Source organism: Pieris rapae, chromosome 12 (genome assembly GCF_905147795.1).
Source record: "Pieris rapae chromosome 12, ilPieRapa1.1, whole genome shotgun sequence".
Taxonomy (NCBI): Eukaryota; Metazoa; Arthropoda; class Insecta; order Lepidoptera; family Pieridae; genus Pieris; species Pieris rapae.
Window position 1 is genome coordinate 9,060,400 of NC_059520.1, and position 121,896 is coordinate 9,182,295.

At 33.9% G+C, this 121,896-nt stretch overlaps 9 protein-coding genes and 1 non-coding gene across 16 annotated transcripts; 3 read left to right on the forward strand and 7 right to left on the reverse strand.

Annotated features, from left to right (window-relative positions):
- Positions 1-11,851: 11,851 nt before the first annotated feature.
- On the reverse strand, positions 11,852-29,523 carry LOC110993007 (transcription factor Sp4). Of its 3 annotated transcripts, XM_045630500.1 has the most exons (16): positions 29,385-29,523; positions 26,898-27,003; positions 26,124-26,344; positions 25,298-25,372; positions 24,341-24,460; positions 23,893-24,015; positions 22,985-23,087; positions 20,426-20,586; positions 19,475-19,561; positions 18,310-18,372; positions 16,532-16,645; positions 15,430-15,565; positions 14,611-14,812; positions 13,682-13,828; positions 13,070-13,214; positions 11,852-12,261 (listed from the first exon to the last, which is right to left on the reverse strand). In XM_045630500.1, exons 1-16 carry the CDS (start codon positions 29,442-29,444, stop codon positions 12,097-12,099), a joined length of 2,028 nt encoding a protein of 675 aa, XP_045486456.1. In that variant the 5' UTR covers positions 29,445-29,523; the 3' UTR covers positions 11,852-12,096. The 3 variants fall into 3 exon arrangements, with proteins under 3 accessions (XP_045486456.1, XP_022114742.2, XP_022114743.2); XM_022259050.2 differs by lacking the exon at positions 16,532-16,645; XM_022259051.2 differs by lacking the exons at positions 16,532-16,645; positions 18,310-18,372.
- Positions 29,524-32,791: 3,268 nt separating this feature from the next.
- On the reverse strand, positions 32,792-52,198 carry LOC110993005 (glycerol-3-phosphate dehydrogenase, mitochondrial). Of its 4 annotated transcripts, XM_045630406.1 has the most exons (17): positions 51,935-52,197; positions 51,482-51,596; positions 45,161-45,259; positions 44,420-44,588; positions 43,840-44,062; positions 43,170-43,333; positions 42,501-42,634; positions 41,616-41,773; positions 41,001-41,194; positions 40,300-40,494; positions 38,942-39,063; positions 37,201-37,337; positions 36,770-36,923; positions 36,024-36,212; positions 34,737-34,835; positions 33,694-33,839; positions 32,792-33,152 (listed from the first exon to the last, which is right to left on the reverse strand). In XM_045630406.1, exons 3-16 carry the CDS (start codon positions 45,251-45,253, stop codon positions 33,705-33,707), a joined length of 2,166 nt encoding a protein of 721 aa, XP_045486362.1. In that variant the 5' UTR covers positions 45,254-45,259; positions 51,482-51,596; positions 51,935-52,197; the 3' UTR covers positions 32,792-33,152; positions 33,694-33,704. The 4 variants fall into 4 exon arrangements, with proteins under 4 accessions (XP_045486362.1, XP_045486361.1, XP_045486364.1 ...); XM_045630405.1 differs by lacking the exons at positions 34,737-34,835; positions 51,482-51,596 and adding an exon at positions 35,076-35,174 and having other exon boundaries at positions 51,935-52,198; XM_045630408.1 differs by lacking the exon at positions 51,482-51,596 and having other exon boundaries at positions 32,792-33,148.
- Positions 52,199-52,627: 429 nt separating this feature from the next.
- On the reverse strand, positions 52,628-54,426 carry LOC110997818 (signal peptidase complex subunit 2). The gene is made up of 5 exons (XM_022266141.2): positions 54,278-54,426; positions 53,956-54,021; positions 53,406-53,539; positions 53,084-53,236; positions 52,628-52,898 (listed from the first exon to the last, which is right to left on the reverse strand). Exons 1-5 carry the CDS (start codon positions 54,293-54,295, stop codon positions 52,715-52,717), a joined length of 555 nt encoding a protein of 184 aa, XP_022121833.1. The 5' UTR covers positions 54,296-54,426; the 3' UTR covers positions 52,628-52,714.
- A 242-nt stretch (positions 54,427-54,668) lies between these two features.
- On the forward strand, positions 54,669-73,638 carry LOC110997817 (probable histone-lysine N-methyltransferase CG1716). 2 transcript variants are annotated; one of them, XM_022266140.2, is made up of 20 exons: positions 54,669-54,844; positions 55,125-56,766; positions 57,006-57,134; positions 57,636-57,935; positions 58,759-58,849; positions 59,487-59,627; positions 60,079-60,299; positions 61,172-61,317; positions 61,826-61,950; positions 62,458-62,780; positions 63,555-63,708; positions 64,528-64,883; positions 65,295-65,409; positions 66,475-66,625; positions 67,371-67,481; positions 68,379-68,473; positions 68,851-69,024; positions 69,427-69,609; positions 69,867-69,953; positions 70,585-73,638. In XM_022266140.2, the coding sequence occupies exons 2-20, from the start codon at positions 55,139-55,141 to the stop codon at positions 70,741-70,743; spliced, it is 4,689 nt and encodes a 1,562-aa protein (XP_022121832.2). In that variant the 5' UTR covers positions 54,669-54,844; positions 55,125-55,138; the 3' UTR covers positions 70,744-73,638. The 2 variants fall into 2 exon arrangements, with proteins under 2 accessions (XP_022121832.2, XP_022121830.2); XM_022266138.2 differs by lacking the exons at positions 68,851-69,024; positions 69,427-69,609; positions 69,867-69,953; positions 70,585-73,638 and having other exon boundaries at positions 68,353-68,473.
- On the reverse strand, positions 73,634-76,182 carry LOC110997834. The gene is made up of 4 exons (XM_022266178.2): positions 76,105-76,182; positions 75,228-75,314; positions 74,365-74,601; positions 73,634-73,739 (listed from the first exon to the last, which is right to left on the reverse strand). The coding sequence occupies exons 1-4, from the start codon at positions 76,180-76,182 to the stop codon at positions 73,653-73,655; spliced, it is 489 nt and encodes a 162-aa protein (XP_022121870.2). The 3' UTR covers positions 73,634-73,652.
- A 2,108-nt stretch (positions 76,183-78,290) lies between these two features.
- LOC110997843 (outer dynein arm-docking complex subunit 4) lies at positions 78,291-80,831 on the reverse strand. Its single transcript, XM_022266191.2, has 3 exons — positions 80,299-80,831; positions 79,302-79,562; positions 78,291-78,591 (listed from the first exon to the last, which is right to left on the reverse strand). Exons 1-3 carry the CDS (start codon positions 80,770-80,772, stop codon positions 78,337-78,339), a joined length of 990 nt encoding a protein of 329 aa, XP_022121883.2. The 5' UTR covers positions 80,773-80,831; the 3' UTR covers positions 78,291-78,336.
- An 8,512-nt stretch (positions 80,832-89,343) lies between these two features.
- On the reverse strand, positions 89,344-106,304 carry LOC110997840 (cyclic nucleotide-gated cation channel beta-3). Its single transcript, XM_022266188.2, has 15 exons — positions 106,183-106,304; positions 101,004-101,107; positions 100,457-100,525; positions 99,263-99,379; positions 98,882-99,003; positions 97,538-97,797; positions 96,955-97,104; positions 96,000-96,174; positions 94,912-95,042; positions 94,102-94,225; positions 93,602-93,684; positions 93,267-93,413; positions 92,317-92,429; positions 91,365-91,653; positions 89,344-90,400 (listed from the first exon to the last, which is right to left on the reverse strand). The coding sequence occupies exons 1-15, from the start codon at positions 106,201-106,203 to the stop codon at positions 90,302-90,304; spliced, it is 2,004 nt and encodes a 667-aa protein (XP_022121880.2). The 5' UTR covers positions 106,204-106,304; the 3' UTR covers positions 89,344-90,301.
- Positions 106,305-108,060: 1,756 nt separating this feature from the next.
- Positions 108,061-109,637, forward strand: LOC110997833. Its single transcript, XM_022266177.2, has 5 exons — positions 108,061-108,380; positions 108,596-108,772; positions 109,011-109,080; positions 109,200-109,313; positions 109,396-109,637. The coding sequence occupies exons 1-5, from the start codon at positions 108,186-108,188 to the stop codon at positions 109,551-109,553; spliced, it is 714 nt and encodes a 237-aa protein (XP_022121869.1). The 5' UTR covers positions 108,061-108,185; the 3' UTR covers positions 109,554-109,637.
- On the reverse strand, positions 109,576-109,647 carry Trnad-guc. The gene has a single exon. It is a non-coding gene; the product is annotated as a tRNA-Asp (tRNA).
- Positions 109,648-110,697: 1,050 nt separating this feature from the next.
- On the forward strand, positions 110,698-121,290 carry LOC123689593 (venom serine carboxypeptidase-like). Its single transcript, XM_045630515.1, has 8 exons — positions 110,698-110,834; positions 117,142-117,608; positions 117,798-117,910; positions 118,643-118,813; positions 119,274-119,441; positions 120,066-120,328; positions 120,778-120,906; positions 121,058-121,290. Exons 1-8 carry the CDS (start codon positions 110,800-110,802, stop codon positions 121,182-121,184), a joined length of 1,473 nt encoding a protein of 490 aa, XP_045486471.1. The 5' UTR covers positions 110,698-110,799; the 3' UTR covers positions 121,185-121,290.
- The last annotated feature ends 606 nt before the right edge of the window (positions 121,291-121,896 follow it).

Below are 121,896 nucleotides of genomic sequence, written 5' to 3' on the forward strand. Positions count from 1 at the left end.
ATAATTTTGTAAAAGTAATATGCAAAAATAACAGATTGCCGTAGGAACTATATATGTCATAATGATAAAATAAAATCTTACGATTTTTTCCAGATAACGACGACTATTTATTGAATAAACATTTATTTTCATTAAATACAAAAAAATTACGAATTCATTTTAAATCGTGACTGCTTAATTTTCTTTGGTAATACTTATATTCGATGTTGCCCCTGAGGACGGTATAACTGTGACAATTGGTCGATGGTAACTGAAGTATGTTACAAAAGAATTGGACATAACATTATAAAGATATCTATTAAATACAGCATTTCGTATGTCGATTATGCATGGCGACGTGTCGCCACACCGTACACACTACTGCATATAGACTGTATATATATAACATCATATAGCGTGGCGACGCGTCGCCACGGCATGCGTCGCCACGCCAGAAATCGGTTATGCGTGCGGCGATAGATGTTTCACATCAAAATAACTCAAAACATCTATCATATAGGTAAACAAGTAAGAACGTCAAAGAAAGATAAATTCGTTCAGTTCACAAGTTAAGGGCGTAGAGCGGGCAAGAAGAACAGGCAATAAACTTTCCGGCACTCTTTCTAATCGCTAAGTTTTGAGTCATATAAACTGTTTGAACTGGAGCAATCAATCCCAAGGATCTTTTAAGTATTTGACATATTTATAAAAAGCTTTATTAATTAATTTACGTTTAACGAGGGCTTAGATTAATTAATTTTGCTTGGGAGTTTGTTGTGATAATGAATACAATTTCCATATAAGGAGTGGTTTATCTTCTAGACCCTGGTCGGTCGCACACTATTTCGATTATTCAGCGTTTCGGTAAAAGTCAGCATTTGTTTATATTTTTCACATATAACAAGGCTATAAGAATATATTGACCAGAACTATAAAATAAAATAAAATAAAATACGTTTATTTTGGAACATAAGATCATCTAGGTATCACTTATTCCACGTCAATCAATTCGAACTTGTAGGCATCCCTACACATCGGCAAAGACAGAGGGTGTAGGCCGAGAGAAAAAGCCGGCGTAAAAAACTCTCGGTACTCTTTTAATTCTGGTATATATCCGTACCGACTTTTATTTTATTTATTAATTACTATTATAAATATGTTGGCTGTTTCAAAATTTATTTTGTAGTACTAAATATACAAACGTATTTGTAGAACATATACAGTAATCAAGGATTATGCGAGTTCTTTGGAAATCCCAAAAATCTTCTGTTGTAGCTTAAATAGCTTCTATTCTTCCAGAATGCATTAGAAACGAAGATAGTAACAACGAATTTTAGCTTCTATTAATTTGATAGTAAAACTAGATTTAAGTATTAAATAACAAGTCTTGTTGTCAGTAGCATATCTAAGTGTTATTTAACAAAAAATAAGCTATAAAATTTCCACGAAGCAGTAGGCAAGGCGTGCGGTGGCGCAGAACGATCTCGGTTGTTGACCGACACTAACGTCCAAATATTTATGTAAAATTTACAGGATTTGAACGCGTGATATAGGTTAGTGAGCCTTTTGGTGTAAACATTCCCCCATAATGGGCTATAGGGTAGACAAGTGCAGCCCTCTTCTTGTCTATTACTAAATTCTAGTCGTTAAAAGAAAAAAAAATCTATACCCGCTTTACGAAACCAATTTTTTCGCCAGGAAACTTTGGCATTACGATTTATTAGCCGCCAGCACACCATATATTACTGGACCATATTTCACACCTTTCACCGTGTTAAAAATGTCATCCACTTTAAATTTTTTGATCAAATTCTTCGTTAAGCTCTGAATGTCTTTGATGTATGAAACTCGGCGTATGTAAGATTCAAAATATTTGACATTTCCAAAACATGTACATTAATTAAGGCATGAAGATTAAAATTACGTTATTATAGGTAGCTCTAGCGAACTTGGAGAAACTGATCGTGGTTGGTAACAAAACAGGCAAAAGACCAGATGGACCGATAAAGTGACTCATTGTCCTCAAAACTGTACACTGTCATAAGAGAGGCGCTGGACAGAAACGGGGGGAAACAGATAGTCCACTCCCCTCGGAAGAAAGGACTTCTTGCTGACCACAACGCTAGATATGAGCTGCCAATTAAAGATCCTGAGACCTGATATTAGCAGACAATCATATTTATAGGCCGAGAAGCTAGTCAGCAAAGGAGTGTCAAATCTGTCCTCTTAGGAGAAGGGACTTGCGATACTTCTTGTGCTATTTTCTATTGATCTGTACTCAAGTAACATGTCGGATAGCCCAACCTGGAACCGGGTTCTTTTAAAAGTCGGGCAGTCAACAAGTAAGTACCATTTGTTCAGTTCTTTCTACACGGTCGCACATGACATGTCTTCATTTGGACTATGTGTAAGAAGTGTCCAAAAGCCCAGACGCCAGTCAGGATAATAAATCCATTACTCTTATAGTACCTAATGCGCAGGTTCGGGACAGGCACCTAGGCAAAGCGGGATTACGATTTCGTAATTGAGGCATTGATTACAAATATGAATACTATGACTGATAACGGTTAAACGAATGTTACGAAACTCACCTGTCTTGGTCAACGTAAACAAGGGTTCAAACCCGAATTTTTAACGGTATAATATAATATATATATATATATATATATATATATATATAATAACATAATACAAAAATATATTTATAAAGTAACATAAATATTAAAATATTGCTCTTCGTTTAAGATTATAGGAGATTATTATATATATATATATATATAGATTTCGAGCTCTTGACAATAATTACATTATGAAAGCGACTAAATTTCAAAAGACGCATCAATTTCCGGTTTAAGGTTAAAATCATTTTCAGAATCAATCGTGCGCGGTATTTGATTCGTGAATTATTATTCAGTTTTTTAATCTTAAACTACAGTCTCTAGTGAGTCGGAGACACCGACAACCCAACAATTTGCCCAACTTTGGCAAAGGCCTCCTCCATTTCTTTCCACTCTGATCTTCTGTTCTTCTAGTGTTCTGACCTTTCCTAGTCCATATTTCCCCTAACCAGGAAAATATGGAGTTCGTCTTCCCACCTTTGAAACTGTCTACCTCGTTTTCTTCTCTTATCTCTTGGGTACCAATTTGGTACAAATATTAATATTCGTTTACAAGCGAATCTTCAGATTTACATAAAATACATTGCTGTAAATTTAATTGTATTATTTGTAACATTGTACCTGAACCTCAATATTTTAAGAAACAAACTGTTATATACTAATGAAATGAAGTTAAAAGGATTAAATATAAATCCTTCGTTACGCAATCGAACACATTATGCACCCTTCTTTAACCATAATAAAATCAGACAGACCATCATATCTTTATAACTAACTTCCGAGTACTTAAATTATATACATCGTTATTTGAATCAGTAGAAATGTTTTTAATTAAGTTCGCCACAGTATTAACTGTTTTGCAATCTAATGAAGATTGTATCATTATTGATGGACGAGACAGAAGAGAAATGGTTATGTACCTACGTAAAATGTTCCGGTTTATATTTTGTTCAGATATTTGACCTCTTCGACAATAATATATTTCAGTTAATGTACATAAAATTATAATTTTCTAAATCATCTTTAGAAATCACACTATGTAAGAGCGAAATTATTGTTTGAAAGTTATTATATCGTAAAAATTTGAAATAATCTTAACAAAAACGATTCTAAATTGCTTGCTCATAAATCGACAGTAGAAAAACAATCAGGAAACTCTCGGTGTGCTATATTTGGTTCCAATGTTAAGAATTTAAAGAAATGATAGTGGTTCAACCTATTATATCTCGATATATACTATTTGTATCTTCTGTTTATGTACATACACATAGAGAGAAGAAGCTGTATTTAAATAATAGTATATAAATTCTTGAAGTGCCGAAAATTATCATACGATGGACGCATTTCTGCGTGTGTGTGTGTCTATTACATTTTACACGGCAAGAGCTAAACTGGTTCCCATAATACACGAAACAGAGGAAGATAAATTAAGCAGACACATAGCAGAGAGTGGCACAGTACAGACAGGAATAGTTTAAGGGTACTTGAAAAAAGGCTTTTACTATTATGTTATAAGCCTGACATTTTCCATTTTCCGATGGTTTTCTCCCATTTCGTTGGAGCACAGAGTCGATGTCTTCTTCAAGCCGCAATTAAACCAAGTTGATAGTTTTACTTGCCTTTGTACTTATCTACACTAATATTATAAAGAGGAAAACTTTCTTTGTTTGTTTGTTTGTTTGATTGTAATGAATAGGCTCATAAACTACTGGACTGATTTTTAAAATTCTTTCACCATTCGAAAGCTACATTATCCACGAGTAATAAAGGCTATATTTAATTTTGAACAAAAAAAGGTTTCCGTAAGATATTAGGGTTTTTCGGACACAAGGTGTAAAAAATCAACCAAAAAGTTACTTATTTTGCGTACCCTGCCTAAACTATTAAAGATAGAACCATAAACAGTTCTGAGTAATAAATTATATACATGGCAAAACGACTTTTGCCAGGTCAGCTAGTTGGTGATAAATGCAGTTGAAAATATCCTGGTTTATCATCTTTGGCCCGTGAATGCCGACGACCTAGCCACGCGTCGCCGCGCGCGCATCGGCCGTGGAGAATAGAGGTGGCTGACACTCGACAGGTGGCAGAACATTACACCTGCACTAACCTTTGCGCTGCAAAAACATCTTATAGGTTACGTCAGTTACAAGATTTAGAAAGATCTTTGTTATTACTTCGAAATTCCGTATTTTTAGCCATTGACATTGTTTATTTTTAAAATAATTACACGTTTTAGTGTGAGGTACTTTATTTATATACAAAAGGCATGAAGAACCCTTTTTTATAGAACAGGGGGCAAACGGGCAGGAGGCTCACCTGATATTAAGTGCCTATGGACACTCTCAATGCCAGAGGGCTCGTGAGTGCGTTGCTGGCCTTTTGATTGTTGCGGCTAATTTTGGATATCTATTTACAGCCGGATTTTGTAAATCCTAAGTTTAAAATTACAAAAAAAAAAACGAATTGTATACAAAGATACATATCAATTAAACTTCTCTTCTAATGAAAAAGGCAGCTTATTGTTATTTGACCTTTTCCCGGCAACTCAAAAGCTTTTTACCACCGTAAACAAAATTTTTGAATGTATATTAGATGTATAGTAGATGGAAAAATTTACAACTATAATTCTCTCTAATTCTGTTTTCAGAACACTTATGTTTCACACATGAAAAATCCTAAAAAAACAAATTTACACCAGTAATCGTAACATCCAAAATAGTAAAAGTTATTCCGAATATATTGTGTTTCACGCGATTCCAAGTTTTCGACATCAACGCAGGATTTGGAAAAAACAAACGATTTTGGGTATCTGATACCTGGACGTCATTATCGAGTGGATGTTCCAAAATATCCGTGCAAGTTAAATTTAGGCAACCTTTTAATTGTAAAATATTACCTAAGATCATTTTTAATTGTGAGTTGAATAATCGTGGCAATATGTTCATTATAAAGGTGAATATGAATAAGATTTAATCGCCCATATCAAATACAACGCTGGAAGATACCGTGTTTAATCTACTGTAAAATAATTAAGTATTAATTATTGCGGTTAAATATGAAGAAAATTTAAAAAAATGCATAGAAACAGTTAATAAAATAGAAAAAGCGTTAGATCATTTAACCTAATAATCAGTGCTTCTCGAAATAATTTTATGTTGTACCTGTATAACATAAACAAAGGCCTGCTACGCACCCACTAAAATGGGTATCCATGTACTGCGAAAACTGCCCTTACTTACAAAGTATACATGTCAGAAGTGAAACTTCTTTGTAAATTTATTATTACTAAGGTAAAGCGCCAATAGATGACCATTTACCAGTATATGTTCACTCCATGTACCTATTTGTATTAGATATACATATTCACACTGCTTACACACTGTATACTTGCTAATGATAATATAAATAAATAAAAAAAATGCGTTTACTGCTCAAGAGGTTATGCGACAGAATTGCCATCTAAAGTCAGAACTTTAGATGGCTAGAACAATAGTTATATGATAGAAACATATAACTACTTAGTAGTTATATATTATATTATTATAAAATTATTTTCGACCATACAATACTTCGGACCATAGTTCGTAGGATGGATTAGTCATATAGTCATAGTTCATAGAATTTATCATCGTAATGTAGAATAAATTCCATTTCATAAGTCTAATTTTATTTTATAATCACTAAAAGTACCTTTAGAAAGGCCTGAACCGTTGTGATCAGCGAAGCGATGACTGTTTTGCTTTCTTGCATTCGATCATTATCATGGGCTTTAAGCACCATGCTTAATTTATGAGATGAGGGAGATTTAATTGCACCGCCAAGCCACGGAAGATTATGTCGTGTGTCTCAGTAAGTATTAAATATTTGTTTTAGATCGCTTGCTTCTTTCCAGGTCAAAATTAAATGTAATAATATGCTTTTAGGCTGAATCTTAAGATTTCTCTACTATGGTTTGATCAGAAATCCTCGAAGAAGTGTGGTCGTGCGCAATGGAACAGATGAGCGTCTCAGAGCGGAAATTGAGTCCTCACTACAGTTGCCTATTATTTTTATTGTACTCGCGTAAACCAGACTAACTTCAGTTTTTATGTTCGATTTCGATAATTTTAGCGTCTTATCGCACGTATAAATGACAACAAATATAAATATGTCAATCCTTTTTATTTACTTTTTCTTTTTTTTAAATCTAAAATACGTCATTATCCGAATATAGTGGATATAGTCGAAGCTTTATTTAAATACGTTCTTATATAAGGGAGAGTTAACCGTATCGACGGGAAGAACATTAAATGTTTGAGTTACGAAACAAAATGATCATTTAAATAGGATTTGTTTTCTTTAATTTTCCAATATTTTTTAATTTATTAAATTACATTATAAGTTCTAAGTTCTGACCGACTGTCCAATGTATGGATACGATAAGTATCACACTAAGCAAGCTATGGACATACAAGTAACTAAGACGAATTTAAAGGAAGCTTCAGAGGCGTTTTTGGGATTTGCTGTAAAGGTCACACAAAAAGTTGTTAAAAGAAATAGTAGTGTTTAATCATCAGGCTTACCAAAAGTACATTCCAACCCATTAAAATCAAAACCATCTTAAAACGTGTGAATCTATTAGTTCACAAAAGCCACTGCGGTGTGGCTATGGAATTATGCGTTTGGACGGCGACATCACGATTTCACGGGCCCAGTAATGGCCACCATTAGACGACACGGAATATTGAGGGCAACGAACTGACATAAATTTCGTTGGATATTATTTTCCAACGTGATAATAGATAGTAAATATAAATTTATAACGTTTCCAGTATGAACAAAACAGTTCTTGGATTTGAAAATATAACGTCATTTTTATTTGCCACTTTATACGCCACTGCTGGAACATGGCGCAGGAAACTTGGATGGATGGAATATTGGGTTTCTACTATCATATTTGATGGCGGGAATAAGTAAGCAACGGCGGGTTAATCGCAGTACGACCATTTAAGTGGATTCCCTGCTTATACTTGTGGTGAGTGGTCGTACTTGAATTCGTGTATGCGGTGATATTAGTTGTTTATACTACGTATTTGCGTGTTGTTCTCACGAGTATGTAAGTGCGTGCTCCTACTTCACCATGCCTCCTGCTGATAGAAGACAAATCTTTGTATTTAATTTATTTTATTATTCTTTATTACTCAAGATGTCATATGGAACATGGTGTAATGGTTGCAGCTCCTTACAAACGTTGTGCAAAAGAAAAAACTTGGCGATTAAAGAGTGGCGGAGAGTTTATTGCCAGTTATTCTCTTCAGATCTAGCCCTGGATTTGAGAACTGGCAGTAAATGTAAAATTAGAAGCATGTTAATACATTAATTTTGTTTGACATTCATAAGTGTACATTATGTTACCAAGATGAATAAATGATTTTGAATTTAAATCGTGAATCTATCTCTCAGCTGTTCTCTTCTAGAGGACCACCCGAGTAGACGCTAGCACACCGCTTCCCATGCTAGGGGATATGAGAATAGTTTTCTATATATCAAAGATTACTCAAATTGACATCTATTTGATTTTCACACGTGCAAATCCCGACTGTTCTTACTGCTTTAATAAAAAAGCTTTGGCACAGTGAAGGAAAACTGTTAGGAAAATTCAGTCATAATTTATATAGTTCTATAGCCTGACTAAGCCTAGTCTATAGAACTCAAAAATTAAAACCGAAATAGATACATTAATGCATCTGCCCGTTGTCCTATAATACATGCAACAAATGTAATTCAATAGACACTCTAATTTTGGGATAACGTCAATACACAATACAAATAAGAGACCAATTTTATTAAAATATTTAATTCAACTGTCAACAATAAAATAATGTACATACCTTAATCACTACTGTACATTGATATTTACAATTAATTCGAGTCTATTTGGACCCTTTGAATTGCTGGTACCTTAAATATAATAAATACACAATATTATACATTACTTAAAATATTAGTATTTTACTTAAGTCTAGATCTTTTTATCACAAATTGCCGACAGTGTCAAGTGTGATTAGACTATGACCTTAATCTTAATTTGTCAAAGAATGTTTATTTTCTTCATCAACTCAGAGTCAACAGTTTATAATTCAAAATCTGATGATGCAGTATATAATAGCTACTTCATCACACTTTTAATGCTTTCAAAGTAATTCAAAGACTTTAATTATATTTAATGAATAAAATTTATTATTAAACTGACAAATAATGAATCTTTATAAAACAAAGAGAATATACACAAATATATAATATTGATGAGAGATATTAAGATTATAAGATATATAAAAGTGAAAACATGATTTCAACACATATATTTTTATATTCCCATATTACAGTATAATATGTTTAGTAAATTGCCATGTATTTCAGAAAAGTGAGCTTGTAACATACTACCGATATAACTATATATGTGATGAACATATACATAAATAGCTAGTCACTCAGCGAGAAAACAATATGACACGTGACACAGACTGTGTATAGACTTAAATTTTATAAAATATAGCAGACTCGGCCAAGCGTTGCTATGGCTAAGGTTTTTTTTATATTACATAGTAGTAAATTAATCAAGGGAAACCGTAGGAGAACTTATGTGAAACGTTGGTACCACGACACGGACCTAAACTAAACTACCTTTAACTCAGCGCCATCTGTTAGAATTGTATCAAATAATAAACAAATGTTAATGTTATCGTAATTTTAGTAAGGATGCCTATTTTTTTTTAAAATGAAATATAGCCTATGTTACTCAGGAATGATGTAGCTTTCCAACAGTTAAAGAATTTTTCAAATCTGCCAAGTAGTTTCGGAGCCTATTCAATTCATACAAACAAACAAAAAATCAAACCTTTCCTCTTTATAATATTAGTATAGATAGTGTCTTATATATTTTTTTTAATTTCGTTGATCTATTAAGATAGATTACTTTCAATCCGATAATATTGTGACTCTGAATTGTTTATAAACATTAATTATATTGTATGTTCATGATTAGTTTAAGTGTTTGAACATTAAAATCGTATTTAAATGTATTTAGTATCTCTAAGTAGTGAACATAACATTTTCACTATTGCATTTGAAATATTAGTGAAAATATTTAAAAAGGCGTGTTTTATACTAAAATACAGAAGAAAATATTCCGATTTTAATACTTCAGCATTCTTAAAGATTATTTATTATTAAAATCATTGAATCTGTAAAATAGCCAAACTGTTATAGCATTGATTGTGGTTAACAAAACTGTATTTGATTTTTAAAGTACAGTTAAATTTATCAAACAGACAAATAATTTAAGTACTCAATAAAATATAATTTCTAGTATTAAACGCTCCGGTGTTTTTAAGTGAAAAATTACGAAATTAAAACCCTGGATTACTGAAAATCTTTAAGGTATTATAATTTCGGGTTTTTATACGTTTGTATATTTAGAAAATAAAAATCATATATATTTACGAATTTTATACAAATAATTGAAGAGGTTTTATATTATGTATACTTGATGAATCATAATTATATGAAGCGATTAATGAAATCAACAAGTACTTAATATGGATATTAGGCCACTTTAACTGTTCTTTATTATAAAAACAATGACTAAACAGTGTTACCATGGTAACCATTCTAACGTTTAAGACCACATAATAAGTAAAGGTGTAATAGTTAAAAGAAATTAATATGCAAAGCGATCTATAATACTAATCAGACCAATGGATACAACCAGAAACATCCTTCATGTTGTGACATCTGTCAGAATGCGAAAAAATTTGCTATTAATTGACAGTTAATTTGCAACTTTTTTTTTCATATTTTTTTTTAATTTCAATTGAAAATTTCAAGATACGCCCAAAATATCTATTCTAAAATGTCAATCTCCATTATGTTATGTTCTCTATCTCTCTCTATATGAGATTTTTTAAATTAACGAGATTTGCCCTAAAAATTTAATCCATATAAAAGAGATATCATGATTTAAACACAAAATTGATTTAAACACAAAATATATATGTACTATTATGTATTAACTTATAACAGGCGGTTTAATTTGACATACTTTAAGGTTTACTATTTAACTGTCACTTTAAACGTTTGTAAACTCTTAATAAAGTTCAAAAAAAGCTTTTTTGGTAAAAACCCAAATTTATATAGAGAATATAAAAATTAAATTAATAAAGTGAAAAATGAAAAAAAATTGTCGTAAAAATACAGTAAATATATAGAATTTGATTTAACCTGATGGTTATTTCGATGAATCATTCATTTAATCATTTTTAAGTTCATAGAAAAAAGTGTTTAAAACTTTAAAAACCCCATTCATACGAACTTATCATTAATACCACATACGACACGTTTTCGAGTTCTTAAAAACACTTGGGAGTCTTCTTATCGAGATGGAAACTATAAAGTATCCTGATATTAGTACTAGCCGACTTTTTTACTGTTAAACTAGTTTGACCATTGAACTTCAGATGTCAAGATTTGGTCCTTCGATCCGGAACGAAATTTTAATCTCAATTGTCAATCTAACCTTCATAATAAATACAAATCTTTTATTAGACTACTTCATCTCTTTTGTGAAGAAAAGAGACAGAGAGTAGAACATTTAGTAGATTATGGGTTCGACGGGAATTTTAGTTATTTTCATATTTTGTTTTTGCGAGTACTACACAGTACTACGAGTACACATAAATCCACTAATATGGGCCAACATCTAGCCTCAACGAAATAGCCAAATGGCTGCTGAAAATAGTCCCACTTCCCCGAAGGGGTACTGAGACCATGGATCCACTTGCTACGGTTCTGATATACCTCTCACGATTCAAACACTTGACATTCATTATGGACTTTGGACCCGCCCATTCTCTAGTACCTTCTGGATTTAGTCCAGGTACATTGCCTATCCAACTCGAATTCTACACGACATTTATCTGGTCTACGTGCTCTTTTTCCCACTGTAGTTAAATCAATAAATAAGTCAATTCGCGTTTTAAGCGTTACAAAACTTTTTAAATGTGTAGTACCCGCAAAAAACATATTTTTTCTATATATACAGAATTTTTATTAACCAAACCAATAGTACCAGAATATTGGTTAACACAACCAATTCAATTCATAATTATAATTGTCTTTAATTTCAAACGTATAACATTAAATTTGACTTATCACTTTATCAAAAGTTATTCGTTATGCCGATTTCTTAAATAAAAATACCAACCGTACATTGTACGACGCGTAGATTTTTCTAGAAAAAATTGTTTTAGCATTACTTTGTTAATTGTAGCACTCCTAGCAATCACGAGTAGAATTTCGTCACAACCTGGTCTTGAATAAAATATTTCACTGACTTCGAAGCCACTAAATATCTTTTTTACTCCTCCATTGGACCAAATATATCTACATCTATTGCAGTTCATTTCCCTATCTCTTGGTTCAGACCTTATTCCTGGTCGGAATCCAAGATAAGCGCGTCCTAACTGTCCACGTGATCTGGCTCCATCTTGGGCCCAGGCCTGATCATCACCAGCTTCTCGTCGTTCTCGTTGGAGTGTATGGTTTCTATCGTGAGCATCATTTTCTCTTCACAACTGTCCTCCGCTGAATCCGAGTACATGGACTGTGTTGATGTTGCCACCTCCTTGAAAATATATTTTTTCTTATTTGTTGTTTAACAATAAAGATATATTTTATGGAAATTGAAGAAATGATAAGAAATGTATTAGCAGTAATTATTTAAACCAGTTATGTGGAATTTTGTCTCATAAATTTAAATTATTCATAGACAATCAGTGTCTTTTAGCTATGGTTTTAACTAAAGCATTTGAATTATAAAATAGACACTTAGTCTATACAATAAATAGTATTCATCCAAGGGTATTCCGTGAAATACTTATTTGAAGGCTGTAATTTTATCAATGATGTAAAATGTTATATTAAGTTAGATAAATAGTTTATTAAATTAATTAATATTTTTGCCTCGTTTCCTGGGTTTGACATATTTTTCAGTCTTTTTAACTTCTTTATCAAAACCAGGGCCGCAACCTATTATTTATATCAGATTTTTGTATGTTTCATGATCATTTGTCAATCTAATAGCCAAGGATGTGATCAGACTCCTGCCTGCCTTCGAATGTTATATGACCACATAGTCCATTGAATATCGTAATGACAACCTCAGAGGTGAGAATCGCACGCAAAGTTTTTTTTTTTTATAGAACAGGGGGCAAACGGGCAGGAGGCTCACCTGATGTTAAGTGATACCGCCGCCCATGGACACTCTCAAGTTTTGAAGACATTTATTTTGAAGAAAGAAAAGGACATGGAACAGGATTTAATTTTCTGAATATTGTTTAATGAGAGCTGTAGGAATACTTTAATAAAATAAATAACTTAAGAGTAAATAGTATTTTAGCTGGGAATCGAACCTAGGTCAGGGATGCACTTACAGTAATCCTATTCTTCGTGTGTATCCGGACATGTTTGGCCAAATGATCGGACCTCATAAACCGTTTACTGCATTCGGGACACTCGAACCGCTTTTCACCTGTGTGTGTCCGTCTGTGTCGCTGCAATTCGTCCGACCGGGTGAATCTGAAATCATAATTTGTTATTGGACAAAATTTTACCAACTTAAAAAAGGAGACTGTTTATTGCCAGTTCTTCTCTTTCGTTCTACGCCCTCGATTTGAGAACTGGCAGTAAATGACAAATTAAATTCATTTAATATTTCTTTTTTTGACGTTCATAAGTGTACATTGTTACCTACATGAATAAATAAATTTTGAATTTGAATTATCCTTTTTAGTCAAAGTTGGTTTTAAATGACTTAAACTTAAGTTAGATCGTAATGTTATAAAAGAGATATGTATAATATTTAAATATAATTTGGTTTAGTAAGTTCCAAGTAATTTATGGACAAACACATAGAATATCGACAATCTTTTTTGAATATCGTACTAATGCAGTTTTTAAAAATTACAAGATGAACTTTATGCCTTTATAGCTACGGTTCTAGAAACACAAAAAATCACTAGAATATTCGAGAAATTTTAACAAACCTTTTCCCGCAGAAAAGCCAGTTGCAGAGGAAGGGCCTCTCCCCGGAATGCCATCTCAGATGAGCTCGTAGATGCGAAGTCTTCCCGTACACCTTGTTGCAGCCTGGAATGTGGCAGACATGCTGCTTCTTGCGATCCACCATTCGGCTAAAAAAATCAACCCATATCTCATAACATAGACACTCAGACTAGACATAGAGACTAGACACTTAATGTCACTATATAAGCAAGAGATATTTGAATATTTATTTTATTTGGTAGAGGATTTTTGTAGAGAGAAATTAACATTCCCCAGAAATCGAACATAATGTACAAGATTAAAACTGGGACCAATTGGACCGCACCGCCTAACCCCCTAACGCCGAACATTGGTATCTAGATAAGTCATACCTATATTAGGAAAACCCCAATTTAAATTTGCCAGTTACTTATTGATTCTTATAAGTAAATTTTAGGTCTGATAACCCTTATCAAAATCTTCAACAGGTGAATTTGGTAGGTGAATTTATCAAGATTTTGCGTGTTGGATTTTTTTTTATAATAGGATAACGAGCCTACGGGACGCCAAAAAAGGGCAGTCATCGCTACCCGTGTCTAAAAATGAGTCATTTTTAGTGGATGCGTTGCCGGCCTTAATACGCTCGAATTTTGAATACTTGGAGGTCACATCTCTCAGAGAAGACCCCCGCCGGTATTCGATTCCACCGTATTCCACATAAACCTAAAGTCCAACATCATTTCAAAAATCATGATTTTAAAAGAGTATGGCGGAGAGTTTATTGCCAGTTCTTCTCTTCCGTTCTACGCCATTGATTTGAGAACTAAAAAATTTTTTTGACTTTCATAAGTGTACCTATATGAATAAATGAATGTTGACTTCGACATTTAAAAGAATCATGAATTTCTTTAACAAAACATGCACTACTCACTTCTCCCCCTGATCACAGTTGGGACAGGTGCAGGCGACCCTTTTCACCAGCCGCTTCCCACTATTGGGGCTTTCGGACCTCTGTTTGCTGGCCTCGCACTCCGTGGTGGGACTGACAGCGTTGCCATTGCTGCCGCTGCCAGAGCTCACAGTCACCACTTGCCACTTGCCGGGCTCATTGGGGTCCTGTTGTATCTGCTGACCTGCAGAGTGTATGAGGTGAGAAAGACACTATGGCATATACCATCCGCACCGGTATTTTCCATAATTAACTAACACATAACGAACCTAAGAATAATAATAATGAATACTAATAATAAAAAATATTGTGTGGTTTTAAGAAACCACGGTAAAAGTGAAACTTTGTGGAATAATATTCTTTAAAGGGTATAAAATCGCTTAATCAATCTTAATTTTATACTTGGAAAATTTGAATAATAATGGGACTAATAAAAGTAGACTAAGTCGCCAACTAATATTTTTATTGAATTCTGTGTGTTAGAGAGTACGACATACATTAACAATTTATTATTTAGATTATATTATACACATATTACAATAGCGTGGAGCACTGGCACAAATAAATATTAGTCTATACACTACACGGTCAGCTACTGCGAACTATGTGCGCCGCCATATTGGCCTTGGCTGCAATGACGAGTGCCTTTCACTTTATCCCTACTCCGCGGCCGACCGTCACGCGACATGCGCCACAAAGACCAAAAAGTTTGATACGATGTAATAAAAGTTTCACTTAAATAAGAGTGAATAATAATCATAATAAATACTACTAAATAAATACTAAATAAACAAAACTTACCAATAGACACTGTTTGCTGTTGTTGTGCCTGTGGTTGCGCTTGTGGTATCTGTGCCAACTGAACTGCACCCGGCAGCCCCATCGCTGGGACCAATTGGACCGCACCGCCTAACCCCCCAACGCCCAATGTTGGCATCTGGAAAAATCATGCCTATATTAAGAAAACCCGAAATTGAATTGACCATGCTTATAAGTAGATTTTTCTAAGCAGTTAGTAAGGTCTGATAACTCGTATCGAAGTCTTGAACTAACAAATATATTTTAATAAACTCCCGTTGAGTGTGCGAACTACACTTTAACTATTATATAAGCCGCATTTTTAACTTCAATCCGACACGTAGCCGGCTTAACACATCATATACATCTACCTAAAATCAGAACCGAATACGGTCAGAAACATATAAGCAGTATTTACAACAGCCTCCTGAGAATCGGGAAATAGTGGAATCGTTTCATACACGTCTACGAAGTTTTTGGGTAGATATACTAATGTAACACGTATGATGGCGTCATATATATAAATTTTCTCTCTCATATAAGTGACGTATTGGAGTGACTGACATTTCCAAACATATACATTTAAGTATGTTTATTTATGCATTTATTCCAATTTGTTGACAGTTTCATCAAAACCGATACAAATAATATGAGTTCTTTTAAGCGGCATTTAAACAGGCATCTCACGGACCGACATGCTCTCAAAAGGCCATTCGTCATTTTAAAGGCCGGCAACACACTTGCGAGCCTTCTGGCCCTGTCAGTGTCCATATAAGTAATATCACTTAAATAAGATGAGTCTTCTACCCATTTGACCCGACACAAAAAAAACTAATACGTTAATTTAAGCGGCGTTTAAACAGGCATCTCTAAGCACAGACGTGCTCTCAAAAGGCCATTCGTCATTTTAAAGGCCGGCAACGCACTTGCGAGCCTTCTGGCAATGTGAGTGTCTATAGACGGCGGTACCACTAAACAGCAGACGAGCTTCCTACCCGCAAAGAAATCAACGGTCCACGTGCAAAGAGACTTGTTTGATGAATACATTCTTCCAGTTGACAGACATGAACTACATTAATACCTGTACAATATTAGCACTCCTCACATTATTACAAGCAGGTATAACTGTGACCTGTTGACCATTGGGTGTGGTCGTTATAATCGTCTGTGTCGGTTGCTGCTGAATTCCACTTGCATCAGTCTGGATCTGATTCACCGCCTTCCGAGCAGCGTGAATGAGGATATATTTATCACGGGTGGAAAGGTTAATAAAGCGTCCAATTACAATTAAAGCTAACAACGCAAAAGCCGTAAAAGTGCGTGCGTAAAAAAGCGTACACGTGCGTACGAAACCTCTTTGTAAATTAATTATTACTAAAGTAAAAGCTAGGTGATCATGTACCAGTATATGATCACTCCATTTATTTGTATATCTATATTCACACAGCTTACACACTGTATACGGGCTAATGATAATATAAATAAATAAAAAATCTGCGTTTACTTAACAAGACTTTATGCGACAGAATTTCCATCTAAAGTTCTAATATCTAACTACTAAACGAATACATCAACCAATAGCGTGTATTTTTTCTCGATCTCCCTTTCTCACTCTCTCTCAATAGGTCTCAATCGCTCTCTCCCTTTTCTTCGACAAAAACGCTGCACATCATCGTGACATCCATCCCTCATGCTCCTAAAGAAGCCCTCACTAAAAAGCTAAGCTTTCCTGACCGTCGGATATAAGCAAGAGTTATGTAATTCTTTTTATATACAAAAAAATGTTGCATACAGATATATAATATAAATACAATTAATAAATTAAACGAAAAGGAAACTGGCGCAACTGGGGAGATCAAACAAAAATAAAATGACAACAAAAACAAACTTAGCTTTTAGTTCAGATCTCTTTCTCGCTCTCTCTCTTAAATACCTTTTTACTAGAAGCCTTAACAGGAAGCAAACGGAGAGAGAAAGCCATGCATATAAGCCTTAACCCATTCAGGGGTTCTGATAAAGTACTGAACTAATTACATTTGAATAACAAGAAAAAAAGTATATCTAAAGCTATATGCAAAAATTGTTCTACTTTTGTAATGATTGGAAATTAATCGGGCGTTAATTATCACTGATATTTAAACACTGTTTGAGATGCGTTTATAGGTAGGTTGGAAAATTGTTGTAAGATATGATGTATGTATAAAAAATATTTTGATTATTATTTAATTTTTGGTCCTAGCTAGTTTGCTTATGTTCTAATATAATGGATGTGTGAAGTTAAAAAAATTAAAGTCATATATAACCCATAAATAAGCATAAAGCTACAACTATTATTGGTAAAAATTATCGCATAGCATAGATATATAGCTATAGCGATAGCATACATCATAGATATATATATTTTTGAAGTTATACTTCTTTTGGTGCGATGGAGAAATGATGAGAGTGAATTTTTATGATGCGCGCAATCCAACATCTAAATTCGACATCGTAAAGTTAGGTCTTGGTGGCATGGAAATCGAAAACTATGTTCACGTTGTATATTCTAGTATTTTTATATTTAGAACAAGTGTTTCGTAACAGTACAATTTCACGGTGAATAAATAAATATTATTTTGGTGTTTTTGCAAATACTATCGTATTTACTAATAATTTCTTTATTTAAATAAATTCTTTTTGATTAATTTTAATATTCATCGTTAATCACTACTGCATTTTAATAATTTTTTCCATACGCCAAAGAAGTATAACTTCTAACGCGTGTACTTAACACGGTATTTTTTTTAATTAATCTAAATAACAAATAGGAAAAATATCATACAAATATGAGAGTTTAGACGCGCGTCCCCAATAAAGCACCACGTAGAACACTTAAATAATTACCTGCAGCGTTATAGTAGCGGGTGTGGGGGAGCCGCTGACTGCGTTTTGTGTAGCGCCATTTTGCTGTAGCAAATCAAGCATTGAAAAACCATAACCAAGCAAGTCCTTGTAAACATTCAATCACAGTAGAAACACTTTTTTTATGGAAACTCGCTATTTGCCTTAAGTTTTAGCGGCTTGAATAGAAACACGTGAATCAAAAAGCGATATATATACAGCGTAACATCTATACAACGATAAACTGTGCATAACGTTACAAATAGTTGTAACATGGAGAGTCTTAGAAAAATAAATTATTATATGCACATAGACTATAATTTTCGCCTATCGGCTTTTGCTGTACCAGAAATTTTGTTGTATTTTTCTCATATCTTCGTGTTAAAGCAATCCCAATTTGTAAAAAAAGATCGAATTTCTTAGAAAGTTCAGTACGTATGATGCCAATAGTCGAGTTTATTACAAGCTAGGGCAGGCAATAAAGCGATAAAATAACGTACACAGTTCCGCAGTTTTAACTAATTTCGGCAACTTAAAAAGTATTATTATTTTTTGTTTATGGTATGCCCGGAGAATCTAAGTTTCGTACAGTCGCGCTGTTATTGCAACATTACCGATGTGTGACCAAATTCATGAAATTTCTCTTCAATATAGGACACATTATACCAAGTATTTTTATGGGGCAAACGGGCAAGAGGCCAGACTAAGTAAGAGACCAGATATTAAGTCATACCGACACTCCATGCCAGAGGAATCAGGAGTGCGTTGTTGAAAGTAATGTTTACTCGCCTGTACATCGCTTCGCCGGTACACTTACGTACAGTGTCATTTAATAAAACAAATATATGTGTATGAAAATTCATAATCGAGACCGCAAAGTCACGCTGTCAAATGTCAAACTACAACAAAACATGGTTTGACACTTGACGTTCTAGAACACGAGTGAAAATGCCAAATGTCAAATACTCTTCCGGGCGCCGAGTCTAGATTTTATATAGCGTTTTGTTTACAAGTCCTTCGATAGAATAGCAAAAAGGAAACACAAAAAATTAAATACATACATAGAAATATTACAGAGAACAACATACCCTGTTTAAAAAAAATACATTTTTAAGTTTGGCGCGAACATTTTAGATGTAAAAATCAAAGCAGTCACTCATATATTTACCTGAACATTGCCAAGTGAAGCGATCTGTATCTGCTGAATCTGACCTGATGGAGTCAGGACATTCGCGACCTGGGGTTGTGCTTGCATCTGCAATTTCGAAGTAATTTATTTTAGCGCCTTCGCGGTGGACATTTTAATAATATTTTTGTAGTATATGTGTGTGAGTGTGAGTGTGTATATGTTATTTAATATTGATGAACATTTTTTTCCTATCGTCCATAGTTTCCGTAGCGAAGATGAAAAGATATTTTATAAGATTTTTTTAGTTTTAGTATCTTTTTCTCTTGCATTTAAAATAGCCATACCATTGATAATGTAGCATTCAAATGGTGAAAGAATTTTTGTTTGAAATTTAGCTAAGATTAGAAGTAGCCTGCCCAGCACTAGTCCCAGGCCCTTTTATCAAGTAAATAATCACTAACTTTATAGTAAGCCTTTTTACACAGCTTTTCTTTAATATATTTCTCAAATTTATTAAAAGGCAGAGATAAAAGAGCCTCTGGGATTTTATTAAAGAAGAGTATCCCTTTTCCCAAATAAGAATTACTTAATTATTAACTTTATATAGGAATAGAATATTAGCAAATATCTTAAAATATTATTCTTACGTAAATCAGAGAATAATTGCGTTTTTTTTTGTAAAAATCTAAAATCGACACTTAATTATTTATCTGTGTAATATTTTTTTTATATTACAAACGGGCTGAAGGATCACCTGATGTTAAATTATAAACACTCATATTGCGGTAGTGCGTTGCCGGCCTTTTAAGAACTGGTACGCTCTTCTTTTGTAGGACCCTAAATCCAAATGGTGTTTCTAAAAAATTCTACGAGAATTTTGTAAATATAAGTGAATGTCATGAAAATTTAGATATATTAATTATAACTATATATAATAGATATAAAACCTTCTATTCTCTTCTTATATAATCTTCTATTTCTCCAACTTACCTGTTGTAACTGCGGTATAATCTGCAAATGCGGCGCATGTATCGGCACATGTAGAGTCTGGTACACCGTGTGTCCGTTGGCCATGCTCACGGGCACTTGCACTGGCACCATGCCCATGCCCCCCACTCCGCCCACACCCCCGCGGACTGCCACGCCCCCGCCTACAGTTATTATTATATACAGAAATTTTGATTTTATTGATTTTCATATAACGCAGGCTTCATCGTTATTTATTTATTTAGATTTTATATAACAGTAGTCTGGTATATCGCTATGTATATAAAATGGAAGTTAGCTCGGTCACGATCGAGAACTATCATCTCTTTCTCTCAAATATTGTTGTCGCTTTGATGAAAAGAGACATATGACTTCTTTAAAAAAATACCTCAGACCCAAATAAGCCGTTTTTGCTGATCTATACAAAAGATGGTTAGCTATATTTCAAAAAAAGATTTTGAAAGAACAAACAGCAAATCATAACTGACTATATACTTATCAATGTTGATCGGCTGCGTAACTAGTCCCAGGTTCGTTTCCCAGAAACACAAAGTATATAGCCACACAGCAAATAAAAAACCTAAATACATAAATTGTGATATGTATGTGCATGAAAGTGGCCAAAACGAAAACACCAAGCATGTTGACTGCAAGAAAATTAATAAGCTTTTGGTTTTAAGGATTTTAGAGAGCTTTTGAATCGTCTTACGCAATACATAAAAAACTTTCGAATGTATAAATGTCTTATTAATTCAATAATTTAAAAAAGAGAGAAAGACAGACGCTGTACGTTCCCCTACTACTTGAAAACATTATTTCCCCGACTAGTTATAAAAATTATTTCCCCGACTAGTTAAAAAAATTATTTCCCCGACTAGTTAAAAAAATTATTTCCCCGACTAGTTATAAAAATTATTTCCCCGACTAGTTAAAAAAATTATTTCCCCGACTAGTTATAAAAATTATTTCCTCGACTAGTTATAAAAATTAATTCCCCGACTAATTATAAACATTATTTTCCCGACTAGTCATAAACATTTATTCTTGTTATAAGCATTAACAACAAAACCTTTCAAAAGCCCTCAAACCTACCTTGTCCGTCACTCTGTTCCTTGTCCTTCTTCTCCCCCCCATTAACGACGTTCAACTGATTTGGGTGGAGCCCGGATATAAGGTTCGTACCCGGTATGATCACTTGGTTCCCGAGGGCACTCAGAGGGATGCTTATGTTAGTACCGGGGATAGTGATCGTCGCTTGCTGCTCTGTTAGGTGCGCCCGAAGGAATTAGTATGGGTCTCGCGAGGCCGTGGGTTGCCATGTTGAACAATTTTTTTTACCCTACTTTATCAAGCTTTTGATTTTTGAAAGTACCCTCAGGTTATGTTTAACTTATTGAAATTGATATTTATCGTACTTTTTTTAATCCAAGAGTATTTTAATAAGTGTTTTGTTTTTATTTAAAAGAAACATTAATTATTTTTATATAAAAGTTCTATAATAAATAGAGCTTTTTTGCAAGTTGTTCAAACACGGCATCACGAAAGCTCAGTCTCGTCGAGATGACTTAAAGCGGGAAAGCAGTGATTTTCAAGAAGCTTTTGTGTGTGACAATCGCAACCGAATTCAGCTATCAGAATATTAACAGGATAAAGAAATATAGTTATAAAATCTATATAAAACCGACTTTTGTCAGGACATTCACTCATAGTAGTGTCTAATTCACGAGCCATGCATGTCAAAATCCAGTGAATCTCGATTCTTAGGGCCTAGGACTAGGGCGAGACTAAGCACAAACTCCTAATACTTTGACGTATAGGAGTCGAACTTACATTTATGTCTAGTATTTAAATTTTCCCAAGGAAATATTTTTTTGATTGTACGCGAAAAACAAATTCAGTAAAATAACATTATCCATTTAAGATTTACGTAAATCAGAGAATAAAAGTTTTTTTTTGTAAAAGTCTAAGGCCAAGGTCCCAGACGGGCTAGAGCGACACTTAATTATTTATCTGTGTAATAATTTTTTTATGTTACAAACGGGCTGAAGGATCACCTAATGTTAAATTATAAACTCTCACATTGCGGTAGTGCGTTGCCGGCCTTTTAAGAATTGGTACGCTCTTCTTTTGTAGGACCCTAAATCCAAATGGAGTTTCTAGAAAATTCTACGAGAATTTTGTAAATATAAGTGAATGTCATGTCAATTGAGATATATTAATTATAACTATATTTAACTTTATTATCAGCTATTTTTAGTACTCATAAATTTGTTTAGTTTAGTTCCAGTAATCCCTTGTGTTCTTATTAAATAACATTAATAGGATTTAGGGGTCGTCATAAATTGCGTCACATTAGACCCAATGCACATTAAATATTTTATATAAAAAATATTTTTTAAATTAAAATCGCTGCCAGAAATGTGACGCAATCAAAGTCCCAGCAAAGCAAATAAACAAAGCCGTCCCACAGTAATGAGAGATTAGATAAGCATCTATGATATGATAGAACAGAATCTATGGCGTCTATGATCTATGGCATTCAGTCTATGGCCTATAGTTTACCTGTGGGTAAATGCATGACGTTTTGTAGGAAGCCGGCTGGCAACACTGGCGTCCGAACTAATTGACCATTCACAAGGCTCACTTGGCCCATGCCTGAGAAATTCTGGAATCATTTAATACGCATTTTAATATATATAATTAATAAACGTTGATGGCTGACCATGCGTCATACTCGTGAACGGGTGCTACTTGTGGTGACTGGTCGTACTTGAATTCGTGTATGCGGTGATATTAGTTGTTTATACTACGTATTTGCGTGTTGTTCTCACGAGTATGTAAGTGCGTGCTCCTATTTCACCATGCCTCCTGCTGATAGAGGACAAATCTTTGTTTTTAATTTATTTTATTATTCTTTATTACTTAAGATGTCATAAGGAACATGGTGTAATGGTTGCAGCTCCTTATAAACGTTGTGTAACTTGGCGAATAAAAAGAGTGGCGGAGAGTTCTTCTCTTCCGTTCTATGCCCTTGATTTGAGAACTGGCAGTAAATGTAAAATTAGAAGGATTCAATGTATATTTGTTTTTTAACGTTCATAAGTGTACATTATGTTACCTAATCATAAAAAATAAATTCTCCCTGCGTTTTATATTTAAAAAAACATTTTGAACCTCAAAGGCCGTGAACGCATCCACTGAAATGGGTGTCTATGGGTTGTATTGACTGATATTTTTTTATGGGGAGTGCGGTACGCTTGTAAACCCCCTTATATAATAAAAAATAATTAAGACCATTGTCATGTTTAATCCATTCAAAAATACTGAATTACTGAAGTGTTCTATTGGAAACAAACATATTTTTAATTAAAAAAAACACATTAAAAAATCTAGAAAAAAATTTACAGCTACTTTTCTATTTCAATGTTTTTTTTAAATCTATGTCCTTTTTTGGCATAGACAAGAAATACCTGAGCATGTTGTGCTGGTATGAAGAGCGCCTCTTGTCCGTCAACAGTGACAGTTTGCATTGGGGCCACGCCCCCTCCAACGCCCCCCACAAGACAACTACCATACACGTTCCCAGCTTGTTGCTGGAAATATTTCAATAATATATAAATACGTTGTTCATATATTTTCCTACAGAACTTTTGCAACATTTACAGATTATCATTTTGGGGTTGGGGTTCGAATCCCAGTAAAAAAATTATTAAACTGTTCAACACAGGTTTACCCATCAATGAATAAACGGATTTATAATAGAAGTGAATACACTTGTCAACACGACTGTACCTATAAAATGTGCTAATACTTTTGCAGCATAAAAAAAAACACAATTTTTTTAAGAAATATCTCTCATATTGAATTATATTAAAATTTTAAATATAAGTTATAAATATTAAATGAACGCGACTGTACCTGTAAAAGTTGTGGATGTATTTGCAATAAGGGTTGTGACGCATTCTGATAAGTGGCGCCATCTGAACTCTGGACAACTCCTCCGCCCAAGAGGGACTGCAACTGCTGCATCGATATCACCTGGAATTATTTATTTATTTATTAACACTTTGTTGCATTACATAAAAGGAAAATATTAAACATAATTTAATGACAAGCAACTGGCGGCCTTATCGCTTTAGAGCGATTTCTTCCAGACAACCACTGTGAGTGAAGGAAAAAACCACTATGAGTATATTAGATAAGGTAGGCAAGAAGTGCAAAAATAAAAAAGGGAAAAAAAAAAACATACTTAACAGAAACAAAAAGAAATAAAAATAAACCTAAACTGATACAAGTTACATAAAGAATTATATACAATTAATAAATATAGCTATACAATAAAATTTATATACATCGTCATTATTGGGGGTTACTAGTTGGTAAGTTAATAAAATATTTATTGGGATATCTATGGACTAAGATTTAAGTTTCAAAAAAATAATTGTTAACTGAAATTGTGTTAGGTATGTATTAGGTATGATGGCTAGCGTGATTTTTATCCATAAGGTCGTAAGTTCGATCCTCGGCTGTGTACCAATAGACTTTCTTTATATGTGCAAATTTAACATTCGCTGCTTAATGATGAAGGAAAACATCGTGAGGAACCTCGCTCGCCTTATAAAAATAGTCGGCGTGGGTCAGGCACAGGAGGCTGATCAGCTACTTAATACATGTACAAATAATCATGATACAGAAATATAGAAATCTGAGGCCCAGACCTAAAATGGCAGTAACTGATTATTTTTAAAATAAGTAATTTACATTTAATAAAAAAACGTATAGAAACATTATAAATAATAAATCAAACGACATATAAGACTGACCGCATACATACATACAAACATACCGCATAAAAAGCTCATGCAGAAAACAAACCTGGGGTTGTTGAACTTGTATACCATTAGGTACAGTGCTTGCTGCATTGACGATCGCCGCAGACAGTTCATTGCCCTGAAATATATTTTTTATTAAATCACTGTAACTAGATATATAGACTTATGGAAGATTCTCAATCCTGAGAACACATTTTGTGTCGCAAATACAATAAAAGTGTCATATATTTTTTTTATAGAATAGGGGGCAAACGGGCAGAGGGCTAGCCAGTGCGTTGCCGGCCTTTTAGAATTGTTGAAGTATATTCCTCACAATATTAAAATAAAATATATTCAGTTTAAGTTTCACAATCTCTCAGTGAAATCATTGTGGTTTGAAAATAGTCCCCTAATGGGGTATGTCTTGTTTTTCTCCGACAGCAATAATCATCAGCATTTTTTGTCATGGATCAACATAAGTCATCCGGGTTTGTGTGTGTATCCTCTGAGTTGTTAAGGCTATGTAACCGAACTTATATTGTAATATGGGACAACAATTGTCAACAGATTTTTAACCGAGTAACTCGACCAACATGGAAGCATCCAAAAGTTCTCAAATATAAGAAAAATCTAGACCAAACGTACCTTTGCCAGGAACAAACCATGCATATAAAGCATGCTATACTCACTTCCTAGCCCAGAGTGCAAGAGCTTGTACGCGTCACTAATCTATTGCTCCATGAGATAGTAAATTTGTATAAAAACTCTGTCAATTGAAGACTATAATTACAAATTTACATCCCATTGCGGAACAGAGATAATATACAGGATGTATAAAGTGACATTCGTGTGTTTCGTTGCTGCTTTAAACCCTGTATCGCCTAACTCACCGACAGCCCTTGCGCTCTGAGCTGTTGCACAACAGCAGTGCTGATGACCCTCAAGTGAGGCTGTTGATATTGTTGTATGAGCGCAACTTCGCCTTGTTGTACGAGTTGTTGGACCTGTTGTTGATGTTGCTGTTGTTGTTGCTGCTGCTGTTGTTGTTGTTGTTGCTGTTGTTGTTGTTGTTGCTGCTGCTGTTGTTGCACTTGCTGCTGCTGCTGCGGGCCTGGAAATATGTTTGGTAATGTTAATTCAATAAAAAGAAAAACCCCAAATGAATTCCAATTAAAAACTTTTATAGCTTCAAAGTGTTAAGAACCAATCATTAAATATCTGTGTGAGACTAAATAAGCTATCTAATAGTGTCAATATTTATATATAGTATTCTTATAAATGTTCTGAATTATGGTATGGAACAGATCAAGCAATTCTGACATAAGCAAGCAATGCAGTACAGTGAACAAAACTCAGGGTCAAACACCCTTAACCTTGAACTAATAACCTCCCCTATCAGCTGTTTACTTGACACATATTATAAACAATTATATAATTTAGATCAAACAATATTGACTTATACATAGCCTAATAGATTATAATATCAGAGCCTATTTGTGCTATAATTGTAACGTGACCACATTTAAATATTCTACTGGGAGTTTAGTGTCTAGATTATATGCACTATCCTCACATATTGAGACTAATATAATTTGCTAGTTTAGAAAAACGGTATACAAATTGTAACATTAGTGGTTTCTATGGAGCTTTCAATTGCTACTTACTGTAATGCTGCTGCTCTTTGTCCTGTTCTGGCCCCATGTTGGCGGGGCCAAGTCGGCTACAGGTTGCTGCTAAGAGAGCTAGTGGTGATTGACTGCCACTATTTTCCTGGAAGAATTGCATAAATATAGATACTACAATTAATGGATTATTTATGAAATGGATGAGAAAAGAAATATATTATTTTTGATAGGAGATGAATGTCCATAATACTAATTAAATTGTAAAATATACATATGTGCGTTGTAAGGAACAAAGCTAAGAAATCAAATAAAAAATAATGCAGTCTTAATAACAATGAACAGTACCCTAGTTGATTAGTATTTGAATATTAAAGCATTAATAATACAATACTAGAGAATGGAGTTTATAATAATTTTGGAACATTATTTCTTAGTTATATAGTCTTAAGGTTAGTCCAATTATTAAAATTGGAATTTTCTTTTTCATATTTAAAGTTACTATAAAAGGCACAGGTTTTCATAAAGAAAAATAAGCTTGAAGTAACTGTAAGTGTACCTAATTACAATATAGAGTAATATGAGACACAATATCTGTTTATAATCTTTCCGAGGATACTATGACAGCATAGCAAGCATTGTTATCAATACTTGTGTTATCTTGATGGACCTACTTCTTGATTTAAACACTAAACTATATTAAGGTATAAGAACAATACATTCACAACACAGAAGTCATACTCTATAACTTATCCTATTAAACTTGCAAAAAATCAAATAGTTTCTGGCTGTTAAATACTAGCAAAAATTCTAAACATTTTATAAATGCCGCACTTATCTTTTTAAGAGCACATAAAGGTCCTGCCAGAGTTGTTGAAATAGGAAAATAATAATAAATTCTTAAAGGTTGCTTTTATAGTGGCAGGAAATTAACAAGGTGAATTGGTTGATCTTGTAAATGCATCCAGTAGTTTTTTAATTACTCTGCTGTTCACTATTTGAACTGTGTAATATAGCAAATATTCAAACTGATTTATAATTGTGAATGTAAAGAAATGCACCATACAAAAGTTTAATTTGAATGAAGTAAACAAAATAGAAGAAAAATCATTAACTTTCTATTTCAATACTTTAGGAGCAAATTCTTGATCCCATCCTGGTAAACATTTCATATTACCTTGATTTTGACTCAGAAACATAATATATGCAAAATTATTTGTTAGTCAAGTAGGTATTTTTACTAACATATATAAACATTGTATAAAATTAAATTAATATAAACATTTATGTACATTAAAGATAGTAATTAGCATTCAAGCAATGATGATTTGTAATTGTATAATCAATCATGGGTGGAAAATAAAGAAAGTGATTGCTCTTTAGTAACTATGCAAATAACATGACACAGTGTCAAATTGAAAAAGGGTTCTTCATATTCAACATTCTGTTTATTTGTGGTTCAATGTAATTGTTGTATTAGAAATAATTTATCCAGCTACTTTGGATGGAGTTAACAGTTAGTTTAACAAACTCTACTGCTAAACTAAAACAACAATGACGCTTTTTCTTCTTCGTTTCGTCGACTTCGTTCTTTAATTAAAACAATGATTAAAATTTTCTTTCTTTCGATCATAACTACCATAATGTAAACAAATATTTTTGGACACGCTTCTAATTAATATTTTGGCTTCAATCATATATATATATAACATAATTTAATAACATAATTTATACCATTTTTCAAATCGACATTCCACTAAAAATCGATTTGACATTTTGGACTTCCGCTTACATATTATAAAAATTAGTGATGTAGTGTATGTGCATATTGTCGTCTTCTAAATGAATCAAAATAATCTTCCGTGTTCATTATTCAAAAAAAAATTTCGGGTTATTAATGAACTTCAAAAACTTTTTAACTGTAGGTATGTTTGTCTAAGTTTGTTAAATATTAAGTAGGAAAAGTATTTTGTAACAACTGTTACAGTTGACACGCCTTTTCCTAACAAGTGTCGGGAGCCGGGAGTCGTCGCATTCAAGGCCGCCGCCGCCCTTAGATCCACCCACCTTAGATCGCGTGACTTTGATTTTTACGCACTTATAACTAGGTTACCATAAACACCAAAATTACATTTCCGAACACTGTACTATCTTATTCGTTGTATGAATCCCAATTACCTAATGACAAAAGTGATCTATTGACACATTTTTACATTAAGTATTCAGAAACACCACTGATGTATATCCAAGAATCAATAACTGAAATAATATGTACCATAGTGTTTGTACTTTGTAGTCACAAATAAATTAAACATATATTAGTAACCATAACAATGTTAGGAACATTTTGGTAAGGGAGTAGCTCCAAACGCGGTCACAACCTCCTGCGTGTGGCCTGGCGAGACCCACACGGCTGGAACTGCATTCGCCCCGCCCTCCCCCTGCGCTGAGCAACACACGAGACCGCTGCCCGCTAGCGTCCAATGCGTTACACAATAACACACTATCCTTTCACTTTAAAACATTTACCTTTAATAGTTTTTCCTCACTAATGTACTCTACGTCCACTTTTGTAGGCTCAGACGACATTATCTACTTTGAACTTATAATAATTGAATTTGCTTTGTTCATCTAAGAAACGCACCATTCTCACGACCAGCCGCCAAGCTGCGGCGAGCGAACTAGTGACGAACAATAACGACTGCGTTCGGGTGTTTTCGGAGATCCGCCTCCTATCGCGTTCGTAATTTTAAAGTTATAAGTCTTTTTATTTCATTCTAAAGCAATTTAAGACAAATCTATCAAGCTGAAATATGTTTTGAGACCTTCAAGTAAAATAACATATATTTTTTCAGGTGTAAAACTTGCTGGTAATCGATAAAAACCGTTTTAAAATGTTTAAAACGACTATCGCTGTCTCGTTCTAATAAATACAAGTCTTGATTATTGGTAGGCAGCAGCTGCGCCTCTCTTCTCCTCCCCGTCGCGGGTGAGGTGCAGCCGCCGCCCGATAATAATAATTGAAAGTAGGAAGGACGTAATAATGGGTGTATAACCTCGCGCCCGCGGCCTCCTTGGGCGGGCAAAAAATGCACACATGTCGTGTTCTTTACTGTATGAGCTTATTACGATAAACCTGCTTAAACGAAAAAAAATGTTCATCCCTAATACTTTTTTGTTTTTTTTATTTCGTCGAGGCAGATTATGATTATATTAAATAGAAATTTAATAACCAGGGAATAGAGACTTATGGTGATTGCCTACAGTGCTAAAAATATTTTCTTCATAAAAGACAAAAATATAAATTTAGGTCGCATGAATACAATAATATGAACAATGAGTGCTTTAAGCTTGAAATCCAATAGGGCGACCTGAATTCTTTTTATAGCCATTTACTTTTTTAAAAATGCTCTAAAATCGGTAAATATATACTGCCGCAGGTAACCTCGAAATGAAAGTGAAAGTTGTTTTACGTTTTGTCAAGCGTCTGTTGCTTTAGCCCCAAGTCCATTATGCACGAATGAGCAGCCGCCCCGTGAGAGCATGTATCCGAGGCTTAATTATCACTTTAAATAAAAAATTAAATTAAACCTTACTGATTACACATTAGAGTACATTTTTGAATACAAATATTATCTGGAACACGTAATTCTAAGGAATATCAATTTGTAACAATGATAAATAATTTTGAACCTTACGTAACGCGCATAAGGTTGATTTTGGACTGCAATTTTTTTTGTTTTTATGACATTGTTGTTAAATGATAACTCTATTATGGGTGTACCTTGGCGTGGCATGCGGTAGTTGAATGACGCGATAGTGCTTGTGTATACTTAGTAGATGAGAGAATTGATGAAATCATCATGTTTTTATACCCATAGATTCAGTATCGTTCAGTGTGTTCTGTATACTCATTTGCTAATTAAGTCATTTAAGCAAACAAGTCAACAAAACAAGAGAATGAATCATCACAACCCACAATCGCGTCCCTTGACCTGTTTGCCACCAAAGAAACAAACTCGCAATACAAAATACATGAATACCAAAATGTATTAACTCTTTGAAACTCATTGTCATTAAAAACTAACTTTTTGTTTGTACCAGAAATATGATGGTGAAATGGGCTGTTAACAAATAATTTGCTATAATACTAAGCAGTAGTTAATCAGTTTCCGATTCTACTGAATGCGTTGATTCAATGACAGTCCTCAATAATGGGTTACGTGTATGGCATAACCCTTGATAATCAAAGTAATCGTTTCCCGCCAAGGTGGTCTGGTTTGAGTCACATATTTTATGTGTAAAATGTGAACGTACGTGCTGACTTAATCTGATTTAAATAATTTATATGTATGTAATAATTTATATAAAAGTGGTTTATAAGATTCTATTGTATAAGTATTACAAACATTACTTATTGTTCGTTAAGACAGTGACTGAAAGAATGACATAACATAATTATAATAACAGGTGAAAGTTCAAACAAAATTTGTAATCTGTCATTAAACTGACATTTGTCTATTAAACAAAAAGCCGCCATTGAATTTGGATTATGAAAATAAGGGCTGCTAGTTTTTGTCTTTCGTTGTATCTAAGGGACTATGACAATATTTTTAACAAGTCGCGAGCCATGCAATTGTGTATCGCAGTAAATATGTTACTCAATTACTAATGCATTCATTATCAGTACATATTTTGTTTCTACACGGTGTTTGTTTACACGGTGCAACAAGCACTTGTCATTGCAGTACTACAATTGGCATCAATTAATTAATACCGAGCAAGTGTATTTAATAAAAGGGACTAAAAAATCAAGGAAGGAAATTTGACCTGCTGGTTACAGCTGAGATGATCGGAAGCGGAAGAGCGTGGGCGGGCCGGACCGCCACCCGCCCCCTCCCGACACGCCCTTGCTCTCGAGACGTTGCATCACGCTAATTAGCATGTTAGATACTCATTAAAACCCATGTATCCCCAAAAAAGTATCTTTGAACTATGCCCGCCTATAGAACGTGTCGCTACTGCATCGCATTCAACGCGAGAACTCCGTTCCTGACGACAGCTTTTACCAATTTTTTTTTGTTGTGTTAAGTAATCTTTTGTATATAGGTTTAGAATACGATTAATAAATGAAGAATTGCTCGTTATAAAAATTATTAATATAGATCACAAATTTTACAATTTCTAAATCCAAAACATTATATCAAAACTACTTTCTGTATTGTCTGACTTATTCCATGCTGGTATTGTTAGAATCCTCATAATTCCATAACTTCTATTAAGATTACATAGTAGGTATACTTTATAATCTAATGGGGATTCGAAATAAAATACGGGTTAATTTTTGACTGTAAACTCAATAGTATTAGGTGTTATTATCTGTGGGCGCGTGGTTTAAGCATTACATCTGTCAAGAGCACTTGCGTTAGACACCCTCGTTTCCCGCGTTAGAAAAATTAATAAACACGGTACAGCGACCACCCACCGCCCGAAAGCGGCCCATGGGGGCGTAACCACCGCCCTGTATCCGGTATTACAAAACTTCAACTTTTTCCCACCAAATTTTTGCAGAACTTTTTACACAATTTTAATAAAACTGTCTTCCCCTGTTGTCGTATCAGGTTGAACAGAATCAGGGTTCATCGACCCTCGTTACATCACGCACTTCAGTAATTGTTTTTTCAATAAATTATTTTACGACTTCCGGTATTACCAACAAATTATTTTATTACCACAGATAAGATATTTAAATTTAACAATTGCAATGTTTGATGGTCTAATTACTCTACAGTTATAATCTTTCCCTACAAATTAAATCATGATTGTCAATTTTTTTGCTATAAGGTTGAATGTAATTTTCAGAATATACTTCTATATACTAGCAGCTTTTATTTTTCGATAATGGTTTTTTAGCAAAAGATGTAATAAAAACACAATTCATTTTTCTAATACTTTATTGAATCAAAGATAATTCGAAAATGTCTTTATTAATAAATACTATATGTGTAAACATTCAAAATAGAAAAAAAAAAACATTTTAGCGAGAAAAGCTTCGGTGATTTAATTTGTTCAATAAATAATTATTTTAAGGTCTTAAGGTTAAATAAAATATCACGATGTTAATAACTTGCTACATGCTATGTGCTAAATCATAATAAATAACGGGTAACACTAACACGATAATAAGGATTTAAACAAGTTCATTTTTTAGTTGTAGTACTTGATGTTCTTCCCAATAATACTCTGGGGTAAGTTAAATCTACAGGATCGTTTAACTGAAGAGGTGTTCGTAACTATCTGAAACAATACGGAAAACCATTACACGACGAAAATGCACGATAAGCTATGGCGCCATCTAGCGTATGATTAAAACTACTGGAATAACACAGCTAACAAAAATACTAAAAATTCAAATTATCTTTAGCGCCATCTTTAATTTTACATTAGAAACTTTTCTTATTTGTTTTATATATTTTATAAGTTGGACAGCTGCTAAGCGTTTGTTATTGCAGTTTCATTAAATATGGACAGATGGCGCTAATAACAAAGTGTGTATTATAACATTACTAATGAAACAATTCTGTTTGTATTAAATTTAATCAATAACATTATTAAAAATGCCTATTCATCTCCAATCTCTGGTTAAGTTACCTCACCGTTTCGACTGGATACAACTACAAAATTGTTTCGCCGCATTTTTTACCTTTCAAGTTAATTCAAACCTGAAGTTTATTTTTTATTTTTATTAAATTAAATTTTATGTTATACAATTTATAAACCCTATTGGACCTGTCGTGGTAATAATTGAAACAAATAAAGTACAAGCTACTAAACTTACCTAACAAAGGCTTACAAGCCACCGCCACTCCTCTCAACGCTGATCTGTTTCTTGAGAACTTCCTTTTCGTGATGCTCCTCTTCCATTTCCGCCATCCGGGCGAAGCGGGAATACGTCACGTGACCCGATTTGATGGCTGACATCATCTGTGTATTGCACGCGTATTAGCAAAAATGGCGCGAATTTAAATGTCAGTTGTGTTTTTTAATTCTCCACTATATCTGTGGTTTTATTTAACATGCATTAACATTTTTTGATAATTTGTTAATAGTTAATTAGAAATTAGTTCTTATGTTAGTTGTAGAGGCAATGCTATTATCAAAGATTAGTATTATATTAGACGACATTTGAAAAGCAATACGAATAAATTAACATTATTGAAATTAGTTTAGTAGTTTTGGTATTACTATGCGAATTAAAAAAAGACATTTCGGGTGTATTTTTTTTCAGTAGTAGTTAAAAAAAAGAGTTTGTGTACTTATGTACACGCGTTAGAAGTTATACTTCTTTAGCATGGAAGAAAATAACTAAAATGCAGTTGTGATTAAAGATAAATATGTATTAAAATTAATCAAAAAGATTTTGTTTAAATATGTAAATAAATTATTAGTAAATTATATGACCGTCGTATATGAAATTGATTTAAAAACACCAAAATAATATTTATTTATTCACACTGTTTAATTGTACTGTTACACACTACTTGAACATAGTTATCGATTTCCATGCCACCTAGACCTAACTTTACGATGTCGAATTCAGATGTTGGTGTGCGCGCCCAACGTAAAAATTCACTCTCATCATTTTTCTCCATTGCGCCAAAAGAAGTATAACTTCAAAAATCTGATGGAATTAATATAACTACGAAATGGAGTTCCATGCACGTAAAAAGATGAAGCAAATAATACGATTAACTCAATTATTATTAGCCCTCACAATTATGACTCTGGCATATGAATGTCAAAAAGTGTCACAATATGTTAGCTCCTGTCATGCAAATCATAAAGAAAACAGCTAAAACGCAGGTCTATATTTGAATGCACCTGCAAATATTCGTCGAGTTCGACCTGCCCGTTCATGTTAGTGTCGATCTCACGCAATATTTCGTGCAACTGTTCGCCGGTCACCTCCTCGCCGTAGTTCTGTGGAACACCGTTTTTACAGAGCACAGACAACACAATGAAGACTTGACAACTGTCAAGCCGTGCGAAATGACAAGAATCTAGAACCGTTTGGCGGGCAAATGTCAGTTACTCCCTGGCTCCCTATTGAACGTGGTCATTTTTTGACACGTACGATAGACAACAAACAATTCTAGAATCTTTGGACCCTTTCCCAAGCTACTAAATCTAAACACATTTCCCTTCAGTCCATAATTCTACCTGTAGATAGTCTTGTATTTCCAATTGTCCATGATATGTAGCATCTATTTCAGATAAAATCGCACTTATTTCTGCATCTGAAGGTTTGACACCCATACTCTAGAATTATTGGCCAAGTAGATTAATATTGCTAAACATGGTGTTTTGATGGGACACGTCCATCAGTGCAAATGCAGTATTGGCCAAGTCACTTCAGCGTGCGAAGGCAAGCATCGTGAGGACACCGAATTGCCTTACGCAAGTCGGTGGCGTGTGTCAGGCACATGAGGCTGATCAACTATTAGATTAACAAATGATCATTACACATACAGAAATCTGAGGCCCAAACCTAACAAGGGTTGTAGCGTCACAGATTTCGTTTTGTACGTCCATCAATCATAATACTTTTTTTTATTGTCTATGGAATCCTATTCTTATGTTGTACCTATTCGTTAATAATGACGTAAGTTTCCTTGAAAAGGTAATGTAGGCTTGCAGACAAATCCCACGTTTCTTCTGATTCTTAATAATACATAGTAGTTTTTAGTATGTTTGCTTAATTTAAAGGGAGAGAAATCTGTTTTTTAACTGTAAAAATACCTGATTTGATGTCTAGAGCCCTCGGCCCAATTTTTCAGTCGGTTTTCTCATTCAAATTAATACATTGTTTTTTTTGTACGTAATAGGAGGCATACGGGCAGGAGGCACATCTGGAGTTTAAGTGATACCGACGCCCATGGACACTTAAATTGCGAGCCCCAGTGCGTTGCTGGCCCTTTAAGAATTGGTACGATATTTTCTATCGTCTATTTTTTTTATTATTAAAATCTTTTCTTCTGGAGTACCCTTTTTTGTGTGCCCCGGTTGTCCTTCCCGATATCCGGGATGTGTTGGTGCGTACGTATGTGTGTATGCGTGTGTGACTACATACCTAATACCTACTGTATTACATAAATATAAATTAATTACCTTAAGACTCCTTCTGATATCGTTAATAGACACATAACCCTTTTTATCCTTGTCTATGATCTGGAAACGTTTGATGTATGTCTGTATTTCGTCTTTGTTGAGGTTAATAGGTATTTTGTCACGACTAGCCCGGTTCACCATCTGTCCCATTTCGTTCGCTAGGAAATCGGCGGCCATTTTCATTTGTCTCTGTAAAACTTTACCCACTTAAAAAAAGGAGGTTTACATAGTAACTGGGTATTTTCTGTATACAAATTTCTCGGGAACTAAAGAATATGTGGAGGAATGAAGGTGCTGCTCTTCCTCCGACCTAAAGAGATGATTTTCAGTCATGATCTAACCGGTGACTGGCTCGAAGGACCAAATGGGTAAGGTCGAGTTGTATATTTATATATTTATGGTTAGCGTAAAATTCTTCGTTAGCGGGTTTCAGGATATGACGTCATCGTATTAGCACGTTGATACCGTGCCACAATTTACATATTTATCAAGATTTCTTGTGTGTGGTTTAAAATATTTTTTTTATAGAACAGGGGCAAACGGACAACAGGCTCACCTGATGTTAAGTGATACCGCCGCCCATGGACACTCTCAATGCCAGAAGGCTAGCGAGTGCGTTGCCGGCCTTTTAAGAATTGGTACGCTCTTTTCTTGAAGAACCCTAAGTCAAATATAACACTGTACTGTACACTGTAGTCAATACAACAATTTAAATGATTTACAGTGGCATACAATATTTTATATACCTGTTTCTCAGACTCGTTCCACTTAAGTTCTTCGGCCATAATATCGATAATGCCAGGCAAGGCCTCGGCAGCAGCTTGTACGTTGAGGAAGGCTAGACGGAGACGACGAGCGATCATGTCGATCGCAGTACACGCGTATTCGCGGACGCCGTATCTTAAAAAAAAAACAACTAATCATACATTTTGTCTATGGAAATATAATCTGTTTATCTGATTTAGGAATTTTTGGTAATGTCAAATTATGTGTGCTGTCAATTGTCACAGAGCAATGTTGCACAGCTTAGTAACGAACATTGTGACACGAGAATTTTACATATTAGATTAAATTTGTGTTATATTTATGGTATCAAATACAAAAATATATTTTAATGGACCATGTGATTTGTGGATTATAATAAAATGCTTAACACATTTAAATGGGATTTACATACCTGATTTCAGCATCGATGTAGGGGAACTCAGGGTGCAACCTCTTACCAATGACAGGCCATCTTTGACCTGTCATGGCAGCCATTTTGGCGACAGCAAAGGCTCGGTCACCGTAAGATTTCGCCAAGTGTTGGGCCACCTACGAATGTTATACATAAGCATGTAGTATATAAAAATGTACATACTATATTGTGTAGTATTTTTTAAAGATTTTGATGTACGTGGCAACAGAAATACAGGACACTAAGAAAAGAAGAAAACAACGGTCACTCAGAACAGACTTTTAAAACGAGTGAGCATGTATTTTTTTCCTTGGGCATTTCTATAAGAATATAAATTAATTACTGTTGCTTGTAAAGAATAAACCAATTAACAAACATAAGTCATGGGTTGTGATTTATAACAAGATATAACATCACATAAGCATATGTAAGCGTTAACTATGGACTGATACTGTGTATGGCTGTCAGATGGACGCATAATTTAAGTTACATCGATTATAACTAATATAGAAAAAAAAATTCCTCTGGTTTAAAATGTATCCTTGAATCTTCATCATAAAGAAAGGATCTTTGACCAGAAAACAACTTTTAAAATCTCGCTATTGGCCTGCAGGGTCTCGTCAGCCTTTTTGAAGGGACTTTTTTTTTATAGAACATCGAGCAAACGGGCAGGAGGATCACCTGCTGTTAAGTGATACCGCCGCCCATGGACTCTTAATGCCAGAGGGCTCGCGACTCGCAAGTGCGTTGCCGGCCTTTTAAGAATCGGTACGCTCTTTTCTTGAAGGACCCTAAGAGCGTTTTCACATTACCCGATCCGATATCGGTGTAGGACCCAATAACCGATATCCGATTAGCCGACACCATATGCTATTTTCACATATTTCCGACAAAATCGTTCCGATACGGCCATTTGCTTTATAAGCTTAGTGCGGGCAGGTCATCATGGCAGACTATAATAGAAAACTTTATTTGCTGTATCTATTATATTTGAGACGCAAAAAAAGATCTGTTCACAGACAGTATTGGATACATCCCATCGTGGAAGCTAGATATTCAGAGGGCGCTTTTTATACTCTTTTTAGCAAGCTACAAAAAGCACCTAGCATGTTTTTTAATTACTTTCGTATGAGTGAATCCACATTCAATTATTTGCTAATTCATCTCTATTATATCGTATTTATATTATATATTATATCGTATTAAAATGAAGACGACGCCATGATGACTACCAAACTGTAAACAATGGCCGCCACGCATCGGGGTCTACGCACACAGAGACAATTTAGATACACGTATAGCACACATACAAACATTATCGCCCGACGGCTCACAGGTGTCCGATAGTGCCGCCAGCATATCGGTGTCGGCTCCGATATCCGATATCGGGCCGGACAATATGAAAGACAGGTACATATTTCATACATTTTACTTACCCCGATATCGGATCGGCGTCCGACACCGATATCGGATCGGGTAATGTGAAAACGCTCTAAGTCTCCTGCAAGACTCGAGCTTCAGGTTGGGTCGTCGTGGGGGACTAACACAGACAGTTTTTTTTTTTTTTAGAGACTGGAAACTAGCTGTTCGCCTTAAGGGCCTTTACAGCTCAGCACGGGCTGATGGCGAGCCGGAACCCAAAGACCGCTAACTTGAAGGTGTATATATGCGTAGCTGAAAATACTTCGTTAGCGCGTTTCAGGGTATGACGTCATCGCAAATCTGTCATACAATAGTTTACCTCCATTTCCAGTCCGAAGTCCTGTACGAGTCGTATGTACATAGTAGGTGTCCAGCCATGCGCACCCTCAATGAGGAAGCCGTCGGTCTGACAATCTCGGAACAGAGGTTTCAGGTTCGCACCTGTATAGGGAAGCATTTTTAAAGGAATTTTATTTTTGAAGTAAAACTTAAATAACTTTAACTTAACTTAAACTTATGGGAGACATTTTGTAAGAAAATCGTCACGTATTTCGGTTACGCGCCATGTTGCTTTTTTATCAAAGTTTAGTATAGTGACGTAAAGAATATAATGTAATATATGATAATAATAACAACAATATATTAGTTTTGAAGTTTAGTTTGAAATAAGAATAACAATATATTAATTTGAAAGTGATTAAATATAAAGACTTGTTCAAATTTAAGTGAATTTACAAGAAAAATGAGAGTGATTATACATTTCGTTTTATAAATTCAACACGTATGAGCATGATTTTAATATTTATTTGAGGTTAACCTCACTTTTTGTAAGTATCAGTGAATTTATATAAATCTGTTAAAATTAGCAAGTATTTTTTTTAAATTAAAAAAATTGTTTTTCTTAAGGCTTAAGCATTATCTACCCCATTTTCGTGAAGTAGCAAATAGTAGAAAAATGATATGTTTCACTTCTTACCTGTGTACTCTGGTACACACACATATATTTTTTCGGTATATTTAAACAAGGATTTAGATTCTATCAAAAACATTGACCCTTTTTCGCACTCCACTACTGCTTTGTTTAAGAGTAGAATAAAGCAACTGTTAGTGTCTTAACTCTATTATTATGTGTGTTTTGTCAGGTTTTTTTTGTATCATATGGTTGTATAAGTGTAACCTATTGTGGATGCATCTGGTGTGTTTGATTTGTGTTTTATTTTTGACTTTGTTTTTATTATAAGGATGTTTCTGTTTGGTTTCCGAATCAATAAATAAATAAATAAATAAATAAATAAATAAGGGGCGGCCATACAATAGTCGATCTTTTCAGGTAGCCAGAGAAAAGAAAGAATACCAAAAACATAAATACTAAGAGTATCAAATCAAACAGTAAATGGAAATTTAGAATCAATTCAACATATTTTCTATTGACGGTCATAAGTGTTATGAATAAAGCTATTTTGAGTTTGAGTTTAAAAGTTTATTTATTAATTTATTTATTTTGTACTCCTACAGCTAACACAAATTACATATAATAGCAAACAAATACACCGAGAACATAGCCACAGATGGAATACATTATACATTATATAACAAAAAGATTTACAAAAGGGTACAAACAAGCAAACAAGCAAGCAAGTTGAGTGAGAATTTTAAATAATAATCCCTGGTTCTTACTTTCAATTGCAGCGTCAACAGTTTCACTGGCCATCGATCGGTAAGTGGTCCATTTCCCTCCAGCGATGGTGACCAGCCCGGACGGAGATACATGGACTATGTGGTTACGGGCGAGGGACTGCGTGTCCGGCTTGTTGGGGTCGGACACCAGAGGCCGAATGCCCGACCATGCTGACAGGACATCACCGCGACGGACTAAAAACACGATTCACATTTAACACTCGCTTGTAAGGTAAACGAAGAAATTATTGAAGAAGTTTCTTAGGGTGCGTTCAAGTATTGCGTAAGCAGATTGACTGCAATATATAACCCCCTTTCTCTTGTCAGCTAAATAATAGTACCCTCTAGCATCGAGAGTGTCCATGGGCGGCGGTATCACTTAACATCAGGTGAGCCTCCTGCCCGTTTTCCCCTTGTTCTATAAAAAAAACGTATAATATTTTGTTTCTCCTGGCAGGGTCGCCATGTAAGGATGGGCGTTGGAGAGAAATGAAAAGATGTATCTGGGTCACTGGCTTTATAATATCTTAAGTATAAAACGGTTACATCTTATATACTAAGCATGATTAACATATATGATACTATATATGTATCACTACACTACAGAATCCTGGTAAATGCATTTCGTTTAACAGGCCATAGACAAAATGGCCAGACAATTTACAGACTTGTTATGACGTATACAATTAATATCAGCATACCTTCAACATCGGGGTTAAGATAATTCCTGACTTCGGTGAGGATGAACTGGATTTCGTCTTCCGTGGGTTTGGGCGTGTGCGTAACGTCACAAGGCAGGTCAGTTGTGCCAGCGATGGTCCCTTTCAGCCATGGAAGGAAGAAAATCACACGACCGTCTGACGTAGACGGATCTAGGAGACCCATGTGTTCAGGGCTGGAAGACCACAGAAGCAAATTAAAAACTTCACCACCTCTTTAGGTCTTGGCCTCAGATTTCTGAATCTGTTTCATGATCATTTTTAAATCTAATAATTTAAACTAATTTTGGGTCTGAGACATGTCGGTTTCCTCTCGATGTTTTCCTTTACCATTCAAGCTAATATTAAATGCGCACAAAGAAAGAAAGTCCATTGGTGCACAGCCGGGGATCGAACCTACTACCTCGGATATGAGATTCGCACACTAAAGCCACTAGGGCAACACTGCTCTCCATAAGTTGCTGCTATCACAAAGCCCTTCGAAAGCTCTCAACTCTCATCTTTGTAACTTTATTTCCTGAAGCTCCTTTCCTTAACAAAACTATCAGGACAAACTATTATTTCTTGACTCTATAAAATTAGTTTATTTTTAATCACCTGTAATATCCTGGCAAAACAATGTGCACTCCAGAAGATGGGCAGCAAATCTCTCTAACGGCCTGGTCATCCATCTTTCTGATGGAGTCGGTAAATGGTCCAGTTGCGTTGATAATACTGTTTGCTTTGATATCCCATTCCTTTCCTGTTAGTTCGTCCTAAAATATTACCAAAATTAATTGCTATTGTTAAAAAAATAGGGGATTTTGGTCCTTCGATTTACGAATACCTAGTTTTCCATAAGTGACAACTAAATAAGGAGCAATTAGTACATAGTTTCTAATATTTTATTGACAGTTAAAGGCGTGTTAAATACGTTCATATAACAGTCCTAAGTTAGAAAATAAAAAAATACTCGCGGACCCGACAGACGTTGCTCTGTACACACGGACGTACATACAAAGAAATCTAATAATGTTCGTTCACGAACATAAAAAACACATCAAAATCTGTCCAGCGGTCCCGAGTTTAATAACGAGTACAAAAAATACATTCAAATTCGTCCAGCCGTTTAAGAGGGTTCAAGTGACACACCTACACCTACAGTGGAATTATAAAGATGATATAAATTTCGGTTCGAAGGACCAAATTATAGCTATTGGAATTGGTAAAGCTTTTTTGGTTCTGCGCAGATTTGTTTTACGTTTGTTCTCTCAAACATACATTGCGGAATCAGATACTTATAAATATTATTTAAGGAATTTGAAAATGAAATGAAAACTTAAGAAGTCACAGCGTCAACCAGATCCATGCAACTTCACAATCGAGCAGCCAGATCACAGGACACACCCGTACGGACTTATTCAAGCTTTAAGAGCTATGAAAGTACACCTGCGCGTGCGCACTGTATAAACCGTGTTTTCTTATTACTTATATTATGCTTACCCTAACTCTAGCGCCACTCAATTTTCCAGCTGTCTTGTGCAACTTCAGAACTCGGACATGATTGGCGATTGTGGCGCCATGTCTGGCAGCTGTCAAGGCGATAGCCAAATTCATACGAGCGTCGTCTTGCTGACCTGAAAAAAAAAACATGACAATAAAAAAACATACAGGACAATGTATTTGGTAAGACCGTTTTATTACTTATATTGTGAGGAACAGTGTAGGATAATATTTATATAGTTTAATATAAGTATTTATACACGATACTAATATTAAATCAACTTACAGTATTATATTAATTGTTATATATATAATATATTAAATGTTATCAAGGACAATCGCGCGAGATAGATGCTTTAGAATTCCTATGGAACAAATAAATAAATAAATCAGTGACGCTGCCACATTTTTAGGCCTTTTCTCCATTTATTACATAATCCAATAGGCAAGAAGGTGATCAGCTTCCTGTACCTGACATTCGCAGTCAACTTAGGTATATGGGAAGCCGGTTTTCTCGCGATGTTTTCCATTACCCTTCGAGAGAATATTAAATTAACATGTAGAAAGAAAATCCAATTGTGCAAATCGAACCTGAAGCCAATATATTTAATAGGTCTAGCAAATTAAAAAAAATATTGTTTGGAAGCCTCTTTTCTACATTTCACCCACCGTCATAATACACGATGCCTCCACACAAGTTGTCAGATTTCAACATAGGAAATAGTTCTAGAGTATTGTTCTTAGATAGATAGTAAGAGCTCTTCAGATTCCTGTCTCCAGCCACCAGGTCATACATCTTTATACCAAACCAGTAATATGGTACTTGCCACCATCTGAAATTACATTACACTGGAAATTGCAGCATCAGTAACCAACTTAAAAAAAAAGTTGATATTTCGAAAATAAGGTGAAAAATAAATATTTCAAATCAAATAAATTACAGCGTATTAGCGACATAAAAAATATAAACCAAATTTAATGGATTTTTTGTAAAAGGTAAAAATAAAAAAAACAATAACTTGTTTTTTTTCATATAAATGTTGAGGTTTTGTGAAATATAGTGTAAATGCAAAAGTTTTAGATCTTTTTATTATCTACAACTTTGCCATTTGACTTTTTCCCATAGGACTTTTAATTTAACCGGAAATGAAGATAAACCGTTTTTTACCCTTAAAACCACCTTCCCTTTCCCGATGTGAGATTGCTCGTAAATTATTTTACCTTTCATTTTTATAATATCCTCCTCCTCCATTTCCAATGGTTTTCATCCTACTATTATTATTTTTTACTTTTATTATTTTTGAAGGCTTCTACCCTGGTCTATAAGATGATGACTTACTTATAAACAGGTAGCAATATTGGTAATGGTCTTGTCAAGTGCGGTGCTACTTCCAGCATATTGGCTCTTTCGTGTAACGCCTCCTTCACCATCTTATATTGTTCGTAGTCCAGCTGAAGAATCGCCTTTTGGAGATATCTGACCCCGCCGTGGATCAACTTTGTGCTTCTACTTGATGTACCGCTCGCGAAGTCATCTGATTCTACTAGTGCTGTGCGGAGACCTTTAAAAGTAATATAAAAAATTGAGAATACCATTCCGGCTCGAAGGATCAAAACATCTCATATTTAAGATACACCCAAGAAACAATTATTGTCCCTTGCTGCTGTCATACGCTGTCAGTTATTTACTATATTACGATGCTGTTGTTTCTAGCATAATCGTGGCGTTTTAAGATTTATACAACAATTGAGTGCACAGGGAGAAGAATAAAGAAAATATTTCAGTTCATGGCCTGAAAAGATCATATCATTCTTGATAACTTTGAAGTGATTAAAATATTGGAATATATATATAATCATATGTGCATTCATTGTTCGTTAATCGAGAAGGATTAATTGCAAAATAAGTTAAAATTTACCTCGTGTGGTGGCATCCAGGGCACAACCGGCCCCCGTGGCGCCACCCCCGATAATAAGAACGTCATATGTGTGGCCCGCTTGCAGGTTTTTGATTTGCTCGGACCTAGGCGGTAGAGGTCGCTTTTTACGATCAGTTTTAGCTGAAACCGTTGCAGTCTGGTACCAATTCTGAAAATTGGAAAGTTGACATAAGCAGAAAAATCTTACTAAATAAAATCATGTGTGAAAGACGAAAAACTTTTTATGAAATTAAATTTATGTATTTACAACGACAAATGCTGATGATACATGAAAAAATCGAGCATGTGACGGTATACGAATGTAAAAACGATATCGTGATGACGTCCTCGCATCAAGATATCGTTTTTTGGATAGCTAGGAGAACATAATTCGGCACACTATGTTGGCATATAAAGAAAAATAAAATACAAGATTTAATGCGACACATATAAAGGCAAACAAAAACACGAAAAAATGCGATTGATAAATTATAAAAAAAAAATGATTTCAAAGTGTGTGGGAAGCAACTCGTTTATAAAATATTCAAACAGGATTTCGGTGTTGGAATATAATGTTTAGGTATCTAGCGGGTCCACGAAAATAAAATTTAGTTAAATTCTTGGTGCATCTTTGAAAACATAATATTAAAGATATGGCCTTCTTTAGTCTGAAATGTAAGTACTCGGCGTTGTATTACACTAGTAAGTATTTATGAATGAGGAATTTAATTAAATACGTACCAAAGGTGAGTCATCGGCAGCAAAAGCCCAGGCTGCAATAGCCGCTCCAGTTACACCTGCCGTACATCCAACCAACAATCTTCTACGGGACATGTTTGCCTGGTAATTAAAAATCTACTATGATTTTCTATTACCTTAATCAGATGCATATAAGCTAAGTATTGCAATACAGCGAGGACATTAAAGGTACGCTGCCCCGAAGGGACCAAACTTTTTAAATTTTTTTTTAATTTTAGTTATTGTTATACTATATAGGTTAAGGATATTGTAAGTGCTTTATATTTGCGATGGAAATAATAAAAAAACATTTGTAATAAAATAAATTCTAAAGTAAGGAAAGATAAAAGATTTAATAACTAATACTCAAAAGTTTATTTGGAGTAATTTAAGGCAATTCAAAGCATCTGACCATAGTGATTCCACACCACACACAAAGGTGATCAGTTTTTTAATTAAAGTTTACCACATAATACTATATCTAGATTCTAGGGTATATGTCACAAAGTCTAATCTAAAATGTATGACAATTTAAGTAAGCACAGGTACAAATAAAATTGTACAAGATAAAATAAAAATACAATAAAAACATCGAGAATTTTTTTGCTAAACAGAAATGAAATTACCAGAAAAACATCGGATTAGGTGCGAGACAGGTACGTAACAATTCTTTCTTTAAAATTGATTCTTATTGACCGAATATATCCAGCTCCGGATAAGTAACTGTTTAAACTTAAATCCGTTATAATCGCGAAGAATTCGAAAGAAGAAAAATAATTTTACTAATTATGAAAGTTCTTCTTTCCAGCTATCTTCTTTGACATACGACCAATATGCATTGACTTGTTTAAACTATCACGGAATAGGTATGGTTAAAAAGAATATTAAATTTCGATAGGGCAAAATCATCTGCATCATGAGCATACCCCACATTCACACCTTCACGTACATACCCTCAATTTCACCATCATACATACACAGCCAAATTGTGTGTGGTATCTACCAATGAATATTTTTTATTCCTTATTTAAACAGTGTCTAGTTCATTTAAATGTTAGTTATGGTTTCTTATGTAAAAAGTATAAAACGTTGTTTACAGACAACTTAGACAGATTTTTGGCCTAGTTTTAAAGCGCCATTGTTCTAATGCAAATCCAGATGCTTCTTAAGCTCTTCAGCCTACAGATTATGACACATTTCAAGCGGTTTACCTGCTAGTCGTGACAAAGTGTGAAGTCCTGTATGTTGTAATCCTGTATGAGGAAGACTCCATGTATTCACATGTTATTGACATACATTATACAAAAAGAAACATATAGCAGAATCTCGATAATCCGAATCAAGTAAAACCAGGGGTATTCCTTATAATCGAAAATCCGGATAACCGATTGCAAAGCAAACAATATTTAAATTTTAATATTTTTTTTATTATGTAATGGGTTTTACTTAGATAATACGATGTATAAAATACGAGCTATAATGAATTACATATTACATGCACAATAGCGAGTCCCACATAACCCCGCACTAAGCAGTCGCGCCGCGGATGGGTGTGCGCAATGCATTTCCCCAAGTAAATTAAAAAAAGCTGTCTACATAGCGATGACTATTCCCATTAAGATAATTAAGGCCCCAAATTGGCAGTGTCAAATGTCTCAGCTATGCTATAGACGTTACTGGTTCAGAGTTCAGACATAAAAGAGCCCATAATTCCATCATTCTATGCGAGAAGATACCATTGACATACGGGTACAGTTTACAACTATCCTTATTTTATTTTTATTATTTTTTAATTATTTTATCATTTCGTATTATGTAGCCATATTAAACTCATTATTTTATATAAGCCAGCGAGGTGAACTGTTCTAAGGCGTGAAGGTTTTCTTCACAAATCAGTAAAAATATTGTAGGTTCTGTGAAACTTTTGGGATTTTGAAGACTATTTTTTTTTTCGTTTTCATAACAAAAAATAAATAAAAAAACTTTATTATACACAATAAATATCAAGGTAAAACTGCTCTAGTCCCACAGTAGGATTCCCTTTGTCGTGGGCAGCGAGTCCCTTGAACCCCAAAAACCAATTCTCTTTTCCAAAAGGAACAAATTAAAGTTGGAGAAAAGACTTCTGACTACGGCCTCACCAGCTTTCGTGATTTCGTCCGTATTCGTGTCCACGCAAGTAGAATCCCACACCAAAGCCTGTACCATGCACCGATATCCATTATTTTTATCTAAAGGTCGCAAACCAATATAACGACACGAACATGCATGTTCACAAGTGATCATGGAATAGGTAGACTATACATATTTAATTATAGAGTTAAACTTACGTATTTCTATGCTAAGAGGATTAAGTAACTGTTAACACTTAATTCATGAGTGTAGGTTTTATTTTAAGTATACGTTAAGTAGGTAACTACAAGTTGGGAGCGCTTTACAATATAAAACTATACAATATATAACTAATCATTTTATCTTTGTATAAAAATGTTAATAATGGATCCAAGATACAAATATACAGTGTTTACAACATTCTTAACCTACAAGGCAATAAATAAATAAATCAGTGGCGCTAAAACCTCTTTAGGTCTTGGCCTCAGATTTCTGAATCTGTTCAATGATAATTTTTAAACCTATTAGGCAAGTAGGTGATCAGCCTCCAGTGCCTGACACACGTGGTAAGCTTTTTGGGTCTAAGACATGTCAGTTTTCTCACGATGTTTTCCTTCACCGTTCGAGAAAATGTTATATGCGCACATAGAAAGAAAGTCTATTGGTGCACAGCCGGTGATTGAACCTACGACCTCAGGTATGAGAGTCACACGCTGAAACCACTAGGCCAACACTGCTCTTCTACATAGCCACAAGTATAATAATTAAAAATAGATAAATATACTATATAATTTAAACAAATTTAAAACTTTTGGACTCTGTTTCATTATACCATAGATGCTGGCAGCATTTTCTCGCTATGCTTACACGTTCAGCGATGCACGCACCAGCTCTGCGGTGACCGGTACTATCTACCAGGCGCCAATTTGAATCTTTAATTAGCACCTGAGCCCTTGAACCCAACGACCTGAGTATCTACTTCAAAGAGAATATCAAACTTGGTGGAGAGTAAATATTTGAGCCCTGAATTATTTTCCTGCTCTTCAGCCGTGCCAGATTTTGAAATTGAGGGAGGTGAAATGGGGCTGAGGTGCCTACACAAGTGGCATTCTATACCACAGTCCATCTCCCAAAGGATTAAACACTTCCCATCGGGCCGCTTGCCATCTCTAGCTTTGCCTGTTGTCTCCAAAATGGCGGGTAATTGTTATAAACACACTAGCAGCTAAATAAGCTGATGCGCGCGTATTTTGAGATTTGGAGAAAATATCCAATCTATTTTTAAAAGAGTTCAAGGATGATGCAATGATTACACTTTCCGGAAGCTTATTCCAGTCAGCCACTACCCGGTTTGGAAGAAAGTTCTTTAGGGAATTTGTGTTATGTTGAGTAGCCTTAAGTTTAAAGAACACTCAAATGTGTATTTTCACTACAATAAAGAGCTTCTAAATTCCTGGAACATTATAATGGCCATAATACATTTATTTTATTTATTCATACTTAGTTGCTAGAAAGGAACACAAATAACACAATATATATAAATTACAAGGGATGCAACGGGCGGCCTTATCGCTAACAAGCGATCTCTTCCAGGCAACCCTAGTAAGAAAAGAAAACAATAAATAAATAAAAATTATGAGTGCAAGAAGTGCATAACCAGAAGTTATATAAAAAACAAAATATATTTATATTAATCTATAGAACCTTAATCTAGAGAAAAAAAAAACAAAAAGTAAAAAGTGCACATGAATCATGATAATCCAATTCAAGATCGGTCTCACGTCAGTTAGTAGTTAGTACGCAAGTTAGGGATATGACGATATACATGTCTTAAAACACTATAGAAAATTGTCGGTTTTCGTCTATTATTAAAGAATTTGTTATACTTTGTCTATCAGCGTTTCAAACACGGCCCCGACACGTGCCATGACTAAATACAGGTGATGCATTGTTTCAACATGGACGGCAGCCAATTCCTTATCGTGTGGCGAAATCGCTAGGCAATTATCCCAATATCAATTCAGTTGATTGAAAATCAATAGATAAGTATATTTTGACAGGTATTAAGGTGATAATTACACATTTAAATTAAACTTACAGGTCAGCCACGAATGAATGCAATTAGTGTAAACTTTTTGTATAGAAGTTAAATTATCTGTGTTTCAAAACTCAAGGAACACACACCTGACTAAAACCTGTGTGACCCCCGAGAAAGGCACCATAATGTTAATGTAACTTTTTTTTTACAGAGCAGGGGGCAAACATCAGACGGCTCCCCTGATGTTAAGTGATCCCGCGGCTCGCGAGTGCGTTGCCGGCCTCCGGGTACGCTCTTTTCTTGAAGGACCCTAACTCGAATTGGTTCGGAAATACTTGTTATTATGGTTTTTTGTAGCCTGTGTAATATGGTGTTGTCTATCATGTGGTGATGCGGTTTGTCTACAATGTATTATAGTTTACTTTAAATTTACAACTGCAGCAAAAAACAAGCATAGCATTTCATACAAACCAGTTGTTATTTAAGCACACAAAAGACATCAAACTAAATTTTTTTTTTTGGGATTTACAAAGGGGTAGACAATTTGTTCACAGCCCTGACGTAGCAAGATTGTGTTCGTGCATATTGTGATTTATTGACGTACAACATTGCAGTTAGGTTTAAAATAAACAGTTTAAAGTTAATTTGCATTTGATTTGCTATATGAACAGTTCTTTACATATTCGTAGTTGTTAGGTACGATAAATTACTTATGATAATCATGAGTATTACATGACTAGACTAAGTGATAAGCTCACGTCACTCATTCATCATATAATTGACAGGATGTTGTAAAAAGAGGTAGCTGAAAATAAATTGTTATATTTTTAATCATTCACTCTGGAGTCTGGATGAACGAAAAATTATGTTTTATTAGTCAATATGCAATATGCATTACATTATAATATGATCGGTAGATCAATAAATATTTCAAATTTGGAATGCGAAGACGAGTCACAGTTGCCAAATTTTTTATGACAGTTATATAAAATAATCAAATTACTGTTATCTCCACTAACCTTAAAAAAAGGGTACTCCTTTAACAGACAAATTTGATTTTGACTGTTTGTGAATTTTGTGTTTTACTGTTACACCTAAACTTAATAACATCCTATATCATACAGGTGAATAGTCAATAACTTCTAATCATCAATGTATTACTCGTATAACTTTTCAAATCATGCTGATAATGAATGTCTGGAAAATTATAGTTACGTTACATGCCACAGATAAGATTAAGTAGGTAATTATGTGTTATGATTTCCGGGTACCCTCTATTCTATGAATACATATATAATATTCATAAAATCTTTAAAAAATAATTTCAATATATACCTACCTATATAATTCACATGCCTTTTTAAATCAAGATTAGTCGCCGTTTAAAAATAAATGTTTAATATCTGAATAAGTTATATTGTATTGTATATTATATTGTATACAGTGTATATAGTGAAGTTTTTAAAAAGTGTCAAAGAAAGTAAAAATATAGTACTTTTTGTAAGTATAATAAAGCCTACATGTGCCGTTATTTAGCCAAACCACAACCACTATAAACGTTCTTTGCAAGTAACGGCTAACTAGCGGTACACGTTAAAGGCAAGGTTAAAATTAAAATAACTTAGTACAATAACCTTTAATTAAAAGTTAATACAGGTAATTAATGTGATTTTATTAAGCATACAACCTTAATTAAACTTTATATTAATAACCAAAACCCGATGAAAAGATGGATCATAAATAAAGATTCATTAACGAATGCAGATATTCATTTTCGTATTCAATCTGCTTACAAATTTGACTCCAAAGTATATTATATTTCTTTCGTCTCTACGCAACACATACTTTCCCAAACGCGTGTATGTATTTAAAATGCATTCAGACGATCAATGTGACAAAAATACACAATGTCAAGGTCGTTCACATTCTTTTTAAAAAGATTATTTTGGCGCCAAAATTTCAATAATATATCTGTAGGTGTAATCAATTTTATCCTATTACGTGTAAGATGTTTTTTAATTAATGCGTCACCTATAAAAAATATATTTTTTCTTAAATGCACAGCATAATCCACTGTAATATATACATATATGTTACTACTTAATACATTATATGTTATTCATATATTATATAGACTATTTAGAACTAAGTATTATGAATGTCACTATACGTACATTATAATACAAAGGCCTGTAGATCGCGGCCAAAACTGAAATAGAATCAGCTTCCCAGTAATCTTGTCCAACGGTTAGGAAGATCTTCACCCAGGTGCTTTACATTTGCTAATATCTAAAACAGTTTACGTAACTAGCTGTGTAATTAACCGGTTATTTTAACGAACGGTTTAAGACGGCCTTACTAGCCGATGCAACTCGTTCAACGTAAATATGACCTTCAAAGGCGCTAGCATGATGTCATTATAACAGGATAAGCTATTCAAGTAGGATAAAAAGCCTACACTATTCCTAAAAAAGTTTTAAGATACATAATACTAGGTGACTATAATTAATAACTAAAATTACGTATTGATTTAACCAATATGTAATGTCGTGCAAGACTAGACGGGAACAATTATTTTACATTCAATAAATAAAAGATTTTTAAATTATAAATAGGAGGTCACTTACCTTTTAATTTATTCCTTTAAATAAAAACAGCTGAGCAGCACATTAGTTACATAAATATTTCTAGGACAAGGACACCAGGGGACGCATTTAAATCAGATTCAATTGTAATAACGGTCCTATTACTAGCACTAGCTCGAATAAAGCTATTTTATGGTCACTATTAATGATTTCAATACATGGTAACTAAACGAAATCGCGGCGAGGCATAACAATGCCCTTACTAGCCGACCCACCTACACTAAGGCAGTAGGTATAATGTTTTATTTTATCTATGGTTTGCTTCGATTTCATGGCATAGTGAATCATTTCACGGTACACGACACGTTCCTAACTTCACTCACGCAGGCAACCTGGCGGGAGTGACGAAAATGCGCGCATGGCATTATAGTATTTTGAACCTTTTCACTACTAATCAATAATATTAATTTGACTGGGTGAGCTTTAATTACATACTACAAAATGACGCGAGTTTTAAAAGACAAACTTTTAGTTTTGCATATATTTATTCTAACATCACTTTATTATGTGCAAATCTATAGACAAGACTTATTACGGTTTAGTTATTAGTTGTATTTCTTACATTTTTACATATAACTCATTCTAATTAAATATTTGTATAATGAATTACTTAGAAAGTTAAGTCAAGGGGGGTTTTCTTGTTTTTACACAATATTTGTAAAACAAACATATATAAAACATATTATATTCAGCATTTATTCAATAGTTTCCAAAAATGTTTACTTAATTTGTAATAATATTAAATGCATAAAGATCATGAGATCACTTTTCCTTCTTCTCTGAAGACAGTGAGTTGTAAAGTTTCGTGATTTCATTTGTTACAATGGTTTGAACAACTGCACCATTTGTATCAATATAGTTAGCAAAAGACTTGTTGAATGAAGCTTCCCGACTCTTGCCAGTGGAATCACGCATTACAATAACCAAGTTGTATTTGTCATCGTGCCTGAAAGGTTATGGGTAAATATTTTTTAAAAATTAAACAAAATGTAATGTATATAGTAATAAAGGGTAAACATTTTTTAAACATTAAACAAAATGTAATGTATAGTTAAAAATACATATTATTGTAAAATCTAGTAAATAGTCTTAAATGTAATAGTTTTTTTTAATATATAACAAAGAACTTACTTTTTGACATAAGAGCTGGCTTCCCAAACCCTGGTATTATTTCCAACTTTTTCCTTTGCAACTACAAATATTCCTTTCTCCTTAAATGTTGTGTATAGAGTCAAAATACTCATCAAAATGAAATATGATGACACACAAACAATTAGGACCAATCTGGAAAATAGTTAAGCTAGTAGTTTTTTTTAATCAAGGCATATGATATTATCATATGCCTAAGCTACATTAATTGAACTAAATATTAATTTGTTTCAGCTAGTTCATGTGTTAGTTCATAAAATGTGGATGACATCAATACACTATTACTATAAAATAAAAATATTACCTTGATTGTGGAAAAGGATAAAGATAATCCCATAGCAAGGCATAAAGTGCCACACCTACAGCCAGAGCACAAAGAAACAATCTTCCATCAATAAGTGCAAAACTTTCATTGCATTTTAAATCTCCAGTTAGCACCTGTAAAAATATATCCAATAATAAATATACATAATATAAAATGTAACTGCTGGAAACTTGATACTGCACATTGCCTTAACTACTGAAAGTCATTGGTTCAATTCATCACAATACATTTGCGTTGATGTCACAACTAAACCTGTCTTTAAAAAAAATTTTGAATGACAATATTAAAATATCACTGTCTCATGCCACATTACACAGTTATGGGTCTAGTCAGTGCTTTTAAAATAGATCTTTGTTTAAATAAAAAAAGTTGTTCCCAGTACAGTATAAAACTATGCTGTTGAAAGTTTGATAGCTATTGGTATATATAAGTCTATAATAAAAGTTTACATGGGACCCTAACAAAAAGATTTCATCGCTTTTTTAGGGTGGTTTCAAACTTAAAATTAGTTTTTAGAAATAAACTATACCTCTCTAATAGCATCATCAATAGCATTTTTTGCGGCGGCTCCATCCCATTTGTTTATCTTCACTGTCTGAAATTTTTGACAGAATTGAACTAAGCGATCAATTTAAATAAAATTGTATTTTTATAATGTAAATAAAAATTTTGTGGGACAATTCAAAAAAGGTAAGGAAATCACTAAAATTCTTAATGTTTATAAGATAGAGTTGCAAAACAGTGACGTGTCCTAGGCGGTGTGATAGCTAAGCTATAAGTGGCTTTTTAATGACAAATTTATTTATATTTGCAACAATAATATCAAAGATTTAATTTCTTTATGATGTTACCTCATTAGATTCACCCATTTTTAAAGATAGAAATTATTTAATGTTTATGAACAATACTAGAATTCTTAAAAGATACACATACACCGTACACGCTTCGAGTACGAAGTAATGTTATAATTTTTGGACAATTGACAACCGCCAACTAAACTGTAGAATATCTGAAAAACGATCAACTATCAAGCGACAAGCAATGGAAACACTCAAGAAGATGTTAATATTCTAAAAATAATGTGTCACTCAAGTCGATTCTATAAAATAAAATAATTGAAGTTATAACTATCTAAATATCGCTATTTTTGCTATTTCAACTTAATTATATAATAATTGATTATTGTTGAATGCTATTTGTGTTTGACAGATAATTTATAATTTATTTCTACGATGGTCACTCTGATGGCAAATCGACAAAAATGCCTATGTACTGGGTAAAAAAAGGGATTGTGAAAATTAACATGTTTTATTAATAAGAATAATATTAAGTTTATCTGATTTGTGATATAAACTTGTGAATGATATTACAACCTAAACATAAAGGGGTATCATTTTGGGAACCTGTACAAAGTTATGGTACGTATAAAAAAAGCTTTATCAGCTATTAGCATAATATTTGTTTTTAGTCTCTTTAAATTGGTAATATTCAATTACAAAATTACCGGTGCCGCTCATAGATGAAACAAGGTTTACATTCCTTTGAATATAAAACATAATTACATTTACAGTTTTGTTATAATATATGTAACGATGCGACAACAAAATGGCATTGTCAAAAATGTGTAACTAGCAAAGAGGTCACTGTTAACTCAATTCGTGGCGCGTAATGTCTCTAGCCATTTTGTTTGGTTTGCAGGTTGATTGGCAACAATGGCCAAGAAAAAGAAACCAGCAAATGTTGCCTCTCGGCGTTCCGCGCGGCGTGGTAAGCCTATTCAAAAGGGTGCGATCGAAGGTGAAACCTCCACTTCGGTGGAACAACCTGCCACTGCACCTGCTTCAGAAGACCCGCCTCCTGAAACTAAAGAAACCACAAGTGGACCGACTTCTTCTGACTCAAATGCTAAACCACCTCAAGAACTGCCTTATGTAGTTCTGCACAAGAAGTTTGGTAAATATCGATGTTTGTTTAATAATGATGATACATTCACAAAGAAATATGATGTTGGTAGTGACAGTGAAACTAATAGTAGCTTTGAGATAAGAGTTGTAGATCCTGGTATAAGCTCCGAATCAGATTCCAATGCTGCAGTTGATACTCAGTCTGATACAAATAGCGGTGCTTGTCCCAGTCCTATGAACATTCCAGATCGTGCATTGCATAGTTTTAGTTCTAGAGATGCATCTCCTCTGCCTTCAGTTGAAAGCTTAGATATACCTTTGCCAAATGACAATACAATAGAAAATAAAAAGGACTTTGACAATGCATGTGACGGAAAAGAAATGTGTTCACCAATAGACGACCAAGAAAACAATCAGGCCAATGAAGTACACAATGAAGATCAAGTTCAATTGTTTAATGAGCATCTTTATGGTGATGATGATGAAGTGATAACTATAGTTCAAATATTAGACGATGAAAATCAAGAGGGTTATTATAATATCGATATTGATACTTCAAAGGATCAAGAGCTAAGTGAAAATGACAAAAGAGAAAATGAAAATCAAGATATTGAATTTCAAAAAGATTTTGAAAAGCTTAATCTAGTACCAACATTAAATCCTAGTTCTCCAATGCAGTATTGTGAAGATGTTATCAGAAATTCAAATTGTGTTACTCCAGATCTACAGTTTCCTAAAGAGAATTTGGAAAGGCCTGATCCAAGTTTAACACCAAGCTCAACTATATCTGATGATAGCAACTCTTCTAGGGCAACAGACCAGGTGCAGAACAATTCAAATGATTCCGCAGAGTCTTCTCCATCAGGTGTTCGAAGGTCTAACAGAATAAAAACAATAAGTACATTAAAGCAAAAGACTAAAGGTTATGGTTTAGTGAGAAATACACTGAAAAAAACATTAATAACACAAACAAAACTAAAACTTGAAGAGTCAGGGTCCGAAAGCCAAGATAAGCCTACTGATGTCTTAAACCAATCCAGTACTGATCCTCCTCCATTTCCTGTTCCAACAGAAATGCCTGTTAAAGTCAAATCTAGATGGCGACGTTCAAGTGAACTTGAAATGGGAGCTAATTCACCATCAATTTCTCCATTAGCAAGCCCAAGTTTGCCAAAACTACCTGCTATTGAAGAGAAACAGCATGTTGAAGAAGTGAAAGAAGTTGTTGCTCTGAGTAAGGAAGCATATGATAGAATAATTGAAGAAAGAATGAACCAGTACCAACATTTGGATGAAAATGAGTATTTATGTGATAGAATGATAAGTCGGGATACAAAGAAGATGATTTGTGACTGTTTTATGACCAAAGAAGAGTTGGAGAGAGGAGAACTTGCTTGTGGAGAAGACTGTTTGAATAGACTCCTTATGATTGAATGGTAAGACTTTTAATGGTTTACATAAATTTATCAATATATTTTGATTATAGTTTAGTTATACTTTTATTAGTTATATTGTTATTTCATTGTTTTACATAGTTATTTAACAACCTATTAAAAAAAAATGTGTTTCAAGTATTTATTAATATTTTTGACATTCATACAGTAACATTTAAAGTAATTAAATATTTTTTTTAACCTAGGAGCATGGCTGTTATGTAAACATTTTAATGTTTCAGTAATTCAAGATGTCCTGTTGGAGATAGATGTACAAATAGACGGTTTCAGAAGAAAGAGAATGGTGCTCTAAAAGTGTTTTATGCTGAAAAAAAGGGGTGTGGTGTGGAAGCTAGTGCTAATGTTCCAGCGTAAGTATTAATCACATAGTCCTTCAAAGTTATGAAGTAAAAATAATATAAATTAAAGATTAACCCAAGATATGTAAAGACATGATATGGTCCTGACATATTATAATTATAATATAATATAGTAAATGTATTACACTGATTTTGTGTATAAGTATTGAATATAAGATTTAGAAGAGAAAAATTTAAATAATAATTATAAATAGAAAAAAATTCATAATTACCATTTAAATATTATTTATATTATAATTATATACTACTAATATTTCTATTGTGTAGATTAAAGCTGTGACATAGCGAATGTACTTGGGATTATTGCAATGCATTTGTATGTATAATAAATATATGTACATGGTAGATAATGTAAGAACAATATCTCTGCGAAATACTTTTAAACTCAATTTTATTACTTTAAAATGCCCATTGTTGGCAAAACACACAAATTGTAAAAAGATTGTAAGGCCACTGTTCTTTGTGTTCTTATCTTAATTTTTATGATTACAGAGGTGAATTCCTAATGGAATATGTGGGTGAAGTGCTAGATTATGAACAATTCTACAAAAGGGCCCAAGCCTACTCCGATGAAAATAACCTCCACCACTATTTCATGTCACTCAAAGGTGATACCGTAATTGATGCTACAGTTAAGGGAAACATCTCGCGTTTTATAAATCATTCATGCGATCCAAATGCAGAAACTCAGAAATGGACGGTCAATGGAGAATTGAGAATAGGATTTTTCAGTAAGCGGGATATTACAATTGGGGAAGAAATAACCTTTGACTACCAGTTTCAAAGATTTGGGTGAGTCTTATGATTTATTTGCTTACATTGTCATTTAAGTATGCTAATAAGTGCTATTTGCAAGGCATTCTTTTTTATTCATGTTACCTGAATTTCAATTTTCTTTTTCAAAAAATCACACTTTATATTTGAATTTGTAATTGTTGAAATATAAAGATTTTAGTCTTATGTTTGATTTTTCTCTATTCAAATGACACAAATTTTCTTTTAAAATATGCAAATAATAATAATATGAGTGCTGTAATGTCTGTAATCTTAACTACTGATATGCATTTTAAATCTATTTGAAAAGATTTGAATCCGCAATATCTTTTGTCATGTGCAATATATATTTATTCCAGGAAATATTGTATTAATAATAGGACTTCAGTATCACCACAAAAATAGGTTATTATAAAACTAAACAAATTTTCTCTACAATTGTATTAGAAGTCATTTTACATATATTTTTTCCACAACAAACAAATCTACAAAAGAGAGTTACTATATTAAGTAATATTATGCTTAAACTAAAACAATTATTAATAAATAGTTTAAACTTAATATATTTGCCATTTTACTTAAAAAGAGTTGCTTGTTTTCTGTTTTATATGTAACATCTGTTTTGGCTTTCTGTATTGTCTTATATGTTTAAGTATAATGTTTAATGTTTAAAGAACTTTATTTCTCATTACAAAACAGAAATATTTTATTTACATGAGAAACTTAATATTAATATGTATAAGCTGTTAGATTACTAATAATGAAATAAATAAAGAATTTGAAAACGGCCATGGCAAAATTTCCAGTGCAGTGAGGGTAACAAATTATGTTTTACACGCAGCAAAGTGGCGCAAAGGTGTTACTGTGGCACTGAGAATTGTAGGGGCTGGATCGGGGCTGAACCTGATTCAGAGGATGAAGATTACGAGGAGGTGGGTGACATCTTGAATATAGGTTTAATGAGCTAGGTATAATACTTTACTCAAGTTAAATAAAACTAATAAAAATAAATAAAAAAATTAATATCTATTTTTTAAACATAAAAAGTAATAAGTATATACAAATGGAATTTATTACATCATCTAGTTGATGTCACAATCTCTATTAGAGTGTTAACTTAATTGTAAAATAGACTCCGTATTTGACATATGGGATTCAAACTTATCTTAGGATCATAATTTACCATTAAATATGTTTTATTTCACAAACTGTAGATATCGATACCAAGCGCTCATTCTGAAATATTTAAAGACAGCTTAGTAGTTCAAATTTTGTATTTAAATCTAATCAATAATGAGTGTTCAAGAATTCCATATATATGGAGAAATGTCCACTTATTTTACAAAATCTTAGTGAGTGCTTATTAAGTTTTTAAATCCATTTCATAATTTTATTGTAAAATTGACTATTGTCATGATATGTATTACGTTAAAAATATGTCATTTGTAAAATTGGCACAGTATGTAGTCTAGAAACATTATTTACTTCATAATCAATTACAAAGTGGTTTATGGTTATCCACGGGGATGTGATGTATATTTAATGAAGCTTTTTATAAATATTTTACAGGATGGAGACGTGTCTACGTCCAAGTTCACAGCTGAGTCTGAGGAGATGCAGACGACAGAAGACAAAGCGAAGCCCCGAGTGCGGAGGCCAAGAAGAGATCGCACTTATAAACCTAGTGCTGACTTAGTCCAAGATGCTGATGTAAGACTTTATTCTTAAGATTGCCAATTTCATAATTAATTATTCAAGTCGATATTATTTTACCCTACACTGTTCAATTGTTATTTTTGAGAACTATGTTTCCGTCTCTTTCTGTTAAATTGCGTTTACGCTTTGATGTAAGGAGACCGATTAATACTTTGGAAAAAAACGTCAGAAAAAAAAGAAAAAAGAAATTTCTTTAGTTTTTAAATTCAGTCTTTTAAATAAACTTAATTTGTTGCTACAAGTTGATACTGAAATATAAAATTATTTGATATGCCACATGGTCAAGTGATGATTCCAACATGGCGATCTTGGTATATATGGGGACCCGATAGACTATACTCCACTCCAAATATTTGTCTAGTATATAGTATATGGGGGATACGCCTGTATATATAGCTGATTTCAACAATTTAGTAAAGAGTTTTTAATGAATTTTAAAATCTAGATTGAAGAAGATCTGGAAGCCCTCAGTCGCACCGGAGTCAAGAATCAGAGTCATACACTTCGCCTATCGCGTACAGTCGTCCGCGCTAAGACGCGCCGCGCGCAGGCCGCACTACTGCGGCTCTTACGCGACGCTGACTTACCTTGTCGCCGACTGTTCTTGGACTATCGCGGGCTAAGGCTGTTAGCGCCGTGGTGTACTGATGCGCCGTTGGACTTTAAGTGAGTTTTTTTTAATCTCTGGCAATATACAAGCAATTTAAAAATATATATTTGTTGGCCTAAAGGTCTAGATAACAAGCCATAAACTCAAAAAAAATTTTGGTTTCTAATACAATATGTTATTTAATATTAGATATATATTTAATCTGTTTCTACTGGTACATACAAATCTGTTAATATTTTTATAACGAATTATTTATATTTGTATGTGTGTTTATAAAATTCATAACTACTGGACCAGCATCTTAAGAAAGTATCTTTGCACAACCACAACCATTATTAATAATTATTATTTATTTGTAAGAATATGAAAGTGCTGGTACATAACATAACAAATTCCCATATTCTGCCACAATGGCATACAAATTTGTCTTAAACATAATTTTACAAAGATGTTACATAAATTATGAGTCATTATAGCCAATTTTTATATTATTTGTAGTGATAAAATATAATATATTATCAAATTTATATGAATTATAATTTGGCACTCAAACAATCATTATTAATAGAATAGTATTTTTTTAAAGTTGCATATGAGGTCGATTTTTTTAAATTATAGTAGAAATAATATTTTATACAGTGCAGACACTGACAGACATAACATTTATTACCAATAAAACACACACAAAAAAAATCATTACAGGTTTTTTTAAAGAATAAGGTATATTTTATATGTGTAATGTGTTTTAGTGTTGTGGGTGTAACTGGCCCATTATTTTAAATAAAATGCTCGCCAATTAAAGGCAAAATTTGAGGTTATGCAAGAAGTAAACTTACAATCATTTTTTTTAAACTTAGTTATTATGTTATTTATGCATGAATATATTTTGTTTTGACATTTTATGTAATCTTTTTTAATATTATTCCAGATTGGAAATGCTTCAAACAGTAGATAGATTGCCAATCCCCAACAAGACCATGGTGCAAGAGACACGCTTCTTCACAATCATTGAGAGATGGCTCAGCTCTTCAGAACTGCCACCGGAGCCGCCTGTCTTCATTGATGAGGCTACTGGTACAACTTTTAATTTAGCTGTTAAATGGTTTATCATCTTTTAGTATCACTTAATTAATCATTAATAATAACCAATTATATACATATTTTCTAGGGTGATTTTTTTATTAAAAAAATTTGTTTCATTTAAAATTAACTAGTTAAATCAATCTATTATTCTGTTAATATAGACATCTAAATTATTTTCTTTATTAAAAATGACGTGTGTGTACTTATGTGTACGTACACACGTTACAAGTCGTACTTCTTTTAAGTAACAAGATAAAAAATCTTTTCAAAACTTTTATCTTTCGCCTTATTCTAATTTTGGTAGAAAACACAACAATAACAATAGAAAATGTTGATACAGCTACCTTCACGGTGTCGGTTTTTTGTGACGGTGTGCGTGCGCATCGTAAAAATTTACTCTCATCATATTTCCCTAACGCGCCAAAGAAGTATAACTTATAAATAAATTTCCTGTTTCTATAGAAATAAGTGTTTGTATTTTAATAGTTAATTTTTCTAGGTCTACCCGTTGAACTAGGAAGCAGACCGGCTCCAGAAGTAGATAAGGCGAAGGAGAATGCTGCTGTGCTTGAGAAAATTAAGGATCTCTCATCACAGCTTTTAGAGAGGTGGTCTAGTCTCAAAGTAAGTAATCTTGGTTCAAATGAATTAATCATTAATAAAAAGTCATGAACAGTTATGTATATATACATTATAACATATATATTCTATATATTAATAATAAATAAATAAAATCTAGGCTATAATATAATGTTCTAAAATTTATTTTAATGACATAATGTTTTTAAACAAAAAAATAAACTTAATTGATTACGTAATCATTACTTATTTAAAAAACAGCATTCATAGACGTGTTCAATTATATATACAAAAAAAACTTAAAATTTCTGTCATAAAGTCAAAATAACTATTTATATAGGTAAACAAGTACACTTTTGAACGTCAAAAACCAGTTCGCAAGTCAAAGGCGTAGATTGGACAAGAAAAACTGGCAAGAAACTTCCCGCAACTCTTTTTAATCCCTAAGTTTAGACTTAGTCATGATTATCTTATTGCTGGAAGATTTTCCAAAAGTCCTGGGATCATTCACACCATAATATATTTATTTAAATAAATGTATATTTTCTATAGGAAGTCTTCAAAATCCCGAAAAAAGAAAGAATCCAGCAGATGAAAGAGCACGAACGTCAAGCGAATGTTGAAAGGCGAGCTGCGGACTCCAGTGGGTCACGCGACCGTGACCGTGACCGTGATCGTGATCGTGATCGCGATCGTGAACGCGAACGCGACCGTGAGAGACGCGAGGAACGTGACCGTGACCGTGATCGGGAGAGGGAGAGGGAGAGGGAACGTGAAAAAGAGAGGGATAGATATAGGGAGAGGGATCGAGAGAGGGAAAGAGATAGAGATAGGCGGAAAAGAAGAAGCAGTCCAGAGGGGAGGCGGAGTATTCGGTATGATTTATATCTTTATTTAATATATTTTTTAGGGTACTTCAAGAAAAGAGCGTACCAATTCTTATTACTGTACTAATTATATATTACTATCATATTATTATTGTTAATGTTTAAGGGAGAAAAATAAATAAATTTATTATTATTATTATTAAAAGGCCGGCAACGCACTCGCGAGCCCTCTGGCATTGAGAGTGTCCATGGGCGGCGGTATCACTTAACATAAGATTAGCCGTTTGCCCCCTGTTCTATAAAAAAATGTATATATTGATTTTATACGTAAGCTCCCTTAGTCACATGACTTGGTACAGATTGGTCGATGACATAGCATGGTTGTTAATAATGTCTTTGCCCGTTTAATCCTAATACATAATGTATGTGTGTGTTGAAGTTTAATTATACGGCACTGGAATAGAGACGACTCTAATGCCTGAAGTTGTAGGTTCGATCCCCGGCTGCACAGCAGTAGATTTTCTGTCTTTGTTCGTATTTTATTTTCTTAGACCCAAAATGTCCATAGCGTGTCATGATCGATGATCATCTGTTTCCCTATTAGATTGACAAATGGTCATGAAAAAGATACGGAAATCTGAGGCACAGACCTCAAAAGTTTGTAGCGTCACTAGGTTTACTAGGTAGGTTTTCTTTAATTTTAAAATATCTAATATAGTCAATAAAAAAAGTCCAAAATGGTTTTTGTTAAATAGCCTATTTTGGTATCGTTTTAAACATGGCATAGTTATTTTAGGATTGTGTTATGTGTTTGGTAAACAGACTTACAGACCGAGTGCTAGCTGCTATTCCACCAATGAGCAAAGAGGAGAGGCGTCGGGCCTTCGCAGAAGCGGCTGCAGCGGCTGATGAGAGCAGGCGGCAGAGGGACAGTCAGTCATTCATGCCTTACTGGCCACCGGATTCATTCTCACAGGTATTTATTAAATCAATAAGAAATTTCATTACACACACACACACATTACACACATTACGTATACGTACATTACGTACACGTACATTACGTACATTACATTAATAACCTATAATAATATAGAGTTGAGGCACCTCTCATTCGAATTCTTTGTGAATATAACAAAATAGAAGAAGAGTTTCATCTGGTGGCATTTTATTAGTAATGTTTATTTATTTATTTGTTGCACCAACAAAGTAGTCACTGATACATGCATTATAGGTGCATACAACATTCTGATTATATGAAGTTTATTCACTAAAAAATAATTAAATTAAGATAAAGCAAAAATTAAAAACATGACAAAATTAATTGAATATCCCTCATAAAATCCTATTTACTAATAAGTTGAGCCGCTAACTTTTTGAAAATTGATGAGCAGTTTAAATAGTATATCTATTTGGAGAAATTTTTGACGCCCCCACTGCGATCCAATACCACCGTCAATTTCAGAGTTCTGAATTAAATTAAAACTCCTTAAAGATCTATTTAATGGAGCATTCTGACCCAAATTAAATTTTGCCAAAATACCATTACATAAAAAGCTTGTAAATTAAAATCGCATTCACATGAGAAGCAATCATAGTTTTACATTTTTATTACAAAAAAAATAAGTATGTTGCGTATTTCCGAGTCGGCAAACAACATAGTCTTTATATCTTTATATCACGCAGTGAAAAAACAAAAAAATATTGTATATCCACAAGTATTTACCAAAATATAACTTAAATGAAATGTATTTTTTGTAGCTAATTTTTAATAAATATGTAAATTATGTTATAGATGTTCCCACAAGGAATGATTCCTGGACAACCCACTATAATGCCAAATGGACCAAACATGATGCCAAACAGACCACCGATGTTACCCAATGGCCCGAATATGCTACCCAATGGGCCTAATATGATGCCAAATGGACCAAACCTAATGGGTCCAAACATGTTACCAGGGCCGCAGAATATGTTAAGTGGTCCACAAAATATGATGGGTGGCCCGAATCTTATGATGCCAGGTCTCATGCCTGGTATGATACCAGGTGATGTGCCCCCGGAATGGATTGGGCCGAATGGGGAGTTTCAGGGTCCTCCTGGGTTTTGTCCGCCGTTTCCGGGGCAGCCATTTTGTGTGCCACAACCCAAGTGAGTTGTTTTGTATGAGCTTTTTTTTCTTGTCTTTGTGTTACGCGTAAAGATTTTTTGATATCTTTTTGAAGTGAAACTTCTTTAGGCGCATCAAGGTATTTTTTTTAACGGATGAAACGCAATAATTATAATATTATATGAAAATACGACATCTGTTTTTCCTTTAGGAACCCAGTTCTACGATGTCTACCCATTTCTTGATATGCTGTTATATAGATTTTTTTTAATCATAATAATTAATGCCAACCTGACACGCCTTTCAAAGCATTTGTGTTTCCTTTTAATGTTTTCCTTCACACAACTAACGAGAAATTCTCACATGTAAAACAATACTAGTGAACTCACCAGGTCAGGGTTGAACTATCCCAAAGACCAAAACTTTTTATAATTATTTCTTCCAATTTACAGTGTGATGGGAATGAGTGGGTTCGGTGTGGGTGGGTTCATGTTCGGTCAGCAGATGGGGCCCTTTCCACCTCAAGCATCCAGACCTGGAAATGCACCTCAGCCCATGGTGACAGAGGTAAGATGAGAGGTGGTTTAGCAATATGTACAATGGGATTCAGATGGAGGCCTCCCTAGTAAATCAGAGATGTGTGACAAAAATAAATGTTGGGTGGTTTTATGAAACCACGGTAAAAGTGAACCATTTTTATCATTATAGACATTTAACTAAAAATGTTTGGAATAATATTCCATTAAGGGTATAAAATCGCTTTATCAACCTTAATTTTATACTTGGAACATTGGAATGATAATGGGACTAATAAAAGTAGACTAAGTCTCTAACTAATATTTTTATTGAATTCTGTGTGTTAGAGAGTACGACATACATTAACAATTTATTATTTAGATTATATACACATATTAAAATAGCGTGGAGCACTGGCACAAATGAATATTAGTCTATATCTATCCTATAACTAATATAGCCTTTCACTTTATCCCTACTCCGCGGCCGACCGTCACGCGACATGCGCCACACAGACAAAAATGTTTGTGACGATGTAATAAAAGTTTCACTTAAAAAAAACTATAATACTCAAAAATCTAACAAATATCTATTTTATACTACAGAAATGTATTTTGATGTTTTGGAAAAACCTTACAAGAACCGTTTAGTGGTTTTCAATTGATTTTGGGGATATAGTAATTTGGTACTAGGGGGAACATTCTGTGGGAGTTGACACCACTACTTACCAGTGTTTCAATCTGGGGGGCTACAACCTTATGAGGTTTTGGCCTCAGATGTCTGAATCTGTTTCATGATCATAATAGGCAAGTAGGTGATCAGCCTCCAGTGCCTGACGCAATTCCGTCGACTTTTTGGGTCTAAGATATGTCGGTTTCCTTACGATATTTTCCTTCACCGTTCGAGCCAATGTTAAATGCGCACATAGAAAGAAAGTCAATTGGTGCACAGCCCGGGATCGAACCTACGACCTCGGGTATTAGAGTCGCATACTGAAGCTACTTGGCCAACACATTGTGTTACTGGTGGTAAAAAATCAATGCAATAATTCAAACATGTATTCAATAAATCAAGCAAGCAATTGCCTCATTAATACCGGTACCCAAACAATTCTAGAGTGTGAATACAGAGGATGATGATGACGTGGAGCCAGTGTTGCCGTCCATGTGGAGGAGTGCCTTGGACGACAGAGGCCGCAGGTATTACTACCACGTGAAGCTGAGGCAACCGCAGTGGCTGCCACCACCTCAGCCGCCTCCGTCACCAGGTATGCACCAAATTTGAAATGGAATTTTTGTGAAATTTTGTATTTTTTCCTCTGATTTAATGTTGGTTTATTCGATAGCAATGTTTTAGAAAAATATATGTCTACAATAATAATATTGTATATAGTATAATTCCGTAGAATTCTGATATTCCTAAGTCTAAAAAAATCTCCACAGAAAAAGGGACTAATTTGACCAATTTAAGGACAATAAAAAATTAAATCTATGTATTTTTTATGTTTTCGTTAGAAAGAGGTAAATGTTTTATTTATCTTTTAGTTAAATGACTTAATACAAAAATAACAAATATTTTAATTTATCGAATTAACTTTAATTACTTTATTTTATTATTTGGCTGGAATCACTGGCTACTAATTCCAGGTTTAGTTAACCTTTAAAAAAAATGTTATCTTGTGAGTTTTTTACTGTTTGTAATGATTACCATTTTTGACATGTCAAAAATATTTTGAAAACATCCTAAAATATTGTAAACACTAAAACAGGTAGGAGTTTCTTGGCCATTCTTCTCCATATAAAACTATTGTCATTAATATATATCTTTTAATATTTTAATTTTGCCTTTCAAAAGTGCCTTTATAATAGGCCTTATTGAGTTGTTTGATTATTTTTCGTATTTTTTTTATTTCTCTGTCTGATTTCACTTGTGTCCACGTATTGTATATTTTCTTGTATGTTTTTGTTGAACTTTAGTACTCTTTTAATCCAAAGACTATTTGTTTATCGTAGATGAAAGTTCTTCTGAAGAGGAAGCAGACCCTTTGAGTGCAATGGAGACGGCCGTAGTACGAAGGCAGATGAAGGGCAAGATGGTGGAAGGTGTTAATGGAATTTATGAGGGTGAGTATTTAACAATGTTAAAATTTATAAGACTAATGGTAATCTATAAGGAACGTGCATATCTTATCTGTGACAAAAATGGCTGCCTACTGATGATGCTATGGAGAATTTCCAAAAGTTATAGATGTATTTATAAAAAAATAATTGGTGTCTTTTTAGGTCTAGGCCTCACATTTCTGTATCTGATTCATGATCATTTGCCTATCTAATAGGTAGGTAGGTTGACACCCCCCCCCTATTTTTCTGTACCTAATATTAAAACCTTTCGTTACCCCCCAGTGACTCATTAAACCTAAAAGTTCCCATTTATGTTGTCCAAAGTCGAAAATAATATTACCCAAAAGAACTCCCCCCTCAAATTCGTTACGTAATAACGAAATAAAATCTATCGGTGCCCTGACGGGGATCGAACCTACAACCTCAGGGATCAGATAGATAGATTTATTTACATTACTATTATTTTACAGGAGTATTCAATATACTTTTTTTAAATAGTTTTATAGTACGTGCAGTACTTAGTTGCGTAAAAGAGAATAAAAATAAATTCTAGGTTTCATGTAGTACATAATTATATTGCTCATGTAACATTTATTTGCTCTAGTCATAGTTAAATATATCATCATGTTTACGTCCTAATGGTAATATAAATAAATGAACAATCTGCGATTTCTAATAACGCTACAAAAACGCTGCATATCTTTGTGACGCTAATATTATGATTATTGCGTTGCATCCGTAAAAAAAATACTCATATGTATATATATCTTAAAAACTACCTACTTATCAGAAAAAAAGATGACATCTGACTAGAGTTGTGTCTACTTTTATTTTATTATCAGTACCTGTGTGGCAGTTACGATTCGTCACACAGTCTCATTTGTGTTAATACCGTTGCAGTGATAAAGGCGGACGGCTTGATACCGGAGCACGCGCTACTCAGCGATAAGCCGCGCAAGAGACGTCCGGGTCTCGTCACGGAGAGGCCGATTAGCGTGAGTTTTTATATGGTTTAATCATTACCATTGCTATGTCGTGTCGACGTATTGCTATGTCGCAGTAAAGGAGTTAAATCCGAGAGTTAATTGAATCTCTAGACAGTTAGTTAAATATCGATATTCAATCAAGTCGCTAAAGATCCGTCAGACAAGTAACTGACTGAAGTGGTCCGAACCAATTCCACTTAGGAATTGAAATTTACCAAGTAAAGGGCGTACCAATTCTTAAAGTGCCAACGTACTCGCGAGCCCTCTGGCTTTGAGTGTCCATGGGCACTTAACACCAGATGAGCCTCCTGCTCATTTGCTCTCAGTTCTATAAAAAAATATATTTTTCAATAGAAAAACCTATCTTAAACCCATTTGTTTTATAGCCCCGTACTGAAGAGGACAAGCTGGCCGGCCGTATGGAGGTGAAAAGGTACAAACAGACGAAGGAGAAGTTGCGTAAGAGACGCGAGAAGCTTCTGCAGAAAGTCCGTCTGTTGGCTGCAGCTAAGTCTAAACGGGGCAAGGAGTTGACTCATAAGGATCTCAAGGACCTTAAGGTAATTTTTAACCGACTTCAATGAAAGTAGGCCGTCGGACCTAAATTGACGTTTCCAATGTAGGCTAATTTTCGTCCACAAACTCAAAACATATATATATCTCATATCTTTATTTATGAATCCGTGAGTTTTTTATAGAGATATATTTTTCGTTGTATTATTTTAGATTTTTATAGCAGTGTTGGCCTAGTGGCTTCAGCGTCCGACTCTCATACAAACATTACATTCTATATACAATATTCAGTGTAGTACATATTGAAACTAAAATTATTGTACATAAAAGAGAAATTATACTTCGTAGTATTATAAAATAAAATTTAAAACTAAAAAAAATCATCAACCAAATAAATTTTGTAAAGACTGTCTGGATTGTTGTATAAGCAAAATATGAATTTCTTTCAGTTCGGTGATCTAGACGACTCTGACAGCGATTCAGATGACGACGATGACGTGATCCAAATCCTTGAGAAGCTGTCCTCACCACCCGCTGAGAAATCCGCCCCCGCTCCGCCATCCGCTGCTGACGTAGAGGAGAACGCCAGGAAGATCAAGGAGCAGTTCCGGAGTAGCATGGCCAGGGTTATGGTATGTATTGCTGTAATTAATAAAATTTTCTAATCAATGTATGTATTTAATTATTTAAAAAAACAAATATGTTCTGTCTATATGGCTGTCTTTTTTTATAGAATAGGGGCAAACGGGCAGGAGGCTCACCTCATGTTAAGTGATACCGCCGCCCATGGGCACTCTTTGTAATCATGTCTTTATACTCTTGGCAAAGAAAGAAGACCACTGTTTTAGACTAATTGAATTAATGTTACTATATAAAATATCTTTTACAGGTGCAACAATTGAACCCGTATCGCCACTCTTCAGCCCCCGCCGGCCGCATCACCTGTACAGCCGACTTCAAACATCTTGCTAGAAAGGTAATGTTAATTATTACTTCGATCATAAAAATATATACTTAAGGTATAGCCCAAGGTGGACTACATAATATTGTATATATTATGTAGTCCACCTTGGGCTCGAACATTAAAAAAAATTATTCAATAATAAATAATTTGGCTGTTGTGTGATAGTGTAAAAGTGAGGTTATGTACATGTGTGTGTATTGATCATGATGCAGGTGATTAGTATAAACCTACAGACTATAGAACGCGCCAATTTTATTTAACAAATATTAGCTCAGACAATGCGCTTTAACTGTACGCCCAGGTGTGCATGTACTAAGGGCCTCATAGCCTAGCGGTCTTTGTATATGGCTGCTATGGTGAGGGGTACTGGGTTCGATTCCCGGTTCGAGAGTAAGTTTTAAATTTATTCTCGGCCTTTGGTAGGGTTGTACGGTACCGGGCGAATGCTTTAAACGTACATGGAGGGCATGGTTGAATTTATAATATGCAGAGGGCATCGAACTGTAGAAAGGAGACTGTGTAGGTTTAAAAATTATGAGGCGGATGATGTTAATTACAGTGATCAATAATTCAACATTCCTTTTTGTCTTGGTAGAATGCTTACGATAAGTAATGTAATGCAATAATATAATTTATTTTTCAGCTAACTCACTTCGTGATGCTGAAGGAACTAAAGCATTGCCGGACAGTAGAAGAGCTGGTGGTGACTGACTCCGTACGATCGAAGGCGAAAATGTTCGTCAAAAAGTATATGGCCAAGTTTGGTCCCATTTACCAGCGACCACCTGAAGAAGCCGACTAGCACGTGCTGAAGATAAAAGCTATGTACAATAGCTTTCCATATTAACTGTGAAGTTATCGTCTGGCTAGAACTTTCGTGTGAAGTTAGCCAACAGCTAACGAGAACAGTGTGAAGTTAAGTGAAGTATTGAAGTAGAAGCGTTTATTTCGTGAGTGAAGTTAGCCGTATAAATAAAACAGTGTTAAGTGATCATTGTGACGTATGGTGTGAAGTTTGCGCGGGATTTCATATGAAGTCTGAAGCTGTGAAGATTTTGACATTAAATCGTTTTTTTTAACGAAAAATTAATATTTACAGATAACTTTGTATATATTTCTGACAAATACTTTAGGTTATAAGGTCCAAGATGTCTTAAATGTTAATTATGATTGGATTATATAAATTATGAGTTCTGATTGCTGGCAATGCATATACTAAAACACCTTTGATGTTACTATGTGTCTTATATGTTATAAAGTATATGTGAAAATTGTACCTTAACAGCTCACTTTGTTGACTAGTAAATAAACATTTAAATTATAAGATTTTAATAATTAAAGCAAGTTTAAAAGTTAAACTCGTAGTAGACACAAAAGGACATATACAGGGTGTCGTCGTTGGTATGTATATTAACTATAGACATCCTGTTGACTTAACGCCCTGTATTACATTGATTTAAACTTATTTCTGTACATTATATAAACATATATAATGATGCGACTTGTGGTTCAAGTCAAACTCAACACTTTCTGTATTACATAGAAAATATTAGTTTTAGTTAATTAGGAAATTTGACGAAGTTTTAAAAAGCACTTAAAATGTCGACGAAACTGAAAAGGTTTAACTGTTAAAATCATGTTCTAATAAAAATTGTAAATATTAATCTTACGTATTGTAAATTTAAATTTATGATTTAAAAAAATGCGGGTAGTTATGGAACTACCCTCTTTTTTGGTGCAATCCATGATGATGCGTTACCATATTTATAATTGCGTAGTGAATTTACTGATGGATTATTTGTTAACTCACTATATTATTATAGAAACCATTAAAAATCCATCAAAATTTGTACAGCAAATATTCTGTTAGACATACCACTTCTGTTATTTTAATTAAATTAAATAGTATCTAAGTTCCTACATTTGTATAGAAAAGTGAGTTTACAATGTTTTCCAGGTTTTTTTAATATTAAGAGTGTCATCGTGGCTAGCACTATATATATATGTATTTTTTTTAATTTTCAATGATCTCCGATTGGGATTTTAGGGCTCGAATAATATAAGTACAGTATTAGGTGTGTAGTAATAATTTGTCAATTATAACGATCTTCCTGATCGTAGTATTTAATCGATCAGTGAACATCGGCCTAAACGAGTACTTTGAATGGGTCCTTGTCGTTTTCTATTGCAAAGAAAGAGACAGTGTTTCTGAGTACTTCGCTCTTGAATGTTCTACATTATTTTTAGTGTTTTGTCTCTGTCCACACTTTTTGCAAGATAAAGACAGCCTCATTTTACATATGTGTATAGGTAATGTGTTTTATGCTTTTGTAAATTATGACCGACTTTTTGTGAGTTGTAAAATTGACTTGAATATCTGTTATTAACTCAGAACTCGTTATACAGACAAAATCTGTTATAAGGATATCGAAGGAACTACTCTTATTTGTATCGTAAAAACCGATATTCGTAACAGCTGATAACGTTGTTGTTAAAAACCTAATATAATAGATTCAACCTTTGATTTTGGCTCTTGGATTCTCTTTAAACGATATCGTCGTAAACGGGTTGGATTATATATATGTCGCTGTAAAGTAGTTAAATCAGACAGTTAATTTAATCTCTAGACAGTTAAATATCGATATTCAATCAAGTTGCTAAAGTTCCGTCAGACAAGTGACTGAACGAAACGTTTGACGAGTTTCCTAAACGTTCCTAGGCAACAATACTAACCTAACCTAACCATTTACAATAAAACTAAACACGAAATTTCCAAGCTCTCAGTTTTTCACGATCACCGAAATATCAATAACAAATGAAGTAATCATGCAAAAAGAAAAACTAAAAATAATCAGCTGTTGTCGTGACCGCCATCTTGTTTTACATTATTGATCAACACGATGGCTTTCGGTCAGACAGATAGTTAAACGCTGCGTTATTTAAATCAAAATGTTAGCGACTTGATTGAATTTCGATATTTAATGAACTTCCTAGATATTTAATTAACTCTCTGATTTAACTACTTTACTGCCACATATATAAAATGTTAAAAAATCCTTAATTAATTATGACCAATGGAAATATATGAATTAATTATGTAATTAGCTATGATGTTTTAACATTATTGACAAAGTGAATAAATTTGTTATAGATTTTATACACCATACAATGATTTGTTAAAACTGGAATACAAGATTTAAATATTTGACAAATTTTAATTTGCATTCGCAAATCGCAAATTGACATTGGCATTGGGCAAGTACATAATTGTAAATTCTCATGTATCACAATGATACGGGACTACAAAACGACCTATTTCGTTTGCATCAGATAGATATTTTATTACATTACTTTGCTAACATTGTTTAGATCTTGTCACCAAACAGCCCCGCTACTCTGTAATATCGATGATTGAAATGACTTAATAATACGACTGCCATATTAGCAAATTTCATCTTTAAGTAGTTCACAGCTGTTTAACGTGTATGTACCTCAATTTTCGAAGTTACGTTGTACCATTATTTTTGTAGCCTGCATTAGTATGTTTAATTTGGTATTTCGTTAATTGTATATAGCACTTGTAAATATTGTATATTGTTTAATATAAGTGTCTGGTTCATAAATACTATTTTGTGTAAGGTATAACTGAATGTAATGAGATTGAAGCCGAATGAACAATAAAATTATATTTCTTGTATTGCTTTATTTTATTTAAGACTTTGAGAGTTCAATCTTGCAAGTTTTTGCGTCGTCGGATATTTTTTGACACTGTGGCATACTTTTCCATGATGTGCATTCCTGTAACAAGTAAGATAAAAATAATCCTTATTTTAATTGTATTGAGATCTGGCTTTTGCGAACTAGTGAACTGTGGAAACGGCTTATGGTGAGAGTGTTCTCTGAGAGATACGACCACCAAATTTAATGTAAGTATACTCCCTCAAAGGCCGGCAATGCACTCACAGAAAATCAGTGCTTTTGGGTCTGCCCATGATTTCCCAAGTATTACAGGCAAAAAATCCACTGGTGTGTAGTCAAGGTTTGCACCATGTTCAGGGTTTCGAATTGCACCCCTAATACTAGAATGCAAAACGATATTTTTAAAGCTATTGCATAGATTTTTTCACGGGCTATTGAGGGCGGCGACTGAATCAAAAAATTCCGTAACCAATAAAAACGTAGCACGATGGTGCGGCCAATACGCTTTAGAGCGAAACAGAACGCAAACTGCGTCTCGCATTGGCCTGGCATGATCGGTGCGTTAGAGTGGGACAGAACGCATACTGCGGATTCACATCTCTCTGACGAGATCGGTTACGTAGCTTAAGCGCGGCCGGTACGCGTTAGAGTGAGACAGACTATATAGGCGTGTAAGTCTGAGTCTGGTAGTGGTAGATTGAATTAAAATCTAGATAAAACTTACCAAAAGAGCATTAACGTAGGCGCAAATATAGAAGTTTAGTATAGGACAATTTTCATCCAAAAGGTCGAAGTCCTTGTTTTTTCCGTTGTAGCAGTTCTCCTCCATTTTCTTAACCACACCCTTCTCTTCGGGATACTCCTCAGCAATAGCAGCGAAGAACACCTTGGTGGCCTCTTCATCTAGATTATCTCCTTTGAGGAGACCTTTCTTCTCCAAAATACACTTGTAATTATCGCACTGAAATAACGGTTAGCATTTTCGAAATAGAGTAAGCCGGTTCAGGTAAGTTACGTCTACCCAAGAGTGCTGAGAAAATTAAATAATATTTATGGATTTCCTTCGGAATATTTGTGTTAATAGCACAAAACATTTTGTCCTTACTTAATTACATATACCTTTCTTAATTACATGACATTTCATAGGGTCTTAAGGTATTTTCAATGCATTTAAGCACTTGTTACATTAGAAAACTTTATGAACGAAGTTACTTTTACCCTTAAATTTTAAGTGTTGATGAAGATGAAATTTGCAGACACGACCTTATATTGTTGGCTTTCTAAATCTGAGCAAAAAAGTTTCAACGAACGTGTGCAGTAATACTATCGCTATACACAAGATTTAATATCAATAAAGAACTAAAAAACAAATACTATCATTGCTTTATCAAAATTCAAATAGTTACTAGTTAAACTCTGTGGTCCTTCGAGCCGGATTCACTTACCACATACGATATCAAGTGAATGTGTGCACATATTTACTTTAAGAATATGGCCAAAGAAATAATCAAAGCTATTTTCTTCTTATTAATTAAAGGTACTAGTAAATGTCTGGTAAAAAACTTTATTGATGTTAAGTATACGTACAGTCATTTCTTTAGAATCTTTAGCGCACTCCTTTTCCGCCTCGTCCAGTGATTTGAAGATTTTAAGACTATCGCAGCATTCGTCATCCTAAAAACATAAGTTTTTAATTATTTACATATCGGTTTAACTAGTGACGCTTACTGTTATTTTTAACGCATGTTTGGTGTTCTGGAGATCAGCTTAGTTATTATTAATATAATATTTTTAGTGATTAAGTGTGCGACTGTCGCCACTGAGGTCAGCTGCTCTGGCAGTGCGTCACTGGATTTTGTGTCTATATGAGCATTTATCACTCGCTCGTACACAGAGGGAGAACATTTTCACAAACCGCCTTGCCTTAGACACAGAAGTTTGGTCACCTTATTAGAGAAAACAAATGATCACGAAATAGATCAAGAAATAAGGCCTAAGATTCTATTACGGTAAACTATCAGGACATTGCTTTTTTTATTATTTTAATATTAACCTCCTGAGATACAAGCAGTCCCAAGTATGATTTATAATCTCTATCTTTCTAATTTCAAATTTATCAATTTTAACAGGAATTGGCCCAATGTAGCTTGAAGCTGCAGTCACCAGCAACACTGATTTTTAGGGCATACTATCTTGTAGTGACAGCAATATACACGGAATAAAACAAATACTTTTGAATAATTAAAATACAAAACGAAAATATGAAATAAATAAAACATGAGATAATTCAACTAAATTCCCAACGACATTCCAAAAGGTAACTTATACATTTTATGTACGTAAAGGCTTGGATGTCGCGGATTGGAGGCGGCAGGCTGTTCTAGCATTCTATAGAAAACTACCGGGAAAACACACTGTTCTATTTTCAGGCACAGCAGATTATTTATTCTGTATGTATGATTACCTCAGCCACCAATAAATTGATACACGCTTGTTGTGCGTCATCTGCACCTGCTGCTATCTGCACAAATAAAACATACATTTCTGTTAACATTATATTAATAAACTTTTTGTTAACACGCATATATATAGTGGTTTTAGTGAGATTATGTTAGAATCATGGCAAAGATTAATAAATAAATTTATATATTATAACTGCGGATCTCGTATCGTCTACACTGCTCAGTGTTCGGGATAGATCCAAGTTATATACCTATATATTAGTCGGCACGTGGGAAATCTTCCAGCGATTCTGCGAGGTTGTCGTGGGACAAAAAGAAAAGATGGAGAGGTCCATTCAAATCGATCCCGCAGTCAATCCACGTCGTCATAAGAGACCACAACGTCGCCGTTTTACAGTGCAACGCATTGTGTAATCCTGGTGACACAGCCGCTTCAGCGAGGGAACAGGAATTCATGCGTTCAAAAGAAGTGTTGCTGACATATTCTTGCAAGCATTGTAACCCCCAGTTCACAATCAAAGGCGAATTGGCTGTATATGTAAAGCCCTTGCTGTACCAAGTCCATTACACATTATCCAAGGGCCTGGATTTCAACAGCAGATCGCGTGGCGCGATGCTCACAAGTCTACGCTGTTACCGTCTTCTCCTTTCGTCGTCGTCTTCTTATCCTCGGGCGATTGCTGGAGGCACCATAGGGTTCTAGAGCGTATGACACTGGCAATTCTTCCTTCACGACAAGTAGCATTTTCCCAGGAATATACAAATATAGTTTTGTACTACTTCGCAGTGAGCAATGTTCTGAATTGCTACCTGCTACTCCAGCTTGGTCTATCATAACTTTGTTCATGGATAATAATTGCTTCGAGACGTAAAGTAATTCGATTACTAGATAGAAAGGCCAGCAAGGCGGTATCACTTAACATCAGGTGAGCCTCCTGCCCGTTTGCCCCCTGTTCTATAAAAAAAAAAATGCACCTGCGAGCTCTCTGGCAATGTCTATGGGTGGCACCAGTATCACTTAACATCAGGTCATAAGCTCCTGCGCAGTTTTAAAAAAAAATTATTTTATCACTCAGAATTATAAAAACTAAAAGTATATAGCTTTTACCTCGCACATAGCGACGTGTTACTTTTGTAAATAGAAAACAGATTATACATATAAAAGAAACAAATCAAAAACTCACCTTCATAAATAAAAACACCAGGGACCAACTGTTACCGTTCATTTTTACTCTCTGTTTGTGAATATTTAACATCAACCATTTATATATTATTTAAATTGATTGCGATATAATTATCTATATTTTACACCTTATAATGATGATAGACGACCTTCACATTTATCGTTTCAGGGAAATAGGATGTAATTTTCACAGAGATGCTTTATATTGTAACAATTACCTACCTACAAATATGAAACCGTACAAAAGTAGAGTATTTAGCGTTATTTTATTCTCTACAACCCAAAATGTAGGTACATATAGTTAGTTATGGTCAATTTTACCTACCTTTACATCTTACCTACTACTGAACAAAAATACAGAGTAAGTACATATTATGTACTTACTCTGTATTTTTGTATTATTGTAACTATATAGTTATTTGGACAAAACTAAAACAGGATAAAAATGAAAAAACTACACTAAAGGATACGAAAAAGTATTTAATTAACATTACTACGTATCGTAGGCAGTTTAAGAAAATCTAAACACAAATATATGTACAAACTAATTGATCTGATGGCGGATATTGATGGCTGACCATGCGTCATACTCGTGAACGGGGGCTGCTTGTGGTGACTGGTCGTACTTGAATTCGTGTATGCGATGATATTAGTTGTTTCTACTACGTATTTGCGTGTTGTTCTCACGAGTATGTAAGTACTCCTATTTCACCATGCCTCCTGCTGATAGAAGACAAATATTTGTTTTTAATTTATTTTATTCTTTATTACTCAATATGTCATATGGAACAAGGTGTAATGGTTGCAGCTCCTTACAAACGTTATGAAAAAGAAAAACTTGGCGATTAATAAGAGTGGCGTAGAGTTTATTGCCTGTTCTTCTCTTTCGTTCTACGCCCTTAAATTGAGAACTGGCAGTTGATGTAAAATTAGAAGCATTTAACGAACTATATTTCTCTTTTTGACGTTCATAAGTGTACATTATGTTACCTACATAAATAAATGATTTTGAATTTGAATTATAACACTTATATAAAACAATAACTGAAACTTAGTGACGATTCGCGCTTTGCTGTTGCCTCCAGAATTCCTCCCTATTCTCTAAAAAGCGTATAGCCTCTTCCGCCTGCTTCAGCACGACATCATTTTTCTTATCAGCAATAGCTAAGTCAGGGTTCTTCAGAAGGTTCTCCAGATAGAGTTTATCAGACATCAGCTGTCCTAGCACTGGCCTGGATTGTTTACTGTTCCTCTTACCACCGTTTTTCACTTGTTTTACGGATCCTATTGTATTCTCTATAGCTTCCTGAAAAAGTAAAATGGTTATAGTAAAAGTATCATAAACTAATGTTGCAAGGCATAATTAGTAGCCTCAGATTTCATTCACTGTTTTGTGATCATTTGTTTTTCCAATCGGATATGATCAGTAAAGCGGTTTGCCTTTCCTTAAGATAGAAAGAGAATCCATTGGTGCACAGCCGGGGATCGAACCTACGACCTCAGGGACGACAGTCGCACGCTGAAGGTAAGCCAAGTAACTGAGTTTTCACCTGACGAGCTTTAAATCAAACCTCTTTTTAAATTTGTAGTACTCTCGTTAGCCAGAAACAATATTCAGTGGTTTCCTTCTGTGAGAAGGACTCAGCAGGACGAGAGAGGGAGCGCTTTGGGACGAATCCTATGGGTAGAAGACGGGCAGTAAATAGGAGAAGATATGCCCATCTTCTACCACCTATGTACTGCATCGAAGTTTTTTGAGTGTTACATGCCGTTGAGCTCCCGGTATAATGCGACGGCGATCCTGGAGCCTCTGTAACGCGGCTTTGATGAAACTTCTCGATGTGGTTTTAGTGGGTATTGTTCACCCAGTCTTGGTCAGTCCCACCCACCCCGGAATACAAGAGTTTTTGGTGTGGGTCGAGTCCCACATACCCCTGCAACTTTTTAGGGTAGGGCATGCGCAAATGCATTACCACCTCGAATTTAAATAAGTCAGAAACAATATAAATTAATTACCTGTGCCTTTTGAACGCCAAGTCTAAATTCACTTAAATCAGGTCGTGCGCGCAGGCCTCTGTGGTAATGTACTAGACTCATTTCGAACTCCCCACAATAATATAACGATTCAGCCTTCTGTAGCAAAGCCTTTGCGTGTTTCGGATCAAGTTTAAGAGCGGTTTCCGCATCCTCTAAAGCTAATCGAGGCTCGCCGAGTAACAGGTAACATTTGCTACGCGCGACGTAGGCGGCCTTGTCTTCTGGTGCCAGCTCAATAGCCTACAACAATAGTTTGATACAGATATCCCTACACTTGACAGATTAATTAATTAACGTGGATGATGAAACATAGAATAAGTTGTTATTCATATTCTGTGTGAGAGTATATATGTCGCAGTAAAGTAGCTCAATCAGATATGTTAATTGAATCTCTAGACAGTTAATTAAAGATCGATATTCCAGATACACCAGACAAGCGACTGAACGAAACGTTTGACGAGTTTCCTAAACGTTCCTAGGCAACACGACTAACCTAAACTAACCATTTGCAATAAAACAAAATATGGGATTTCCAAAGTACACAATATAAAACAGAATTTGTGAAACGCGGTGACGGTACTTTTAATTCCGCGAAGGCGAGAAAGAGAGAGAGACTGGTTTGTTGCATTTGCACAGATCTCTGTGACCCCAAAATAGTGAAAATTAAAAAAAATACTAAAGAGTTAAAAACTAAGCAAACTCCGCAAACCACTTTTCAACAGTTTATTTCCTGGAGCACGAATCACGTTTACCAAGCCTTGGCACATAGATACACAAAATTCCTTTTTATCAATTTTTTATACACATTCACTCAAAATACTATATCTCACAAACTAATAGTACGACTGTTTAATTTATTCATGTTTATTACGAAGGTAATTAAAGATCATATTAATTTAATACTGGTATTAGTACATTTATCTATGAGCCTACCTAATAGATTAGTTCGAATCACTCTCCTTAGTTGTAAATATACCTTATCCACAAACATCAACGCAGTACGGTACCGCTCCCGCATCATCTCCGCCCGTGCCAACGCTAACAGTGTTCCAGCATCCGCTTCCACTGGAATTTGCAGGGCACTGCTCCTTTCCGCCTTGTCCTTCATACTGAGCGAGAACTTAATGTCTTTAGACCCCATCACAACAGCGGCTGCCCGATCCTTATCAGTGTACAACTCCTCTTGACGAATTCGTCTTTCTCGTTTTGGCTTACGTCTATTCTTCTTCTTCGGCTTGAGCGAATCCTTTCTATCTTCTGGCAGTTCATCTTCAATGGTGTCGGTTTTCTCTGCTGGCGGGGCTCGCTTGCTGATCGAAGCTTTGGGGACAGGGATTTCCTCCTCCTCATCGCCAACGCCGATCCGTACAAAACTTTGTAGGAATTCTGCATCTTTTGTTGGTCCTAGGATGGAACGGGCTTGTGCTTTTGCGTTGTCTTCGCTGTTCATGATTTGCGCGTATGATTATGTAAGGGTGTGTGAAGTGTCATCGATTTCGACGCCCGAGCTGTGGTTGTCATGGCGACTGAATGTGTTTTTGCACACTCTTACCGCCTCCGAGTTCAATAGTATAGGTCAGGTCGTATGGATGACATGTTGCTTGCATTAATGACATGTTTTTTTGGAAACTAAACGTTGGAAACTAAATTTGACAGAAAGCGACAGAGTACTTTTAAAGGCAATTAACTAAATTATTATTTAATCAATCAGAATAAGTCTTTATGTATAAAATCATTTTTGTAAATTACAAGTTATCAAAAACAAAACTTAAAAACCAAGTCTCGCAGTTCTTCCGTAAAAAGTTATAAGATCCATGTATATTATATATAATAAGAAATCGGTTAATACTACTTAAATGATCTTCTGTCTTAAATAACATAATTAATCTAACCACATCAATATTACAAATATTGTATGATTTAAACAAATTCATTGACAACATTCAGGCTTAATTTTAAACACACAGAAGTTACAGAGGCCGACAATTGTCTGAACTTGCTTCGAGAAATGGATGATAACGTGCAACTTTTTCTGGTCGCGATTCCAAACAGGCGGTAGAGTTGTATTCAAAGTGATAATGTGATTCAACTGAATGAATGTATAAAGAAAACATTTTTTCAACGGATTGAAGCTATGTATTATTACCAACTAATAATTATTTTATAATAATAATAATATAGCCTTTTAATTCCGAAACTGAGACACTTTATATAAGTGAACTTTATTATATTATCACTCCAGTATATCTCGGAGTTCGGTGTGCCTATTGGCAAAGGCGTCCTCTAACCCTTTCCACTGTTATCTGTCTTTTGACTCTTCTCCAGTTGTTGCCTCCTGTTAGATTCAGTTTAATTATTTTACATAATTTTAAATTTTTTCCGGGGAAATAAATGCAGATTATATTACTTTTTCTACAGCTGTGATACTTTTTGTCATTCAACACCTTTTGTCTTCAGTCACCGTGACCACGCACGCCGTAAAGCACGTTTCGTCGGAAAAATTTAAAATTATGTAAATTAATTATAAGTTTTAACATAACTTCAATCCATTGAAAAAATGATTTTTAATGTGTAAAAGCTATATTAATAAAAGCCAATACTATGGATAAATGTATTTTGATTTTGACTAACCTTAGCAAGCGAAGATAGAGCCCGCTCATAGTTTCTATTCTTGTTGTGACCACTGGCTTCGTCTCGGTATTTCTTGGCTTCCACTGGGTTGCTGGTAGGCGGTTCAGGTTCTTTTCCACGACCCATTGTATAACACTAAAACAATAATGTATAAAACTCTCCCCTTATACATAATTTTGATTGATGACCCCGCCCTACCTCTATCAATTACTTGAAAATCCACTTTCCCATAAAATATACGACAAATATTTGTCAACTGTCTCCCAAATGGCATTGCGTTTGATAAATTGTGTTAGGGGAAGCTTATATTAACTATTCCATATTTCTTTCTTTCTATATATTGTAACTGCATTGAATAGAAAGGCTAAAATAATTTTTCAAAAGTGCTGACCAACAGTTCGCACAGTATTATATTATCGCTAGTAACAGCCCTGGGTTCACCAGTACTGTCCACCAACCCGCCCTAGAACGCTCACGCACATAATCCCACGCCCAAAAGCATCTAAAGCATCTCCTAACATGGAGCCCACGCTGCGCTGGTGGCAGATGATTGAAAATTCATTTAAGTTTTCAAATTAGAAAATACCATCCCTATCACCTCGACGTCTGTCGTTTCACAACTGAGCGTTTTCTAAGGCAGTTTTTGCCGCGCACCACCACCATGTGGAACCAGCTGCCCACTGAAGTATTTCCGAACTAATTCGACTTAGGGTCTTTCAAGAAAAGAGCATAACAATTCTTGAAAGGCCGGCAGTGCACTTGCGAGCCTTCTGGCAATGTGAGTGCCCATGGGCGGCGGTATAACTTCAGGTGAGTATCATGCAGGTTTGCCATCTAATACTTAAAAAAAAAATTTTGGAGCTTGAATATCAGTTAATAATTATGTTTTGAAAATTTACTTACTGTGTTTCGTTAACAATTCCTTACTAATTTCTTTCTTTAAGCCTCTGGAAATAGATAGTCCTCTCCAGAAGCTTCCTTGCTGAAGATGACAGATGACGCTCAGACCTGAGCTGGCGATTGAAGAGGTATTATGAAATTCCTTATTACTTGTAGACATGCTTAATGAACCCTAATTTAGTTTTGATATCGGCGCGCGATACCAAATTGTTCATGCAATCCGACAATTCGTTTAAAAGTTGCATGTTTTTATCATAATGCAGAAAAATTACTGCATCAGCGAACTTTTTTGAATTCTATTTGAAAAACTTAAACTTTCCGTATTTATAAGCATTAACACAAAGTTAAGAAACTGGCTGTACAATTCGGCGCGTATATTTTTATAAAATAATTCCAACGATTCGTATATTTAACCTAATATATACTATATACAATGCTGTATATTTTGCTCACTCAGGCTTTCTTAGTTTTAAATAGTCGGACTTATGCTCCGATAATATAGCAAGACGTAGGCACTCTCACAACCTTTACATCACATTAACTTAGCATTAGTTTCTTAGCGAAAAATTATTTCGCATGTATTCTATCGTTGTAAGCGTTGATTATTATAAAGTAATAAATCCTTCATTATTTGAAGCAGGGAACAGTACTAAAAACAGTATTAAAAAATTGTGGCGCTTAGATCTTTAAAAATAGATAGAGGCTAGGCTTTTAGCCTCTGATTTGTCTATGAAGATCATTTGTCAATGTATTAATAGTAAAGTTGATCTTCCGCCTTCTGTACTTGACACACACGGTCGACTTTACCGTTCGAGCGAATGTAATGCCCACATAGATAGTCCATTGGGCCTGGATCGAACCTATGACCTCAACGTTGAGAGCCTAGGCCAATTCTGCTTTAAGCAATAACAGTATTATTAATCAGTTTATTTCAGATATAGCTAGTCCTGTAGTCCATAAAATAACAGTCTTCCTCATTTAGCGTAATATTGTGTGTAAACAATAATTGTTTGAAACTATATGTACTTATAAACATTATTTTTTCATATGATCCTAATTTATTACTGGTCAAAGATCGGAAATATCAAATCCATACAATACAATAAATTGAGTTAAAGATTAGATATTTGTATATTAATAGCGGACCCGACAGACGTCTTGTCTTAACTATGAATATTGATTTCGAATTGGTATAATTAACTAAAAAATATTTAAGAAACAAAGTGTTTATTATTCTAATTCTTTATGAGACACAACATTCTTTGTTTGTTTTTTTGGAAATATGTATATAAATTCAATGAAACTTTTTTATTCTTATATATATACAACCAAGTATGCCAAGTGTTGTTAGTAACGTGTATCCAAACTTAGAAAAACTCCATATTAAATTAAACTTTTAATATTAGGCGAGATAACTCTGAGCGGTGAAGTGCACCAAGAATTTTTTTTTGTTAGAAATAATAAATTAATAATATTATATGTATCAATATAACTCGGATCGAAGCATTTATTTTAAACAATATTAATCTTTCTTAAATCCTCTTTGACGATATTTGCAGCATGCATTCTGTCAATGTTATATCAAACGCGAAAAGGTTACATAAAAAAAATTTGTAAAAGCGCTATGAACTGCAAAAAAAAATTTTTTGCTATCGTAACAACAGTCATCATTACTTAATATGGTGGTTAAGTATTCTTAAATTCTCTAATTTTCCGCGCAATGTTCTTAATGTTTTCTTACATAAGTGCCGATGCCGTCAAAAACAGACACTGAAACAAATTGTTGAAGAGAACGCAAAAAATCTTGCCAAAATACACAAAATTTGGGCAAAAAGGCAAACGGAAGTTATTCTAATTATAATTAACCATCTCCAAGCATTCATCATTCAGATGGCATAAAAGCAATCAAATAATTTATCTAACAGAAATACGAGACGATGTCGTAAAGGGTTTTATCCATGATATATCTAATTTCATTATTTTTGTGGCCGCAAGACACGCAAGTCTTCGTGATTTAACCAAAGCATAATTTATTGCCCAGCGAAAAAATAGGTTTTGTACAATAATTGTGTGTCAATCAAATTATATTTTAAACGTACCAGAACCATAAATAGAATTACTAATATGAATATTATTATTATAGTAATATTAGTATTATATTGGAAACGCTTAACTATGACTGTTAGATATGGGCGTATTTCTAAGCCAAGTATTTCAAATATCACTACTTCATTAAACCGTTACAAATTAATTTTATTACAAATAAAAAAAACAATGTTTGTTTCCTCGGAATTCATTGCTTTCAGGGGTTTTTTTTGAAATCGTTACTTATAGATTTTTGCCAGACTACATTCCTGATCATCATTATCATCAATCACAGCCCCTTGGCCAATAGAAAGTATCTTTCGACAGTCCAGAGAAGAGAGAGTCCAAGAACAATAATAGTTTAGAGATTGAGATGAGATATGAGACTTTCTCCAATTAACATGTGCTCTAAGAGTGGAATGGACTTCAGACTGACCATAAATATTAAGTAAGATGTGGCTAATGAGCAGGTTAATAAGAGGTACGTGTTTAATCAGACTTTAATAGGCACTTCTGGAAGGTGAAAGAAGTTCTCCATTCGAGGCGACTCAAAAACTGGTAAATTGGGAACAATTACAATGTTAAACTCCAGCGTGCTTCTAAAGTTTATAGTGATAGATCAAAGTAATTTTGATACAAATCTCTTATATCTATTGGCTTAAATGGTTGCTATGTTGCTATCTAAACAAATATCTTCGAAAGTTTTCGACACCTGTTCGGTATCACCAAAACTTTAACACTTGACAAATTCGTCGTTAACTTCGTAATGGTATGTTCTGAAATTCTAAACAGTATTCCCGTTTACTGAATATGTAAGTGCAGTGGCGGATTTACATATTTTTAAGAAGCTGTAAAATTTTTGCCGCCTTTGCCTCTACAATTTTCCTGTCCTAAAATACTTTTACAATCCAACAATTTCCTTAAAATTGCACGAAAAATAGATTTTGGATCTAATTTTTGAGTATAAATTTATACACATACCAACCAGTTCACATCTTCCATAACAGTAATAGGGATATACGTATATGGATGGGGTGATAGGGGAAAGAGGGAAACATTCTCTTCAATTTCGCTCTGTTATGAAGTGTAAGCTGACTGTGCAAGATTACTGGTTGTGGTGCGACGAACTAACAGTTTACTCTAGAATGTCTGCTACACCGAATATACAATGAAAAGTAAGAGGGGAAAAGCGTCTGTAAAACATCAGAAAACCTTCATGGAGTTTTTTTTATGAGGTTGCAGAAAAAAATCGCTTACCAAATCTTCCGCCCTAGGCTTCAGCCTACTCAGGCTGGAAAATCGCCACTGTGAATGTGGACTACAATAAATACGACTTATATGGGAAATTTTATTAGTGAAACCTTTTGTGGATACATCCAATGCGTTTATTTTGTTTTATTTTTAACTTTTTTTTTATTGTATAGATGTATCTGTTTTGTTTCCAAAAAAATAAATATATTTAGACATGCCCTAGTTTAGTGTGAAATTGTGTTTAATATGTTAGGAAATATTAATGGTTTGAAATGACCGTTTATAATCGAACTATGACATCCATTATCAATAATATAATCTTTTCCACCTCAAAAAGAGAGATGTCAAGAAGTACTTGAAGAAGCGGGAAGACTCTGATTTTGTTTAAGTAGTAGTTTTAAATTCTTGGTATTATTTGTTGTTTTTAAATGTAAAAATTCTTGTTTACTTAGCCTTTTTTTGTTTTTTTTTTAAATGTATCTTTATCTATTGCTTGTTTTCTGTTTTATATACATAAATTGTTTATCTATGTTATATGTTTTGGCTTTTTGTATTGTATTAGTGTTTTGTATTATAATATGTATAAGTATAAGCTGTTAGATTACTTATAATTAAATAAATTTAAAAAAATCCGAGATATTTTCGTTGTTTTTTACTAACACACATATAAATTTAATGCGTTTTAAACCTATACTTACCCCTTATTAAAGCAACTGTCAATATAACTTTCTTACAGTCTAAAATTTTTCAATTACATAAACCTATTATAAAATAAATATTTAAAGTAATCTAAAACATACCTTCAGAAACACAAAATTAAAACAGCATCCAATTCACTACGAACATTAGTAAGTAACTAATTTAAGGTATAATTAATTAAAGTCGATATAAATGCAAGTTATCAATACGAGGTAAGATTTGCGACTAAACTTGATGACAGCCGACTTGTTATAAGGGGTTGTATACACTGGTTACGTCAGTTTAATATCAGGTTATTAAGGGTGATTACCAGCTATCAAATTTCGTTTAAGAATAATGAAAAACCAGAAATATAATATTTTACTGTGTATTCAACTTGCACCATCCAGCGTCAAGGGTCCATTCTTTGCTTACTAGTTTCCTCGTCTCTCCGCCAGAATTACCTTTTTTTTCTTGGAATAGAATCTCGCTGTTGGCCTTATGGTAAATTTTTTTATAATATTATTTAAGTATGTAAAAACTGAAAATGAATTTGCCAAACAATTACTGAACGGCTGAAGGTTTAACAACCGAATAATTGTTTGGCAAATTAATTTTAAGTTTTTACATACTTAAATAATATTATAAAAAAATTTCGGCCATACTGAATTATTTTGATTTTTTTTTAAATTTGAAATTAGCGTCTGGAACAGTTTTAACAGCGATAAAAATGTCTGGCAATATTAGATTTACGTTGTGGAAAGTATAATAAATATAATGAAAAAAAAAACAAAACTTCTTAAAATGATTTAAAAAAATCGATTTTACCTGTGCAGGTAGGACTAATTAATGCAACCACTACCACCAGCCAGATAGTCCATATGAAGTACTCCCGCACCATAGAGATAGATAAAAACTGGCCTACCCGAAATTCTCTCTCAAAAACGTTAACGCCTCAAATCTTTATTTATGCTACAATTAAAGCAAAATAAGAAGATAAAAGAATACAAAAGACGGCAACAATGAATCATAATATCGTAATCTAACAAATCATTAAACATCACAAACGACTCGGAAAGGCGCCAAATATTATGACACTCGTAATCGACGCGGGCTATTAATCACCTTATAAAATATCCAAAAACTATTTTATAAACACAACATATGATTTTGTTAATTATACAAACATCCTTTTATCCCTCCCTATTAGTTCAAAATGGTGCCAGTCAATAAAAACAAGGTAACTTTGTAGAAAGTAGTTACAAATTACAGTTTTATTTACTTACGTAAAGATTATTTGGGACACGCGACAAGCGAAACCACCCCTAATTATAGATGCAAACATTTATGAACGGTAATTTTATCGATTTAAATGAATCCCTTTAATACCATGCTCTGAAATGTCACCGTGTTCCGTCGACTTGGAAATTCCACAATTTTTAAGGCAGTTTCTACAGTATGTAAAACCAGCTGCCGACTTAGGTATTTCGAAACCAATTCGACTTAGGGTGACAAGGAAAGAGCGTACTCAAAAGGCTAAGTAAAAGGACATCATTTTTATAATTCATTCAATATAGAGTGTGGAGAAAGAATAATTCAGAGTAAAGAAAAAGAGCAGTGTATTCTACCACTGCTATTCTTCGTAACCTTAGCTGTGTACCCATGAACTTTCTGTGTACATTTAAGACTTGCTCGAACGGTGCCCGTGCAGGAAAACATTTTGAGGAAATCGGCTTGCCTTAGAGTAGTTTATTATAAAAAGAAAATGATCGCAAAACAGATACAGAAATAACAGAATAAGTTAACAGAATGCTAATAAGTGTAGTGTGTATACAATATGTACGATATGTACATGTATGTTGACTTTGACAAAAATTTCAGTTGATTTGCTTTCTTTATTAATTTGCTAATTAAAAACACAATGCCATTGAGAGTGTCCATGGGCGGCGGTATCACTTAACATCAGGTGAGCCTCCTGCCCGTTTGCCCCCGGTTCTATAAAAAAAAATTTTTTTTAAAAGAATTTTATAATCCCATAACGAAATGAAACCGTATTATGCATTCACTGAGTCAATCATGATGTCATTCTATTTCATTTGTAATTTGAAACTTCTTACGCTGCAATAAGTTTTCATTTTCTATTTACGGTAAAGCTTGCACGCAATGGGGACATTGTCGTGCAAGTAATTAATGTATTACTAACTCTTAACTTATCATAATTTCTATAAAGGATCAAAATTCAAATGAACGGGATATAACTAAAAGAAGTATTTAAAAATAACATAGTTGTAATAAGCAATTTTATATAACTATTAAATATAGCTTATGTGTGTTACGTAACTTGTCCAGAACGGGGAAAACTAATGAAAACCAATAGTTTCGAAAGAAGTAGTTTTTCTCACAGGAGTATGTCAAGTTGTATAAAAGTCGATTAGGTATCGTATAGATTAAGGAAATAATAAAACACATACATTAATATCTTTTAATTTATCAAGCAGATTCGAAATCAAATGCGAGACAGGAGGATTTTCTACAAAACCATTTTAGAATTTTTCGTTATGTATAAAATTATCGGCGCTGAATTATACAAACGTTCATGGCAAATTGTATACTCAAACCGTCTAATGTCGCTAAATTGTGACAGACATCTCAAATGAATCGGTAACTTTTAATCACGATACCGATTTTAATTTTGACATTTCCGAGCACGCAGTGTTTGTGATTTAGCGCTAAGGACATTGCAAGAATAGATCAAAGTTGGTGTCATTATAGTTATTGCAAGTTACAAACTCCAAAACATCGCCTTTAACACAATTCTAAAATATTACTTCTGGGATTTACATTTTGTCCCTATACATTTCGTAATCATTTGTTTTTCTAATAGACAAGTAGATTCTTTAAAAAAGTTTGTTCTGTCAGACAATTTGTGATAAAATATAGAGATACTTATGAAAATTATAACAATATTACCCTAAAATTATAATATTAATCACTACCACCCTAAATTTAAGTGTGATTTTCTTTGGTTCGACTGATGCAACTTCTTCAAATACAAAGAATTCCCTCGTAAGTTGTGTGCGGCGGGCTACTCGATTGTGAGGAAGTTGCATGGATCTGGTTAGCGCCTTCTTAACTTTTCATATTCTTTAACATATTTCCATATCTGATTGTCCTTACTTTAAGGTGTGAAGGGTGCAAAATTGTTAAAATGCAGCCTTCAGATTGCATCCGTATCTTTGATCAAATTCGTGCCATAGCCAAGTAGCCTCACGATGTTTTCCTTCTTGACGAGCGAGTTTTAAATGCGCACAGATTATACCACGTAAATATGATATATAAAAAATATTATTATTTAATTAAAACTTACACCTTAAAAGCTAACATGCATAAATCAGTTTAAATTTATACAGGAAGGTCAAATAGGTTTACAAATTTTAATTAGCTTCGTTAGAAAATATAATGGTAGGAATAGGTGTTGACGTTTCTATTCGCTTTATATCTGGCGAAGCACTTCGTACGTCAACGTGGTGAGGCTAAAAATAAAAAATATTTTTTTAACACTAACTGGAGAAAAGGTTAAAACAAAAGATAAGATTTTCCGCCAACTAATAAAAACGTCGAAAATATACAGATTATATTCATGTCGCTGTAAAGTAGTTAAATCAGAGAGTAAATTAAATCTCTAGACAGTTAATTAAAGATCGATATTGTGACGGAACGAAACGTTTAATAAGTTTCCTAAATATTCATAGGCAACAAGACGAACCTAACTTAACTATTTATAATAAAACAAAACACGGAATTTCCAAGCTCTCAGTTCTCCACGATCACATCGGAGTCGACAAAATGTTTACAATTTCGCCAAAGACCACAATTTGATATAAAAAACCACTTTGCCATAAGAAAGATTCTAAAAGTAATCAGCTGTTGTCGTAACCGCCATCTTGTTTTACATTATTAATCAACACGCTGACTTTCGGTCAGACAGACAGTTAAACGTTTTCGACGCTGCTTTATTTAAATTAATGCTAGCGACTTAATTGAAAATCGATCCTCAGTTAACTCTCTGATTTAACAGCTTTACTGCAACATTAACATTTTCACGAGTTAAATTTGTTTATACAATATATTAAAAAAAAACAACAGACGCAACACTCACAAGTGTAAAAGTGAAAATGGTCTGGTCACATTTCCAGCGTTAGCGATGACAGAGATCAAGATCATAGAGGTCAAAATGACCCTTTGGAATGAGAAGAAAAAGTCCATCAGAAGATGGGATGATGGAATAAAAGAGATAGCGGGGGGGAATAGAAAATGGTGGTGAGGATGAAAGATAAGTGGAAAATTTTGAAGAAGGCTTTTACTCCGTGGGAGGTCTAACGTTTAACATAATGACATGGGGTTAATGTTATCCTGATTATGTAGAACCTACTCGAATGATTTTTTTCTACGAAATAGCACAATTCATAAAGAAGTAAAATAACGGAAATATCTAACCTTATCTTCAGACACCATAGACAACTTCCGCTTCGATAGAGCACTTGCCGATCTCATTCTTCTACTCTTCACACTCTCGCTACTTCCCCCGCTCTTTCTTCTCTTCCTAAGATCCGAGTCCTCTCTTTTCGCGTCTATTGCTATCTGTTGCTTTGTTTGTCTGGCCGCGTTTTCTCTTATTATTTGATCGGCTCTACGTCTAAGGATTTGTTCAGCTTCTTTGTGATAATTTAAAGCTATGTCGAGGTCGTTACGAGAGAGAGCAAAGAGAGTGGAATATCCACGGGATCTATTTGAAACAAGGAAATAAAGTTTTACAGTTTTTTTTTTAAATATATGTAAAATATTACAGTTAATATTATGTAACATTATGGTATTATGTAACATATTCAAATTTGCAAAACGAACAAATAGCTGCGAAGAAAATTAAAGACAGATTGTGTGCCTAGGTATAACACTGAAAATCTTTACAAAATGAAAAAAAAAGGCTTTATGTAGAAAGTTGGCAATACTTTTATTGTTTTTCGAAGTATTATCCGTTCCTTTCTGCACATTGTCCAGTTTTAAACATTGTCAGTGTTACCCACGTATAATTCAGGGCATTTTTTTTATTTTTATAGAACAGGAGGCAAACGCGTAGGAGGTTCACCTGATGGTAAGTGAAACCGCCATGGAAACTCAATGGCAGAGAGGTCGCGAGTGCGTTGCCGGACTTTTTACAATTGGTGCGAGAAATGTTTCCTTTCCCCATTTGTCATACATATCTACATTTTGAATAAAAATAAGATCAAGGCAGTACGTAAGTTACTTGCCAAATATATAATATTAATAACATAATACTTTCAAAGGCCGGCAACGCACTTGCGAACCCTCTGGCAATGTGAGTGTTAATGGGCGGCTATCCCTTAACATCAGATAGGCCCCTTGTCACAGGACAAGAAACTTTTAGTACCGAACAGTCGCAGTACGTCGTCGGAGTCCGTCGATGCCGAGAAGGCTGATTTCACCAAAAACGGAGCCTTCGCTTAACGTTGCCAGTACTTCTTTCTCGTCTGGAGACATAACCTTAAAAATATATAAATATAATATATATGTTAATAGATTTTTGTTTTATTTATAAAACATTCCAATCCTATACCTATATATATACATATATATAGGTGACCCATAATCGACAAGACTCCATAACGAAAAAAAAAAGTGCGTAGAAAAGTAGATGTCAGAAAAGATCTAATATGTACCTAAGTACTAACTGCTAAACGAATACATCAACCAATAGCGTATATTTTTTCTCGATCTCCCTTTCTCATTCTCTCTCAATCGGTCTCAATCGCTCTCTTCCATTTCTAAAACAAAAACGCTGCACATCTTCGTGACGTTCAGTAAAAATGTTACCCTCATACGCCTCATGCCATGTGCGTTTCGGCCTTTGAGGGAGTATACTCTTAAGATGTGAGTAGCATTCCATATGAGTACATACTGGGAGCCTTTCTCACTAGTAAGTATTATTGCGCAACTAAAACGACACGTTTAACACATTGATTGCTTAAACAATGGATACAAAGTAATGGGCGGACACCAAAACTTTTTATAGCGAATTTTAATTAAGTAAATATTAATGTTTAAAAATTTTATTAAACAAAAAATTTTAAGATCCCAGTGGTCGACATCATCGGTCGGATCCGCAAGCTACGGATGGCAATGATTTAAAAAAAATGAACGGGACGCTCGCACGGATCCGAGTATGGTACCGCTACCATAACCCCGCTCCACTAGGATCCGAGAAAAGAGCACTAAATGATCGCACGACCTAAAGCTTAAGAATCACAATCAAACCACCACTTCATTTGAAAAGTCAGTTTTCTAACGTCAAACTAAAACATTTTATATAATAGTACTTACAACGCACTTCCCAGTTTTGATGATATACATCTGATGTCCCACATCTCCTTTTCTAACGACCACGTCCCCTGGGAGGAAGGAAACAGGTCGAAGTTGCAACACCAGGTCGCGGAGGAGAGATGCTGAACAGTCTCGGAAAAGTTGAACCTATATATCTTTTTTATTATATTTATTTCCAACACAAATATACATTATCAACGGGCAGGCAAATCCCTGGGGCAAGAATTGTTACTTGAATTAAACTAGATCCAACGACAAATGATATATATAGAATTTATTTGATGGTTGTGAATTGTTTTTATATTCTTCTATCCAAAGATAATATTTTCAATTACCTTACTTAAAGTGGAAATGTGGACTTCGAGTGCGACGTCACGCTTCATATTGTATGGCAATGAGTTCAGAATTCTAGCCTCATCTAAAAAATATACGTTTATAACTAGTAGCCGGTGTTAGGAATGTATAAAATAAATAAATCAGTGGAGCTACAACCTCCTTAGGTCTTGGCCTAAGATTTCTGAATCTGTTTCATGATGTTTTTTTTTAAATCTAATAGTACTTTTTGGGTCTAAGAAATATCCATTGTTGCACAGCCGGGGAATGAACCTACGTTCTATATGCGCATTTAACATTCGCTCGAACGGTGAAGGAAAACATCGTGAGGAACCGGATCATGATCTGAGGCCAAGAACTTTAAAGATTGCACCACTAACTTCTGTGCTTCTGGAAGGCTGGCTTAACCACACAACGGTCCTAGTGAGAGTCCAAGTGGGAAAACTGAGTTCACCAACCTTTTTACCTAATTGACATGTATGGTACGTTTATTTAGACTTACCAAAACACCGTTGAGTTGTCCAGGTATATTTAAACCAACAGGTAACACGCCGTTGGAGACTTGCAGGCATATTTAATCTGCGTAAATATCGCACACAGCCGTCCACTTTCTTACGATATTCCGTCTGGGCATAACATTTTTAATGTTACAAGATAAAAATTATCAAAAGAAAACATCAAACAACCCATAATTGTCTGTCATTATAACTCGCCATTTATTTGTTAATGTTTCCATACTAACATTGAAGAGTTTTTTTTCGAGTTTGAGAGTGCAGACAGTGGAAGTAATATTTACAGTCAACTAGGAAAGTAATGAAACGTCATCGATCCAAGTCCTTTGCCTAGCTGTTTAATCAACTGGCTGAATATCTTTCAGTCTGTTAGTTAAACGGTTAGGCTGTTAATTGATCGGCTTATTAAGCTGGCTGCGACATATACATTTTTATAGAGAAATTTGCGCCTCTCGCCTGGAAGGCATCTTACTGTTAAACTAATTAGTATAGTGTTTATATTGAAATGAGTTAGACTCTTCAAATGTAAGTTTCGTTGCAACAATCTTTTCTTACTCCCTGAGGCGACTTTTGGTACAGACATGGATTTGACAGACAGACTGACATACCATTTATTACAAACAAGTTTGTGCTGTGCATTCCTTGTGAGTCCCATAAACCTGCCGCAATAAAAGCAAGCGTATGCCAACTCTCCAAGTGAATCAACAATTCCATCGTCTCACATATTCAAAGAGCCAATTATTACAAACTATATTTATTATTAGAAGTCAAATATTTTGAGAATAAAATAAAACAAATACCTTCTGCCTCGTGGCTGTAGCAATGATGTCACGAATTTGCCCAATGAGTACGGCGAAGACAAAGACTCCCATCAGCCAGGCTGCTGTCATAAATAAATATTCCCAGGTGTTTCCTGGTTTTGGGTTTTTACCTATAAATAACAATTTCAAAGACATCACAGTAACACGATACAAGATGGACATCTATTGTTTTATTTTCTTTGTTAGTAACATTTTCTGATAATTATTTAAAATTATTTTGTATTGGTTTTGTCCTTATAAGGAACTCAGTATTGTAATGAAACAAACACGTCTATCTAATATAAGTGTTGGTATATTACTGATCTATATGTTTTAATATATAATCATATGTGTATTAGTACAATAAAAACCTTATGTAACTTATGTTTACTACATTACTATTAATAAATGTTTTTCGTATGTAGAAAACATTTACCCAATTTTCTATTACATGTTAATTTGTATATATTTGTAATCAATATAATTTGAGTATAATAACGACGTGCTACGCCGTAGCTACTTTGAAGTTAGGAGGAACTTAAAAAACTAATTTTTATAAACTTTAAAAATATATTCTATACGTTCAAAGTTCTTATCAAACAATTTGTATTAAAAACTTGACGATTAAAAAGAGTGGCGGAAAGTTTCTTGCCAGTTCTTCTTACCCGCTCTACGCCCTTGACTTGCAAACTGGTTGTAAATGTAAATTTACAATTAATTTAATTTGTTTTTCATTACATTCATAAGTGTGCATGTTTACCTATATGAATTAAGATATTTTTGAGTTTGAGTTACACAACTTTGAGTTATACACATTATAGGACATAGATAATAAGCGATAAGAACCAATTTTTGCCTCGAACCACCACTATGTGGAACCAGCTGCCCACAGAAATATTTCTGAACCAATTCAAGCGTACCAATAAAAAAAACCGACAACACACTTGCGAGCCTTCTAGAAATGGAAGTGTTCATGGGCGGCGGTATCCATTAACATCAGGTAAGATGCCTGTTTGCGTCTTATTGCATAAAAAATATGTAAGACAAATCCGTGTTTATTTTTCATATTATTATTGTTATTATATTACCTATGGAAGTAGCAGTTTTAGTAGCAAAGTAGAAACACCGGATGTACGCGTTGCCTTCGTTATCGTAGACCCAAGAATTGGAGCCGAGGCCAATATAATCACTTATTGCGTAATATGCGCAGGCGTTTAGATGAATCAAATAGAAAATGTAGAACAACGTTTTTCCTATTCGTACCTGTAATCAAAAGAAGTATTGCTAATTTTTTTTCAATTTATCTAAGGCAAAAAACTTTAGTCTATATCAGCCAAGTCTTCTTTTTGAAGTCTAGAGTCCTGAGTTCGAATTACTCCTACGCTAAGCTCCTATGATACAAAGCAGCAAACAGCTAATAAGGCATCGTCATAATGCCCTAATATCTATACAAAACTAATAAAAAATGTTTGTAGCGATACTGATTTATTATAGAGAGGATAAAACTTGCTGAGTTTCTTGCCCGTTCTTCTCAGAACAAGGCCTCCTGGTAGTTTTGCGAACGGATGGCGTAGTTTTGCTTTTTCGCGAATTTTATAAACGTTTTTGACATTCATAAGCATGCCCTAAGACGCATCTAAACTGAATAATCGAATTTTGATTAGATTTTTTTTTATATTGATTTGATTTATTTTATATGAGTATTCGTAAGACTTATTTTTGTCTTATTCCGTTAAATTACAGTCGAAATCACAGCATTTTTTTAATGAATGTGTATTTTTTTAATCACATGAGGTTTAAGTTTTCATTTAGTTTAGGTAATTATTGTTAATACTGAAAACTGTTTAGTGACACCAATCGTAGCATCGACTCATTATTAAAGAACTTTTTAAACATTATTTTCTTATAGAGGGAACTGTATTAAATTTTAATATTCCACGTAATCACGTTCATAATTTCTTAGGATAACCAGAATTTATTATGTTCAGAGTCAACTCCAAGCAGTAATCATTATTAATTTAACTAGGAGACGCATATACTTACCACATAGGGCGAGGAAAGAACTCGGTCCATTGCCTGATGAAATTCCCAGAAAGTCTGCAGTTTAAGAAGTCGAGGAAATCTCAGTATGACCATCTTTGTACCGAAAAATACGTACAATATATCCAGCGGTAGGAGAGATATTACGTCAAACTAAAACGATAACTTTTAAATTAATAAAAAAGCTTATTCGAGGAATTTTGAAATTTATTAACTATGAAATAAAATTCAACAGGGTCAAAGAGCAGAGATGTGAGCTTATTTTCTTTGCAAAATGGGAACGTTTTTTCTTCAATTCAGCATCGAATCGTTGCAATATTTCGGTACTAGTAATAATATTTATTTATATATTCCCTCTTCACTGAGATATAACTGAACTTCACATCTACCCTATGACTTAATTAAGACTAATTAAGTTTTACCTAATTTAATAAAGGATATTTTACATAAGAAAGTAAAAACACTTCTGACAGTATATTAAGGAGAAGATACTCTGTTCTTATCACTGTTTAACACTTAAGATTTTATGACTTAACTCACAATGATTTACATCTTTTAATCAAAACTTAATTGAAAAAAAAATTACCTTATACTGAGTTTTTTTCTTATAATGTTTCCTAGTTTCAACTTCATCCGTAACCCAAAAGCCGTCATTTAGAAACATCAACCTGGGTTTCACAAGAACCACGTCGAGTATATAAAATATATCGGAAATATAATCCGCTGTTAGCCAAATTGGTAGGTTGTTTGGGGTTTGGTATGGAAAGGTCGCTCTCAAAGCTATGGCCCAGGCATTGTAACTATAGCAGAACGTTACGAGAAATAGCCAGGTTATGTAGATGCGACCTGGAAGAATTGGCACTGACTCAATTTATAGAGAGGACTGGTAATAGAAACAAAAAATGAGAACGAGAATCGTTACATAAAATGGCTGCCATTGGTTACGGTCGTCCCAAATATGTAAACTGTCAATCCTTTTCAACAAAACTCGTTGCATAAAATGGCAGTTGGTTAATTTAGTTTAAGAATAATAATTAAAATAAAATAACTGTTAATGATTAAATTTAACATTATTCAGATTTTGGTTTAAAATACAGAGCATTGTAATATGTTGGGGAGAAAGTCGATTACGCAGGTCTATCTTATACAGACCTGCAGTGGAAAAGAATATCTCAATTTAACAAAACACATTTAAAATCCAAGTAACATGCGTATCAAAACATATTGCTTTGAAAATCAAATATGAAAACTGAAAATTTTTAAATTATCGTTGTATCGGCAATTAAGATATCGCCGATTCCGATAAATCAGCAATATTTTCGGTTTGCCGATCGAGATATCATATCGAGATCGGTATCGGTAGCATCGCGAATTTTAACATAAAACTACGAAAAGAAATTAAAATGAACGTAGACCGTAACTTCTATCCTAAGCTATGTTATTGATTTTCAATTAATGTCAAGTGGTTGTAATTAATCAGTTGTCGAACAAATGGCAGACTAAAGACAAGAATGGTGCTTTTTATAAATAACTTCGTTTTAATAGTCCGCCTTTAGTTTTAATCCTATTATAAAAGAATATACACTAAGAGATGATGAAGTAATAGTCAAAATAAAATATTTACTTTCTAGTTGCTAAGTTTAAGATGTATTATGAACAAATATTGATAATAAAGTAGTAGATCAAACATATCAACATATATCCCTAACATAATGGAATGTTATACAAACAATTATCACTACACTGCTGCAATGAGGCTAAAACATTTCTTGATAATTTTCTGTTTGTACAATATGTCTTATCTGTATTATGGCACCAATTTGTTGTATCTATGTAAATGTCATATTGACACATAAGTATGACGTATCACTGTCAATTTGCAATTACAGTATTATAAATAAAAAAATATGATTATTATTTATTAACTCACCCTGTGGATCAATAGGCATGTAAGGGTAGAATAATGTTGGGAAACCAAAAATCTTGCACTTTGACGGCGATGATGGTACGGGACTCTGCGGGGATTCTATTTCGTCATTAATTTCGAAGCGACTATAACAAAATATATGAGTTTTAGTCGTGTAGCTTGACTTAAACTTAGGGTTAGACTCATACTTAGTTAAGTTTCAGTATGAAAGACAAAAATCGCTGTAGACACAGGAAACGTTGGAAAAGATGTAATTTTATAAGTGACGTTTTAGGATTAAAAAATGTGATATACCCACTATAATAATATGTAACTACCCACATTATGACATATTAAAGGATAAATATAACTTATTGCAATTATTAAAATAAAAAAAATGCTTACCGCTTTTGAGAGCTTCTAACTTTATCAAAACTCTTTAATTCCGTTGCATTTTCCTTTACGTCACTATCCTTTTCTACTTCAGAGAGTCTCACTCGTTTTTCTACTACAAAAATGGACCTGAAATTCGTTTTTTTTAATTTACTAGTATGTTAAAGTAGTACAACGTATGCAAACCGCGCACAGGCATTACATACGTAAAGCGATATTGTTCTTCAAAAAAAAAATTGTTATCTCTCATTTTTTCCCCCTTGATTATTGTTATTTTGTATGAATTGCAAGTTAGTATTGTCTTTTATTAACATTTAAAGCACATTTAAAGAGAACACTTTTTTACCGGATTGAAGCTATGTATTATAAACTTATAATTATTTAACATAATTTTAAATTTATCCGACGTTTCGCGTGCTTTATAGTGTGCGAGGTCACAGTGTCTGAAGACAAAAGGTGTTGAATGTCAAAAAAGTATCACAGCTGTAGAAAAAGTTGTATTACTTTATTTCCTTATAGTTGGTATCGACTAAAAGATGAAGGGTTTCTGCAGAAATTGCTCACGGTGTACTCCGTTTTCGCAGATTGTTTGTATTTTTACATATACATAATACATAGTTTCCATCCGGTATAAAAGTGTTTTCTTTGAATTGGAAGTTCTCAATTCGATTCCAACGAAACAAAAATATTGTATGCCTATAGTGCCATCTCCTTTCATATTCAAGTTTTCTTTTCTTAATCGTCATAAGCATAAAACTAAACTAAACTACATAAAAATACTTTTGTATTGGATATAAATATCTGATAAAGCTTCTAAGTAGACGCGTGATAATTTCGTAAGTAGATAAATGTTCACGAATTGCTCAGAAACTAAATTAAATTTATTTTATTGATTTATTAGTAATCTTACAGCTAACATACATATTATAAAACAAAACACTTAAACAATATACAAAGTCAATACCGATTACATAAATAAACAATATATATGAAATAACGTAAGTACATTAATAGGCAACAATAAAAAAAATATATTTGATTTTCAGTTATATTCCAACAAGAACACTCACTTGGAGTCATCATCAAAATAGATTCAGTAGGTTTTGAGAACCAGACACTTCTTAAGCGATTATCCTCTTTCGTAATGTTAACAGGACGTTTAGTAAAAAACGAATAAATATATATATAGTAAATAATATTACTCACAGTTTATTTTTTTCTGCAGCTTCGTCTTTGATAATGGATTTGGTCTCTATGCTGGAGTTATTTAATAATCTAGAAATAACATTTGGTGAAAATGAAAGGTCTATCTAGGAACTATAAATGTCGTATGTCGAAATCGTTTTTAAACGGGACTTACTTAGCTCAACCAATTAAGTCTTCGATTCTGAATGATTTCGGTTTTCTTTTATAAACAAAAGGGTTTTTATTAGATACTTAAAGGCTATTGTAAATGTGAATTCCAATCATAAACATCAGCAATCTTGTCTTGCTTTAGATTAACACGAGGTCTATGAATTCGACTTTGATTGAATTACGGTATAATTGAGAGGCGTTTATAGGTAAAAATATTGAATTACTTAACTATTAACATTTTTAAATATAAAAAGTCTTTATTCATTTTAAGTAGGTACATCTTTCTTTTCATAGTGTAAGATTTGGGAACCCTTTTAAGTAAATATACCTGTGTTAAGTAAATATAACTTAGTACCTATACGACTATTGACCGTGTTCTCGTTGATTGAAAACTTACGCAGAATGTCTGGGTGAGGAGTCAGGAGTACCCCAAGATCCATGGGAGACTTTGGTAATAGCTCGTGAAGGCTCTTTCTTCAACGAAGAGGGATACACCGTATGCTGGAAAAAATTACAAAGAAATAAGATCTGCAGCCGCAAGAACTACCAAGAAACTAGAATCCTTCTCATAATCTACAACAGTACCTAGTCCGCCCTTGTCAGAACTGGCAGTAAAAGTAAAATTATAGGTATTTACCATATATTTCTTTTTTATTTTTATTTAAGAAGAAATTTTTATTTTTACATAAAATAAAAACAAAAAATTTCTTTTTAAATAAAGTAAATAAAATATTTCTTTATTGAATTTCAGAAGTGTACATTTACCTGAAATGAAATGAAAAAATGATTTTTAATTTGAGTTGTTTTTTTCTGTGTTTGTGACGTTAATAGTTTGGTTAATAGGCGAATAGCATCTGTAATAGTACATTAACATTTTTAAATATTTTGTTTACAAATTTCATTTTTCTGTGTTTAATACGTGTAATGTTTGAGAACATAAATAAAATAAAAGTATTTCCAAGGACGTTTGGTTTTGGCATTGAGAAGTGTATTTATTACGAATATACTTCTCAATAAACAATATTGTTCTTTTCTATGTCGCAACAAGTTAGTTTAATTAGCCGTTCAATTAACAACCTAGCCGCTTAACTAACGGTCTGAAAGATGTTCAGCCAGTTGATCGAATAGTTATCCAAATGACTTGGATCGATAACGTTTCATTACATGCCTAGTCTGTTGACTATTCATTTACGATTCATTTAAATTTAATTCCACTTTCTACCAGTCTCAAACTTAAAACGAAACTCTTCATACTGTCAATATGGTGTGGATCAATCACAAATGTTCAATGGAAGAGTGTAGTGACTATAATAACGTGAATTTGGCTCAAATTTTAAAAGTAATATTTTTTATGTCATATATTTCATATTTTTATTATCCACCAAATAATGACTCTATCGTACGAAATGCCTGAGCATTAGCCAGTCAGTTTATTAACGCCCGAGCCCAATAATGTATCCACAATCTCAGATTGTTTTCAATCTCGATACGACAGACCGTGACAGTAGATCGATCTCCTACCTGCATCCCAATAACCAAACCGAATACAATGCGTTTTCGGCAACGGATAGAACGCAATCTCTTCACTCTTTAGACTAATTTTTGATAATCAATATATGTAAACTAAACAAAGTAAATTAAACCGCACAAATAATATTAAAATATAAATGTCTATGTTAAAAACATATCCAATAGCTTTTTAATTATTTTAAAAACCGTTGTAAGTTACAATATTAAGAAGGATATTGACACAGTTCAACTGTCTTTTTCATACAGAGGTCTATCCACATAAACCGTACCGACCTACCATAGATAGCTTGTATCGACAGATGGCTATTACAATCCGTCGATTAGTTATTGGCACACTTTTATCAATATTTGGATTAAGATGTCAGATGGTGTAAATGGATTGAGATAGGGTTTGGGCGTATATGTTGTAAAAAAAGCTGCCGCTGTTTAGTTAAAAGGCAAGGCTGTTTAATTGAACGGCTAATTGAGCTCGTTGGCTGATACTTATACAAAGCTACATAGTCCGACTGTAACAGGCTTAAGGCTAAAATAATATACAATTTGGGGTGTTTTTGCATACACGAATATATTATTCATGCCAAAATTTTAATAAAAGTTTACTCTTAAGGTTTCCAAACAAGAGACAATTTTATATAATTTATTGGTTATCAATTAAAAAAAAGAATTGTTAAGTGCCTATCTGATACCTAACCTGCTGTTTTACTAGTAATTTTTTGTTTAGCAATATTAAAAATCACTAGTAAAATCTAAATTTGAAAGTGTAAATTTGAATTTTTGTATCAATTATGTTTGCCATAATTATCATAATAACTTATATTAATAGCATTATATATGATGAGATGAACTTAAATAAATAACTGCATTAATATGCAGAATTTCGTAGCTTCTAAGTACATATAGGAAGTGAGACGCAATGACAAATTACAAGTATCGAACGAGTTTCGTTGTCAAAAGCCAAGGAGTGTACATCGTTTATGAGTTTATGACTTCTATAAAAATGAACGTAAAACGCTGCCGTGGTCGATTGTTCCTCCATATCGCATTTATGGGTTTGCAAACAATTACCTTCTATTAAAAAAATATACCTTGTAAATTAGATATTAAAGTTTAAAGACTAAAGTGTCTTAACACATTAAGTGCTCTTTTCTCGGATCCGAGTGGAGGGGGGCCATAGTAGCGGTGCCGTTTACTCGGATCTGTGCGAGCGTTTCGTTAATTTTTTGAAGCCATTGCATGGCATGGATGCCATCGTATCCGAGTATTCGGCACCAAATGAGCTGTATGCCGACCACTCGGATCCGAAAAATGTTAATTCATTTTACTTAATCGAAATTAGCCATAAAGTTTTGGTTTCTAGCTATTACTTTGGTGAACAGGGGAATAACCGATGAAAAATTTGAAATATTCCAAACTACTTTTTAAAATTTATCTCAGACAAAAGCTATAAGTTTAATATCTATTAAAAAGCGTGTAAACATTTAAACGATACTTCAGTTTCTCAACGAATGAGATGATTTAAATAAAATTAATTGCACCTTACTTCTAGGATATTTGTCCTTCCATATTCCTGCATACTTTGCCGATGAGTAGGGATGCCAACAGGCTCGAATTTAATGACGTGTAATAAGTGATAATAATAATTATTATTTATTTATTTTTCTCCCATATAACATTTACAATAATAATTAATGATGATCTTATGTTTCAAAATAAACGTATTTTATTTCTTTTATTTTATTTTTACAAGACTCGTAATCGTGCTTTGTTTCACGTTCCTCACATCAACATCAAACATGCAAAAAACTACGAATGTAACCTCAAAGAGATTTCTGTACAAATCACGCTACTCATTGAATCTATACGAAATTATTTATTTCAATTAAAATTCTAATCGTATTATTGCAGCGTTATGGATCATTGTTCGCGTCTTAAATGGGAAAGCATTTGTTATTCATATCACATCAATCGAGGTTAATGTTGCCTTGTCCCTGCCCGCATTACGCAAGGATTTGAATATTCCTAAATATTTGAGAGGTTCTCAACACAGGTCGTGCGAATGATTGATCACTGACTTTCTTGTATGTGTCGCAGTAAGTAGTAGTTAGTAGTTAAATCAGAGAGGTAATTTAATCTCTAGACAGTTAATTAAATATCGATATTCAATAAAGTCACATTTTGATTTAAATAAACCAGCGTTGAAAAATTTTAACTATGTGTCTGACCGAAAGCCAGCGTGCTGATTAATAATGTAAAACAAGATGGCGGTCACTACAACAGCTGATTAGTCCTTCTTTTTTTCATAGTGGTTTTTAGTTTCATATTATGGTCTTTGGTAAAATTGTAAACATGTTGTCGACTCCGCCACGATTATTTCGGTGTGATCGTGAAGTGCTGAGAGCTTGGAAATTTCGTGTTTTGTTTTATTGTAACTTTTTAGGTTAGGTTAGTCTAGGTTAATCTTGTTGCTTGTTAGGGACGTTTAGGAAACTCGTTAAACGTTTCGCTCTGACTTGATAGAACTTGATTGTCTGGAGATTCAAATAACTCCCTGATTTAACTACTTTACTGTGTTTACATAGGCTTTTTTAATACTTATTTTTATGGCGAGAAGAACATCGTGATTAGTTGTAGATTAATTGTTGACTTACCTTACTTACCTTTTCAGTACGATTAATTAAAATTAAGGATTAATTAATTTTAAATTCGATCCAGCACACTGCCTAATAGCTTTAGCTAGAGAAAGAGACGAAAGAGTGCGACAGAGGGAGACAGATATTATTGTGTTCCATCGTCACATACATTCCTGTATTTGATTTAAATATATACAGTACTGGCTTAGTGGCAGCTTAGTGAAGAGGTCGTAGGTTCGAACCCGGCTGTGCACAGTGCACTAATGGACTTCTATGTGCGCTTAAAATTCGCTCGAACAGAGAAGGAAAACTTCGTAAAAAACACTATTTTGCACCCAAAATTTGGACGGCTTGTGACTGGTACAGGAGGCTGATCACCTACTTGCCTAATACATAATTAAAAATGATACAGAAATCTGAGGCCCACACCTAAAAAGGTTGTAGCGCCAATGATTTATTTATTTCAGTTTCTATGTTTGGTAGTCAATTTGATTATTATCAGGATATATTTTTATATTGTGTTAGTCTATTATCATAATGACCACGACACTCACATATTACTCTATAAGTACTTTTAGACGCACGATCGAAGCCACTTAAATATGTTTATTAATCGATCTTTCTAGGTGGGACCAATCACTTAAGGATTGGTTAGTATTATAAAGTTAAATTTTAATGAAGTATACATATGAATATTTCCGAAAGCCTGGAAATGTTAGTATTATAATATATTCAAGTAGCTTAAATTTAACTTAAAACGATTAGATTATTTCGCGATTTTTCCTCTCACAGTAGTTGTGGTTTAGATTAAGAAATATTTAGACATAATTGATTGTAAAAACGAAAATATGAAAATCCATATAAAGGAAAAATTACTTTAGTTAAAAAAAACCTGAGTTTTTTATGTTAAATAACCTTATTAGAAAATACTGTTAGACTTATATTATTTACCCATTAGTAAGTAAAGTAGATCGTTATGTTAAATAATGTCTCAGTATTGAGACAATTATAAAAATGGCTGTAAATGGTCATAATTAATTAATTAATCATCGAATTATGAGAACTAAAATATAAAAAAACCATTAGATAATAAATAAGAATTTTTTAATTTAGCGTTACACCTATGTTTAATGTTATATGGAACTGTAAAACCCCCGCTTAAATGAAACGTAAGTAATTTTCATTAGTCGAAGCGTGTTTCGTAGCAATAAACTCTACGTTATAGTTGAAAGTCTTTAATCTCGTTAGTACTTTCATGGTAATCATTTTAATTATACTTAAAAACAGCAAATTTATTACCAAGTACATATATCAATAATCAAATATATTAACATAACATAACTGAAACGTAAAATGACTTTAACTGTATTCTATGCGTTTAAAAGTACACGACATTTTTAAAATTTGAAAACTCACCACTTCAACTTTCACTTCCATTTTAATTTATACGTGTCAATTTATCGAAACCATTTTTTTTAATTTCGGCCAACACAAGACAAAAAACGCGGTAAAACGGAAAAATGTATCGCTTTGTCTATGTCAAGAAGTTGACTGTCAAGACATTAGCGTCACAACCTAAGCGTGCTCAAGTACATTAAGTATAGTAGTACATCTATATTATATTTGTTTCTATATAATACCTCATTTTATTTACTGCAATTTTAGTATACAATGTGAAAGCATATAAATACATTTCATGAATTTAAAATAGTAAATTCATAAAATTATTTAATTTATTCATTTCGAAAGAAAGCCTAAAAATTAATTAATTGAAAAAACGAATTCTACCAATTTGATTTAAAAATAAATAAATTTTTAAAAAGATTCTTGCTACAATTAGTCATCAAACAAAACATCATCAAAAATATTTCATTATTTTAAGGAATCAAACTTATTTAGTTTAATGAAATATATTTAATACACTTATCTTATAAATGAACTCTATGACACATCATATATATTTTTGTTATACATAATGCATTATATAAATATATTAAAATACTGGGGGTAAGATTAAAGAAAACAAGTGGAACGTTTAACATGTGAATTAGTGACCGAAAATAAGACTTGGCTTAAAGGTCTCGTTACCAGGCCATAAAATTATTGTAAAAAAATCTATATTTTTGTAACTATATATTATATGAACAAGGATACGCTTTCGATCTTAGGTAGGTATATCTGACCCAAATTCTTAGACTCATACTCATTAATGCAACGCTAAAAAATATAATACTTACCCCGTTAATAAATTTATTCCAGGCCATTTTCTATTTTTATAACTAAGATAATCATGATCCTATCACTCACAACATGTCCATTTGCGACTCACCATGACCATTGATTTAACATACGACCAAAGAGCCGACCACTGTAATTATAACCGTTTTCAGTTTAACGTATGTAACATTTAATTCTGCTGGGTTATAGAAATTGGGTGTTTACTAGGGGTGACGATACGTAAACATTGAATGGGTATGGAATTTCACCCTCACGGTAATATTTTTAATTAAAATTAGTTTCTATGAGTTCCTAGTAGGTTTGTTTATATCAAAAACATTCTACATCCACATATGTATGTCCATTTATTCATGCCTTTGTGAAGTGGTCGCTCTAACAGCCGCTCTTACCTTATCCAGTAATTCCCATACATTCCGGTTACTGCCCAATGCCGGCATTCTGGAACTTCTGTTAGTGGTAGTATCTAGTCTAGATTGCAAGACTTCAATATTGAGTATTAATATTACACAATTCTAAGGTTGCGATGTCAGTCTAACGGATAATTAAATATAATAGCCCACTATTTAAAGTTACAGAATACCGGCGCTGAATAAAAGAGGCTGATCGCATATTTTACCAGGAGGAGGTATAAATAGGCTTTTCAAATAAATTTCTGTTTTGCCTGAAGCCATGGAGTATTGCATAGCGTTTCTATAATGCTTGTTAATTACTTATTATTAGTATATTTTTAAATATATGAAAATTATATAGATTGGTTCTAAATTAAAAAAAACATCTCGTTTAACAAAAGTATACTATTATTAATTTGTATTATACATACATAAACAATATTATATATAATAATTAAAATTCTGCGGAGATTTTTGAAATTTTACAAAAGTGTTTATTAATAATGTATTCACTTAACAATAAAATAAAGAGTTTTAATGTCATGGAGGCAAATAAATACAGAAGAATATATTTATTACTACATTAGGTAAAACCAGTAATACAGTAGGATGTTTGGTCATGGCAATATTTGTGTCAACTATCATGACGTTTTGACTGTGACAACCATATCACATAATTTGTCGCGAAATGAAAAACTGAAATATTTTGAATTTTGAGCAAGTCAAAACATAGAACTTTAAAAAAATCTCCGTATTATTTATTAAGTACTTAGTTTGTACAGTCTTGATATTATGAAGGGCCGAGTAACGGCTGAACAAAATTTAATTTTATTAGAATTTTTAAGGGAGCACCCTGGTCTTGCTAAAGGAATAAACAAGGGTGCCAGACGACAAAATATTGACTCAATAGATTTGTGGAGTGAATGTGCTGAAAAACTAAATAGTGTTAAAAATGGTGGGATTAAAGATAAAAAAGGCTGGTCTAAGGTGTAGTACAATTTACTTTTATCTACAATAACTCCTGGGATTATTCCTACTTTTGTAACTAAAATATAATAAAGAATATTATATTATTTTCCCCGTAATGTTTATTTCTTAACAGTAACAATAATTGTAAATCAATAACATTATTTTTCCAACCATGAAACTTCAAAATCACCTTAGTTAGAATTTGAACCATTTTTACATTGAATTGTTTTCAGTATTGGTGTGACTTGAAGTATAGAACAAAACGGAGATACCTAGAAATGAAGGCAGCTAAAGAAAACAATCAGCCACTAGCAGATGATGTTTCGCTCACTCCAATTGAAGAAAGTGTTCTTAATGTCATAAGTGATGGTAACATGGATGAAGTTACCATTAAAACAGATCCTTTAGATGTATGTGGACAATAAATATGATTTACCCCTTAAGTTAGGAGCTTTAAAAATAAATAAATATATATGGATAGAATACATTCATGTTAGTCATGACCTATTTAAATCTAAAATTATTTCCTTTAAGTGTCCTATATTTAAAGTTGTCCATTTATTATTGTTATTGGTGTTTTTTAGTGAAAAATATTTTACACTATATAAGTAATTATAGATTGTTCATTCAATATTGTGCCTATTTTAGATATATGACGATGACTGCTATGATGAGACTGCAAGCGATAATGATGATGAAAAAGAAACAAAATTTGATGGTAATATATTTTTATAAAAAACTAATCAGTGTAGTTAAAACTAAAGTATTTGTCTCTTGTTGAAGTACTTTAGTTGAATGTGACTAAAAATTACAAATAAATAACTAATAATATTTCAGTGTCACAAGCAAAAAGGCCCCAAAAACGGAGTCATTCAGATGAGAATGAATCAGCACCGTCAAGCAGTAAAATTCACCGAAATGGATTCCGCAAAAGAGATAGTGATGATTCAGGTTCTTATTTCAACCCTAGCTCTATGTAATCCACAAATTTCAGAGCATAATGTATTCAAATTTATTTGCATTTTCATTTCAGATCTGGATGATGCTTCAAAGTTTTTAAATATGGAAGAAAAGAAGTTAGAATGTACACAAAACATTAGCAACAGTTTGCAAACCATTTCAGTGGAATTAAAAAAATTAACGGATGTTATGAGTGACATTCGGGATGTTTTAAAAAAAAAAGAAAAATAAATTAAAATTAAAAAAGTTTGTCCTCCACGGCGGGGAATCGAACCCCGGTCTCCCGCGTGACAGGCGGGGATACTGACCACTATACTACCGAGGATTGTAATTGTATTGTTGAATTTAGTAAATAAATCCTTTATACTACAGATGGTATTTTATTATTATATTGTTCTATTTGAGGCTATTTTATTTAAATAATAAATACATTTAAACCGATAACATTTTTATTAACTGCTTAGAATTTTAAGTATCACACAAGAGTCTGTACGAATGCGTGGTTGATTGTGGAATTTGTTGAAAATCCTTTAGGTACATACGATTTTTAACGCAAATAGATGAGGCCTATTCTGTACATGCATTTTTTAAAGAATTGAAGCATGGTTATACTTTATATATACATAAAAGGCTCGAAGGCGAAACGTTTGCATAATAGGAAATTATTCTGCCATACCATCAATATATTGTATGGTCCTGGATTCATTTGGTATAGTTGTATTGGAAAATACAGTAGTTATTGTTAATTTGTATTACGGCTCCATCTTAAAACAGCTGGATTTTTTTTCTTGGGCGCTTGTAGACTTGTTAGGTTAGGTTAAAGTCAAGAGCATGTATGGGTAAAGGCCATGCGCCATATCATTATTGCAAGGTAATGTGAGTGGGGTGATGATTGAACGGTTTCTTGATGAGATGAGCAGATTGTCTTTGGACATCTCTTAGAACAATAAATATTGGCCTACTAATTTATGGCTTTGATTAGTAACGAGCCAAAACTATACTTTTCTTTCATATCAATAACATATTTTTAAATCAGTTCCAAAGCTGAGAAAATTAGTAATTTTAAAAATAAAGACACCACTATAACAAAGGGTAAACATGAGAACGTAATGGGGAAAGATTGACAATATTCTAAAATCGTTAATATTAATGTGAGATGACGTCATTGGTTTTATCTTAACGTCTGTTTTTTAATCTTTCCCCGCTGGGAAACGCTTACCACAACGGGGAAATATTCAAACGGACGTTCTCAAAATATTTATTCTACACATCATCTTATCAAAAAACCCGATATTTCTTCCCCCACTCACCTTACACGATAAAGTTTTTATATAAAGAATGTATAAACTATTATCTATTGAGATTCTAATATATTTTCATCGGAACAGTTTGGATTTGATACTACAGATCATAAAGTTCAAAGTAATATCATAATTATTTACTTTTTCGTAGTGGGTGAACACGTGTGTAGTCAAATATGAGATTCATAATTATTTTCTTGATTTTCTCAAGGTAAGTTAAACACATGGATTTTTTCAAGTGCTATTTATTTTGTTACAAATATCTCCTTAATATGAAGTAGGGTTAATGGGGGCAAGATGAAAAATGGGGTGAGACAATAAATAGTCTATAACACTAAGTTTAACGTATTTTTTGGAGTCCTGGCATTTTTGTCAAAACCGCCAGTTTCTAACGTTCCAAACCTCACAGTCTTAGTAAGCCGACCAGAGTGCGTAAATTTTGATAATTTTTGCGTCGTGATTTATTTATAAAATCTTCAAGTGATTTAATCTTACTCCGTTTATATTACCTACTTTAATTACAAGAGAGTTTTAAAGGAATATTTAATTATAGCTTTTTGTTCTTAGTTACTAAATCACATCAAAATACGGCTATTTTTAGTAATTTAGGAAATATCTCAACTTTCCATCTTTACCCAATAAAAAATGACGGGGGAATAAGATACTTTAACTGTTAACAGGAACTAAATTGGCAACATTCCTAGTTAATATTTCCACGGGATTATTATAGTTTTATGGAATATGCAGTAATAAGTAAAAAATTAAATATTTTCAAATCTTATCTATCAACATTTTTACTCAAAATAATTATATTAGTTTACTTAGTATGAAATGGAAACTGAAATGGATCCATATCAGACATTGGCAATATTAATACATAAAAAATGTTTTATTTGTTATGGTTGAAGGTATTTCGTGTGAATAATACCTGATTATTTAATATTATGAATCAATCTTAATACTATTTGAAAGAAACACGAGTTTTCAGCAAAAAAGTTTAACAGACAAACTTATTTGTTTTGTAAAAAAGTCTAAGCATATACGTATGCGAAAATATGGTTTGGGCTATGTAATTTGATAAAATGTTATCCAAAGTGGTGACCCCAGAAGAACGCAAACGCCCTGGAAGAACACAAGGCCTAGAAGACAAACCTCCGAGAAGAACACCAACCAATTGAAGATGTCGAACTCACAAAATTCCGGTGCAGAGCGTCAAGTATCATCTCAATCATCGAGCCAAGAAGTCTCCGGTATCTCACTGTCGCTCCGAGTTCCACCATTCTGGCGCGACCAGCCGCTACTCTGGTTCTGCAGTTTCGAAGCCGCAACCGCCGACCTGAAACGAAGCCAAGCCCAACTCGCCCAGATGGTCATCGCACAACTCGAAAAGCAAGATATACAGAACATAGCCGATCTCATTTGCTCGCCGCCGGAAGCTGACTACTACAACGCCATAAAGACCGCTTAATATCCATCTACGAAGAGTCCAACAGTGCGCAAACGAAAAAACTACTGTCGCAAGTCGAGCTTGGAGACCAGAAGCCCAGCCAGCTGATGAGACAAATGAAGCAGCTCAACAAGGACAAATTTCCTGAGAGCACCATCAAAATGATGTGGCTCGAGCACCTGCCGCCACATATCCGTTCCGTGCTAGCCGTCAGCGAAGCATTCAAAATCAAAACTACGCTCGACGACCTGACTTTGCTCGCGGACAAAATGATGGAAGTACACACGCCGTCTCATCACATCGCTGCCGTCGCACCTCTCGTACCTGCATTACCAACACCTCCAGTGCAACCACAGCATCAACCTACCATCGACACCCTCATCGGTGAAATAAGAAGGTTGTCTTTGGAAGTTGCCGAGTTACAAGCACAACGCTCGCGGAATGGATCAAGAAATCACCACGGAAGCCGACGTGAATCACCGATGGAAGACCGAAGCCGTAGAAAATCTCCAATGCCGTACTGCTATTATCATAATCGATACGGTATGGACGCGAAAAAATGTGCATCGCCATGCAGTTTTAAGCCCATCAACGGTCAAGCACACGGTCAATATCAGTCGGAAAACTAAATGTAACGCTAGCCGCGGCGGAATCTGGCGTTACCGAAGCATCACACCGCCTTTTCGTTACCGACAAGGTAACAAAACTTACTTTTTTGGTAGACACAGGAGCCAATATCTCCGTCCTACCAAAGAAAAAAGGCTCTCACGAAAAACCATTGCCATTCCAACTGTACGCCGCTAACAACACCGTTATACCCATAGAACATCTAAAGGAGGTTAGAAAGGAAATAGATCCTGATTTGTATCAGAACGCGTGTCGCCGTTTGTCTCCCACTCTTTTACTTCACTACAAGCAAGAGACCAATGCCTACGCGGATTACGCACACTAATAAACAACACACACTTAAATCGTGAGTTTGCTATTGGTTGTCACACTAACGCAATCACTGCGTTTGACATACACTCATACACGCGTGAAAGCTCATGTATGCTAGGGCGACAAAAGGTCGATTGTTGATATCGATAAAATGAATGTAATCTTGCTTATTACTTGCAAGTATTGTGGACTCTGTGGACTTCTGTAATGCATGTTGTGAACGATTCATGCGAATATAGAAATAAATAAAAGTGAATGAAATAAAAAATACATAACTGAATTTTAAAACCAATTTTATTATTAACATTAGGATTTAACATGGAATATCTACCATGTTTATTAGAGAAAGTCGGTTGCCTCTCAACCTTACATTTTTGGTGCTTATCACCAGTTCAAAAATAAAAAAATTATTGTCCCTGAAATAATACGTATTTATTAAGTAGCATACGCTTGCTCTCTTTTAAATTACGGTTTTTCAAAATGAAATGCAATCTAACACTAATATATTTTTCTATAATAGCCTTAGTTAGATCTGTCACATGGCTCGCACTAGGATATAAGCCAACCTGATGATAACTTATGTTGTTAAATAAATCAGTCCCAACGAAGCTGCGCATAATCTTTCCTGTTAACAAATGCTTATTAATATTCCGAAGGTTTTCGGTGTATATTTTTATAACTGCTTCAGATGTTTTGCAGATTAGTAGCAGTTCTTTCGAAGGGTACAAGAGACCACCTTTATCTTTTGCTACTATAAATTTATGGTTGGACTTTATTTCACTTGATAATAGCGCTCCAACACAAATGTCACAATCAATTTTTTTTATTAAAATGTGTGCTATGTATCCCGCAATGTGACTGATAATTTGTTGGCTAAAATCAGAAATATTTTGGAAAAATAAATTTATGTCTTCATCATCATTATTTTCGAAGGTATCATTAGGTACGAAGTGCTGGGCTATATTTTTGTTTGCATTTTCCTCCAGACTTTTTCGTAACCATGCGTCGTGTCAGTTCTTGAGCCTGTTGATAAAAAAAAGTAGTAACGCTTTTTAATATTGAAAGAAAGCAAGAAAACGATCGACAACGGCATACAAAATACGAACACGGATAGTGTAAGAGTCTGTTATTACCTACCTGTAAATTAATATTTTTCAGAATATTCGTGTCTTCATCTTTCAAACAAAATTTTTCTTGAATATTTATTAAAATGTCTTCAATTTTATTAATTTTGCGTTTTAATCTTCTATTTTGGGCTTGTATTCTTTTTATTTGTAATCTCTGCTTCTTAATGACATGTTCCTTAGTGATAATGATGTTTTGTAGTTTTCTTTTTCTAGGTGAAGTTGCGTTTGAAGGTGATAGTAACTGTTGCTGTAAATAAAATATAGACAATATTATTTTGTTACTGTGTTAGCACATTCAATATTAAAATGTTTTTTTAGGGGTTTTTGTGAATTAAATGATTTACTAGCTTTTTCCCACAATTTCGTATTCGCATCCCATTTTTTCCCGTTCCCGTCGGATTTTCGGGAAATCCTTAGCGGATGAACGACACAACCAAATATCATTAAAATCGATGCAGCCATTCTCGAGTTATCATAAATCAATTAAGTACGACTCACATAGACATAGGTATATATGTCAACAGTTTACTTAACATTGTATGTGCGTGTAATTTATCATAGCATAATTTTTTACCTCAATGCTTCGTGGTTTTATGGACTTATCTCTTCGTGGTGTAGATGGAGTTGGTTTGTTGTCATCTACAGTCGGCTGTAATATAAAAACAACGTGAATATATATACAGTGTAAACTCTTTATAACTATAAACTCTCTATAACGTTGGAGTGAGCCCCAGTTGGTTTGCGTTAAAACTCACATATTGAAAACCTCTTTATAGCGATACGCCATTCTCTATTACGAAGAAATGTGTTCATATTTGTAGACAGTAAATATTTATTATCGGTATTATTCTTTATGTTATCAGGTAACAAAAGACTTTGAAGCTCAGAAACATCCGAGGTCGGTCTAGCTTTTGTTATCCTTAATTGCCTTTTACACGTGCAGTATGACGCATTGTTTTCTCGGAAATGATGGTCTTCGACCAAGCATACTGGGTACCTATCGTATTATCAGTCGTAAACCGTTTTATTACCGTATTTTGACACGTTTTTTCATCTTCGTTAGATGCACTCTGAATTATGTCTGGGGTAGATGCAGCTTTTGTTACGGTGTCACAAGTAGATGGTAGTGATGACTGTAATAAAATTGTTTATTAGCAGTACCTAATCAAAGAAGTATAAAATAACTTTTGGAAAAATAAAATTTACGAAAGATGATTTAGATATCGCAATTTTAGCCAAAACCTGATTTGACGAGACTAAAATAAAATATACTAAAACAAAATCAGTTTACTTACTGAACAACACATAACGATATATTTGTGCGGATAAGCGCCTGATTTTAAGTTTCTTTTCCCTGACTTTGTTGTTATGTAATTATCAGCATCAAAATGTTGCGAACAAATTGTGCTACATTTAGTAGGGATCCAATCAATTCTACCAGTTGTCTCAATCCACAGTTTTCTTATATTTGGATCTGTTGGAAACCTAAAACATATTTAATCACAATATGTCAGTTTCAATTGAAAAATTACATAAAACTTAAATCCAAAAAAATACAAATACCTCACTTAAAATCTATATTAATAATTGGTCGTAATTATTTTAGTTATACTTTATACTTTGTACTATTGATAATAATCAATTTTATCTTAGTCATTATCGACATTGCTTACAAATTGGCACAGCACTATCGATATGTCTAGATCTCGTGGAAATTAACCTTTGGTTTGGTACTCGGGACTCTCGCAGTGAACGTGATACATTGCGCGATCGCTCACGTAGTGCAAAATGGTACCCATATATTGCAAGCAATATATTACTATCCGTCTGCTTGCGATTATATCGTTTTTGTCTACAAACTTCATAATGCTAATGTTATAATTACGAATTTCACAAGTATTTTAATGTTTTTGGACTTACCGGTGGAAAGAAATCCCTTCTCGTAATACACTACACACCTGGCTTCTTTTCCGACACGATATAATAGCACAAGATGGCATAATTTGATTTTTTTGCGGAGCTTACGTACGCGGTCAAAACAAGAGCGCGATTGATGGCCGGTAAAGAAAATTTCGGTTGAAGTTGAGCATTTGCTCATAACCGAGGCGCGCGTGCCCCGCCCACAAGGCCCTTCTAACCTCCTTTAAATGTTCTGTGGTTATACCGACATACGGAGAGAGGACACTGCAACTCAACCTTAACCTCCGAAGACCATTCACCTGGAAATTCATCGTAGCAGATGTGTCGAAGCCAATACTGGGAGCAGACTTTCTACAGCATCACCACCTCATTGTTGATGTTAAAAACCGAAGACTGATCGACGGGAAAACTCAGCTGGTAACAAACGCTCAACTCAGTACTGCAAACATATCTACAGTTCGCAGTATCGACATTGAGCATAATTACCATAATATACTGGCAGATTTCCCTGGGACGACTAGAATCACGTCGGGGTCACCACTTTGGGGAGATTTTCGTACTTGATGGAATAATTGGTTGTGGTAAATAAAACTCCCTAATAACTTGCCGAGAAGAGGTTGAAGATGGAACTGAGTATATAAGCGTGTATATTGAATCTTGAATATGGAATGAATGAATAATATTTTACAAAAATAGATACATTTGTATAAAAAACTTAGACTATCCTTAAAAGTAGTAATGACATGTTATCTTAAAACGTTCAGCCAATACGCGCAGGGTGTGGTCGAAAGGGATCTTTCGCTACCTGACTCGTGTTTCAACAAAAGCGAGGCGCGGCAAAAATTTGACCCTTTTCTGCGCGCAGCGGCTGAAGCGTTCGGATGTGCTCTCTTGAGCTCACTTCGATATGCCTACAGCCTATGCGACAACACTGATAAAACTGTTCTTTTCAGAACACACTTGTATCTTACGCAAACGTACAACTGTTCTTTTCAGAACAATTTATTCGCGTATCAAACGACATGACACGGTCACCTACAATTAAGACAATTTTCTAAACATAGTACGTTTATTATCACTTTCAGTGCATACGCTAAAGTTCTTCTAAGCAATGACATAACTGAACTGAACACTACATCTCACATAGATTTGCCAACTTATAAACCACCAGTGGATTCTAATATAGAACCAAAATGTGATAGTGCTAACGACGTAGGTGGCATGCTGGCTTGTCCGGAAATTAAAGTACAAGACAATGGAACCGCATTAATTCTAACGCCTTACATAAAAATGGACCAAATCGCAGAAGCAAGAAAACTCAGTGAAGTTGCTCCAAAACTTTTTGAAGGCGTTAAAAGTTATTCTGGCTTTTTTACTGTGGATGAAAAGTATGATTCAAACTCGTTTTTCTGGTATTTTCCCGTGGAGGGCAAGCAAGTTTATGAAACTCCGTGGATTATTTGGCTCCAAGGTGGACCCGGTGTTTCCAGTCTTTCGGGTTTGTTTGAAGAGATAGGACCGCTAAGCGTCAGCAAATTAGGGGCAATTAAACGTATGTATTCGTCAGTATCTAAGTTATAAGGTGTGTGTACCACAGCGCTGCTCATTCTGCCAGAGACCACAGCAGTTAGTTTGCGCCACAGATGCAAAAAAATAAAAGTAATGTAATAATAATAATAGTAGAAAAACAGTATAAACTAACAGTGTAAGTAAATAATTAAGTAGTTTTTGATATTTTTAGGTAACCCGTTTACATGGTTACGAAACCACTCAATATTATTTATTGATAATCCCATTGGCAGCGGTTATAGTTTCACAAACCACCCGGATGGCTATGTCACGAATATGGCGACGGTAGGTGTCATTTTTAATATAATATAATACAGATGGTACTGCAGCCAGGCATGTCACTTTGACTCCTGCTGCCGTATTTTGCCGACCTTAAGCCCATATTACACCGGGGCAACACTGTGCGGCATTGCGTCATGCCAAAGGGCCGTAGTATGCGGCCCTTTGGCATGCCACAAAGGTGCCACATGCCGCAATGTGTAGCATGTGTTGTTGCCTCGGCGTAAACCAGGATTTAGAGTGAATCTTAATAATTAAATTGTAGCTATTGTCTGTATATATAGTTGAATATAGTTTGGGTCAAAGTAAGTTTCTCGAATATTTTGAAAGTACTAAATTAAATTAATTCGCTATAAACGCGTTTTCGTGTAACCTGATTCGCGAATTTCTTCGCGGTTTCTCAAGTTATATTTCTGTAGTGTGAATTTAAAATGATTTGTCTAATTCATATTTAATTTTTCGAACTTTTATTTTTGTTACAAAACTGAATAACATTTAAATTCAGGATTTAGGAACACCCTAATTAGTTAATTGATAAAATAAAAGGTTTTACGAGACTACACCAGACTCTAGACTTCATAATGTGGTCTGGATCTACCACACTTACTGTACACTGTGTGTGAGTGAATCGAAATAAACGATATAAATTTTCACTCTTTCGGTTAACGATGTTGAAAGTTGGGGTTCAACTTCACGCTCTACTAGCGAGGGTCTACGTAAACATTGCATCTTTTTTAGTACTCAAAACACTTATTCAGCACTGTGGAGCAATTTTTACATGTTTTTCCCGAGTTGCGATCGGCGCCATTGTATATAGCCGGTGAATCGTATGCAGGGAAATATGTTCCTGCGTTGGGCGTCGAATTACACAGAGCGAAACGAAATGGATCGCTAAATGTTAATTTACAGGTAAATGAAGTCATTGTTTTGTTGCGACAGGAATTTATTAATGTTTTTTGGTTGACTATAAAAATATAGTAGGTAAAATATTTTATTACTTTTTACTGGTTGTCGAAATGTTTCCGTTTGCAAAGGAACTTTCATTAATAAGTTTTCAAGTATTTTACTATTTGGACATTGCATAATAAACCATAATGAATAAAAATCAATCAGTGGCACTACAAACTTTTTAGGTATTGGCATTTTGAGATTTCTGCATCTGTTTCATGATAATTCCTCAATCTTATAGACAAGGAGGTGATCTACTTTTTGGTTCTTAGGCAAGCCGGTATTAACTCTAGTTTAACTTAAAATAAGCATATTCTTTTTGATAGTCATAATATTTTTAATAAATGCCTTTATCTGTTATTACATTTCTGTAGACCCTTTTGAAGATTGTGATATATATGTATAAATATTCATATTTCAGGGCTTCCTCATAGGTAACGCATTGGTTGACCCGTCTATGATGCGAAACATGAATCGCATTTTCTATTACATGGGTCTAGTGACCGAAGAACACTTGAAAGCCATGGAACCACTGATGAAAGCCTTCCGAGCAGATATTGATGCAAAGAACAGTGTTGATGCCCAAACTGTAAGCAAAGTATTTATCAGTCTTTACAATTACAATAGGTAAACAATAAAATACTAGCTCCTTTCCCTTGACCGTATTCAATGAAGAGTAATTCAAATCGTCGACGACCAGTAACTTTCATGAGCGGCCCTTGGCGTTGAGTAGAGATGTGGATTAGAATTTAGAAGATAAAGTGACAGTATCGTTCAGGGGAGATGTTCTGGTGCTGAGTATTATCATCGGAAGTCAAGGCAGAATATAAATTACCATCCCCATCACCTCGATTTCCGTCGTACAACTGAGCGTTTGCAGGCAGTTTTTGATGCGCACTCTGTGGAACCAACTGATTACTCAAGTATTTTCGAAATAATTCCGCATTCCTTCAAGATAAGCGTATCAGTTCTTAAAGGGCTGGCAACTCAAATGTGAACCTTCGGGCAATATGAGTATCCACTTTAGTAAAACTTGTTCATTGTTCGCGTTTCGGTCACCACCATGTGCGAAATATTGTTATTTTTCGTTAAAATTTATTTGAAACATTTACAACGCCTAACGCCTAATTATATATTTCTTAACGAGTTCACATTTCATAAAATCAATTTTCTAAGAAGTTCTTACGGTGAACCTACTTACTTATTTTTTCAGACATGGAAACTTGCTTTTCAATATCTGATACGTGCATCGCATCAAGAGCAACCGTACAATTTTCTCAAAGACAAATTACCATTTGGTGAATATTCACAAGTTTTAAAGTCGTCTGAAATAAAAAAAGCCATCCATGTCGGAGATATAAAATACAGCTCGTTGAATTTGACAGTTTACAACAAAATGGTGCCTGATTTTTTGAGCAGTTCACAGAATTTGTTTGAGGAACTTTTGGATAATGATTACAGGGTTTTGTCGTATTGGTACGTATTCAATAAAGGGAAATACATTTATAAGGGATACATTTATAATAACTTCATTACTAAATATTCGAGTAAACGCTTTTCAAAAGTATTAGATAGAAATTAGACATTAAAAATGTTTCTTCCGAATACATAATACATTTGGAATGTTATGATTACTATAAGAGTTGGATTCAGGGAATGGCAACCGAAGCATTAGCCTCAGGCTTAGGCCTAAGGCTTACTTAGGCTTCCACAAAACAGGGGCTAGACTATTAGAAAACAATCTTTGTTAAATATATAAAAGAATCTATTTGGTTTCACAATAAATTATTGAATAAAGTAGTCGACTGAATTCTTTTTCATTTTATTAGTACACATTTGCTGCCCCGAGGTCTCTAGACTAGTTAGAATCAGTTTACTATATTGTAAAGATATTTAGTGGGACTTAACAAGGTTTCTGATTATAGCGGCCACTTAGATCTACTTATACCATGCATATCGTCAGCTGAGAACCACCGAACGTGGCAATGGAGAGGAAGACAAAAGTTCATAGACTCCCAAAGAAGTTTGTTTATGTACAACCACGAACTTGCCGGGTATGTAATTCTTAATTCGTGAACGGTTTGTTAGATGGACACATATATATTATATATATATTTATCTATTATGATATATTTCTCTTCTCTTCTCTCTATCTTTAGAGTTTTATTTATTTATTTTTGTTTCGCAAATTTTTGATATCCCCAGGTGGTACAAAAGCGGGGGAAATCTGACTGAAGCAGTGGTACGTGGAGCGGGGCATTTGGTACCCGCAGACCAACCAGGGAGAGCCCAGCACCTCATCACCAACTGGATATATGAGGACCACTTGTGAAAGCAAACGCGTTTCCAGAACAATTATACTTAAATGAAATTTTCTAAAATATAACATCATACTTTTGATTATATCCAACTAGATAATTAAATATTTATCTTTTAATCTTTGTAAAATCTTAAAATAAATAGTATATATATATTATAAAGGATTGTTAATTACGCACATGAGCGAACGACCTCAATCTATAGTACACTACAGCGAGTTACTACTCAAGCCACTAAGCGATGCCTCCACAAGTGTGACAGGCGGAATTACATATATTATATGTTAAATATATGACTGCGTCATTCGCTAGAACTATCTGTCAAATAGAACAGTCACAATTAATAGTAAGGGTAGAGGTCCTCCAGCTGATGCCTATTTCCTTTCTGCTCATTGTCTATGTTTCCCTGCAATAGCTTTAAGAGGCTTTTTCGATTCTTTGTCTGTGGCAATATACGAGGTACGACAATCCATCTTACAGTTAAAAGTTTCGTATTGTAAACGAAAAACTATCGTTAAGGTTGTCCGTCATGAAATTATGGAATACGTTCTCTGATTTCGCATGATTAGGTAGATACCTAGAAAGGTGTATTGCGACCACAAAGCGAATACCAACATCCTACAACTTACACAATTTTTTACTTCATAGGTACTTTTATAAATAAAGTATATGTTTGATATTAGGATAGTATCATAATGAGAGTAAGTAAATAGGTACTATGTACGT

What these genes read in the sequence shown, in the direction of transcription:
- LOC110997843 (XM_022266191.2), bottom strand. Translation starts at nt 80,772, where the DNA reads ATGAACAGCGAAGACAACGCAAAAGCACAAGCCCGTTCCATCCTAGGA. An exon ending in CGTTGATGTTTGTGGATAAG is followed by an intron (nt 79,563 to 80,298) that starts GTATATTTACAA and finishes CTATTGTTGTAG; the next exon opens with GCTATTGAGCTGGCACCAGA. An exon ending in TTGGCGTTCAAAAGGCACAG is followed by an intron (nt 78,592 to 79,301) that starts GTAATTAATTTA and finishes TTACTTTTTCAG; the next exon opens with GAAGCTATAGAGAATACAAT.
- LOC110997818 (XM_022266141.2), bottom strand. An exon ending in TTGATGATGCTATTAGAGAG is followed by an intron (nt 53,540 to 53,955) that starts GTATAGTTTATT and finishes ATATTTTTACAG; the next exon opens with GTGCTAACTGGAGATTTAAA. An exon ending in TATCCTTTTCCACAATCAAG is followed by an intron (nt 53,237 to 53,405) that starts GTAATATTTTTA and finishes ACTATTTTCCAG; the next exon opens with ATTGGTCCTAATTGTTTGTG.
- LOC110993007 (XM_045630500.1), bottom strand. Translation starts at nt 29,444, where the DNA reads ATGTCGTCTGAGCCTACAAAAGTGGACGTAGAGTACATTAGTGAGGAA. An exon ending in CAAAGAGCAGCAGCATTACA is followed by an intron (nt 26,345 to 26,897) that starts GTAAGTAGCAAT and finishes ACATATTTCCAG; the next exon opens with GCCCGCAGCAGCAGCAGCAA. An exon ending in TCAGAGCGCAAGGGCTGTCG is followed by an intron (nt 25,373 to 26,123) that starts GTGAGTTAGGCG and finishes AATATATTTCAG; the next exon opens with GGCAATGAACTGTCTGCGGC.
- LOC110993005 (XM_045630405.1), bottom strand. Translation starts at nt 45,253, where the DNA reads ATGTCCCGTAGAAGATTGTTGGTTGGATGTACGGCAGGTGTAACTGGA. An exon ending in ATATTGCTACCTGTTTATAA is followed by an intron (nt 43,334 to 43,839) that starts GTAAGTCATCAT and finishes ATGTAATTTCAG; the next exon opens with ATGGTGGCAAGTACCATATT. An exon ending in TCTTAACCCCGATGTTGAAG is followed by an intron (nt 40,495 to 41,000) that starts GTATGCTGATAT and finishes TCGTGTTTTTAG; the next exon opens with TCCGTCGCGGTGATGTCCTG.
- LOC110997833 (XM_022266177.2), top strand. Translation starts at nt 108,186, where the DNA reads ATGAAGGGCCGAGTAACGGCTGAACAAAATTTAATTTTATTAGAATTT. An exon ending in TTAAAACAGATCCTTTAGAT is followed by an intron (nt 108,773 to 109,010) that starts GTATGTGGACAA and finishes TGCCTATTTTAG; the next exon opens with ATATATGACGATGACTGCTA. An exon ending in AAAAGAAACAAAATTTGATG is followed by an intron (nt 109,081 to 109,199) that starts GTAATATATTTT and finishes ATAATATTTCAG; the next exon opens with TGTCACAAGCAAAAAGGCCC.
- LOC110997840 (XM_022266188.2), bottom strand. Translation starts at nt 106,203, where the DNA reads ATGGAAGTGAAAGTTGAAGTG. An exon ending in ACATTTCCACTTTAAGTAAG is followed by an intron (nt 93,414 to 93,601) that starts GTAATTGAAAAT and finishes AAAGATATATAG; the next exon opens with GTTCAACTTTTCCGAGACTG. An exon ending in TCAAAACTGGGAAGTGCGTT is followed by an intron (nt 92,430 to 93,266) that starts GTAAGTACTATT and finishes TATATTTTTAAG; the next exon opens with GTTATGTCTCCAGACGAGAA.
- LOC110997834 (XM_022266178.2), bottom strand. Translation starts at nt 76,182, where the DNA reads ATGTATGTTTTATTTGTGCAGATAGCAGCAGGTGCAGATGACGCACAA. An exon ending in AAGATTCTAAAGAAATGACT is followed by an intron (nt 74,602 to 75,227) that starts GTACGTATACTT and finishes CCGTTATTTCAG; the next exon opens with TGCGATAATTACAAGTGTAT. An exon ending in CCTACGTTAATGCTCTTTTG is followed by an intron (nt 73,740 to 74,364) that starts GTAAGTTTTATC and finishes TACTTGTTACAG; the next exon opens with GAATGCACATCATGGAAAAG.
- LOC123689593 (XM_045630515.1), top strand. Translation starts at nt 110,800, where the DNA reads ATGAGATTCATAATTATTTTCTTGATTTTCTCAAG. An exon ending in CGCTAAATGTTAATTTACAG is followed by an intron (nt 118,814 to 119,273) that starts GTAAATGAAGTC and finishes TTCATATTTCAG; the next exon opens with GGCTTCCTCATAGGTAACGC. An exon ending in ACAGTGTTGATGCCCAAACT is followed by an intron (nt 119,442 to 120,065) that starts GTAAGCAAAGTA and finishes TTATTTTTTCAG; the next exon opens with ACATGGAAACTTGCTTTTCA.
- LOC110997817 (XM_022266140.2), top strand. Translation starts at nt 55,139, where the DNA reads ATGGCCAAGAAAAAGAAACCAGCAAATGTTGCCTCTCGGCGTTCCGCG. An exon ending in GATGCGCCGTTGGACTTTAA is followed by an intron (nt 60,300 to 61,171) that starts GTGAGTTTTTTT and finishes ATATTATTCCAG; the next exon opens with ATTGGAAATGCTTCAAACAG. An exon ending in AGAGGTGGTCTAGTCTCAAA is followed by an intron (nt 61,951 to 62,457) that starts GTAAGTAATCTT and finishes TATTTTCTATAG; the next exon opens with GAAGTCTTCAAAATCCCGAA.